The following is a 144179-nucleotide window of genomic DNA, read 5'->3' as shown; positions in this document are numbered from 1 at the left end:
TTGGCAGGATAGCAACTAATCAGAAAGTAGAAATGCATAAATGCCGTTAAAATGAGAAACCACTTAAGGTAGCCCATCGAGAGCTGTTAACAAAGAGTGATGATTGGAAAATATGAAAAGGAAAATTGAAGAATGAACAAAAGGAGAGTTCCTGACAATGAAATCTTTTCAGTCTCTAGCGAGTCAATGGAAAAATCCATCAATTAGTTCTTGTTAAACTACACTATTCAGAATATTAGCCAAGCCTTGTATTTCTACTTCTCAAGTTTTCACTCAAAAAATATGTGTGCTACCCCCAACAGCAGAGTTCCTTAGGTTTTGGCTTATTTTCTTTATAAACTTCTCCTTCCACAAAAGTCAATGATAACCAGGAAGAACTATTAATAGTAAACATGACAGGTAGCCAAAGTGGAACTGAGAAGTATTCAATACTAACACCCAGTACCAGTAGATGTATTAATCCACTTAACTTTCTGGAAAAGGAACCTGCTCCTGCTGCTGCTAAGTCGCATCAGTCGTGTCCGACTCTGTGCGACCCCATAGACGGCAGCCCACCAGACTTCCCCGTCCCTGGGATTCTCCAGGCAAGAACACTGGAGTGGGTTGCCATTTCCTTCTCCAGGAAAAGGATCCTAATGGCTAACAAATGATTAGTAAGTCATTCCTAAGATAGCACTGAAGTTATCATTTCTATAGCATAAAGATTCGTATCTATAGTTGTCTCAGTTCTCTAGAATAAATGTTAGTTCAAATTTTCATAATTATAAAGGAAATCTGATCTCCAATTCAGATAACAGGAACTCATTTCTTTACAAATGAAGTGACATTTCCTGCACGATTAAAAAAGTTCATCATGTGTTTGAGTTAATCAAAGTAAATCAGCTGTTCCATATTAATATCATCAGATACCAGCCTGCTGCTGCTGCTAAGTCACTTCAGTCGTGTCCGAATCTGTGCGACCCCATAGACGGCAGCCCACCAGACTTCCCCGTCCCTGGGATTCTCCAGGCAAGAACACTGGAGTGGGTTGCCATTTCCTTCTCCAATTCGTGAAAGTGAAAAGTGAAATTGAAGTCGCTCAGTAGGGTCCGACTCTTTGCGACCCCATGGACTGCAGCCTACCAGGTTCCTCTGTCCATGAGATTTTCCAGGCAAGAATACTGGAGTGGGGGGCCATTGCCTTCTCCGAGATACCAGACTATTTCAGCACAAATAATATATCAGGTTAAAATTTAATATTAATGTTACTAAATATGAATGACTTGATACCCAAATAGTTTTGAATGTTCTGTGATGACAGCAGTCTCTGTCACAGATTTCATAAGTTTTATTAAGCAACACTTCAGAAAATGGGCAAATGTTTCCTTACCCCTGTGAAAACTATGTGTGGATGGTACACAGGACAGATGTCTCCAGTGAGTGCTATTTTTCATTCGAATTTATTCTCCCTTTTGCAGGCCAAACTAGTAGTCCAGATATTTTCCACGAGTATTTGCAAAGTCTCTGGCCAGTTTGGCAGTTCTATCAATTAGACCATCTATGGGAGATCTCCATGAGCAGCTGCATATCCAACGCAGTTCAGGTGTCACATTTACACATTTCATCTGAATAACCAGATACTTTCATTGTATCTGGTAACCAGATACTAATGTAATCTAAGCAACTAGAAGAGAAAATGAGGCCAGAATAACCTTTCCACACTTTCTTCTATCTTTCTTGTGAACTGCCCTCAATTTTCCCACCCCAAACAATTATTATGTATAAATGTCATCAACTTTTTAAATGGATCATTCACTACATTTAAACCACTCTCTGGCTCATGTAAATCATACCAAGTTTTTCTCTTCATTATTGCTGTTCACAGCAAACTTAGGGTCCCCTTTCTTTTGCTAATCTCAAGGTGAATTTTGCTGCTCGCAGATGTGGTACTGAACTTCATTCCTACTTTATCTGCCTTACTTATTGAAAGTGGAGGAAGCACACACACACACACACATAGACACACACCGCAGTTTCTTAGACACAGAGACTCCTAGCTATTTGTTTCTCTGATTGTCCTGTGGATGAAAAAAGACAAGAAATTCAGAAGGGACATGCTAGGTTTTTGGACCCTAATCTGCTTCTGCTCAGAGAACAAAAGGCTTACATTTCTGGAACTAGCCTTTACCCCTACTCCTTTCGATACACAAGATGTCAGAGTAACCTCGTCAAGCTTCTGTGTCTGTCCACCAAGATGCCCTGGGAAGAGACTCTATTTGTACATGGAAAGAGGATAAGAGGCCAGAAGAAAAACAAGTCTCATCTCACTGTGGAGTCAGAGTGCATACTGTAGGAGCATAATATAAGATTTGCTTCTCTGGAAGGTGTATTAGGATGCATTTATCCACGAGAATGAATGAAACTGATTATCAGGGGTTTAAATAAATGGGAAATTATTTTATTAGATAATAAATTTGAAGTAAATGACTGGTAGCATGGATTCAGTGGCTCAGCGATGTGACGACTGTTGTCTGATTCATTCTCTTTCCATCATAGTCCACAAGATAACTGCCACAGCCCCAGGAAACAGGTCCTCATTGAATCAGAAAGAACGAGGGGACAAGGAGAGACCCCACTAGATGTCTCTTTCAGTTCACTTCAGTTCAGGTGCTCAGTCATGTCTGACTCTTTGCGGCCTCATGAATTACAGCACGCCAGGCCTCCCTGTCTATCACCAATTCCCAGAGTTCACTCAGACTCACGTCCATTGAGTCAGTGATGCCATCCAGCCATCTCATCCTCTGTTGTCCCCTTCTCCTCCTGTCCCCAATCCCTCCCAGCATCAGAGTCTTTTCCAATGAGTCAACTCTTCACATGAGGTGGTCAAAGTACTGGAGTTTCAGCTTTAGCGTCATTCCTTCCAAAGAAATCCCAGGGTTGATCTCCCTCAGAATGGACTGGTTGGATCTCCCTGCAGTCCAAGGGACTCTCAAGAGTCTTCTCCAACACCACAGTTCAAAAGCATCAATTCTTCAGTGCTCAGCCTTCTTCACAGTCCAACTCTCACATCCATACATGACCACTGGAAAAACCATAGCCTTGCTTAGATGAACCTTTGTTGACAAAGTAATGTCTCTGCTTTTGAATATGCTGTCTAAGTTGGTCATAGCTTTCCTTCCAAGGAGTATGCGTCTTTTAATTTCATAGCTGCAGTCACCATGTCTCTTTAGTTCTTATTAATCACAAGGCCACCCTAAGTACTAAGGTAGCTGGGAAAGCAAGTATTTTACTTTCCAGTTTCTATAATTGGAGCTGAAAAGGGAGAAAAAGTTAAGATTAAGTGCTGGGCAAGCCAATCAACAATATCTGCCGCAGAAGGGATTCCAGGTTCAACCATACACATTTATTTGGAAATAACCAGGATGCCTGTTACCCTTCTTGATGCTGAGTAACACTCAACACCCAATAATATTGTCCACTTATACATGGGACTTCTTCCTTGCTTCATAGAATTTGAGCACATATACGTTGCAGGTCTGTAGTTTTATCTTTAGATATTCTTGCCACTCAGATTGGTATGATCCAGCCATTACAGAGGTTATGTATTCTATATTCATGTTATATATTCTATATGCATGTATGTGGGCTAAGTCGCTTCAGTCATGTCCGACTTTGTGACCCCATTAACTGCAGCCTGCCAGTATCCTCTGTCCATGGGATTTCCCAGGGAAGAATTCTGTAGTGGGTTGCCTTGCCCTCCTCTAGGGGATCTTCCCAACCCAGGGATTAAATTTGCATCTCTTAAATCTCCTGCATTGGCAGGTGAGTTCTTTACCACTATGCCACCTGGGAAGCCATATATACTCTATACTCAGATTCAAATGCTAAATTTCAGGAAACTGAATTTAAAAAAAAACCAAACAGCTCCTTCTTAAATCATTGTGTTCATTCTTTCATTATGTTTTGTTCAATATATTCAATATGATGATCCTAATCACTTCCCAAGCTCAATTTTTTTTTCCTTTTGCTATTTCACATGGTGCCTGCAAGCCTGAAGATCTAGCTAAAAATTTTATTTGCCCTTAGTTTTTCCGCTTGTCTCAATTCTTCCTCTAATTCCGGCTCTATCCACCCAGTCTTTGATTTTTCTCACAGAACCCTTTGCTTCTCTAGTTATTTATCTCTGCCATAGAGAAAGGGCTTCCTCCCTTGGATGATGTGAAATCTTTCTCGAGACCACACAATGTGCCTTTTTGTGTGATGATGGTGGACAGATGTGGTTTTTCCAATGAGTTCTATTTTGCTTACTTATTTACGTATTCTTCAGACTTCAGTCTGCAGTCTGGAACAAAATAAATAAGGACATTCATTTCTCCTAATTTATATTGAGGTGGATTTTCATTAATTTGAAATGATTTGTTAATTACAAAAAGATCTTAAATCCCTTTACTAAAAAAATCATAGAATATACTAGGCAGAGTTTAAAAGTACATTTTTCTTTAAAAAAATAAGTGGTTTTTTTTTTTTTTAAAGCAAGGCTGCAGTACAATTTAACAAAAGACTATTTTGCACAGGACAGTTTTCATAATATTTATGGAAATCAGCCTGAGTAGATGTTCCATAACCCATGCATCAAAAACTTTCCAAATATATTTCTCCTCTTTGAAGCAGCTATTTTATGTTAATAGGGAAATATCTGATCCAGAAGAAAGTTTAGTATTACCTTGCATTAACTCTTACTTTATAGATGAAAATATCGAAGCCACAGAAGCTGAACAACCACCCAATGATGTATGGTTTGTGAATGGCAAAGCCAGGATTGTAAACCATGTTCTTGATCCCCAATTCTGAACTCTTTCACAATCACCTGCATCTCAAGAGTTCACTCCTATGATAAGCAACTACAGCTATCATCCCTAGGTCTGGTAGATCATGTGGTGAAAGGCCCAAATAGCATAAATGGCTGCATGGCAGAGCTGTATCAGGAACTAAGTAGTAGATGACGGACAAGGAATGAAAAGAAGGTATAGAGCTAAAACCAGGAATGTGGACTTGCTAAACTTGAATGATGGGACACAGGCACCATACTTTCCATATTCACTGAGCCAGATTGAATGTAGCAGGAAAAAAGGCTACAGATCCAAAAGAATGATGGAAAGGATCACTCCCAAAGACAAATCTCCCTTGGAATCAGGAAATTAGACAAGCATTGCCTGGGAGAAGTTAGTTGGAGTTAGTACATCATTTCACTCATTATTCAGTTTAAAACATGTTAATCAATTGACTTTCAGGTTATTTTAACAGTGTGGTGAAGTGAAGCAGGATAAAGGAAAACATTGCCTTGCAGCCACTGTAGCTGGAAAACATTTTCAGAGGACTTGTACCAGCAGCATAACTAGTGGGTCTTTTAAAAGTATGCTTACTCAAAGAAAATCCTTTTTTGACTTAGTCAGGTCCTTTAGTTCAGTTCAGTTTGGTTCAGTCACTCAGTCATGTCCAACTCTTTTTGACCCCATGGATTGCAGCAGGCCAGGCCTCCCTGTCCATCACCAACTCCCAGAGTTTACCTAAATTCATGTTCATTGAGTCGGTGATGCCATCCAATTATCTCATCCTCTGTCGTCCCCTTCTCCTCCTGCCTTCAATCTTTCCCAGCATCAGGGTCTTTTCCAATGAGTCAGTTCTTCACATCAGGTGGCCAAAGTATTGGAGTTTCAGCTTCAACATCAGTCCTTCCAATGAACACTCAGGACTGATCTCTGTTAGGGTGGACTGGTTGGATTTCCTTGCAGTCCAAGGGACTCTCAAAAGTCTTCTCCAATACCACAGTTCAAAAGCATCAATTCTTCGAGGCTCAGCTTTCTTTATAGTCCAACTCTCACATCCATACATGACTACTGGAAAAACCATAGCTTTGACTAGATGAACCTTTGTTGGCAAAGTAATGTCTCTGCTTTTTAATATGCTGTCTAGGTTGGTCATAACTTTCCTTCCAAGGAGTAAGCGTCTTTTAATTTCATGGCTGCAGTCACCATCTGCAGTGATTTTGGAGCCCCCCAAAATAAATTCTGCCACTGTTTCCACTGTTTCCCCATCTATTTGCAATGAAGTGTTGGTTCAAATGCCATGATCTTTGTTTTCTGAATATTGAGTTTTAAGTCAACTTTTTCACTCTCCTCTTTGTTTCTCAAATCTTATTCATTTGTTCACTCAGTTATCATATTTAGGAACCACCTACTAGATGCCAAATAACTTAGTCATTGTCAATATTTACAAAGAAGTGGCTTTTGTTTCATGTGATGGAGGCTTGGAAAACATAAAGTCCTTCTTTTAAAATGTTTGAGCTTCCCGGGTGTTTGAGTTCAGACAGTAAAGAATCCGCCTGCAATGCAGGAAAAACCTGGGTTTGATTCCTGTCTTGGAAGGATCCCCTGAAGGAAGACATGGCAACCCACTCCAATATTCTTGCCTGGAGAATCCCCAAGGACAGAGGAGCCTGGCAGACTACAGTCCATGGGGTCGCAAAGAGTCAGACATGACTGAGTGACTAAGCACAAAGTGTTTGTAAGTATTCATTTTGCCAATTTGAAATATGTTTTTGTGTTTGTATTCAGAGCAAACAATTCCAATATCTCATACTATAAAAGCTATTTATCTTATCTTATTGAATGTTAAACCAGCAACAAAACACTCCTAGAAGAATTGACTATGAAAGAATAGGGTGCATTCAGGGTATACTAGTTCAGAAGGTATGTACTTACTTGAACCATGCATCATGTTGTATATAACCTATTCCCAAATAAGTAAGCACGTAAATAAATTACAGGATTATAATGATAGTATTAACTAAAAAAAAAAAATTTTTAATGTCAGAGCAATTTCCTCACCATGTTGGATAAAGTTATTTTATGTACATTAAATATGTGGAAAGGACTTGGTTTTCTCCTCCATCTCTCCAACCCCAATTCCACACTGGTCTTCAGTAAACTAGATTAAAGAGGAAGAGACTTTGTTAGAATAATACAAATATAAAACACATGAGCCAAATTAACTATGTGTCTCCATGTGTAATAATCATTCTCTAAGAGCACCAGCACCTGAATTACTCCACTCTCTTCTCCTTCTTTAGGGTCTTGGCTCTATTTTGGAGAATCATATTCTGCAGATCCTGTATATCCTACAAAGGACCTGAGGACCACATGATCTTCAGAGTGACACATGGACAAGAAACAGATCTTTCTCTTGTAAATATTACTGCCTTGTAGCATATCTTGGAACTGTTATTTTATTTTGCTAAGAAGTTTATATTTCATCCTACCAAGTGATGGGGAGTTGTATTAGAGAAGAAAACCAGTCTTAATATACAGTTACATGTATAATTAGCTCATATACAAACTACCTGAACAATCAAAAGCATTCAGAACATATTTTGGTTATTGTTTTATCTTCCAGTGTGCTTTTAGCAAAAATTGTTAATATGCCTTAAGTCACTTGCCATGGAAGGCAGGAGGAAAGTACACAGGCCCCAATGGATTCTATTGCCCAACCCATTCCCCACTATCTCCCCAAACCACTTCTACAGCCTAAGACAAAAGAAAGCTTGCCTAAATCATCATTCACAGGAATTTGGGCAGAAGGCCACTAAAAAGACCATCATCCTAGGAAGTGAAATATTCATTAAAAACAACAAAACTTCCTCCAAATCAGATGCTGCTAACAAGCCCATAGAAAAGATATCAACAAAGAAAAAATATCCAAAAGATAACATATTTCACCCCGTGCCTGGCACACTAGATGTACTCATGCAAAGGAATATTTCTTGTGTTTAAACCTGAACTATTCACATTTTACTATGAGATAGGCAGATAAGAAAAGTATTATCATCAGAGAACAACCACTATTGCCAAAATAGTTCTCCAAAGAGGGATGAATTCAAAGAGGTCTTGTAAAATGTTCCAGAACAAAATCTCATACTAAAATTCATTAAATCACTTTTAACAATTTAAATATGAAAAGAGGAGAAGGAAGAATTGAAAAATCTAACAATATCCTATTATTTGGAAAGATTAAAATAACCATCAAAACATATTTCACTTCTCATTAGAAAGATGTTAAACATTTCCTATATTTGTTCATTATCCCATTTGCAAGGAAGTTAGTCATCTTTTGACATATTTGCCAGATTAGTCTAATCAATGATTATTAACATATGTTTTAATATTCAAAACCTAAGAACTGATGCTTTGCCAAAGAAATCAGGGTGTAGGCAAAAGAAATGCAAGGAATCCGGCCTCACCTTTTAAAGTTTTCACTAGAAATCACTTCATGAGGAAAACACTTGCTAACACAAAGTTTATTTTAAGAGTGTGTGGGTAGTAAATAGAGCAATGGAAGGTAGTTGAGCTCAAGACATGGAAACAACATAAATGCAAAAGGAGTGAGTGAGTGGGTGTGGAACCAAAGAACAGACAAGATTAACCAACTTCTGAATCCTCTTCTTTTTCTACTCACCACATCTATTTCTTAAAATACAACTTTCCACCTGCCTGCCTTTCCTCCTTCCCACAAAAGAAAAAAGTTCCCTTCAGTTTTAAGTAATTGCTTAGTGGCACAGATAACAGTGTTCCCAATGTCTTTTTCTGAGATTGCTTATTTATTTGCACTGATGTTAGCTAGTCTCTTTTGGGGCTACCCAAGCAGCGCCATAGTAAAAACTCTGCCTGCCAATGCAGGAGATGTAAGAGATACGGGTTTGATCCTTGGGTCAGGAAGATCCCCTGGAGTAGGAAATGGCAAACCACTCTAGTATTTTTGCCTGGAAAATGCCATAGACAGAGGAGCCTCGTGGGCTACAGTCCATAGCGTCACAGAGTTGGATCAACTGAGTAACTGCATACAAGCACAAGCATGCTATCATTTCACTTGGGTATACCTAGGAACAGAAAGACTGGATCACATGGTAAGTTTGTTTAACTGTTTAAAAAACTGCCAATTAGTTTTCCAAAGTGGTTGTATCATTGTATATTTCCATCAATAGCATATGAGAGTTGAATAGAAGAATGACCTTGTTTTTCTAAAATTATAACCATCAAGATCCAGTGGATCTAAATTCTAGAAAATATATTGAAACACAGAGATATCTTTCTTTTTCTTGGTGCTGAATTCTACTAAAACTTAAATACCTATGGAACTTAAACTTGTATTCCATTTCAGACTTACCATCAGAGCTCCATATTCAAATATATAATTTACAACCCATCCAGTCACCCATGCTAAAAATATCACAGTGTTCTTGAGACATATTCTGCCTTGAACCCCACATATAAATGTCAAGTTCTGTTGTTTTAACACCTTAAAAATATCACAGATCTATCCCATTTCTCCAGCCCTAGTTTAGTATCCCATTGTCCCTCGTGAGAGCCTTTTAAATGGTTTCCCTAGCTCCAGAATTGTGCTTAAAAATCATCCTCTACACATAAATCTGGGGATATTTTAAAATAAAAATATGATCATGTTAGTCCATCTGACTCACAAGATATGGGTAAAGCTACCTTTCCACATATGGCCCTCCATCTTTCCAGTTTATCATTCATCACTTCCTGCCTTCCCTTACTCCTTAGAAGTGCTTGTAAATCCTTCACATGCCATGCTTTCTCACATCTATGCACAAATACACACAGTCTTCTGTCTCTAGAATGGCCTCCTGCCTACTGTTCACCTAACTAACTCACCTCTGTTGTATCTATCAGGAGGTCTTCCTCAAGCTCTCAAGTCAAGTGAAGTTTTCCTACTTGGTAGTCCCATATTTCCAAGAGCGTACTTCTATGACAAACTACCATTGGATTGTTTCTAATTATATGTTCTGATTCCCTCCTTTCCCCCTAGAATATGAGCTTTTTGGTACAGAGGTATTTCTAACTCATTGTTGCATCCATTGTGCATAGAGCTGTGCTTGGCATATAGCACACCCTCAATAAATCTAGATTAATGAATAGAAATGTCAAGGTCTGAGAGATCTGGAAAAAGAGTATCTGTCAAAAAGTTTTGGTATACATATATATATATATGATCATAATTGTAATACCAGTAAAATAGGGACCAGCAAATCTACTATGAAGTGCATTTTGACATAGTATATGAGTGTTTAAATTTAAACTCTGCCTAGATTGCAGCTCCATGGACTGTAGCCTGCCAGGCTCCTCTGTCCACGGGATTTCCCAGGCAAGAATACTGGAGCAGGTTGCTGTCCCCTTCTGCAGGTGATCTTCCCAATCCTGGGACTGAACGTAGGTCTCCTGTACTGCAGGCAGATTCTTTACTAACTGAGCAATGAAAGCCCCACTAAGCATAAATTTAAAGTCTGTCTAGATTTCAGAGATTACCTGCCTCTACTGGATAGGTATGGTTTTTAGTCATTACCCCTTTGTGTATATGATAGAATTTCACTGAATAGATTTGGCTTTCAAGAAAAGTCAGCACATTGTCACAATAAAGTCATCACATAGCCAGCTTCTGTAGGATTTCCCCCACAATCATGTTGGTAATATTTGGCCACCCAGGGAATGGAAAGTTGAGGCCTGGATAAAAGTTTCTTAAGGACTTTTGAACTGTATTTTTTTTTTAATGTGATAAATATATCAAGGGCTCTAAAATGAATCTCTAACACAATACTGAGACCAAAAAAAAAAAACCCTTTTGAATAAATTAAATAATTGCTGTTGTTTAGTTGCTAAGTTGTTTCTGACTCTTTGTGACCATGTGACTGTGCCATGCCAGGCTCCCCTGTCCTTTACTATTTCCTGGAGTTTGCCCAAACTCATATTCACTGAGTCAGTGATGGAATCTAAACATCCCATCCACTATCACACCATTCTCCTCCTGCCCTCAATCTTTCCCAGCATCAGGGTCTCTTCCAATGAATCAGCTCTTCCCATCTGGTGGCCAAAGTACTGGAGCCACAGTTAGTTAATTGTTTTGTATACTCTTGACAAAAACAGGGAAATGCCTCTTCGCAATGGCTCTCATCTTCTGAGGATGCATCTGCATATGAAGTAGGGCAAGGATGTGTGACTCAGAAATTCCATTCACTCAAAGGCATAATTTTTTTTTTTTTTAATTCTGGGCTTAAAGCCAATGATACCATAGCTTTAATGGATCCAGTGTAGCTGTGACTCTTGTGACCTCAGGAGTATAATCACAAAGATAAATTTAAAATGACATTCCAGGAGATAGCTGATACTCCATTAAAAAGTGAATAAATATGGATAGGGCATAGAACTGAAAAAAATCATTGCTATATACATGAAATTGCTACAAAAGAGTCTGAAATTTTCACTAACATTCATCTCACTATTGCACACAAACACACACAAAGCTGAGGTTATACGTCCCCCTCCTCAGTCTAGCTCACTAAAAAGAGAGATCTTATGATTCAGGCTAAATTCAATTCAATGAAAGAAATAGTCACTAATTAAGTATAAGGCTATTCTCTAAGATATAGTAGTGAACCATGTACCATGGTGTACAACAGTGTGTGGAGAATTAATTTAGAACAGGATAAAATGGAAAGCAATGTTAAATAAATGTGTTCCTTACATTACATTTTACTTACATTAACACTGCTATATTTTATTTAAATAGCCATTGTTTTTGTTTAGTCACTGTCGTATCTGACTCTTTGCAACCCCATGGACTGCAGCACACCAGGTTCCTCTGTCCTCCACTGTCTCCCAGTTTGTTAAATCCCTGTCCATTGAGTCGATGAATCTATCTAACCAGTGCATCCTCTGCTGCTCCCTTTGTCTTCAATCTCTCCCAGCATCAGGGTCTTTTCCAGTGAGTCAGCTCTTCACATCAGGTGGCCAAAGTATTGGAGCTTGGCTTCAGCATCAGTCCTTCCAATGAATATTCAGGGTTGATATCCTTTAGGATTGAATGGTTTGATCTCGCTGTCCAAGGGACTCTCAAGAGTCTTCTTCAGCAGCACAATTCAAAAGCATCAATTTTTTGGCATTCAGCCTTCTTTACGGTACAACTCTCATATCCATACATGACTACTAGAGAAATGATAGCTTTGATTATATGGACCTTTGTTGGCAAAGTGATGTCTCTGGTTTTTTTTTTTTTTAATTGAAAGATAATGGCTTTGCAGAATTTTGTTTTCTGCCAAACCTCAATATGAATCAGCCATAGGCATCTGTCTGATTTTTAATACACTGTCTAGGTTTGTCATAGCTTTCCTTCCAAGGAGTAAGTGTCTTTTAATTTCATGGTGGCAGTCATGGTCCACAGTGATTCTAGAGCCCAAGAAAATAAAATCTGTCACTGCTTCTACTTTCCCCACTTCTGTTTGCCATGAAGTGATGGGAATGGATGCCATGATCTTAGTTTTTTGAATGTTGAGTTTTAAGACAGCTTTTTCAGTCTCCTCTTTGACCCTCATCAAGCAGCTCTTTAGTCTTCTTCACTTTCTGCCATTAGAGTGGTATCATCTGCATATCTGAGGTTGTTGATATTTCTCCCAGCAGTCTTGATTCTAGCTTGTGATTCATCTAGCCCAGCATTTCGCATGATGTAGTCTGCATATAAGTTAAATAAGCAGAGTTACAATATTCAACCTTGCCATACTCCTTTACCAATTTTGAACCAGTCCATTGTTCCATGTCCAGTTCTAATCATTGCTTCTTGATCACATTTAGGTTTCTCAGGAAACAGGTAAAGTGATCTGGTACTCCCATTTCTTTAAGAATTTTCCACAGTTTGTTGTGATCCACATAGTCAAAAGCTTTAGTGTACTCAACAAAGCGGAAGTAGATGTTTTGTTGGAATTCCCTTGCTTTCTCTATGATACAAGAAATGTTGGCAATTACATCTCTGGTTCATCTGCCTTTTCTAAATCCAGCTTGTATATATGGAGGCTTTCAGTTCACATACTACTAAAGCATAGCTTGAAGGATTTGGAGCATTACCTTGCAAGCATGTAAAAGGACCACAGTTGTATGGTAATTTAAACATTCTTTGGCATTGCCCTTCTTTAGGACTGGAATGAAAATTGACCTTTTCCAGCCCTGAGGCCATTGCTGAGCTTTCCAAATTGCTGACATACTGAGTGCTGCACTTTAACAGCATCATCTTTTAGGATTTTTAATAGCTCAGCTGGAATTCGGTCACCTCCACTGGCTTTATTTGTAGTAATACTTCCGAAGGCCCACTTGACTTAACAGTCCAAGATGTCTGGCTCTAGATGAGGGACCACACCATAGTGGGTATCTGAGTCATTAAGACCTCTCTGTATAGTTCTTCTGTATATCCTCGCTGCCTCTTAATCTCTTTTGCTTCTTTCAGGTCCTTCCCATTTCCATCCTTTATCATGCCTGTCCTTGCATGAAATGTTACCTTGATATCTCCAATTTTCTTGAAGAGATTGCTAGTATTTCCCATTCTATTGTTTTCCTCTATTTCTTTGCTTTGTTCATTGAAAAACCGTCTTGTCTCTCCTTGCTGCTCCTGCTGCTGCTAAGTTGCTTCAGTAGTGTCCGACTCTGTGCGACCCCATGGACTGCAGCCTACCAGGCTCCTCTGTCCGTGGGATTTGCCAGGCAAGAGTACTGGAGTGGGTTGCCATTGCCTTCTCCGTCGCTCCTTGCTATTCTCTGGAATTCTGCATTCTGTTAGGTATGATTCTTTCTCCCTTGCCTTTCATTTCTCCTCTTTCCTCAGCTATTTGTAAGGCCTCCTTAGACAACCACTTTGCCTTCTTGCATTTCTTTTTCTTTGGGATGGTTTTGGTCATTGCCTCCCAAACAGCATTACAAACCTCTGTCCATAGTTCTTTAGGCACTCTGTCTACCAGATCTAATCCCTAAAAGCTATTCATCACCTCCACTGTATGATCATAATGCACTTGATTTAGGTCTTACCTAAACGGTCTAATGGTTTTCCCTACTTTCTTCAATTTAAGCCTAAATTTTGCAATTAGGAGCTGATGATCTGAGTTACAGTCAGCTCCAGTTCTTATTTTTGCTGACTGTATAGAGCTTCTCCATCTTTGGCTCCAAAAAATATAACCAATCTGATTTTGGTATTGACCATTTGGGGATGTCCATGTGTAGAGTCATCTCTTGTTATGTTGGAAAAAAGTGTTATGACCAATGTGTTGCCCTGCTTCATTTTGTACTTCAAGCCCAAACTTGCCTGTTATTCCAGGTACCTCTTGACTTCCTAATTTTGCATTCCAATCCCCTACATGAAAAGGACATTTTTGTGTGTGTGTGTGTTAGTTCTAGAAGGTCTTGAACATCATAGAACTGTTCAACTTCAGCATTAGTAGTTGGGGCATAGACTTAGATTACGGTGAAGTTGAACAGTTTGGCATGGAAATCAACCAAGATCATTCTGTCACTTTTGAGATTGCACCCAAGTTTCAGACTCTATTGACTATGAGGGCTACTCCATTTCTTCTAACGGTTTCTTGCCCACAGTAGTAGATAAAATGGCCATCTGAATTAAATTTGCCCATTCCTGTTCATTTTAGTTCACTAATTCCTAAGGTATCAGTGTTCACTCTTGCCATCTCCTGCTTGGCCACGTCCAATTTACCTTGATCCATGGACCTAAAATTCCACGTTCCTATGCACTATTATTCTTTACAGCATTGGACTTTACTTTCACCACCAGACACACCCACACCTGAGTGCTGTTTCTGCTTTGGCCCAGCCACTTCATTTTTTCTGGATCTATTTGTAATTGCCCTCCACTCTTCCCCAGTAAAATACTGGACACCTTCCAGCCTGGAGGGCTTATCTTCTGGTGTCATATCTTTTTGTCTTTTCATACTGTTTATGGGGTTCTTGTGGCCAAAATACTGGGGTGGTTTGCCATTTCCTTCTTCAGTGGACCACGTTTTGTCTGAACTCTTTACTATGACCTGTCCGTCCAGGGTGGCCTTGCGCAGCATGGGCTCCTTCGCCATGTGTTAAGCAAGCCCCTTCACCATGACAAGGCTATGATCCACGAAAGGATACATATTTTGATCCTCAATTTTTTTTATTTTTTTAAATGTTGTGTTTATTTATTAGAACCTCTTGTTCTTATTTTATTATCACTTGCATATCTCTTAAGGGTATTAATATTTTTTAAGTTTTCTTTTTTTCCCATCAGTTCTATTTCCTCAATTTGATTTTTCTCAGTTTTTTGGTTGTTCCTGATGTGTTTAAGAATTCCTTTTGCCCCTCTGTGATTACAGGCAGTTATTATAGGCTTCTGCAATTAGTTATCACAGAGGAAGGATAGTCTGTGCTGCCAAGCTGAGGACAGAGCTGGCACTGTGCATATCTTTTGAGTTTGGAGGCTTCCTGCTGTTCCCAGGACCTCTCTGTCTCCCTCTGTCTCTGTCTCTCTCTGTCTTCTACACTCATGCATGCTTATTTTCCTTTGTTGGGGGGAAAACATGGCTTAAAAAAAAAAAGCCCTCATATTTCAGCAGAAACACTGGAGAAGGAAAATAGTTAACTGGTTCAGCTGTGCCAAAAAACGGTTTTATAAATATGCACTTTAAAAATGCCAGGGTTTAATCTGATTCTGACAGCATTCCTGACATGAATTTCACAAGACCCTTGCTTTCCAGAGTTGATTATTCTCTACACACACACATAATCTGCCATCTTACTCTGCTGATTATCATTCAATTTGTGAGTGCATTTTTCAGACACAAAGGTCCACAAAACCCTCAGTGTTGTAAAAATAACTTTATTTCCACTAACAACTTTATTATCTACCATGAGCTCCCATATCTATGTGACATTAAAAAAAAAATCTCAATTTAGTAAACTTCTATTTTTCTCAATCCAATCCAAGGATTCCTTTTAACCAATTTCAAATTTTAATTCATTCACATTTAAGGTATATGTGCTCCTGTTTAATCCCTAATCAATACTCTTTGGTCAAGAGGGGAAGTGGTCATTAGAGAATGGCTACTCTGTCATGGTCCGGAAACAGGGTGTCTTTCTCTCAGTCTACCTTTTTCCCCATCCTATGTTGAGAACTTTTCTAGTGATATAAATTGACTCAAAGGAAACTGGACGGCATGTGTGAAGCATATGTTATACTCAGAGGGCAAATGCGGTGGGTGGATCACCTGTCACTTTAGCACTGCCAATCCTTCTTATCCATTGCTGGGATGGTCCACTCACATCTCTACTTATTGATTTCCCAGTCCAGAGACCTCTTGGCCAACTTGTCCCTTCTTTCCAATGTGGATACATCATTTCATTGTCCCTACTAGAGTAGGTAGAATGTACCACATCTATAAGGCTGCTGCCTTCAGAGATGTTATGAGTAGTGGGCATGAGACCATTTATCCTCATATTCCTACTTAAAAGTTAGGTATATTATTTCCTGCCCACATCACACCTTCCCCTCTCCTCCCCACCCCCCATACACACACTACACTCCTATGCAGGGAAGTGGCAGAACTCATGGCCCCTACAATACATGTAACTAATTGATTTCCTAAACTCTCCACTTCCTGTGAAGTTTCTTTATCTGGTATAAAGGGCAGAAAGAAAGACACACCTGTTCTCTCTGCTAGTGCAAGTACATCAAATCTTCTTGGTCTTCAACTGAGATAGCTTTTGACTATAGAAGTTTAAGATGTAGTTTAGAATATAGGATGTAGAAGCTCTTTGCTCTCATGCATGGGCTCTTCTCTGAGTTGCAGGTGCATCCCTCCCTCACTGCCCAGTAGGAAGAAGGTGGCAGTTCAACAGGGAAAACACAAAAGTTGATATTAGTTAGTATTTGAACTGTTATCCTACCACAAATTAATACTTTCTATGCCATCTTGCATACATTTCCTGTCTCTGCAATGAGACTAAGTAGGATTGCCCAGTGGGCTTTTAGTCTGAATCAGACTGGAATCATAAACTTCAACCTGCATGGTATGCTGTAAGGAAGCCAAGTGTGGCCAGCTCAGGAAAGTCTGAGATGTTTTGTGATGAAACTCACTGATATAAGGTTACATTTTTCTCTCTCTCTCTCTCTTTTTTTTTTTTCTGGAAGGATCTTTCCTTTGTCTCAATATCTTTTCTTTTTCAAATTTTATTTCTTTGCATTTTTTGAGATTTATTAAGGACTAATTGACAAACATAGCTTCATATATTTAAAGTGTACAATGTGAGATTTGATACATGTAAACTGTGAAATGATTATCAAGATAATTAGCACATCCATCACTTTACATAGTTAATTCTTTTTTGTATGTGATGAGATTCTTAGTCCAATTTTTAGAAACACAGGTGCAGATTAATGCCTGTTAGTGAAAATTGGCAGTGACAAATTAAAATAATCATGCCTTTAACACTCTGATTTTCATTGCCTGATGTTTCACTTTGTACAGCAAGACTACATTCCTCAGGACTTGGCAGAGAGAGACAGAGACCCAAAAGGTCACATCCTAGTTCTCTAATATTCAGTACTAACAAATACAAAACTCAAGAGGCACTGTATTTCAAATTTGTTTACAGAGGGATAGGAACATTGGCTTCCCTGATAGCTCAGATGTTAAGAATCTGCCTTTGATGCAGGAGACCCAGGTTGGATACCTGGGTAAGGAAGATGCCCTGGAGAAGGGAGTGGCAACCCACTCCAGTATTCTTGCCTGGAGAACTCCATGGACAGAGGAGCCTGGTGGGCTACAGTCCATGGGTTTGCAAAGAATTGGACATGACTAAGTGATGCAACAACAGGAAGATTAAATTCTCTCTATTTAACATCAAAATTCAGACTGCCTTACTTAGACTTCCTGCTGATGATTGGAGAAATATTATATTCTTTGGGAAATGATCACTCAGCATTAACCTAGCTTTGGATTATATTAAAATATCAATTTCTCCAAAAGCATGGCATGTGTTGTCTTAATTTTTACTTAATACAAAAATTACCTGGTAAGGATACCATTTTTACTTTATGTTTCAATGGGATATCAATATATTCATCTTCTAGGCAAAGAACCAGTAATTGTGAAGAGTTTTCTTACCCCTTTGTAAGAAAACAATAAAGTACTGCCAGAAAATCTAACAAAGGGAGTCCAATTCCACTCCTAAAATTATTAATTAATACAAAGAAGATTAATATACTTCATAATAACTTTAAAATGACTGAGCTAATTCTGAAATATCATTGAATAACTTTTCAGTATGATGCTCAAAATTAATTATTTTTGATAGAGAAATGGTGTAATCGTTTCATACTTCATACATGTTAAAAGTAAGAATATTTATAAGAAAAGGAGCATGACTTGATGGATTCAGAATCAGGAGTTATGATCTCAAAGTTTGTTCTTTAGTGGAATTTTTAAAAAAAACACTTTAGTGTACCACAATTTTTCTTTCATGAAATACATTTTTCATATTAATAGGTTAGAAAACTTTGAAACAATTTTTAAAAGCTTCTAATAAAATTTTATAATCTGGAGGCCAAGTTAAAGACTTAATTCCAAACAAATACGCTCTCAGTTTTTTAACCTGAAGTTTTCCAGTCAATAGTACGCAGATAGGAGTGTGAAAACTTAAAAGTTTGTTATATTCTACTATATGAGATAATTTCCCTGGTGGCTCAGATGGTAAAGAATCTGCCTGCAATGTAGGAGACCCAAGTGTGATCCCTAGGTTGGGAAGATCTCCTCGAAAGAAAATGGCAACCCACTCCAGTATTCTTGCCAGGAGAATTCCATGGAGAGAAGAACCTGGCAGCTACAGTCCATGGCATTACAAACAGTCTGACAAGATGGAGGGACTAACACTTTCACTATATGAGAGGCATAAAAATTATCTGGGAGGAAAAGAGAGAAATGCTAACTACTGTAGCATTGAATTGCCATCATCATAAGTAGCATGTTGGAATGATAGCAAATCACTCTTGCCCTGTTAGTACCTTTCTATATACAGGGGACGTACAAGACCTTCTTGAACTAACACCCAAAAAAGATGTTGCTTTCATTATAGGGGACTGGAATGCAAAAATAGGAAGTCAAGAGATACCTGGAGTAACAGGCAAATTTGGCCTTAGAGTACAAAACAAAGCAGGTCAAAAGCTAACAGAGTTTTGCCAAGAGAATGCACTGGTCATAGCAAACACCCTCTTACAATAACACAAGAGATGACTCTACACATGGACATCATCAGATGGTCAATACCAAAATCAGATTGATTATATTCTTTGCAGCCAAAGATGGAGAAGCTCTATACAGTCAGCAAAAACAAGACCGGGAGCTGACTGTGGCTCAGATCATGAGCTCCTTATTAAAAATTCAGACTTAAATTGAAGAAAGTAGGGAAAACCACTAGACTATTCAGGTATGATCTAAATCAAATACCTTATAATTATACAGTGGAAGTGAGAAATAGATTCAAGGGATTAGATCAGATGGAGTGCCTGAAGAGCTATGGAGAGAGGTTCATGACATTGTACAGGAAGCAGCAATCAAGACCATCCCCAAGGAAAAAAAATGCAAAAAGGCAAAATGGTGAGGCCTTACAAAGAGCTGAGAAAAGAAGAGAAGTGAAAGGCAAAGAAGAAAAGGAAAGATATACCCATTGAATGCAGAGTTCCAAAGAATTACAAGGAGAGATGAGAAAGCCTTCCTCAATGATCAATGCAAAGAAATAGAATGGGAAAGACTAGAGATCTCTTCAAGAAAATTAGAGATACCAAGGGAACATTTCATGCAAAGACGGGCTCGATAAAAGACGGAAATGGTATGGACCTAGCAGAAGCAGAAGATATGAAGAAGAGGTGGCAAGAATACACAGAAAAACTGTACAAAAAAGATCTTCATGACCCAGATAATCATAATGGTGTGATCACTCACCTAGAGCCAGACATCCTGGAATGTGAAGTCAAGTGGGTCTTAGGAAGCATCACAGTGAACAAAGCTAGTGGAGATGATGGAATTCCAGTTGAGTTATTTAAAATCTTATAAGATGATGCTGTGAAAGTTCTGCACTCAATATGCCAGCAAATTTGGAAAACTCAGCAGTGGCCACAGGACTGGAAAAGGTCAGTTTTCATTCCAATCCCAAAGAAAGGCAATGCCAAAGAATGCTCATACTACCACACAATTGTACTCATTTCACACACTAACCAAGTAATGCTTAAAATTCTCCAAGCCAGGCTTCAACAGCACATAAACTGTGAACTTCCAGATGTTCAAGCTGGATTTAGAAAAGGCAGAGGAACCAGACATCAAATTTTCAACATCCATTGGATCATCAAAAATGCAGGAGAGTTCCAGAAAAATGTCTACTTCTGCTTCTTTGACTATACCAAAGCCTTTGACTGTGTAGATCACAAGAAACTCCAGAAAATTCTTAAAGAGATGGGAATACCAGACCACCTTACCTGCCTCTTGAGAAATCTGTATGCAGGTCAAGAAGCAACAGTTAGAACTGGATGTGGAACCACAGACTGGTTCCAAATCAGGAAAGTAGTACATCAAGGCTGTATATTGCCACTCTGTTTATTTAACTTATATGCAGAGAACATCACAAGAAATGCCAGGCTGGATGAAGCACAAGCTGGAATCAAAATTGTCCAGAGAAATACCAACAGCCTCAGAGATGCAGATTATACCACACTTATGGCAGAAAGCAAAGAAGTAAAGAGCCTGTTGATGAAAGTGAGAGAGGAGAGTGAAAAAAGCTGGCTTAAAACTCAACATTCAGAAAACTAAGATCATGGAATCTGGTCCCATCACTTCATGGCAAATAGATGGGGAAACAGTGGAAACAGTGGCTGACTTTATTTGGGAGGGGGGGCTCCAAAATTACTGCAGATTGTGACCGTAGCCATGAAACTAAAAGACACTTGCTCCTTGAAAGAAAAGCTGTGACCAACCTAGACAGCACTTTAAAAAGCATAGACATTACTTTGTCAGCAAACGTGTCCATCTAGTCAAGGCTATGGTTTTTCCAGTGGTCATGTGTGGACGTGAGAGTTGGACTATAAAGAAAGTTGAGTGCCGAAGAATTGATGCTTTTGAACTGTGGTGTTGGAGAAGACTCTTGAGAGTCCCTTGGAATGCAAGATCCAACCAGTCCATTCTAAGGGAAATCAGTACTGAATATTCATGGGAAAGACTGATGCTGAAGCTAAAACTCCAACACTTTGGCCACCTGATGCGAAGAACTGACTCACTGGAAAAGACCCTGATGCTGAGAAAGAGTGAAGGCGGGAGGGGAAGGGGACAACAGAGGATGAGATGGTTGGATGGCATCACCAACTGAATGGACATGAGTTTGAGTAAGCTCCACGAGTTGGTGAAGGACAAGGAAGCCTGGCATGCTGCAGTCTATGGGGTCACAAAGAGTCAGACACAACTGAGTGACTGAACTGAACTGATATATAGGGGGAGACCTAGTACATAATCAACTTCTGGCAATGGTAATTTTCATTTTGATACATGTTGGAAGATCACCAAGCCCAAAATAAACCTCAAACTGTCAAAAAAGTACATAGATTATTAAAAATAAGGTCCCTATGCCATATTTTGGAGCTAAATACCAATTCAGTATGTGTCCCAGAAAAAATTCTGAAATATTCAAAGTACTCAGTACATATTTTAAAAACAATGAAAGAAAATGCTCATTGGTTAATGTATTGATCAGACTGGTACATTGGGAAATGATAACTCTGGGTTCAAAGATCAATACTTTCTCATTTCAAATGAAAAATATGCAACATATTAGTTGGAACAATAGAATCACATCAACATTCATGGAAATATAATAAAGGATAAGTAACTCTGCCTACAGAGTTTACAGAAATAGTCATAGAACAAGTAACTGAGCTAGGTTTTGAAGCAAGAACAGAATGTTGGTAGATGAAGATGAGCAAGAAAGGATCTCCCAAAAAGAAGGGTCAGCATGTGCAAAGCCTTAGCATTGAAAATATTTCTACTCAAAGCACAGTAGGGCAGGTTTAGAAGTGTGTGTTAGAATAGTGATCTCCAACCTTTTTGGCACTAGGGACCAGTTTTGTGGAAAACAAGCTTTCCACGGACCACGGGTGGGGAATGGTTTCAGAATGATTCAAGCACACTACATTTATTGTGTACTTCATTTCTATATTATTACATTGTGACAGATAATGAAATAATTACACAACTCACCATAAATGCAGAATCAGTGCAAGCCCTAAGTTGTTTTCCTACAGCTAGATAGTCCCAATCCTGGGGTGATGTCAGGCTGTGACAGCTGAAGTATCACCTCTTGTTGTGCAGTAGAATTCCTAATAGGCCATGGACCAGTACTGTGGGTGACCCTTGTGTTAGAAAGTGGCACAGATGTGGCTTGGAAGTCAGGTCCAGGCTGTCTTGTGAAAAAACTTTTAAGGCATTCTAAAGATTTTGAGCATTTTCCTATAGTTCTCAGGAAGCAATTGAAGTTACATAAGCAGAAATGAAGTATTACCGAATTTGAGTTTTATAACATTTAATCTGCTGGTGGAATATAAGAAATCTCAGTTATGGACAGAGGAGCACATTAGGAGAAAACCTCTCAGGAAAGAAAGCCTGAGAATCCACAAAAATTCAAATACAACTAACAGGTATCCAGTGGTCTTTTCCCAAGTGCTTCAACTTCAATGAATATAGAATTCACTAAGTGAAGGAACAGATGAATTCAGGTATATTGTAATTAACTTTGAGATCAGTTTTAAAAATGGTCAATACAATTTTAGTGAAACAGAGAACTGAGATTGCAATGGGTTGATTAACAGACATTAATCTGTTAATATTAATATCGGATTAACAGATATTAATCTGAACTGTGGTGTTAGAGAAGACTCTTGAGAGTCCCTTGGACTGCAAGATCAAACCAGTCAATCCAAAAGTAAATCAATTCTGAATATTCATTACAAGATTATGCTAAAGATGAAGCTCCAATACTTTGGCTACCTGATGCGAAGAGTTGACTCGTTACAAAAGACCGTGCTGTTGGGAAAGATTGAAGGCTGAAGGGGAAGGGATAAGATGAGATGATTGGATGGCATCATCGACTTAATGGACATGAGTTTGAGCAAGCTCTGGGAGTTGGTGATGGACAGGGAAGCCTGGCGTGCTGCAGTACATGGGGTCGCAAAGAACTAAACAGATACTGAGACATATCTTAACTGCTTACTTTCCAGAGCTTTTTATTTTCATCATTTTTAGTTGTATATAGCCTCACAAAAAAATTAAAATTAAAGTAATAACCTATGTTGTTGATTGTACTACATAGTAGTATATTGTCTTTATCATTAAAAAGTAATATATAGTATACAACATATTATATATATAATATATATAATCTCTAAATATACAATTATAATTAGATAATTATCAGTTTAATTTCAGACTTTCTTTTTTATAAATAAAGATGCTAATCTTGATTATCTCATATTTTGTAAAAATTATCTAGAGATAAATGCTATTTTACCAGAAGAGTTCCAGTAAGAAGTGATTTTAAAGATTCATTAAAGAGGTTATTAAAATTTAGAAGTTTATATCCCAAAGATATATAAATCTCTAAGCAATTTTGTGATAACTCACCATATCTCTAAGGGCTGATACACTCAAAATGAGGGATGTAGTGAGCACAGGGGCTCCCTATCTACTATCCACTCCTCCATCTGTTGGTAACAACCATCCTCAGTTTGCTTGTTCACATATGCCATGAGGAACTTGTGTGCTTCAGAGAAAGCTGAATTCTGTAAATAAAAGAACAATCTGTAAATAAATGCAGGTTTGTGTAATCATAAATAGTGTGACAATACTCTATTGAAATATAGTTGATTTACTATATTATATTAGTTACAGGTATAAGCATAGTGATATAATATTTTTAAAATAAAATGAGATAAGTAAATGCTTCATTTTCTTGTTCTTCTTACCACATAAGTAACAAATATTACTGACTAAGGTAAAATACAAAGAAGTAAAAAGAAAAAGAAGAAATTCACAAATCACTCTAAATTGGGTGATGCTACTTTGATATAGAAATTCATTTCTAAATAGAGTAATGATTGATTCTTCTAGTTTTCTGTTTAAGGTACTTTTTCCTTTGACTTTTTCAATAAGTAATAAATTGATTTACAGTCAGCTTCACAAAAATCTACTACAATGTTACAGATTAATATGCTCATTCATTAAGTAATCATTTAAAAATTCCTTTGAATTAAAAAAAAAATAAGTTAGCAGAAGCACAGGTGCTCCATCCAGGGAGGAAAATATAACACTTTAATAAGGAGTAACCAATTTTAACTTTTAGGAAACCCAGGGAATCCCATCTTTTAACAAAAATATGTTCACATTCCCTTTGAAGAGCGGAGTGGAAAAATGCTAAGGAAATTAGGCCTTCCTGTTTCTGCCACATGTGTATAATTATCGAGCTGCATCTCCAAAATAAGTATGGCTGGGAAGTTCTCTCAAAGAGCTCCTTGCAGCTGAATATCAAAGGAAATTTGCATGTTTCTTTAACTATTGTTCTTGTGGCTCATGATGGAATTATGAGGGTTCTCCAGATTTCATCTCTAAATAAAAATAAGTAGAATTAAATGATTTGAACTTACAGGATCTCCCTGCAGACTTTTATATGATGGCCATGGAATAAACAAAGAACATTTTGATGATAGGGACAAGTTCACTTCATTTACTTTAAACCAAAGGCCAGGCCACTATAAAAACTTTTTAAACTTGTATTTCTAACTATAATCAGATTTTTTAGTATTTTATAAAATTTTATTAAATACTCTTTATTAATATCTTTCTGAATCTTTTAGAGCTTTTTTTCCTACTCATATCTAAGAAAAAGTATGTCATAATACTTATGTCAAGCTTTCTTTTCTGGGCCAAATATATTTTACATATATTATTCTTTTATTACAAATATTGATCTAAAAGAGCTTTAAGTGCTCAGTCCAGTCCATTCTGTTTACAAAGAAGGCTGATGAAATCTGAGTTGGTGATACCACCAAGACACATGTAATGGTAGCAAGAGGGGCATAGTATTTGGGAGCTAGAAAACAGCAAGAAAGTGGTTCTGTGCTCCAGCTTCCTCACTGTGATCACCATGCTTCCTCTCTTGCACAGGTCATTTCCGTAAAAACAAAACTTTTACCCTAACATTAAATTTAAGAGTTCAAAACCAGTAGGACATTTTTCATATAATGTTAGTGAGTACAAGAAAGGTTAATGATTGGAGGAGCAATCAATTACAAAAAAATAGAATCAATACATGCTAATAAAATGATGAAACCTCCTAAATGAAAATAAATTAACTTAGCTAAAAAATTCTTTTATGTAGAAGAAGTTTAAAATGTAGAAATGTGTATTTGATATGAGATAGCAAAATGTTAATCATCTTTAAATGGTAAATAAGAGCAAACAAAAGATTAAACTCTTAAAAAGAATTTTTAAAGGGCCTGAAGAGTAATATGGGTCAGAATTAAAAAGACACTCTGTGATCTAGAAGCTGGTAATTTGAAAAGAAATTTGGCATCTGGGAGAGCTGAAAAAGTGAAGGGAGTATAAATATTTTCCACAAACACTCCTAGATCAGGAATTTATGTGACTAAGGAGTGACACATAACTGAATTTTTTTTTATATGAGTCTGAAAAGATATGACTAATTTCTGTGTAATCCTTTTGTGCTTTATTTCTATTCATGAAAGTAAAACAATGTCGTCTCCAAATTTTAATATTCAGAAAGTTTCTCACAGGGAATATAAAATATATATATTCTTCCACTTCCTTTATTCTTCCACAATTAAATCCTGGTTTCATTTGCCACCTATTATGAGACTGTGAGCAAGTTACTTAGTCTCCCTGTCTTGACTTCCTCACCAGTAAAAAGGAGAGACTTAGAGCACCTCTAACATGAAGTTGTTATAATGATTCAATGAGATAATACAGATACAGTGCTGAGCACAGGGCCTAGAATATAGTTAAGCCATGCAAGCTATCACTGGCTTTAAGTCTACATAGACATTTTACAGGAACAAGCAGTGATCTACACAGTCTGTCAACCAATGAAGGGAAAGAACAGCCAATGTGACATAAGAGGGTAAACTCTGTGTCCATCAAGATATGACTCCAATTAGTAATGGATTCTACAACCGTGGATTTCAGATGACCAACTGAACAAATATAATTCTGAGTAAATATACTTGTCTGTTCATAGAGCAGCACTTTGTTGAACAGTGTTAAGTAACAGAGCCTTTTCAAATGATGAAAATGTTTTGTTTTTCTGTGTCTAATACAGTAGCCTCTAGCCACATGTGCTTACTGAGTATTTGGAATGTGGGTAGTAGAAGTGAGGAACTGGACTCTCACTTTACTTTTTAAAAGTTTAAGTAGTCACATGTGCTATGGCTACTGTTTTAGACAAAACAGCAATCTGTAGCAAACCTACAGAATGATATAAACAAACAGCATGTGTGTGTGTGTGTGTGTGTGTGTGTGTGTGTGTTAGTTACTCAGTCGTGTCTGACTCTTTGTGACCCAATGGACTATAGTACGCCAGCTTCCTCTGTCCATGAAATTCTCCAGGCAAGAATACTGGGGTGGGTTGCCATTCCTTTCTCCAGGGGATCTTCCCAACCCAGGAACTGAACCCGTATCTCCTGCATTGCAGACAAATTCTTTACCATCTGAACCACCACAGAAGCACCTGATAAACAGCACACTGAAGTCAAACATCTTTCATCACTCTACATTACTCCAAAAAAAGTAAATTTTTTAAAGTCGAGTTTAAGTACTTTGCATCACTCTTAAATTACAGCATACTACAACACCCAGCACGCTGCTGCTGCTAAGTCGCTTCAGTCGTGTCCAACTCTGTTTTACCCCATAGACGGCAGCCCAGCATAGATATAGGTAAATATTTAAATTAACTAAACCTAATTATTGGTATGCTTCTAGATCTATAGCAGCAGACCATTTGTAAAGGATTTACTCAGTACTTATAAAATAGATAAATTGAACACAAAGAATTTGCTGCTTACTCATTGAGTACAATGTTAATTATAAAAGTAAATTAGTTACTCTAGCTCTATGTATGAAAATACAAATCAAAGATTCCATTTCTGGTAATGGCTAGGGAGCAATACTTCTGAGGCAACAACTATACACTCTGGAAAAACACACACACACAGAAAATAACTGCTTGAAAATACTGGAGAACAAGCAAAGGCAGAGGATCTATAAAAAGAAGATGTCAGTACTGGTTGGATTTTCCATTTTTTATAGCCTTTTATCCAAGAGGAGGACCCAGTGTGGCTCAATGTTGGATGCCTAGAACCCTCATAGATTTCAATGGTCTTTTTGGTGTAAAGATGAGGGAATAGAGTACAGGCAACCACAGAAGCTGAAAAGTGAGTGGTAAGTTCTGAAAAGGAAAGAGCAAGAGGGTGAGAGCTCCAAATCCTGTTCATAAACTCTACCCAGTGAATGTTGGCAATTTGGTCTCTGGTTCCTCTGCCTTTTCTAAGGATCCATTCGCTGGATCATAGAAAAAGCAAGAGAGTTCCAGAAAAACATCCATTTATGCTTTATTGACTATTCCAAAGCCTTGACTGTGTGGATCACAAGAAACTTTGGAAAATTCTGAAAGAGATGGGACTACCAGACCACCTGACCTGCCTCTTAAGAAACCTGTATGCAGGTCAAGAAGCAACAGTTAGAACTGGACATGGAACAACAAACTGGTTCAAAACAGGGAAAGGCATATGTCAAGGCTGTATATTGTTACCCTGCTTATTTAACTTATATGCAGAGTACATCATGAGAAGTCCTGGGCTGGATGAACCGCAAGCTGGAATCAAGATTGCCGGGAGAAATATCTATCACCTCAGATATGCAGATGACACCACCCTTATGGCAGAAAGTGAAGAAGAACTAAAGAGCTTCTTGATGAAAGCGAAAGAGGAGAGTGAAAAATATCAATAACCTCAGTTGGCTTAAAGCTCAACATTCAGAAAACAAAGATCATGGCCTCTGGTCCCATCACTTCATGGGAAATAGATGGGGAAACAGTGGAAACAGTATCAGACTTTATTTTGGGGGGCTCCAAAATCACTGCAGATGGTGATTGCAGCCATGAAATTAAAAGACACTTACTCCTTGGAAGAAAAGTTATGACCAACCTAGATAGCATATTGAAAAGCAGAGGTATTACTTTGCCAACAAAGGTCCGTCTAGTCAAGGCTATGGTTTTTCCAGTGGTCATGTATGGATGTGAGAGTTGGACTATAAAGAAAGCTGAGCACCGAAGAATTGATGCTTTTGAACTGTGGTATTGGAAAAGACTCTGGAGAGTCCCTTGGACTGCAAGGAGATCCAACCAGTCATCCTAAAGGAGATCAGCCTTGGGTGTTCATTGGAAGGACTGATGTTGAAGCTGAAAGTCTAATATTTTGGCCACCTGATGCGAAGAACTGACTCATTGGAAAAGACCCTGATGCTGGGAAAGATTGAAGGCGGGAGGAGAAGGGGACGACAGAGGATGAGATGGTTGGATGGCATCACTGACTTAATGGACATGGGTTTAGGTGGACTCTGGGAGTTGGTGATAGACAGGAAGGCCTGGCGTGCTGCGGTTCATGGGGTCACAAGAGTCAGACACGACTGAGTGACTGAACTGAACTGAACTGAAACTCTACCCAAATGTCTGGCTGAACGGTGTACTATACAAACATAGTACAGACTGCAAGCAGCTCGATTAGGGCTAAATAAGGAAAGATTGAAGGCTGGAGGAGAAGTGGATGACAGAGGATGAGACGGTTGGATGGCATCACTAATTCAATGGACATGAATTTGAGCAAACTCCAGGAGACAGTGAAGGACAGGGAAACCTGCTGTGCTGCAGTCCATGGGGTTGCAAAGAATTAAGAAAGAACTAAATAGATACTTTAACTGTTATCCATAACAGGAGAGACAGGGTTAGAAGTTTGAATCTAGCCAAGTTTATTGCCTGCTAAAACCAAAAATTGAACATCTTCTGAAAAAATATAAGAGAATCTCAGAGTCTCTAGAACATAGCTTCTGTAAAGTCCAGAATGCGATCCAAAACTCCTAGGTTTATAAAGAAACAGAAAAACCGTGACCCAGGCTCAAGAAAAATATCAGTCAATGGGAATAGACCTTAAGATGACCCAGATATTGGAATCAGCAGACAAGTATTTTAAAGTAAGTATTTTAACTATGCTCAATTAAAAAATATGTGCTTATGATGAATGAAGAAACATAACAAATTTTATCTGAGAAATAAACTATAAAAATGTAACAAATGAAAATTCTAGAAGTGAAAACTACATATCTAAAATAAAACTTCAAGCAGATTAGAAATGACACATCAACTTTAACGTTTATTTAATACTTCTAAATTACAGAGGTCAGTGAACTTTAATATAAAATAATAGAAATTCTCTAATCTGAAGAAAAGGGAAAATATCTTAACAGAGCCCTAAGGATCTGTGGGAGAATAGCAAAGATTTCCTTTGTGTGTGTGTGTGTGTGTGTGTGTGTGTGTGTGTGTGTGTGTGTGTGTATTTGTAATCCTAGAAGGAAAGGGAGAAAGATAATTGGGCAGAAAAAGTATTTCAAGAAACAATGATGAGGGATGGTATGGGGAGGGAGGTGGGAGGAGGGTTCAGGATTGGGAACACGTGTACACCTGTGGCGGATTCATGTTGATGTATGACAAAACCAATACAATATTGTAAAGTAATTAGCCTCCAATTAAAATAAATAAATTTTTTAAAAAGAAAAGAAAACCTGAAAAAAAAGAAACAATGATGAAATTTTCCAAATTTTGTCAAATGTATAAATTTAAAGATTTCAGAAACTCAGCAAATAGCAAGTGAGATATATACACAAAAAGCTAAAAAATGAAAAAAGATTAATAAAATATAACAAAACATATTTCATTTTATACATATTATACCACATACATTGGTACACATCACATATGCATATGTATAATTTGGTAATATATATATTGTCATTGTGTACGTAACCAGCACATGTGTTGTATTGTGCCAGCTCTGCCTTCCAAACCAAGCTATGTGTTTCCTTAAGGTGAGGGATTTTATTTGTGTCTCTACCCGGTACATTGCATAGAATAAATATGCATGAAGTGATGAATAAAGTGTCTTGACTTAAGTTACAAAGCAATTTAATGGCAGAGCCAAAATTTAATTGAGTGTTTAGTATTTTCCTGCCTCTGCTTCATCTCTTCTTTACCTGGTTAGGGACAAAGAATCTTGCCTCTTAGAAAGGTAGAGATTTGTTTGCTATGTCAAGTGAAGATTAAACAGACTTTAAGAAACTAATATACATGTTAAATCAATGAAGTCAACTTAATAAAAACAGGATTTAGATATAAATAAGCTATATACAAACCTGACCTCCTAAAAGGGGGAAAAGTTAAAATTGGATTTAATATTTCTAGCTAGTGCAAATAGTTCCCAAAATACAAATCATGTCCATTAAGTGAAACAGGAAAAGTTCCTAACATTGAAAGGCTACCCTTATAACGTATTTTGGGTCCTCAAAAACTTAAGGGGTATTTCTGTGTGCTCAGACAGAATTAATACTTTCGAGTAATTATCATTACTAAGAATAAAAATAACTAACAATGTGTATTTAATAAGTGTGGGCATTTTGCTATGTTTTTTATGTATTGTTTTATTTTAGCCTCTTGGCAGTTCTCTAAGGTAAATTCTGTTATTATTCCTATTTCACAAGCTTCAAGAGAGTAAGTCAAGTGCCTGAGTCACCTAGTCTGTAAGAGGATGAGCCAGGACTGGTACCAACTGTCTGCTTTCCAAGCCAGGACCCTTCACCACTAAGCTGCACTGCCTCTCTGTTTTTGAAGTTGGCTTTTCAAAAGATCACCTTCAGTCCAGGATAAAGCTGGCACATCAAGACATGCCCTGAACTTCACAAAACTGTAATGAAAATAACCAAGAAGACTACTATTAGAAATAGTAAGAAAACAGGGAGATATACGTTTGACATACTTAAAAAATGAATCATGCAGATATTGCCTTATTGTAGGCTACATGTTTCAGACTAGATGAATTTTGTGAAAAAAAATTCTTGGGACTTTAAATTGTGTTTAGATTGTAGTTATGTTGATCTCTTGCTTTTAATTTATGAGTATATTTTATTTGGAATCACAATTGTTTTCATAATACAGCAATAACAAAACTGTCACTCTGAATAAACAGGAATATATGTTTATGTTGTACAGTTACTTGTTCCAAGGAGTTATGGAAACTCTAAACCAGGATTTACAAAAGACACAGACAAGAGGAAAGCACTTCAGTATCTCATCCTGCAGTGCAGATGAAGATATCTAAATAGGCAGTTGCCTGCCAGGTGTATTATAAATTGTAGTTAGAGAAGAATAAATAAAGACTCAAAATATCATGCCAATACTTTACAAGGATCTTTGTTTTCAATATATTTTTTAAATGGCAAAGTAAATAGACAATTAAAATTGATGGTCAGTTTTTATAGGCTTCTTTCAATTTTCCTAAGTGTGGATTTGCTTTTCCAGTTTGCTTTCTCAGAGTGTTTTGGATTAGAACGTTATTCTTCCAGATTTAAAGCAATAATGAAATGTTAAACTGCAGAAGTCAAAAGACAATATGGGTAAAATGTTTTATCCAATAGTACATTACTGAAAATATGAACATTTAGCTAGATTATAGTTGGTGCAACATTTTCTATGGTTGAATATGTATCAGGAAAAATTTCAATTAAAAATGTAGCTTCTTGTACAAGATGGTAGATTAAGCACATTTGCTTATCCTCTTTCCTTCTTAGATCTTATTAAAAGAAAGGAAATAAAGAAGGCATTAAACCAAAGGAACACAAAAACAAAGACAACAAAAGATGAACCATCAGCAAATAAGACTTTTCAATGAATTTTCAGCAGACAACACGCAAAATGAAATGAGATAAATAGTAGAGTTGGCCAGAAAAAAAAGTCACAGCCCAGAATATGTTGATTCTCAAATCAGCCTGAATGTACATCAGAAAGGTGATAATTATGGGCCCAGAACAGAATGCAAATGGTTTTAAACCTGATATGTATAAATTAACAGTATAAATAACATAATTTGGGAAGCAGAAATAAGGAGGAGAGTTTAAATCAAGGGTAGGGGCACTAATGTTCTTTTATTTAGTGAAGAGTCTAGAGAGACAGTCTAAAATTGGTAGAAAACACAGATAACTAACAAATGTCATAGATAGTGCTATAATAAAAAAAAAAAAAACTGGAAGGTGGTAGTGGTAGCAAGGGTATAGACTGATCTTCATCTATCAGAAATCCTGTAATGTCTGTGTGGAAAATCAAGAGATAGTTACATAGTATATAGATATATGAAGTTAACTAGAAAGAAAGTTTAAGATGAGAACACAAGAGAGAAGAAAAAGCTTGCCTCTGGGAAACAGGATAACTGTAGGAAAAGATGGGCAAAGGACTGCTGGTTTTAACACTAAATTCTTCTATATGTTATTTTTAAATATGGGAATGTATTATGTTTATAAGATTTTTTAATGTATATAAGCAAATATACTGTTCATGGGGTTCTCAAGGCAAGAATACTGAAGTGGTTTGCCATTCCCTTCTCCAGTGGACCACATTCTGTCAGAAAGTGAAGAGGAACCAAAAAGCCTCTTGATGAAAGTGAAAGAGGAGAGTGAAACAGTTGGCTTAAAGCTCAACATTTAGAAAATGAAGATCATGGCATCTGGTCCCATTGCTTCATGAGAAATAAATGGGTAAACAGTGGAAACAGTGTCAGACTTTATTTTGGGGGGCTCCAATATCACTGCAGATGGTGATTGCAGCCATGAAATTAAATGATGCTTAGTCCTTGGAAGGAAAGTTATGACCAACCTAGATAGCATATTGAAAAGCAGAGATATTACTTTGCCAACAAAGGTCTGTCTAGTCAAGGCTATGGTTTTTCCAGTGGTCATGTATGAATGTGAGAGTTGGACTGTGAAGAAAGCTGAGCGCTGAAGAATTGATGCTTTTGAACTGTGGTGTTGGAGAAGACTCTTGAGAGTCCCTTGGACTGCAAGGAGATCCAACCAGTCGATTTTGAAGGAGATCAGCCCTGGGATTTCTTTGGAAGGAATGTTGCTAAAGCTGAAACTCCAGTACTTTGGCCACCTCATGCGAAGAGGTGACTCATTGGGAAAGACTCTGATGTTAGGAGGGATTGGGGGCAGGAGGAAAAAGGGATGACAGAGGATGAGGTTACTGGATGGCTTCACTGACTCGATGGACGTGAGTCTGAGTGAACTCTGGGAGTTGGTGATGGACAGGGAAGCCTGGTATGCTGCGTTTCATGGGGTCACAAAGAGTTGGACATGACTGAGCGACTAAACTGAACTGAACTGAGCTAAAGAAAATATAAGATGTTGTGAATATCTCTATGTTCAACATAACAGTTTAAGCCTGATGTACAAGATGGGAAAGTTAGGTAAATGCATTAAAAATTCAGAATCTTCAATTAAGAGAATGTAGACTACAAGCTCTTGTTGGGGTGGGATTTGTTGGGGTTTTTTTTTCTTCTTTTGTTTTGTTTTTTGACCTTTTATTTTGAATTAAAGACGTCTGTAACTCTGAGATTGAAAGACAAATTTGTGGCTTTTAATGTTTTTCCTCAGAATGTGATTGTTGAAGAAAATGTACCAAAAGTTGCTTTCAAAAGTACAATGCTTTGTTGAATCTTAATAAATGGCAATTCTTTTTTTCTTGGCTGTTTGAAAAAAAATAATAAGTGTTATGACCTAGTGATGTTTGTTTCTGTTCTGGCCAATAACGCTTGGCAGCTTGCAAACTATTGCCCTGTTAAAATGTCTGAAGTGGAAGAATTAATTATTTGTGTTTTTCGTAGACTTGCCAACAAGACCAGAGAGGGATTCTACTGGCAATTCCATTTCACAGTCTTTACCTTTGTTAGGCAATATAGATGTTGGCAGTGGGCTACTATATGGCCTCTAAAGTCTTTTCTTCACTCCTCTGGGTGGCAGAAAGTGAAGAAGAACTAAAAAGCCTCTTGATGAAAGTGAAAGAGGAGAGTGAAAAAGTTGGCTTAAAGCTCAACATTCAGAAAATGAAGATCATGGTATCTGGTCCCATCACTTCATGGGAAATAGATAGGGAAACAGTGGAAGCAGTGGCTGACTTTATCTTTCTGGGCTCCAAAAGCACTGCAGATGGTGATTGCAGCCATGAAGTTAAAAGACACTTACTCCTTGGAAGGAAATTTATGACCAACCTAGACACCATATTAAAAAGCAGAGACATTACTTTGTCAACAAAGGTCCATCTAGTCAAGGCTATGGTTTTTCCAGTGGTCATGTATGGATATGAGATTTGGACAATAAAGAAAGCTGAATGCCAAAGAATTGATGCTTTTGAACTATGGAGTTGGAGAAGACTCTTGAGAGTCCCTTGGACTGCAAGGAAATCCAACCTGTCCATCCTAAAGGAGCTCAGTCCTGAGTGTTCATTGGACGGACTGATGTTGAAGCTGAAAATCCAATACTTTGGGCCCCTTCTAGGAGGAGCTGACTCATTGGAAAAGACCCTGATGCTGGGAAAGATTGAGGGCAGGAAGAGAAGTGGATGACAGAGGATGAGATGGTTGGATGGCATCACCGACTCAATGGACATGGGTTTGGGTGGACTCCAGGAGTTTGTGATGGACAGGGAGGCCTGGCATGCTGTGGTTCATGAGGCCGCAAAGAGCTGGACACGACTGAGCGACTGAACTGAACTGAACTGGGTACAAATTGCTACACTATGGAACACTCTGGATAATTCTGTGCTTCAAGGATTAGTACTATTTTTGGACATGTTGAGAACTGTAACAGCAAAAATAGCTTGATTTTTCAGAACACAGCAATTCTACCATACAGCATCTAATAATTTAAGAGAAATGGTTTTTATAGGTCCAAAAAGTTAGAAAAGTTCCAATAATGTGTGGAGTTAATCGGTCAATTATTGCCAACTTGAATTAATGAATAAAATACACACACACACACACACACACACACACACCCCACCACCATCACTATCACAATCACCAAAACAAATCCTGTGCCATTCAATTTTGTTCCCAAGGAGAAATGATAATTCCTAAGGCAACAAAATTGCAACAGATTGTCAGGATCCTAGGTAGCATTCTGGGCCTGACAGATTGTATCACTGGGTTCATTTATTAAGACACAACATATGACTCTCTAGTTCTAGTTCTCTCTAGTTTCATGACCCTGGAAACCATTTGTCTCCAATACGGTTACAATATAGCAGCAATTCCATCAGCTTTAAGTCCCTGAGTGTATGTCTGAAGCAGAGCCCTCACTACCTATATTTCATGTGTGCCATGACTGAGAAGTAAACCCTCTGATGTGTTAAGCCATTGACATTTTGAGACTTAGCATAATTTAGATTATTCTAAGGTAGATGCTAAATAAACATCTCAATCTTAATGTAATCAAACTGAATTTTTTGATGTTCCTCCTTAAAACTTACTCTATCTGCAAATTCCCTATGTGAGCTCATGTCAGCTCTATTATTCCTGTTGTTGAGGTCAAATTATTTGAACCACTCTGACATCTTCACTTCCTCTCACATCCTATATTCAGTCTATGAGGAGACCCTGTCGGCTGCAGATTGAAAACATATCTACAATTTGAACACTTCACTCCCCTTCCTGTTCTAGCATCTTAGGTGTTTTTAATTTGGGGGGAGGGGAAAATTTTACCAAAGGTTAATACTTGATTCTTCAAAACAGCCACAGGCTTTTCAGCTCTGGACACTCAGCTTACACAACAACTTTGTGGGAGTGATTGAACCAGAAACTTCACTAGCACCTTAGGTTGACAGTGTGGCCTATTGGCCAATATTACCTCTCTCAGATTACCTCAATAGCCTCCTAATATTATCCTTTCTTCTACTCTTGCCCTATAATATACTCTCAAGACAGTAGTCCAAACAGTCCTTTTAGAATCCAATTCTAATCACATTACTTCTCATCAAACCCTTCCAAGTCTTCTCAGCTCTCCCTAAAATTAAAGCAGTCTTTACAATGGCCTACGAGATGTTGTATAATCAACCTGTACCCCAGTCCTCCCTATATCTCTTATTTCTATTACTCTTCCCCTTACTCCATTTTAGTCTCACAGGTCTTATTTTGCCTGGAATGTTCAGCCTGGAATGTTCCCTGATAGTGGTTGCCTCCCTTATATCTTTTGAGTCTTTTCTCAGATGCTTTCTCCATTAAGCCTACTGTGACAATTCTATTTTAAGCGTCAATGAACCCACCCCTCTCACTAGGAAATTTCTCTGCCTATAACCATCTCTATTTTTTCTACTGATTTTCATCTTCCAATCTGCTCTATGATTTATCTATTGTGTTTACTCTGTGTCTCCTAACTCATTTGTTTCTCTTTTGTTATGTAATATAAATGCCTCGGACAGTGTATGTCCCGTGTGTGTATTTTCAGTCGGTCACATCCGACTCTCTGTGACCCCATGGACTACAGCCTGCCAGGCTCCTCTGTCCATGAAATTTTTCAGGCAAGAATACTAGAATGGGCTGCCATATCCTACTCCAGGGGATCTCCCCAACCCAGGGATCAAACCCGTGTCTTTTGCTGCTTCGGCACTGGCAGACAGATTCTTTACCACTGCACCATCTGGAAAGCCCATATATCCCATCAGTTCAGTTCAGTTCAGTTCAGTTCAGTCACTTAGTCGTGTCTGACTCTTTGCGACCCCATGAATCGCAGCATGCCAGGCCTCCCTGTCCATCACCAACTCCCGGAGTTCACTCAGACTCACATCATCGAGTCCGTGATGCCATCCAGCCATCTCATCCTCTGTCGTCCCCTTTTCCTCCTGCCCCCAATCCCTCCCAGCATCAAAGTCTTTTCCAATGACTCCACTCTTCGCGTGAGGTGACCAAAGTACTGGAGTTTCAGCTTTAGCATCATTCCTTCCAAAGAAATCCCAGGGTTGACCTCCTTCCGAATGGACTGGTTGGATCTCCTTGCAGTCCAAGGGACTCTCAAGTCTTCTCCAACACCACAGTTCAAAAGCATCGATTCTTCAGCGCTCAGCCTTCTTCACAGTCCAACTCTCACATGCATACATGACCACAGGAAAAACCATAGCCTTGACTAGACGGACCTAAGTCAGCAAAGTAATGTCTCTGCTTTCGAATATGCTATCTAGGTTGATCATAGCTTTCCTTCCAAGGAGTAAGCATCTTTTAATTTCATGGCTGCAGTCACCATCTGCAGTGATTCTGGAGCCCCCAAAATAAAGTCTGACACTGTTTCCACTGTTTCCCCATCTATTTCCCATGAAGTGATGGGACCAGATGCCATGATCTTCGTTTTCTAAATGTTGAGCTTTAAGCCAACTGTTTCACTCTCCTCTTTCACTTTCATCAAGAGTCTTTTTAGTTCCTCTTCACTTTCTGCCCAAGGGTGGTGTCATCTGCATATCTGAGGTGATTGATATTTCTCCCAGCAATCTTGATTCCAGTTTGTGTTTCTTCCAGTCCAGCATTTCGATGACAATATACAGCCTTGACGTACTCCTTTTCCTATTTGGAACCAGTCTGTTGTTCCATGTCCAGTTCTAACTGTTGCTTCCTGACCTGCATACAGATTTCTCAAGAGGCAGGTCAGGTGGTCTGGTATTCCCATCTCTCTCAGAATTTTCCACAGTTTATTGTGATCCACACAGTCAAAGGCTTTGGCATAGTCCCATAGTAAAAGCTAAATAAATATTTACCAGATTAACTAGTGTGGGTGAGGCAAACATATTTTTACATCTCATAAGTAAAAATACAGAGGAAATGTAGGAACTTGCCTGAAATCATTCCAGTTAATAAGCATATCTCCTCAATATATATATATATATAACACAATTTCCCAAACCATGAAGTCAGCATCTACATTCTCTTAATTTACTGGAGAGTTTAAATCTTGTAGTTTCATCCCAATACTGAGTAAGAACTTATCTAATTTGCTTGTTTAATACTCTAAACTAATATACCAGAATGATATTTGCTTATACAATTAAATTTATCAAAGAGGATTCTGATGTAGATAGAAAACAGTTTCAAGACAAATTTAGCAGAGTAGATGCATTAAATAAATTTATGTATTTATTTCTTGTATCAAATACAAATTTCTCATTTTGGATAAAGCTACAATTGGCTCATGATCTAACTTTCTACTCATCAAAGTTTTCACAAGGAATGGAAATGATTTCATATTGGTCATTAGTGATCTGTGCTTAATAAACCACATGTGAAGATCATACATCTGTTAAGGCTTGGGTTTTATGATGCCTTTCTTATACCCAAGATTAAAGTAAAAAGCAAAAGAAGATTTTAAATATGTCAGCCATATGCAAAATGTTTTTCAAACTTCTCAGTAAACTATTTCTTCACTCATATGAAAAAAACTTGATTTAATTAATTCCATACAGTTTTTGTTAGACAAAATTTAAAATAAGGAAAAAACATTTTCTCTAACAAAAGTTAAACCAACAATAGCAAACAATAAAAATAAAAACATAAATAAATAAAACCAAGTATCTGAAGTGTAAGAAAAGAGAAAAAAATAAAAGTTGTATTGGCTTTTTGGGGAAGACATAAGCATTATTCCTTAACAGTTCAGTAAAAATTACATAAATACACACAAGAACCAAAGCATAATTAATACACATCTAAGAAACAGGTTTTTATTCCTTTGTATTTGCATTTCTAATAATGACATATATTGGATTCATGAGATTCTGGATTTGGAGGGAAAGGAGGCACAGAATAACCTTATAGAAGTTCCCAAGTTGTCTTCCTGTAATGTTTTTGTTCTATAATAGCTGTGTCTATACTCATACTCTTAGTCTTTGCATAAACTTGACTCACATTTCGGAGAAAGCAATGGCACCCCACTCCAGTACTCTTGCCTGGAAAATCCCATGGATGGAGGAGCCTGGAAGGCTGTAGTCCATGGGGGCGCAGAGGGTCAGACATGACTGAGAGACTTCACTTTTACTTTTCACTTTCATGCATTGGAGAAAGAAATGGCAACCCACTCCAGTGTTATTGCCTGGAGAATCCCAAGGACAGGGGAGCCTGGTGGGCTGCCGTCCTTGGGGTCACACAGAGTTGGACAAGACTGAAGTGACTTAGCAGACTCATATTTATTAAGTTACATCTTTGAACTAGATTCTGCATGAGACATTATTAAGCCTTGCCTCAAAAACTTCAACCTTTTGTACATGTATATGTATATATGTATATATACATATATATGTATTTGTATTATACATAATATATATATAATGTGTATATATGTATATATATTATGTATGATATGTATATTATATATTATGTATATTATTATATATTATGTATATGTTATATTTTTTAATTTCTATTTTTACTTTATTTTGCTTTACAATACTGTATTGGTTTTGCCATACATTGACATGAATCAGCCACGGGTGTACATGAGTTTCCAATCCTGAACCCCCCTCCCACCTCCCACCCTATATCATCTCTCTGGATCATCCCCGTGCACCAGCCCCAAGCATCCTGTATCCTGTATCGAACATAGACGTGATTCGTTTCTTACCTGATAGTATACATATTTCAATACCATTCTCCCAAATCATCCCACCCTCAGTACATCAAGGCTGTATATTGTCACCCTGCTTATTTAACTTATATGCAGAGAACATCATGAGAAACGCTGGGCTGGAAGAAGCACAAGCTGGAATCAAGATTGCCGGGAGAAATATCAGTAACCTTAGATATGCAGATGACACTACCCTTATGGCAGAAAGTGAAGAGGAACTAAAAAACCTCTTGATGAAAGTGAAAGAGGAGAGTGAAAACGTTGGCTTAAAACTCAACATTCAGAAAACGAAGACCATGGCATCTGGTCCCATCACTTCATGGGAAATAGATGGGGAAACAGTGGAAACAGTGTCAGACTTTATTTTGGGGGGCTCCAAAATCACTGCAGATGGTGACTGCAGCCATGAAATTAAAAGACGCTTACTCCTTGGAAGGAAAGTTATGACCAACCTAGATAGCATATTGAAAAGCAGAGACATTACATTGCCTACAAAGGTTCGTCTAGTCAGGGCTATGGTTTTTCCAGTAGTCATGTATGGATGCAAGAGTTGGACTGTGAAGAAAGCTGAGCACCGAAGAATTGATGCTTTTGAACTGTGGTGTTGGAGAAGACTCTTGAGAGTCCCTTGGACTGCAAGGAGATCCAACCAGTCCATTCTAGAGGAGATCAGCCCTGGATGTTCTTTGGAAAGAATGATGCTAAAGCTGAAGCTCCAGTACTTTGGCCACGTCATGCGAAGAGTTGACTTGTTGGAAAAGACTCTGATGCTGGGAGGGATTGGGGGCAGGCGGAGAAGGGGACGACAGAGGATGAGGTGGCTGGATGGCATCACCAACTTGATGGACATGAGTTTGAGTGAACTCCAGGAGTTGGTGATGGACAGGGAGGCCTGGAGTGCTGCAATTCATGGAGTCACAAAGAGTCGGACACGACTGAGCGACCTAACTGAACTGAACTGATATATATATATATATATACACACACACACACACACACATACAAACATACTGATTAACTGCAAAGAAAGTCAGTGTGATCTTAAAGGGGTTTTCAGAGCACAAAAGAAGAATGGATCATTTCTGACTTCAGGAGAATCTGTTAATGAATTAGGAGTGAAAAGATATTTGAGCTAAAGCAATTGTTTAATTTCAAACATTAGCATGTCATCAAACAAAGCCTGATTTTTAGGTTAATATAATTAAGATGAGTTTTCCTTTAGTGTCATGGAACTTTTCCATCAAACAAGCGAAACAGATTTAGAGCCAAATAAATGTGAATATCTTGACAAGTTGTTTTTTGAGTACATAATTACTGGCCCATACAATATTGGAAATAAAATGGAAACTACCATCTTAGCTATGTTAAACTAGGTGTGAAATTCTCAGTTATGCTACAGTTGGGAAAATGTTGATTAGGGTAATTGCATAGAAGTTATTATAGTTTTTCACTTTGCTAAATTATATGGAGTTCATTTTCAGTTCATGCCCATTTTGGACATTTTTTAACAAGGAACCAATCTTGAAGAATTAGGAAATTGTACATGTTTTATTCTAAAGGGAAAAAAAGAGGACATTAAAGAATTTTAAACAGAAAAGTAAATTTGCTTTTCAAGATCAAACGAGTGGCAGTGTGAAGAAAAGGCAATGGCAAAGGAAGTCAATTAGAGGTTGGTTTCAGAAATCCAGGAGAGAAATGGTAAGCATCTGGAGGCAATGACAAAGAGGATGAGAAGAGGAAGTAGATTTCAGGGATTATTAAGATACAGGATTGTCAACATTTGGCTATGAATTTGAAATAGAGACTAAGAGAGGAGAATCATGTTTTTTTGGATTGGGGTAATAAAATGTATGGAGCTGCCAATAACAGAAAAAACTGAGGAGATGATAGGATCTGTGGAAGGGAAGGGCAACACTTAAGTTAAGTATTAAAACTTGAGTAATAATCCATTTGAAAATAGCTTATATCAGATACGAAGGTCATTACATATAACACAACTAAAGGAATCCTAGATCAAGAGCAAAGGGAACAGGGTAAGATATGGAAAGTGAAAGCTTAGCTTTTAAGGTAAACTTTGAGCAAGTACATTGAAAGAGACTGTGAATTTTCTGCAACAGGCAGTAAGGAAAGATAAAATCAATAAGGAAACAACATCCAAACATGAAACACTTGGGGTGTAAGGCACAGGAAACATAAAATCCACGGAAGCTATTAAATTGTAACAGAAAAGGAAGGAATCAGGGACAGACCAGCAATTGTATCTGGGCAAAACCTGCCAATGCAGGAGACGCGAGAGACTTGGGTTCTATCACTGGATTGGGAAGATCCCCTGGATAAGGAAATTGCAACCCACTCCAGCATTCTGGCCTGGAAAATCCCATGGACAGAGGAGCCTGATATGTAGAGGAGCTACATCCATAAGATCGCCAAGAGTTGGACACGACAGCACAGCAAAATAAGATAGAAGATGTCACAATAAGCAAACTGTTTCGAGAGAAACAAAAATTTTCAACAAATATGCAACCAGATGTAGCAAAATAAAGACATACATTAAGACCAAGTAGTTTTGTCTGGAAATACAAAATTGACTCAAAATTCAAAGATCAATTAAGTCACCACACTAACAGAAAAAATAAAAATATTATATGATTATTTCAATAGATAAAGAAAAAGAATGTGACAAAAATTAAATACCATTCACAATTTAAAATTCTCAGAAAACTATGAAAAAAGAACAAAGCTGAACAAACCAAACAAAAAGAACAAAAAATGTACATAACCTCATCTCAAGACTTAAAGCTACATTACTTGAGACAGTGAAGTGTGAGGATACAGTGTAGAGCAATGGAACAGAATAGTGCCCAGAGACAGACCACACATAGATGAGGAATTATTTTTAATAAATTCATCAAGATAATTCAATGGGAAAGGAAATTCTTTTCAACAAACAAATGTTGCTAAAACAATTGCATTTGGGCAAGGAAAAATATGAACCTCAGTGCTTATTTCACACCGCAAACAACAATGAACTTAAAGTGGATCATAGACTTAAACATAAAAGCTAAAGTTTAAAACTTCTAGGAAAAAAATATATGAGAATATATTCAGAATATATTTGGAATAAACAAAGATTTCTTAGGAAGGATACAAAAGACGTGAACCATAAAATTTGACAAATTGGATAAAACTTAAAATTTCTGTTCTCTGACAGCTATTAAGCAAAAGCTTTCTTCAAGCCGTAGACTAGAAGAAAATAGTCACAATACACGTATGACAAGGGATTTGTACCAAGATTTTATTTTAAAACTTTAAAATTTTAATAATTAGAAGACAAAACAAGTTCTGAACAGACTTTTTACCAAAATATTTTATGAACTTTAAATAAGGACATTAAAAATGTTCAAAATAACAAGTTATTAGGAAAATACAAATTGAAACCACAATGAGATACCACTACTCACTTACTAGAATGCCCAAAATTTGAGACATGATACCAAGTGATGGAGTATGTGGAGCAACTGCAACTTTCGTGCATCATTTTTAGAACTGATAAATGGTACAAATAAACAGTTTGGCATTTTCATACAAAACTAAACATCCATTTTCCACTTCTGCAATTCCTTTCTATGTATTTATATTAGAAAAATGAAAACATATGTCTCATAAAAGGATTTGTACGTGAGAGCTGATAGAAATTTTATGCATAACAATCAAATACTGAAAATAACCCAAATTTCCATCAATAAGTGATTGGATAATTGTGGTATATTTATATTCACACAATGGTATACTTCTGAGGTATGATACAGTTTACAGGAATACCTCTGTAAGTTCATCCTTATTTATTAAACATCATTCTCACTAGAGCGGGCACAATAAAATATGCTGTTTTTCAAATGATATAAAAGAAATTTCCATTTTGAGTGATTACAAATTGTTTAACACTTTCCTTATTTACTTAAATTTGACCCTAAAGTTTTACTCCAAAATGATAATCTTTCTAAATACTTTGCTAAACAATAAATCAAGGTATATATGACCACAGCCTCACATTGCTATGGATATTTTAAATATTTTAAATAGCTCTTGTTTTTCATTATACTCAGAAACACTGCGGAGATTTCCAGATTTATGCTTTTTTTTTTAACTCATGTACGTAGGTTTTCCTCATGTTTTCTACTTAGCAAAACTATGTGTTCAAACATTTTAGAAGCAATGTATATTTTAGTGAATATTTCCAAATCAGAGAGAGTCACAATAAGTCTCTCAAGTTATTACTTCTTGCATGTGTCTCTTCCCATGCTTTCTGCTGTCAGCAGCTAGTACTTCTCTCAACCTCAACTCTCTCCATTCATTTCTCCCACCAGCCATTCCATCTTCATCTGGTCTTGTTTTCTTTGATAATTTTTGCTCTCCGCCTCCCTCACCCAGAATCATTTTACTCCTATTCACTCTCAATCTTGAACTTGAATATTTCACCCTCTACCTGAAAGTGAAAGGCACTCAGTTGTGTCGGACTCTGTGACCCATGGACTATATATAGCCTGTTAGGCTCCTCTGTCCATGGAATGCTCTAGGTCAGAATACTGGAGTGGATAGCTGTTCCTTGCTCCAGGGGATCTTCCCAACATAGGGATCAAACCCAGGTCTCCCGCATTGCAGGCAGATTCTTTACCATCTGAGCCACTAGGGAAGCCCAAGAATACTGGAGTGGGTGGCCGATCCCTTCTCCAGCAGATCTCTCCAACCCAGGAATCAAACCAGGGTCTCCTGCACTGAAGGGAGATTCTTCACCACCTGAGCTACCAGGGAAGCACCTCCACTTAATACTGCACATTAGCTGGATTTTTCACTGACCCCCTACCTCTGGATTTGGAATTTTTTCATACTTACAAAAAAAAAACACAAAAAAAAATATTGTTGTTGCATAGAATTATCATTTCCTTCCTTCCTCCCTTCTATAAGTAATTTAAAAGAAATAAAATAAGTGATATGTGCCTTCACAGGAGATGAGACATGCCTATATAAGTCTAAAGAATTCTAAAACTGTTTGTTTACAAATGACTAATGAAGAAAAATATACTAATTAGGCCCTTGTTTCCCTCGTACTATGAAAAATAAGAACTTGCTATTTATGACCTCATGTTTTACTGGAGAATTTTATTTAAGTATTGATTGAGATTGAGTTTTTAAAAGGCAAACCAATAGTACAATTCAAACATAGCTATTCAATTTAGGACATTTTTCTTACAATTGTAGAGCAATACCTATAATCAGGCTTCATAGACCTCAGGTCAAATCAATAAATAATTCTAGTATACAATGCCCATAGACACCAAATAATAAATTTTCTAAAAGCATTATTTTAGATATGCTTGTAATGGGGCTTCCCTGGTAGCTCAGAGGTTAAAGCGTCTGCCTGCAATGCGGGAGACCTGGGTTCGATCCCTGGGTTGAGAAGATTCCCCTGGAGAAGGAAATGGCAACCCACTCCAGTATTCTTGCCTGGAGAATCCCATGGACGGAGGAGCCTGGTGGGCTACAGTCCACGGGGTTGCAAAGAGTCGGACACGACTGAGTGACTTCACTTTCACTTTCAATGATGGAATTGTCTATTAAAAAAAAAGAAAGCTAACAAAACATAATAAACTGCAAAGCAGACACTAAGAATAGAAGAAATTCGCTAACTATAGGTTAGAAATATTTTCCTAGAGTAGATGGAGTCTAAGAAGGTATTTAAGGGTAACTATATTAGTCTGGTAGGACTCCCACCACAAAATAATACAGACTAGGTGGCTTAAAAAGAAATTTACTTTTTTAGAGGCTGAAAGTGGAAGATCAAGGTCCTGGAAGGGTTGGTTTTTCTGAAGATTCTCTCCTTAGCTTGTAGATAGCTACCTTCTTATCATGCCTTCACAGGACATTTTCTCCATGTATGTACACTGCTGGTGTGTCTTCTTATGAGAACACTAGTCCTATTGGATTAGGGCTTCACTCCTAATACTTCATTTAACTTTAACCATTTTGTTCAAGGTCCTGTCTCCAAATACAATCACGTTGAAGGTTAGGTGATACTCATTTTGGAGAAATAAAGTTCAGTTCACAACACAAATGACTGGCATAAAAACTGAGGTTAAAACAATAGAGCTGAATGTATTAAGTATATTAATGTATTTGTCTTAAAAAAAAAGACACACTGTGGTTCTCTAACATCATGGCCACTTTTATTCATCATCTGTATTTATTGAGAATCAAAAGAGCATTCCAGATGAGGGAGTAATGTCAGCAAAGGCACAGAGATAGGAACAGGAAAAACAAGAACAGAAAGGCAAGAAGTTCCATCTAGGGAGATACAAGAGCAAAATGGACAGGGATAGAGTAACAAGAAGCAGGGAGAAAGGACTATACTGTAAAATTTGATATCAATTAAAAACAGCAATTTCAGCTTAAAAATCAAGGCTTTGGCCTCTCGCTAGTTTTATGATTTGGGACAGTAATTTCATCTGCCTTGGCTTCAGATATTGGGAAAAGTAATTTCTAGGTGTTTACTGTTCTAAGATTTCATTACATAATTATTCCACTATGTCTATCCTTATGTTCACATATATTTTACTGTTTTAAAACACGTTGCAATAGACACTTAAGCTGGAACAGGCTACAAAATGTGGGACCTGTTTCTAAAACGAGAATGATAGTGACAGATTGATTCAAGGGTGCTTTCACCTCCAACCATAAACAAGTGCTAAAAAGATATAGAAGATCAAGGATACAGTTTAGTGAATGGACGTAATTTCTTCCTTGCTATAGTTACATGTGTTTGTAACCTTTTTTTTTTTTTTTTTTGCAGTAAATAAGCTTAAAACAGGCTTAGCCAAGTCTACCACAGGACAATTCAAAATGGTTCCACTCTTCAGCCAAATAGAACTAAATTCCTTTCTGTTCTATTGATGACACATTTTTAATCAACTTCACTGAGTACAATTTACATACATAAAATATATCTATTTTATGTATATATTTCAACTAGTTTTTTAAAAATATTTCTTTATTTTTGGCTCTGTTGTGTCTTAGTTGAGGCCCACATGCTCCAGAGTGTGTGGGCTCACTAGTCCTGCAGCATGTGGGATCTTAGTTCCCCGACCAAGGATTGAACCCACATCCCCTGCATTGGAAAGGCAAATTCTAAACCACTGGACTACCAGGGAAGTCCCTCAATCAATTTTAACAAATGTGTACAGTACACAACCACTGCACTCAAAATATAGTTTATATCCATCATCTCTGAGAGCTCCTGCGGAACTTCGCAGTCAATGAATCCCGCACTCCCACACCTTATCTCCAAGGCTGATCCATTGATGTTTATTCTGTCACTCTAAATTTGTTGCTGTTGTTCAGTCACTCAGTTGTGTCCAACTCTTTGCAACCCCATGGACTGCAGCACACCAGGCATCTCGGTCCTTCACCATCTCCCAGAGCTTGCTTAAACTCATGTCCATTGAGTCAGTGAGGCCGTCCAACCATCTCATCTTCTGTCATCTCTTTCTCCTCCTGCCTTCAGCCTTTCCAGGCTTCATGGCCTTTTCTAAAGAGTCAGGTCTTCTCATCAGGTGGCCAAAGTACTGAAGCTTCAGCTTCAGCATCAGTCCTTCCAATGACTGATTCAGGACTGATTTCCTTTAGGATTGACTGGTTGGATCTCCTTGCAGTCCAAGGGACTCAAGAGTCTTCTCCAACACCACAGTTCAAAAGCATCAATTCTTTGCTACTCAGCTTTGTTTATGGTCCGACTCTCACATCCATACATGACTACTGGAAAAACCATAGCTTTAACTAGATGGACCTTTGTCGTCAAAGTAATGTCTCTGCTTTTTAATATGCTGCCTAGGTTTGTCATAGCCTTTCTTCCAAGGAGCAAATGTCGTTTAATTTCACTGCTGCAGTCTTCATCTGCAGCGATTTTGGAACCCAAGAAAATAAAGTCTGTCACTGTTTCCATTGTTTCCCCATCTATTTGCCATGAAGTGATAAATCATTGTTGTCTTTTTTTTCTATAGCTTCATATAAATGGACTCATGTGCTACTGTGTACTCTGGAATCTGCTTACTTTTACTCAGTGGACTATTTTTGAGATTCATCTCTGTTGTTGCATGCACCATTACTCTGTTACCTTTTACTGATGAATAAAATGCTATGTTATAATATACCATTATTTGTTTATCCATCACTTTTGGATGGACATCTGGATTATTTTCATTTTCTGGCCAATACAAATAAAGTTGCTATGAACATTCATGGGCAAGTCAATGTGAATTTCATTTCTCTTGGTTAAAACTCTAGGAGTGGGATTTATAAAGTGTACACTGTACACTTAACTTTATAAGAAATCATCAAACTATTTTCCAATGTGACTGTTTATTTTATTTTTGTTCTATTTATAGAACAGATATTTTGTATCTATTTTATTCTATTTATAGACTGTTACTGATTTAAGTCATTAACTTTGTTTAATTTATATTGCCCAAATCATTCTATGATAATTCCAATGGTTCTACATCTGGACCACCACTTAGTATGGGCAGTTTTTGTAAATGCAGACAATCTAGCATGTGTGTAGTAGCATTTCACAATGGCTTTAATTTACAGTTCTCTAGTGACTAATGATTTTGAGCATATGTTCATGTATTTCTTGGTCATTTGCATGTCTTCTTTTGCTTCTCTCTCTTCTATTTTATTCTATTGTTATTATACATTTTACTTCTATGTAAAATGATTTCAAATCCTAAAAGATGATGCTGTTAAAGTGCTGCAGTCAATATGCCAGCAAATTTGGAAAACTCAGCAGTGGCCACAGGACTAGAAAAGGTGTTTTCATTCCAGTCCCAAAATTCCAAAGAAAGGCAATCAAAAGAATGTTCAAACTACCACACAACTGCACCCTCACATGTTAGCAAAATAATGTTCAAAATTTTCCAAGCAAGGCTTCAACAGTATGTGAATTGATAACTTCCAGATGTTCAAGCTGGATTTAGAAAAGGCAGAGGAACCAGACATCAAATTGCCAACATCCATTGGATCATAGAAAAAGCAAGAGAATTCAGAAAAACATCTGCTTCTGCTTCATTAACTACACTAAAGCCTTTGACTGTGTGGATCACAGCAAACTGGAAAATTCTTCAAAAGATGAGAATACCACACCATCTCTTACCTGCCTCCTGAGAAATCTGTATGCAGGTCAAGAAGCAACAGTTAGAACAGGACATGGAACCACGGACTGGTTAAAATTGGGAAAGGAATACATTAAGGCTGTATATTCTCACCCTGTTTATTTAACTTATATGCAGACTACATCATGTGAAATGCCAGGCTGGATGAATCACAAGCTGGAATTAAGATTGTCCAGAGAAATATCAACGACCTCAGAGATGCAGATGACATCACCCTTATGGCAGAAAGCAAAGAAGAACTAAAGAGCCTGTTGATGAAAGTGAAAGATGAGAGTGAAAAAGCTGGCTTAAAACTCAACAGTCAAAAAACAAAGATCATGGCATCCAGTCCCATCACTTCATGGCAAATAGATGGGGAAGCAATGTAAACAGTGACAGACTTCATTTTCTTGGGCTCCAAAATCACTGCAGATGGTGACTCCAGCCATGAAATTAAAAGACGTTTGCTCCTGGGAAGAAAAGCTATGACAAACCCGGAGAGCATATTAAAAAGCAGAGACATTACTTTGCCAACAAAGGTCCGTATGGTCAAAGCTATGGTTTTTCCAGCAGTCATGTACTGTGAGAGTTGGATCATAAAGAAAGCTTGCTGCTGCAAAGTTGCTTCAGTCGTGTCCGACTCTGTGCCACCCCATAGATGGCAGCCCACCAGGCTCCCCCGTCCCTGGGATTCTCGAGGCAAGAACACTGGAGTGGGTTGCCATTTCCTTCTCCAATGCATGAAAGTGAAAAGTGAAAGTGAAGTTGCTCAGTCGTGTCTGACCCTCAGCGACCCCATGGACTGCAGCCTTCCAAGCTCCTCCATCCATGGGATTTTCCAGGCAAGAGTAGCGCCAAAGAATTGATACTTTTGAACTGTGATGTTGGAGAAGAATCTTGAGAGTCCCTTGGACTGCAAGGAGATCAAACCAGTCAATCCTAAAGGAAATCAGTCCTGAATCAGTCATTGGAAAGACTGATGCTGAAGCTGAAACTCCAATTTTGGAGTTTGGCCACCTGATGCAAAGAACTGACTCGTTGGAAAAGACACTGATGCTGGGAAATATTGAAGGCAGGAGGAGAAGGAGACGACAGAGGATGAGATGATTGGTTGGCATCACCAATTCAATGGACATGAGTTTGAGCAAACTCCAGGAGTTGGTGATGGACAGGGAAGCCTGGTGTGCTGCAGTCCATGGGATCTCAAAGGGTCGGACATGACTGAGCAACTGAACTGAACTGAACTTCTAAGTATGCTGTACACTCCAAAATACATTGTATTATTTTTACTTTAATCAATTTAAAATGTTTAAAAGACAAAAAAAATTAAGGGGAAACATCTTCATATAAGTATATATTTAGCGTTATCAGTGTTCTCCATTCCACATTTTCATTGGCATCATTTCTTCTTCACACTACAAATTTCCTCTAACTTTTCTTGTGGTTCAGTTCTGCTGAAAACATTTTTTTGTTTGTTTTTGTTTTCAGAAAAATATCCTTATTTACCTTTATTTGTAGAGTAGTGTCACTGTTTACAGACTTTTAGATTGAAGGCTTTTTTTTTCTTTTAGCACTTTAAAAATATCATTCCACTGTCCTCTAGCTTACATAATTACAAATGAGAAATCTACTGTAACTTCTATGTTTAATTCTCTTATAATGTCTTTTTTTCTCTAGTTGATTTTAAAATATTCTTTTTCAAGGATTTCCATAAATTGGATTATGGTGTGCCTTGATGTATCCATGTAGCATGTGTGCATTCATCCTGTTTTGGGTTCATTGTGCTTTTAGAACCAGTCAGTGGATTTATAATATTCATCAAATTTGAAGTCATCATTTATTTTCATATTGTATTTTTTTATTCCTATAAATTCCATTTACCTCTTTTTTAATAGTTTACATTTCTCTCCTTTCTATGACTATGTTTTTTAACATCTTTGATAATTCTAATAATATTTCATTGCATGCATTTTCAATTGATTAATTTGTTTCCAGGCTAAAGGTCCCCTTTTCCTTCTTGGCTTGTTTATTAATTTCTTCTTGGGTGCTGGATATTGTGAATGCTATGTTGTTAAGTATTCAGATTGCTTTCTTCCTGTACACAGTTAAATAACTTGCAGATCAGTTCCGTTATCTCTGAGGTCTATACATTTATACATTTATTTTATACGTTTTGCTAGGGTGAGTCTACAATAGCATCAATTCCAATATTGGTTCAGTTTTACTTCTAAGGCCAGACTCCTGGGGTCTCCATCAAATTTCCCAGATGATCACTGAGAACTCTCCATTCTTGATGGCCAGAGCTCAGATGTCTTCCTGCCTTTCATGAGCTCTGAATGTGTCTACTTACAGACCAATAGTAATTATTTCTCTGTCTTCCTGGAGCTTTATTCTTTATGTGGGTAGCCTAGTACTCAGTTAAGACTAGAGGTGAGCCCATATAAATTTACAGAGTTTTTGTCTTATAAAGTGCCCACTTTCCAAACTCTGCCTTGTAACTTCCAGCTTCCTCTGCCTCCCCAGGGTCTGAGCTCCATCTTCTCAAGTCAGCAAGGCTTCCAGGATCTGCTTGAGTCTCCATCCTTGTGTTCCTCCCCTTGGTTTTGACTCCAGGCAGAGAATCAAGACTATATGGTTCACAATTGCTTTCTTTCTTAAAAGGATCACAATTCTATAGTGCTTATTCTCCAAACACTAGAAACAGTTGCTTCATTAATTTGTTCAGTTTCTGAATTGTTAGAGCTGGTCTTTGACACTTTGTTTTTAACATAGCCCTGGTACAGGATTTATTCCTGGGTGGGACTCAATAGGTATAGACTCAGACTAGGTGGAGTTTCTACGGAAACTTCTTTTAGAAATTGCTACCTGAAGCAAAGTGCTGTAATTATCATTTGAATGTTTCAAGAAAAACATTTACTGTCATGTTATAACTGGTTGTGGACAGTCACCTCTGACCAAAACATTAAGCCTGAAAAGCCCATTCATCCTAGACAAAAATATAACCATTTGAAATTAATTGATTTGAAAGTCATTGTATAATAAATGTATTATTCCAAAGAAATTCATAATTTAAGGTTCTATACACACCTATATGGGCTTCCCTTGTGGCTCAGCTGGTAAAGAATCTGCCTGCAATGTGGGAGACCTAGGTTCAATCCCTGAATTGGGAAGATCCCCTGGAGAAGGAAAAGGCTACAACACCAGTATTCTGGCCTGGAGAATTCTATGGACTGTACAGTCCATGGGGTCGCAAAGAGTCGGACACGACTGAGCGAATTTCACTTCATACACCCATATAAACTTACTGTTGTACAAACAAATCACCACTTTATTTCACCAGGGTTTATTTATACATTTATACATCCTGAAATTGTGATAGCTCCATTAAGAATGCTAACCTATTGAAAGTGTTCTCTGATTATTTCTACCACTCCCCAATGGGTCCCACCAATACTTCCACCTAACCATAGATGTTCACTAAGCTCTAGTCACCTAGTGACACCCAGCATCCTCTCTTCCACCATTTCATTGAGCCGCACCGAATGCTCCCACGAATAACACCCAGCAATCCAAAATCTGCAACACATGCTGAATCCTGAAGCTTTCAAAGCCATTAAACATTGGGATGTCAGAGCAGGACTAGAATCCACAAAGATCCTGAGAGCATGGGTCCCAAAGTAACTCTATATACCCAGAATTTTACATCTTTTAAGAAAACACTTCTTCCAACTTCAAGCTCTTCCCTTCTAATTCCAAGATCTCAATTCTAGTCCAAAGAGCCAGGCTGGGAACATATGCCATGTCATCCTTTCCATCTTCCTGCTCATCCCATTTCCTATGACTCCCTCAACAAACTCAGAGTTTAGGGAAAAACAAAAGTCTCCATGCATGCCAACAGATCACAGACACACTGGGGTATGTGTGTGTGTGTGTGTGTGCGTGCGTGCATGTGTATGTTGACTGAGGGCAAGAGAGGGGTTATGGATGTTTTATATTTCATAAACACCTGCATCCCAATCAAGACAATGAAAACCCTTTTATAGGGTACTACATACTCATCAAAATTTCAGAGGCCGTCAAAATGATGCTTATATATTTTATATTTCATAATACAATTTTTCTTTTAAATACCTTTAACATCGTAAGAGTCTTACCAATTTAAGATCCTTAGAATAAGCAAGGTATTCATATGGTATTATACAAATGACTATAATGGGTTACATAATGCACAAGTTAAAATATTTTTTAAATATAGAAAATATGTAACAGAAAATAACTTCTGGTGAACCACATAATAAATTCTGATTGTGTGTTTGTTGCTTAGTCATGTCCAACTCTTTGCAACCCCACGGACTGTAGCCCACCAGGCCCCTCTGTTCATGGGATTCTTCAGGCAAGAACACTGGAGTGGGTTGCCATTTCCTTCTCCAAAAGGAACTATAGAAAGAGAGAAAGTGAAGTCACTCAGTCGTGTCTGACTCTTTGTGAACCCATGGACTGTAGCTTACCAGGCTCCTTGATGCCAGTAATCAAAGCAGATAAATACCACAATTTACCATGCTATGTAAAATATGAAGAAGACTAACATCACATAACAAAAAAATTTACACTGTTTACAGAAAATTTACAACTCATAAAATCTTTTAAAGAAAACTTCCCATTTCCCTATTAATGTTAGCCACAATTTGAAAAATGATAACTCCCAAAGCAAGAGAGTTCCAAAAAAACATCTACTTCTGCTTTATTGACTACGCCAAAGCCTTTGTAAGGATCAAAACAAACTGTGGAAAATTCTTAAAGAGATGGGGATACCAGACCACCTTACCTGCCCCCTGAGAAATCTGTATGCAGGTCAAGAAGCAACAGTTAGAATTGGACATGGAATACCAGACTGGATCCAAATCAGGAAAGAAATATGTCAAAGCTGCATATTGTAACCCTGTTTATTTAACTTATATGCAGACTACATCATGCGAAATGCCAGGCTGGATGAAGCACAAGCTGGAATCAAGATTGCTGGGAGAAATATCAATAACCTCAGATACACAGAGGACATGACCCTTATGGCAGAAAGTGAAGAAGAACTAGAGCCTGTTGAAGAAAATGAAAGAGGAGAGTGAAAAAGCTGGCTTAAAACTCAACATTCAAAAAACAAAGATCATGGCATCTGGTCCTATCACTTCATGGCAAATAGATGGGGAAACAATGGAAACAGTGACAGTTATTTTCTTGGGCTCCAAAATCACTGCAGATGGTGACTGCAGCCATGAAATTAAAAGACACTTGCTCCTTGAAAGAAAAGCTATGACAAACCTAGACAGCATATTAAAAAGCAGAGACATTACTTTACCAACAAAGGTCCACCTAGTCAGAGGTGTGGTTTTTCCAGTAGTCATGTATGGATCTGAGAGTTGGACTATAAAGAAAGCTGAGTACCAAGGAATTGATGCTTTTGAACTGTGTTGGAGAAGACTCTTGAGAGTCCCTTGGACTGCAAGGAGATCCAACCAGTCCATCCTAAAGGAAATCAGTCCTGAATGTTCATTGGAAGGACTGATGCTGAAGCTGAAACTCCAATACTTTGGCCACCTGATGGGAAAAACTGACTTATTGGAAAAGACAATGATGCTGGGAAAGATTGAAGGCAGGAGGAAAAGGGGACGACAGAGGATGAGATGGTTGGATGGCATCACTGACACAATGGACCTGAGTTTGAGTAGACTCCAGAAGTTGGTGATGGACAGGGAAGCCTGGCATGCTGCAGTCCATGGGGTCACAAAGAGTCTGGCATGACTGAGTGACTGAACTGAACCGAACTCCCAAAAAAATACAGTCATTCATTCACCTACAGAGTTAAGTAAGTCAAGAAAATGGAAATTTATAACATATTTTCTCCTAAACATAAGTTCAGTATATTGACACTTGAAAATGAAATAATTTAATTGATAAATCAGGTTATGACAAGAAAGATCATCACACAATTACTCTAAGTACTTGGAGGAGAAGAGTACCACCAGAGGATACCCTGGTCTGGGTATGATTAGATAATTTGCCTTATAAAATCATTTATCACAACCTGGAGTACGTAAATGTCACAATCAAAGGGATGTGACCAAACTTGCATCTTCAAATAGTTTGAAAGTAGGAAATGATGAGCATCTATGTCAACAAAATATAAAAGATATATATGAATTTTCTATGAGAAGTAACTAAGTATAAGTGACTGCTATCAGGAACTTATAATAGAAACAATAATAATAATAACTTATAATAATAATATTAATAATACAATAATAATAATATAATATTAATACTATAAGTTCCTGTTGGTAGGAACTTAGAAACAATAATAATAATAATAATAACATAATAATAGAAACAATAAAACACGTTTCTTAACTTTTTAAGACTTTTTTCCACCAAACTTCCACTTAATTCTCTTCTCATACTATTGGGATAGATTTGTGATCTTTCCACTTTTTAATCTCTCTGATGCCCTTTTTCCAGATTCTAATATAGCACATTCCAATAACCATTTTTTTAAATGCACAGTCATTTTGACACATTGAAATAATATGAAGATTCAAATTTTTTATCATGAAGTATATTCTGCATCTCATTGTTCAATTAGCTTCGCTCAGAAGGAAACATATGTAAGTCTCTTCTAGTCACTCCATACTTCACTTATGTCAGCCCCCCAAAGACTGGTTCTTCCTTAGCCCGTGCTTCCAGATTACCAGTCTTTCTTACTGATTCACTATCTCTCTGCCCACTTCTCAGGGTCAGCTGGCTAGACTAAAATGGGTTTGCCTCAGCCCACTGTCAATGTAATTTGGAATACTGCTTCTAATCCCAACCACACCAAAAGCCTGCTGCGGCCCTGAAAAATGCACCACTCAGATCTCTTGCTAAGGCAAGCGTAATTGACAGATGCCCCTAAGTGATGCTTTCTGAATCTACCACCCAGCTCCTGCTGAGACTCCAGTTCCCACTGGTTGCCCCAAGCAATGACTGAGCATGGGGATACTGAGGCCAACCCAAGCTTTCTTATAACTGCTGCAGTCTGAGACTCTTCCTAAGTAACTCTTCTTCCTTTCCTCTTTTTTCACATTGCACTGGGATCTGACAATCCTCTCCACCACCTCTAGGCTTCCTTTCCTTTTTCTTTTACAAGTGTTCCCCCCAATAAATCTCTTGAACATTTAATATATAATGCCATTTTGACACCCATTTCTAGAGGACTCATTCTAGTGCACCTCCAGCTTCACAGCCAGCCCATCTCTCTCAGCCACACTCAGTCCAGTGGGTCTAACATTAACCTAGTATGAACTCTCAGAGTTTCTTATTGCCAAGTCGTTATGACACTAGGAATTTGCTCACATGAGGTACCTTCACTAAAATAAGTGTCTAGCTGGTGGCTCAGATGGTAAAGCGTCTGCCTACAATGTGGGAGACCTGGGGTTGATCCCTGGGTCAGGAAGATCCTCTGGAAAAGGAAATGGCAACTCACTCCAGTACTCTTGCCTGGAAACTCCCATGGACGGAGGAGCATGGTACGCTACAGTTCATGGGGTCACAAAGAGTTGGACACGACTGAACGACTTCACTCTCATTCTCAATCTCAGTAGATACTCAGTGAACATCAGTACTATTTGGTTGCCCCCAAACCTGCATGGATTAATGAGGTTCTCAGAAAAAGAACTGAAATTTACTCAAGGAACATAAATTGACAAGGAACGTAATTGAACACAAATTGACCACACATTTTATATCTAACACTGTGCTAAATGTGAAAAATTTGAAATTCAGTAAGGTATGGTTGCTGTCTTCAAGGAACCCCTGGCCTACTTGTAATAAAACTTAGCCTTTAGTACCATAGAGTTTGAAAAGCAATTTAAGATATTTTTCCTCACTTATGCCTCACAAATCCCTTTATGTATGGATATAGGAGATTGGAGATTAATAAATTTTATTTTTATCTTGCAGTTGAGAAATTGAGCACTTACCACGTGTTGGATTCTATCATAGGTACTGGGATAGGACAAAAGAGATAATAATTCTTGCCCTCATGGATCTTGAATTCTGTGTGGTGCTCACATAATCAGATTACTTGAGCTGGGCCTCAAACACAACTCTCCTTATAACAACAAGGGTAACTCTCCAAATATTACTTTAAGCAAAAGAAACATTACAAAGGAGTACATGCTAATAGGATTCCATTTATATAAGTTTTAGGAGTTGGCCAACTAATCTATGGTGATAGAAATCAGAACTGTCATTTCCTCAGCAGGAGAGAGTGGCTAGAGATTGACTGGAAAAGGGCACATGGGAACATTCTGGAATAACAGCAATATTCTTAATTTTGATTGGGGTGATGTTTACCTAGGTGTACACATTTATCAGAATTCATCAAACCCCACACTTGAGATCTGTGCATTTTACCACTTGACATTATCATCAATCAAAAAAGAATAATTTCATAAATCCCTGCCTTTACCACCACAGTTTCTCTTTCTATACTGAGACTTCAACAGCTTCTCATCTATTTTTTTTTCCCTGACAGATAAGACAGAAGTAGAAGTTGTTCAGCCTTCTTTCTAGCATTTATTAGCTTGCCTATATTCCCACAGTCTAAAAGGCAGATGATTTTACTTTTGTTGATCATCTTGTACAGAATTCAGCTTTAAACCACCCTTACTCTTTCCTACATTTTAATTTTGTCCCTACTCATTTTCTCAAGTTTCATTTGTTGTAGTCTCTAGCCTTTCTAACCTTTGTTTCATTTTTCTTTAATTCTGTCCTTTTCATTCCATTTAATGCAGACATGCTTGCTTAGTATCGTAATTCAATGTGCAATTAACATTGATTTATTTAGGTTTCTACTCTTTCTACTCCAATGGTGATATTTCGTTATGTCTAGCTGTTTCTAGTCAATTGATCATACTCAGATTCTCCTTCTTGCAATCTACATTTCAAGTAAACAATTTCTTTGCTTTTATGATTCCAAGATATACAGTTAAGGTTCCCACTACTTCTAGGTTATAAGTCTGTTATTTTCATTAGTTTGAAATAAGATCAGAATGGTATTTCACTCAATATGCACAATTTATTTTCATAAACAAAATTTGTAACAGATACTCCACTTTTAACAGAATAACTCTTCCACCAACTGTCCTAACAGTTGATGCTCCTGCTTCTCAACCATATCCTGCCTCAATGGCACTATTATTCACATCTGCCAACTGCACAAGAGTGCTGGAATATACATCCTCATACAAATACAACTTTTGTTTCTCTTTCCTTCTATGGGGAGAGAATATGCCAATGTTCATGGGAGGAGAGTCTTCTTAATACTCCATTTCTTTAGTTTCTCTTAAAGAATCTTTTGTAAAGAAAAAGTTAGAAAGGAACAAATATTTACTCAAGAACAAATAAATTCATCATATTATCATTCACCCTTCTTCAATGATATGTCAAAATCATATTTCCTTAATTATTTTAAAATTTATCTATTTGTAAATATATATATGATAGAACAAATAGTGTTAAAAGTTTAAATGAATTACACAAGTTCTAAACCAAACAAGTTAAGTATAATTTTGAACTGCATAGCTTTGACCCTATGGCCTAAAAATTCGACGTACAATAGATATAGAAAATATTTCTAAACATTTTGAAATAAAATCTCCTTTTAAGTTAAATTCAGTAAGATTAATTAATAATCAACATCTAGAAACACACATATATATATACCCACATGCACACATGTATATACATATATTCTTAGCTCTCCTTCCACCATTTGGAAAGATGGAGGGGAAGAAACCATTACAAAAAAAGAAAATATTATTAATACTATTGAGTGATAAAGTAGAGTCCCCACAGAATGCAACAAAACAGTTCATTTCCTTTTCTTTCAGTCCCCTTATTAGTTCATGCCATGTCTACCTTAAGTTTTTGTTGTCCCTGTACTTCCTCGAGGTCCTGGCTTTCAGACAAGAAATGTATATATGCTATGTAGGGACACTAGCTTTAAAACCTCTAGACCCCTTGTTTTCTAGGCTATCATAGACTGGGTGACTTAAACAACAAATATTTATTTTCTCATAACTCTGGAAGCTGAGAAGTCAAAGAATAAGATTCTAGTATTGTCAGGCTTTTGGTGAGGGCCCTCTTCCTGGCTTGCAGATGGCTGCCTTCTCACTGTACCCTCACAGAAATGATAGAGTAAACTCTGGTGTCTGTTCCTCTTCTTCAAAGATCACTAATCCCATCATGCGGGCTTCCACCCTCATGACCTCATCTAAACTCAATTACCTCCCAAAGGCCTTATCTCTTAATATCATCACACTGGAGGTCAGTGCTTCAACATATGAATTTTGGGGAGAAAATAAACATTAATTTCATAATACCCCTCAGTACCTCTAGAAATCTAGCAACAGTTTAGCTATGAAACACAGGTTTCTCTTACACTAACAACCTCTTACAGCTCTACTTATTGTTCTTCTCACCCCATTGGATATTCAATAAATGCTCTTCAAATACACTCTCCGTCCTTCCGCAACCTGCTCTGTGCCCCGGAGATCAGCTTTCTGGACTGCACCTAGTGTGTCCCACCTTCTGCCTGCTAGCTGGGTTTAGCCAGTTGGTGGCACCTACAGTAGATCCAAAGATGGGAGAATTAACCTGGCTTTTATTCACTCAAAATGCACCAAAAACTGTATTTATCTTCCAAAGGTCATACTGTCAGGTGTCTTCTGGATTCTGGCCATCGGTCCTTCTCCCTGCCCTTCAGGCCTGTGTTTGGCAATGGTCTGCACTGTTGCTGGCAGATCTTTACTCATCTTGTACCCTTGGAAGTAATCTGTCATGCTCTCCTTAATAACCCTACCCATTTCCTTCCAGAATTCTAACTACACACAGATTCCCTGTCTCCCTTCTCCATCTCAACAAAGATCCCCTCCTATTAGCTTAATTTTTCATGAGCCTGGACCCCAGAGGGAGTAAGGTAAGTGCCAAATCACAAAAAGGGTCAAAGGTAGGAAAACTCCATTTTGCCACATGAAGGACTGAATTGTATGAGTGACAAATCCAAGTCAAACTACTAACAGAGACCTATATATGGATGGACGTTGTCAGGAGTTTAAAACTGACCATATTTGGTTTGAAAAGATGAAAATTCTACCCTCAGTTAAAGCTTTGCTCCTCAGCTGCCAAATCAAACATTGCAATATACTCACCAGCCTGCAACAATTTTACATTTAAATGTAACCACTTTTCTGAAATTTTGCCCGCTATAATTTAGACATAAGGAGAGTTTCCTTTTAACTTGATAATATTTTAAAATTTTTCCAGTATTTTGACAAAAAGACCCTAAGAAATTATGAAAATCATTTTGAGAGGAAAAGATCGAGGGCCTTCTCAGAAGGTCTTAAAAGCAGGCTTGGTTCACATCACACTGGTATCATTGAGGAACATCTTCTGGGATGACTTCCAGAAGCAGAATGTGCTCAGACTGGACAGTTGCCACTCTGTTTATTCCCTCCCCCTCCCCCACCTCCAGATTTTTCAGATAAAATCAAGGCCAAAATTAATATAATGGGGAAAGTAAGTTATGAAAACAAAGTCTGCGCAGTAGGAAATCACCCTACCTTGGACCATAGCAATATTCTTCACTTTATTATTTTTTTTCTCAATACCCCATGAAAAATTTTGGAAAAATATATACATCCCTTTGGTTTTCCCAGGTGGCTCAGTGGGTAAAGACCCTTTCTGCAATGCAGGAGACACAGGAGTTATGGGTTCAGTTCCTGGGTTGTGAAGATCCCCTGCAGGAGGACACAGAAACCCACTCCAGTATGCTCGCATGGAGAATCCCATGGACAGAGGAGCTTGGCAGACTACAGTCCATGGGGTCACAAAGAGTCGGACACGACTGAAGCGACTGAAGATGCACACATGCATCCCTTTCTAAGTTTCTCAGATGACACATAAAAAATTTTTTTACCATCATCTATTTTATTAATAATGGAGCAAATACATGACAAGCTTTTCTTTAATTATAAAAAATTTGTCTTGGTCCTTTTCCCTCTCAAAATGATTATTTCATGAGGCTTCCCTTTCAGCATCTACAGAATATGATTTTAAAGTAATATTTTATCTGCTCAAAAATACTTTTGACCACTTTAGCATACTTCTTTATTATATAAACATATCTATAAATTCAACTGATTTTTATTGCCTGTAATTATAAACATCTAAGAATTATAAATTTCCTTCTGGTGGGAGGTATTGTTATAACCATCAGTAGTATAAAATAATAATAATTACTATTAAAAATATTAGTAGTAAATAACTGAACAAGACAATATAAATATGTCACACATTTTGGTGAGGAGTTACTAAACACAAAAAGAAAAATGTATTGGAAATGTTTATCTTTATAAGATGAATTAGGGGTAGTGCTTATGGCTCCTTGATTGAAGAAGACTTTGTTAAAACCAATACTTTGAATTTGTCCCTTCCCCACTCTCTACCCCAGAGGCTTTTACAGCACTGAGCAGAGCAGTATGGTAAGTTCAAGGTGGATGAGCCATCTGCATTTCTTCGATACAAAATGGAAAAGGAGCAACTTTGAAAAGGGAAGAGGGAAAGGAAAATAACAGATGAGTTATCAAGCAAATTGATTTTTTTTAGAGTGCATATGGAAGTCAAAACAAATGGAAAACTGATTCCCTTAAAACCACTTTTGCTCACATACCCCTCATTAAGCCTCCAAATGCCCCGCAGTAGAATCTATGGATATGGTTCTATCTGTACAACTGAGAGGGGTGAGAAAACTTCCCACAGAACTCTATGAAACAGCAGCATAGGGCTCCTGTGCAACACCCTCACCTCCATAGGGTATCAGCCTAATCCTTTCATCTTAGGGAGGCTACTGTACTTAATCAACAAGCTCTTAAGCTATGAATTTAAAAATTAATTTGGCAAAGTCCTAATTACCCAATACTTGATGAAATGTATATTTTGTGGACATTGGTTCATTTATATTCTTTTAGCTTTAAGACTTCATTTAAATTAGCCTAGGAAAAATGAGCAATCAATGAACAAATACTTAGTGGGTGTAAACCACACGTTCAACTTTGTATTAAGTCATGAAAAGGTTTCAAACAAAAAGTATAGATATTATCCTGAGAGTAGGAGTCTTCCTGGAGAAAATAACCAGAAAAGATATGATTAAAAAGACAATATACTATAACAACACAGTACATAAATATAATTTAATGCAGCAACAATAAATACACTATAACTTAATTGCCACATGAGAAGTTCAGGGAAAGACATAATTATGGAAAGAGAATTACATGAAATGAACAAAGAACTCTCACAGTGGAGAGACTATATCAGTTCAGTTCAGTTCAGTCGCTCAATCGTGTCTGACTCTTTGCGACCCCATGAATCGCAGCACACCAGGCCTCCCTGTCCATCACCAACTCCCGGAGTTCACTCAGACTCACGTCCATTGAGTCAGTGATGCCATCCAGCCATTTCATCCTCTGTCGTCCCCTTCTCCTCCTGCCCCCAATCCCTCCCAGCATCAGAGTCTTTTCCAATGAGTCAACTCTTCACATGAAGTGGCCAAAGTACTGGAGTTTCATCTTCAGCATCATTCCTTCCAAAGAAATCCCAGGGCTGATCTCCTTCAGAATGGACTGGTTGGATCTCCTTGCAGTCCAAGGGACTCTCAAGAGTTTTCTCCAACACCGCAGTTCAAAAGCATCAATTCTTCAGCGCTCAGCTTTCTTCACAGTCCAACTCTCACATCCATACATGACCACAGGAAAAACCATAGCCTTGACTAGACGAACCTTAGTCGGCCAAGTAATGTCTCTGCTTTTGAATATACTATCTAGGTTGGTCATAACTTTTCTTCCAAGGAGTAAGCGTCTTTTAATTTCATGGCTACAGTCACCATCTGCAGTGATTTTGGAGCCCCCCAAAATAAAGTCTGACACTGTTTCCACTGTTTCCCCATCTATTTCCCATGAAGTGATGGGACCGGATGCCATGATCTTCGTTTTCTGAATGTTGAGCTATAAGCCAACTTTTTTACTCTCCTCTTTCACTTTCATCAAGAGGCATTTGAGTTCCTCTTCACTTTCTGCCATAAGGGTGGTGTCATCTGCATATCTGAGGTTATTGAGATTTCTCCTGGCAATCTTGATTCCAGCTTGTGTTTCTTCCAGCCCAGCATTTCTCATGATGTATTCTGCATATAAGTTAAATAAGCAGGGTGACAATATACAGCCTTGACATACTCCTTTTCCTTTTTGGAACCTGTCTGTTGTTCCATGTCCAGTTCTAACTGTTGCTTCCTGACCTGCATACAAATTTCTCAAGAGGCAGGTCAGGTGGTCTGGTATTCCCATCTCTTTCAGAATTTTCCACAGTTTATTGTGATCCACACAGTCAAAGGCTTTGGCATAGTCAATAAAGCAGAAATAGATGTTTTTCTGGAACTCTCTTGCTTTTTCCATGATCCAGCAGATGTTGGAGAGATTATATAGGGATAAAATTATTCAAATTTGAATTTCAGAAGTCCATTACTGACTGCCCCTGAAGGGCATATATACTGACTAGCCTTCTGGACAAAAATGAAATCTACCGTTAGCTATCAGAAAAATGAAAATCAATGAGTGCTATGGTCTAGATGTTTATGTCCCCTGAAAATTCATATATTGAAATCCTAGTGTTCAATGTGATGGTATCAAGTGAGGCTTAAGACTTCCCTGGTGGCTCAGATGGTAAAGCGTCTGTCTACAATGCGGGAGACCCAGGTTCGATCCCTGGGTCGGGAAGATCCACTGGAGAAGGAAATGGCAATCCACTCCAGTATTATTGCCTGGAAAATCCCATGGACAGAGGAGCCTGGTAAGCTACAGTCCATGGTGTCACAAAGAGTCGGACATGACTGAACGACTTCACTTCACTTACATAGGTCATAAGGGTGAAGTGGTCATGAACAGGAGTGCTTGTATGAAAGACCCCAGAGAGCTCCTTAGCCCCTTCCACCATGGGAAAGCAAAGCAAAAGACAGCTGTCTATGAACCAGAAAAACCTCAATTAACACCATCTGCCAGCACCACGATCCTGAACTTCTCAGGCTCCAGAAACATGAGAAATAAATGCTTGTTGTTTATAAGTCATTCAGTCTATAGGTATTTTGTTATGGCAGCCCCAAAAGACTAAAAAGTAGTGAGATACTTCCTGCCATCCACTAGGCTGACTATACTCAGAAAGGGTAAACATACAACAAATGTTGATAAGAATGTAGAGAAACTGGAACACTCACACACTGCTGGCAAAAATGTAAAATGGTGCAGCCACTCTGAAAAAGTTTGGCAGTTCCTCAAAAGAACAAACATAGAGTTACAATGCTGCTGCTGCTGCTGCTAAGTTGCTTCAGTTGTGTCCAACTCTGTGCGACCCCAGAGACAGCAGCCCACCAGGCTCCCCCATCCCTAGGATTCTCTAGGCAAGAACACTGGAGTGGGTTGCCATTTCCTTCTCCAATAAGACCCAGCAATTCCACCCCTATGTATAGATGCAAGAAAAATGAAAATATGTTTCTATAAAATCTTGTACTCAAATATTCATAGTAGCATTATTCATTATAACCAAAAAGTGAAAAACAACCCAGATATCCATCAACTGATGAATAAATAATATTGCTACAAAGGAATATTATTCAGCAATAAAAAGGAGTGAAGTACTGATGTATGATGTGACATGGATAACCTTGGAAACATGATAAATTAAACAAGCCAGTGACAGAAGACCACATTATATAAATTATTTTATATGAAATGCCTAGAATAGGCAAATATGCAGAGACAGACAATAGACCATACTTGCATAGAGCTGGGAAGATGGAGGAATTGGGGATAAGAGCTAAAGTGTAAACAGTATCTTTTGGGGTTATGAAAATGTTCTAAAATTGATTGTGGTGATAGTTGTACGATGCTGTGTATATACCAAAAACCATTGAATTATACACTTTAAATTTGTAAATTGTATGGTATGTGAATTATAGCTCAATAAAGCTGTTATGTAAAAAAGGAAACCTAAAAACACGTCTAAATTTTTTCCAGTGGCTTCTATCTTCTATTTGGACCATTCTCCCAAGTCATACAAAGTACATGTACTTCTTTCTACTATTTTAGTGTGGTGTTTTCTGATTCATTTTAGAAATATTTGGGTTGAACCTGCAGCCATGTGGGTGGCCTCTTCCCTCCCTGTGCTCAGGGTCAACCCACCCCACTTGGAGAAGCATGAGCCACTCCCATTGAGCTGAAACATTGTCCACCTGTTTCACCTTCTTTCCTTTGTTGTTAAATAACTAGCAATGCCTTGACTATTAAGCTGTAAATGTTTCAGTATTAACTCCAGCTTTCTCATACTATTAGTTGAAGTAGGAGGTGGAGAATAATCCTAAACAATAGTTGGGCCATGATTTATTTTTCATTTACCTTTGAAATAATTTATGTGCTTTATATCACAGATTGAAATTATTAATTATATTTTGGATTCAATATTAGCATTCCATGAGCATATACTCTCACTGAAGAGAAGGTTGATGGAAAACTATCTGAGGTATTTCTAGTTTTCAGAGAAAAGCAACTGCAGAACTGATCATTCATTTTAGAATAACTATAAAATATGTAATACATATGCAAATAATAAAAACAGTAATTTTCATCCTTTCAGTTCAGTTCAGTTCAGTCGCTCAATCGTGTCTGACTCTTTGCAACCCCATGAATCGCAGCACACCAGGCCTCCCTGTCCATCACCATCTCCCGGAGTTCACTCAGACTCACGTCCATTGAGTCAGTGATGCCATACAGCCATCTTATCCTATGTCATCCCCTTCTCCTCCTGCCCCCAATCCCTCCCAGCATCAGACTCTTTTCCAATGAGTCAACTCTTCGCATGAGGTGGCCAAAGTACTGGAGTTTCAGCTTTAGCATCATTCCTTCCAAAGAAATCCCAGGGCTGATCTCCTTCAGAATGGACTGGTTGGATCTCCTTGCAGTCCAAGGGACTCTCAAGAGTCTTCTCCAATACCGCAGTTCAAAAGCATCAATTCTTTGGCTCTCAGCCTTCTTCACAGTCCAACTCTCACATCCATACATGACCACTGGAAAAACCATAGCCTTGACTAGACGGACCTTTGTTGGCAAAGTAATGTCTCTGCTTTTGAATAAGCTATCTAGGTTGGTCATAACTTTCCTTCCAAGGAGTAAGCGTCTTTTAATTTCATGGCTACAGTCACCATCTGCAGTGATTTTGGAGCCCCCCAAAATAAAGTCTGACACTGTTTCCACTGGTTCCCCATTTATTTCCCATGAAGTGATGGGACCAGATGCCATGATCTTCATTTTCTGAATGTTGAGCTTTAAGCCAACTTTTTCACTCTCCTCTTTTACTTTCATCAACAGGCTTTTTAGTTCTTCTTCACTTTCTGCCATAAGGGTGGTGTCATCTGCATATCTGAAGTTATTGAGATTTCTCCTGGCAATCTTGATTCCAGCTTGTGTTTTTTCCAGTCCAGCGTTTCTCATGATGTACTCTGCATATAAGTTAAATAAGCAGGGGGACAATATACAGCCTTGACGTATTCCTTTTCCTATTTGGAACCAGTCTGTTGTTCCATGTCCAGTCCTAACTGTTGCTTCCTGGCCTACAGACAGATTTCTCAAGAGGCAGGTCAGGTGGTCTGGTATTCCCATCTCTTTCAGAATTTTCCACAGTTTATTGTGATCCACACAGTCAAAGGCTCTGGCATAGTCAAGAAAGCAGAAATAGATGTTTTTCTGGAACTCTCTTGCTTTTTCCATGATCCAGCGGATGTTGGCAGTTTGATCTGTGGTTCCTCGGCCTTTTCTAAAACCAGCTTGAACATCAGGGAGTTCACGGTTCACATATTGTTGAAGCCTGGCTTGGAGAATTTTGAGCATTACTTTACTAGCATGTGAGATGAGTCCAATTGTGCGGTAGTTTGAGCATTCTTTTGCATTGCCTTTCTTGGGGATTGGAATGAAAACTGACCCTTTCCCGTCCTGTGGCCACTGCTGAGTTTTCCACATTTGCTGGCACATTGAGTGTAGTACTTTCACAGCATCATCTTGCAGGATTTGAAATAGCTCTACTGGAATTCCATCACCTCCACTAGCTTTGTTCGTAGTGATGCTTCCTAAGGCCACTTGACTTCACATTCCAGGATGTCTGGCTCTAGATGAGTGATCACACCATTGTGATTATCCGGGTCGTGAAGATCTGTTTTGTACAGTTCTTCTGTGTATTCTTGCCATCTCTTCTTAATATCTTCTGCTTCTGTTAGGTCCATACCATTTCTGTCCTTTATTGAGCCCATCTTTGCATGAAATGTTCCCTTGGTATCTCTAATTTTCTTGAAGACATCTCTAGTCTTTCCCATTCTGTTCTTTTCCTCTCTTTCTTTGCATTGATCACTGAAGAAGGCTTTCTCATCTCTTCTTGCTATTCTTTGGAACTCTGCATTCAGATGCTTATATCTTTCCTTTTCTTCTTGGCTTTTCGCTTCTCTTCTTTTCACAGCTATTTGTAAGGCTTCCCCTGAACTATAATCAACATCTCACTTATGTCTAAAATAAAGCAAAGCATATCATACTAGCAAACACATCTTAAATATTTTACTAAAAGTTTCCTTTCAAATCAGTGTCTTATCTCAAGTCCGGGAGATTAACAAGTAATTAACAGAGCTAATTAATTACCCATCCATGAACCTAAAAAGGACAGGAAGAGCCAGACACATTAAAAAAAAATCCTAGACCAAAATGCAAGAGACTTGAGTTTACATCCTGAACCTAACATTTAATAACCATGGCAACTTTGTCATAACTATGAACTTCTCTGAGCCTCTGTTTTTTGTCTCTAATATGGTATAATAAAAATTGCCATGCCTTTTTCACAGGACAGTTCTTAGAAGCAAATATAAAAGTGTTTGGAGAAAATATAAAAGATACATACAATATTAAGAATTATAAGCTTGGTGAGAAAATTGGACCTTATTCACTATGAAGTCACCTCTTCTCCATTTGATTACTTCCTTATTTGCAAGCATTGATCCTCTTAGGTGAGTAATGTGTATTGAGTATCTTTTCTGGTAATAGTAAAGTTAAACAATTTCTCTAGTATTTTGTTTCATTCTTATATCATCTGTTTTCAATAAAGAATCCAAGGATAAAGAGATCGAATAACAAAGTTACACAGATGGTGATTTCAGAAACAGGAATTAAAACTCTAAACTCATATTTTCTCTATTATATAATACTTTGGTGGGGGGAGGGTGTAGACTCTCCTTTCCTTGAACTCCTGAACAACTCTCATCCCTTTAAAGCAACCAAAGTACAGTGTCCACTGTCTATAGTCCAGGAACTTCGAAGGTAAGATGATCTGAAGACTGTTATCAAGTTTGGATCATAATAGGTCACAATTTTCCTATGACAATCTCTGTCTGTGTTGGTTGTCTTTATATAATTATCAACAGTGCCCTCCTTGTACTCTTGAAAACATTTTGGTTTGGACCTGACATACTGCTGCTGCTGCTGCTGCTGCTAAGTTGCTTTAGTCGTGTCCAACTCTGTGCGACCCCATAGATGGCAGCCCACCAGGCTCCTCTCTCCTTGGGATTCTCCAGGCAAGAATACTGGAGTGGGTTGCCATTTCCTTCTCCAATGAATGCATGCAGGCTAAGTTGCTTCAGTCGTGTCTGACTCTGTGCGACACTATGAACAGCAGCTCACCAGGCTCCTCTGTCCACAGGATTCTCTAGGCAAGAACACTGGAGTGGGTTGCCATTTCCTTCTCCCCTGACATACTAACACTGTCTTTACACCATGAATGTTAGTCAGAATCATCAATTAGAATTAGATCAGTATTTCTCAATTGTCATCATTAGACATCAGAATTGTAGCTTTGTAATGCGCTACAGGTTTACATATTTTTTCAAGTTGTATGAAGTTAAGCTAAAAGGGAATATATATGTCTGAGGAAGATAAAAACCAGGTGAGCAACTAGACTGAAGAGAAAACAGAGACGAGAAATAGAGAAGTCATTAACATGTAATGAAGAAATGTGATACTGAATGTGTCAACAAATTCAAAGAGAAATAACTCGGTCACTCATAATAAGATATTTTAAAAGACAGTTTGGTAAAAGCAATATATCTCCCCTAACACTTGATATTATCCCTTCACAGAAAGCAAGGACAGTGAATAAGAATGCATCCCCTAAAGGGATTAGGTTAATTATTTTCATCCTTGTGTGTTCCTATGAGTATATGGTTTCCAGCTATTCATCCCTTGGAAAGAACATCAGTGTCAAACCAGTACTTGGCTTGTTTTTCATCTACGTCCTGATTTTAAAATAATCACAAAGATCTGTCACCTTTTACTCTTGATGTTGCAACCTTAATATTTTCTTCTACTTTTGTTGAATTATCTAATTCTTATATTGTTTTTGCTATTTAAATTCAAAGTTGTAGAAGCACATGGTAAGCATGTGGAGCAATTAGAGCTCTCATTTACTGCTGGTGGGAGTATTTGTCATTGTTCAGTCACTCAGTCATGTCCAGCTCTTTGCAACCCTGTGGACTGCAGCATGCCAGGCTTCCCTGTCCTTCACCATCTCCCAGAGCTTGCTCAAACTCAAGTCCATTGAGTTGATGATGCCATCCAACCATCTTATCCTGTTGTCCCCTTCTCTTTCTGCCTTCAATCCTTCCCAGCATCAGGGGCTTTTCTAATGAGTTCGCATTTTTGCATAAGGTGGCCAAAGTATTGGAGCTTCAGCTTCAGCATCAGTTCTTGTAATGAATATTCAGGACTGATTTCCTTTGGGATTAATTGGTTTGATCTCTTTGCAGTCCAAGGGACTCTCAAGAGTCTTCTCCAACACCACAGTTCAAAAGCATCAGTTCTTCAGCACTCAGCCTTCTTAGTACAATCACTCTATAAAATTGACTGCAGTTGCCATACTGTACATCTCCAGCACTTATTTATTGCTGCATGTTTGTAGCTTTTAACTCCATTTATTCATTTCATCCACTCCCCATCTTCTTCCACAACCATCAATATGTTCTCTGTATCTATGAGTTCTCTTTATTTTTCTTAGCTTTCACATTTAAGTGAGATCATACAGTATTTGTGTGATTTATTTCACTTAACGTTATATCCTCAAACTTCACCCATGTTTTGCCAATGGCAGGATTTTTTTTTTCTTTTATGGGTGAGTAATATTCCACTGTATATATGTGCAACAATTTTTCAATCCGTTCATCTGTTGATGGGTTATTAGGTTGTTTTCCATGTCATGGCTGTGGTAAATAATGCTGCAGTGAACACGGCGGTGCTGATATCTTTTCAAGTTAGTGTTTTTGTTTCCTTCAGATGAATAATCTGAATTCAGTTGCTGGATCGGTGGTTCCACATTAAAAGATCCTTTGTGTGTGGTAAAAGCAATTTCTGGGAGAAGAATGGATTCAAAATTAAACATGGAACCTATTGAGATGGTTCAGGTAAGACATAAACTTAGATCAGGGAAGGGAAGTGAAAATGGAAGAAGATGAAAGCATTGGTTTTGAAGATAGAACTAATAGACTTAATGGGGAAGGAAGCAATGAAAGAAATGGAGAAAATAAAGCTGATTTGTAATTTGGGGTACTGACCAATTGTGTAATGAGAATGTCTAGAGGGTTGGCAGTAGACATCAAGGGCTAATTTTTTTAATATATAAGGTGTGAAATGTCAAAGTTGTCAAAAGGATATATGAATTTTAAGCTTGGAAGCAGGCACAGCTAGAGCTAAAAATTTGGAAATTGTCTCTGTTTATAGCCATTAAATTGGAATGCCTCATAACTTGGTTTTAAACCCTGCTTTACTCAATATTTTATCAGTGACTCTGGACAAAGGTATAAGCAAAATTGCAGAGTAACAAAAGGAAGAAAACAACTCAAAGCATGACACAATTTAATAGGAATAATGTACTTATCCTCTTAAATTCAGACCACTGATTACTTCATACTAGCAGTGTGACCTAACCAAAATACAAATGAACACAAAAGACTTAGAGATTTTAATATCTAATAGGATTAATCTGAATCAGCACTAGGATAGTCAAAAAATCAAACAGTCTAGAGATCACTATGACAAAGGTATAATAATAATATAATTAGTATTCTTGATTTATTCTGTACTTTTCAGACTCGAGACCAAGTGTTATACTTTAAGTGTGGTTTTTGAAATACGGAACAGGTTCAGAGAATAAGAAAATTACAAGAAGCATTTGAAAACAGTAACACATGAAGAATAACTGAAGGAAATAGAAATCTGTTCAACTAGAAAAGAGATTCAGTGGAGACAGGGGTTTTTGTTTAGAAACTATTTTCAAATATTCATAGGGAAGATATTTCACTCTTTGTTTTAGCTATAGAGGACAGAAGATGATATAGAGACAGAGAAAGAAAAAGGAGGGGAGGGAAGAAGAATTTTAGGTAGATAGATGACCCCAGCATGTATAATGAAGAATTTTCTAACAACCAAATTTAGGTTGCTTTATAAAGTAATTCACCATTGCTAGATATTCCAGCAGAGCCTGCATGACATGTATGAAGATTTGTTTATGAATGATCATTAGTCTAGAACCTCTAAAGTACCTCTCAACCCTGAGACATTGTTAATGAGTAAGACTGTGACTGGGGAAAATAATATTTTGGAAGGGAAGAAAGCAAGAAAGAGAGAAGAAAGAAAAGGGAAAGGGAGAGAAAAGGGAAAATAGTTGTCATAGCGGCACTACCTATGGCAGGAAAAAAAAACAAAAACAAGAAAACATTAAAGGAATTTTAGAGAAAATAAGATACATTGCAGGAGTGTGGACTCTAAAGTAGTTTTTAATATCCCCAAACATTTCGTTACACTTAAAAAAAATTTAACTGAATTTTAATCTTTTTTCTAAAGGACAGTCTAACGCTAAGATTATCAGCATCCTAAAAATTGAACTGCATTTTAATCTTTTTTTCTAAAGGACAGTCTAGCACTGATAGACTATCAGCATCCTAACTTAAGCCTAACAATTGTTTGTTACCTCTTGCTTATTCTATTATGCTACCTTTTTAATGAAAAAGACTTGCAATACATACATGGTAAAATTGGATAAGCTTTTCCAAGATGTTAAAATAATAACTCTAGTTTTTGGCTCAAACATTTAGTTATTTGTGCTCTACTCCTTCAGAAAATACTTTGCTTTCATAGTAAGAGTCTTTAGAACCAAGTAATTTGAGTAGCATGCCCTTTACAGCAACATTCTGCAAATTCTACTATTTCCAAATAAAGTACTGTGCACTTTTTCAGCACCACAGTGTTTTACTATATAAGTTTATTTTCAGTGACTTGTTTATCTAAGAGCTTCCATAGACCATAATATATTTTAAAAGGAAAAAAGCATACTTATTAGGAAAGTGTGTGATTATATGAATATATATAAACTGATAATAAATGACAAGCAGGATTTGATATTCATTTACTATTTTTAAAGGGAAAATAGCCACTCTACCTATCTGGTAAATAATTGTTATCATATCCCAAAGTGAGATGGTGACATAAACACAGATGTTATAGGAAACTGTGCAGATTTCAATGAAGTTTGTTTCTTCTTTTGAGGTTAGCATGATAAGAAAGTTCAGATGTTTCAAAGGGTTGCTATCTTTTTTTAAAGAAAATGCAAGCATTTACTAAAGTTGCTTTTGAAATAATACATTTAATAATTACTTAACGAGACAAAAAATACCTTATTCAGACACACAAGAATGTCAATAGTCCTATTGGTAATGTATTTAATAAAGTAACTTAAATATCTACTTTTGGATTCAATCCTCTATTCAATCCACTATTGTAAATAAGGAACTTACAAGTTAATAAGCAGTTGGCAGGCAATGAGGGCCTAACTGACCTTCAGCCTTCAGTGGCCCAAAAAGAATGGATACAGACACCTAAATTGACTTATTTTATGTCCTTATGTAGTACAGAAATCTGCCCTACAGTTTCATGTAACCAAAGAACAAAAATAGATATACTTTTAGTAAACCTTCTGGAAACAAAATTCTTCCCAGATATTTATTGATAGGAAAATATAATCTAAAAATTCTTCTGCCCAGCCCCCTTGGCAACCTCCCAGTCTTCCATCTGCTCCATGCAGTTAGATTCCCTTTACTCTTGAGTCCCAGATGACTCTCTCAAGCATTAAAGGTCACCTAACAGACATCAAAACAGTAATTTACAAGAACCAGGTGGAAGGAATTCTGTATTTTCGTCTTTATTTTTCTAATGGAAATATACAATAAGATTAAAATTTATTAAAAACAAAAACTAACAAAAGTCAAGCAAACAAAAAACTTCGCATACTTTTTTCTCTTGACCATTGTAAATTAACTGTGCTATTTTTAAAAATTGGCATTTATTCTAAAAGAAAGTAGAATAACATTCGCCAAAAAAAGATTTACTAAAGAAACCAAAGGCTTCAAATTGAGCTATAATATTTTTTGTCCAAAATGAAACCCTAAATTAAGAAAACAACCTCTACGTCTTTTGTAGCTAGTAATTTTAACGTGCACATTTCAGTTGGTATTTGAAAAACATTTAACTCTGCAGCTTTGCAGAAATATGTTCCATTTGAATGTAGGGGAAATTGTACTTAATAAGAGTTTAATTTGAAAGTTAGTGTTCACCAACACTTAGTGCCTATTTCATGTTCTGGAAAGATAAAATATCAAAGTCCTGGGGAAATGTCATATTTATACAATACGGTATTTCAGAAATCAATGGGATACTCAAAAGTTTAAACAGGAACATCCTTTACTTATGGAAAACAGGATAAAATAAATCTAAAATTAATTGTCTTGCATTGTTTTTAATGAGAATGGAATGACCTATCCTATCAGCTCTAATCATGAATACAGACTTTTCAAGGGTATACCTTCTTCTTCATTTATTTCTAATAACTAAGTATTCCCAAACAAAAGTTAATTCTGGAAATTCTTGTGTATGAAAAGAGGTTCTGGGCCAGAGGAGGTACTATTTGAAACAGCCAGAAGATTAAGCTGGTATCAATTACAAACAAGATACTGTGTCTTAATATTAAACTAAAAATTTCCATGTTAACTGGTACAAGACTAATTTTACCCAAAATGTGAACAAAGGAACAAGTGATAGGTAAGAAAAAAAATGAACAAGCTTTCATTAAATGCTATACAACTCTCTGGCTTCAGTCCACAAAAGTTGATTACTGAATAATTTTAATAACAGACATTTTTAAAATCTATTTCTTTAAACTTTTTTGTCGGGAGGCTGTCCTATGTATTGGGGAGGGGATGATTGGAGGGTAAGGATGGAGAGGGGAAAAGATGAAAAGATACATGAATAAAGATGGAGTAGGGGCAGGAAGTTATGTAAGGAAGTTTGTGCAAATCCCACTATGCACAAAGAGAATGGCTAGTGAAAAATATTGCAGGTCTTTCCAAATTTCTCAAACTTTGCCTTGCTGCCAGCAAGCAAATCTGGGAAGGGATGCTTAAAGAACTTGGTAAACAACCACCTAGCTCTTTCACCAACAAATCCATGGACTTTTAGTTAAGGTCACCTAAAACTTGCAAAAGTTATTCACTTGCTGAAGAATGTAAAAAATTACTAAATTTTAGTCTTAAGATGGAATCAAGAAGTCTCCAATTCTCATTTTTCCAGCTATAATCATTCAAACAGTCCTGGCTTTTGTAAGGAAAGTGTAGGAGGCTGGGTATATAGGGCCTAGCAGTTGCTTCTTTTTGTTCTTTTAATGAGATATATGTACATCCTTCAAATAATACCAACACTATACTGAAAATTTGTAATTTAATTATTGATAATGAGTTCTGAAAATTGTACAGGGCAAACCAATGTCCTCAAGCTTAATTTTTAAAATCCCTGGAGTTTCTGAAAAATTGGTATTACAATTCTGAGATTTAAGCATGGGTTTGTAAATGAACAGCTGGAGCTTAATTTTTCCCATTCACATGAAGAACTGTTTCAGCAATATCTTATACAATGGTTCTCAGCCCAGTAAAGGAGGAGGAAAAGTGATTTTGTCCCCAGAGGACATTTGGCATGACTGGGAAGTACCATTGGCATGGTACTGGGTAGAGGTCAAGGACGCTGATAAATAATCTGCAGTGCACAGGACAGCCCTTCACAACAAAGAATAATCTAGTCCAAAATATAAATAGTGTCAAGATTGAGAAACCTTGCCTAATCCAAATGCTTTAAATATTATTAAGTGATAATACTGAAATCAAGAAGTCATTATTTTCATTAAATACCAATTTGCACAAAGGTCGTTTGAACAAACCCTGTCTATAGCCGCATGTAAGCTATACAGAGGGGGGAAAAAAGACACATAAAGTGATCTGGAAACAATGAAAAAACTAAAGAGAAAAATATATGTTTTTATTTATAAAAGTATTCACATACAATTTTCAAGGAACTACAAAAATAACCTTCTTTTTTAGACACTATTCTGAGGAAGGTGAAAAACAAAATGATTATAAACTATGCTACCCATAAATACTAATCTGTTATCAAGTTGTTACTCTTCAAATGTATCCACAACCATTGGAAAATCAGCCCTCTTGTCATGTCACCTTTGATAACAGAAAATAAATGTACTGATATGGAATTCGTTATAAAAATTTTTAGTTCCTTGGGTTACAGGGCAATTTTAAAAAATTAAAGAGAATTTATTGGAAAGTAACTGTGTGGCTTGGGAGATCCAAGAGTGTGCTCAGCCATTTAGCCCCTACCCACCTCCTCTCTTTCTGGGTAGAAGTCCCAGTTAGAGGAAACAGGATACTATTTGCTGTGGTATCTCTTTCCTGGTAGATCTCTCAGTTAGAGGAAAACAGGATACTATTTGCTGTGGTAATCACTCTGGTTTAAACTTCTTGAGAACACCAGTAGCTAACATGTAAGCATTTACTAAAAGGATAAACAAAATCATTTTTATAGCTCCTCTCAAAAAAATGTTATGTATTAAAATGGTGAAATGGACAAGAATTTCATTAAAATAAAAACCTTCATTGCAGAACTATTTACAATAGCCAAGACATGGAAGGAACCTAAATGTCCACTGACAGACATATGGATTAAAAAGATGTGAGATATATATATAATATTTATATTATATTTATTTAATATATAATATATATTAAAAAGATGTGACATGTGAGATATATATATATATATATAATGGAGTATTAGCCTTAAAAAAGAATGAAATAATGTCATTTGCAGCAACATGGATGGGCCTAACAATTATTATACTATGTCAGATAAAGACAAATATATGATATCACTTACATGTAGAATCTGAAATAAAAAGAGAAATGAACTGAAATAAATACAAAACAGAAACAGATCTTCCATAGAAAACAAGTGTTTGGTTACCAAAGAGGAAGGGGTGAGGGAAGGATAAATTAGAAGAATGGGCTTAACATATACACACTGCTATACATGAAACAGATAACCCAAAGGGATCCACTGCATAGCACAGGGAGCTATACTCAATATTCTGCAATAACCTATAAGGGGAAAAAAATCTGAAAAAGTATTTGAGTCACTGTGCTGTACACCTAAAACCAACACAAAACTGTAAATCAAATATATTTCAATTAAAAAAATAACAACTTTGAACAGATCCAAATCATGGGGGAGGTGCTCAGCAAATATTTGTAAACAGACAAATGAATTGCTCTCTTTTAAATTCCACATTCAATACAACATATCTAGATGAATCTAGATGGGTTTTCATTTAGCTTAAATTTTAGAGACAGTTCTTCATAGATACCTTTCATTTTACAAGTGAATCTATAACCTAAGCTATTCCAGTAAAACCACGTTTTCACCTTCCTTTTGGCCTCCTATCCCTGCCACCTGAAAAAAAAATGAATTGATTGTGATAATTATTGCAAAATGTCTTATTAATCCCACTGGACATGAAATGTGACCAGAGGACAAGGAAGGATAAGGAAAGAAGTCTTAACGCAAGATGTCCAGCCACTGCCTAAGCCCACTCTAGCATGATGGGAATGACTTTTTTCTTTGGATGAAACATCTTGAAATCTGGAATTTTAAGTTTGGGGGAAATAAATTTGTACAAAACGTTATTGATTCACTTCAGCAACAATTCGAGAAAAATCCCAAGTCTCAGAGTCAAGTCTGCTTTGGTGAATGGAGGAGATCGAGAAATATGGAAAACCCAATAAGTAGAATGTCTAAGCTATCATTCTGGAATTAATTGAACATCAATAAAATTGGGAAAGAAAGGAAAAAATAAGGGAATGGGTGAGCAGAACTACCTCTGGGAGAGAAGGGGCACAGACTGCAGGAGATTCAACCATTTAACACTCTATGTGTTCATCGCTCAGTCCAGTCTGACATTTTGCAACCCCATGGACTATAACCCACCAGGCTCCTTTTTCCGTGGGATTTTCCAGGCAAGAATCCTACAGTGGGTAGCCATTCCCTTCACAAGGAGATCTTCCTGACCAGGGATTGAACCTGGGTCTCCTGCATCACGGGCAGATTCTTTACTGTCAGAGCCACCAGGGAAGCCCTCTATGTAAATTTTTTATTTAACTATTAGGCTATTGAGTTTTGCCTCCAGAGTATTTTTCCAATGCAGATCGATCCTACAGTTTTTTTGTAAATTTTGTTTAAAAAAATAGTCTTTTTCTTTCAGAAGTAATTCTTCAAATTCACTTCACACAAGGGTATTTGACATATGCTGAGAGTTCCAAATGCACTGTATTCAGCAATACCTATCAGATGCCTACTGAGTCTTACGCCCTGAGCAAGCTGTAGGCACCCCCTCAGGTCTGGGACCCATTATTTTGGTTTTGGCAAATTTTCATTAAGTACTTTTCCTCGTCTCATATCTTAAATCCTTTATGAACATGCAAGCGCCTCCCTTCCAAAAGCATTTGTGTGAGTAGTTCACAGGCTGGCTCATCTACTGCAATGTGGCTTTATGATAGTGGTTTGTTGACAAGGTTCCTACAAGGTAGTGAAGATGTGAGTACATCTTAGAGAAATCTGAAATCTTTCAACAGGATCTGATCCAAAGGAAAAGTAAGTTATAATTGGGGGAGAGAGAGAGAGAGAGAGAAATCAGATCTCCCATCATGGTCTGAAGGTATTCACCTGTAGGGGCAGGAGGCTTAGGTACCCAATTCCATGTTCAGAAGTGGCCTCCGGCAGACTCACCTACTCTATGGGCCTGGGATAACTGAATAGCTGAAGCACTTGCAAGGTCCCCTGGCACTTACTTGCAGGGGCGCCTGGCAATCAGGTGTGTTATGGCTTCTTATCTCATGGTGCAGCAGTAACACTGTTGAATGAAAGTGGACTCTGTGTAGGGACTCCGTAAGAGTTTTACTTGGGTTGCCTCTTTTCATTCTCACGCAACAACGCTGTGAAGCAGGCAGCCTTGACCCCGCTCCCATTTTACAAGGAGGCAGCTGAGGTTCCGAGAAGCTTGGTACCTTGCTCCAGAGCACACAGGTAAACGGCAGAGTGCAAGTTAAGAAAGACCTTCCTACTCGATACCCCTACGCTCTTAACCACCAAGCTGCCTCCCTCCAGTGTGTCTATTTTCTTGTCAACATGCTGGCTCTTAGGCACCCAGTTCTGAGTGTCGTGCAACGTGACCCCAAAATCCTTCCAGCCCCTCTGTGGGGGGAATTCGGATCCTCATCCCCGAGAGACGCTTCGCCCACCTGAGCAGGCCGGGATCTGCCTGATTGGGACATACCCCTAATACCTCTTCCTGGCCTGCGGCCGGACTGGGACCCAGCCAAGAAGAGGCGGCGGGGTGTGCGGGACCGGAGCCACCTAGCCGGCTGCGTTCGGCCCCCGCCCCTTCGCCCGGCCGCGGGGCGGGGACTAGGGTCGCGCGGGCCGGGTAACAGGATTCAGCAGCGGGAAGCAGCCGCCGCCCGGGCCGCGCGGGGCAAGGCGAGGCGGGGCGGGGCCGGGCACGACGGGAAGGGGAAGCCGCGCGGGCCAGGAGCCGCGGCGCACCAGCCCGGCTGCATCCACCGCTCACCAAGCGCCGCGATGGGGTTGGAGACCGAGAAGGCGGATGTCCAGCTCTTCATGGACGACGACTCCTACAGCCGCCACAGCAGCGTCGATTACGCAGACCCCGACAAGTTCGTGGACCCAGGCAGCGACCGAGATCCTCACAGGCTCAACTCGCATCTCAAGGTGAAGCCCAGGGCGGGCCCTCCCCTGGGTTTGAGGGCGTCCCAGGACCCTCGCCAAGGCCTGGGATGCGGGTGCCTCCTCTACCCTGCTCCGACCCCAACTCCCACACTTGCTACTGGGTCAGCCCCGCAGGGTCTGGGGCCCAGATTCTCGCCGCGAGGCCGCCTGCGTAGCCAGGAATTTTTAACCAAATTCCTGTGCTCGCACCGTGAGCCTAAGAGAAGGTGGGGCATCCCAGTCAATTCTGTCTTTCTTGAGTACTCCTGGTTCCTGGTGAAGCAGGTTGGATGACAGTTCAGGATCCCTGAGTCTTGTCTCCGCAGGTGGGATTCGAGGATGTGATTGCAGAGCCGGTGTCTACGCACTCCTTTGACAAAGTGTGGATCTGCAGCCATGCTCTCTTTGAAATGAGCAAATACGTGATCTACAAGTTCCTGACGGTGTTCCTGGCTATTCCCTTGGCTTTCGCTGCGGGAATTCTCTTTGCCACCCTCAGCTGTCTGCATATCTGGTGAGAAGGGGCACACTGGGATGGGCCAGCTTTCTGAGAGGTCGGAATGTTCTTTGCCAACTGCCCGCTGCCCCCTGCCCTCCCCTTCTTCCAGCTGGGCAGAAGAATGTGCATCATTTCCCAACTTAGTAGCAGGAACTGGGAGACCTTGAAAGACAGTGTGCTTCGATAGACATGTAGGTAGGGTTAGGACCTAAAAACAGAAGAAGGTATGTCCCTCTGTCCTCGGGTGTGATTTTCCCTGCAGTGCTAAGGCCCAGCTGATTGTGGAGGTGGAGATCTGGAGGCCATGCTTCCTGCCACAGGCTGCACTCTCCTAGGGCCCTGTTTTGACTTGTGCCTCTGGTTCTGGGCAAGGCTCTTACTTCTTTCATCACCATTCATTCAGTCACCACCCGTGTTTGGGGTAAAACAAAAGTGATCCCTGATCAGAATGCTAACGACAATATCATTTCAGAGGGATGTCAGACCTGGTTAAGCAGTGCTATGGAGGGGTTGCTCCAAGCCTGCCACTGGCAAATGGCAAGGATAAGACCAGAGAAGATGCAAAGTGTGTGCAATTAAGGTGTACAGGCTCCCAGCACAAATGAATGAAAATTCAAACTACAGATAATGACAATGAGAAGGCTTCCAAGTTACTTCTTCGCCTCTGAAGCCCCAATAGGAGTGGCATCTAGGACATTAAAGGGAAAATAAATATAGAAACCTATTGGACATTTTAGGATGTTTTGAGTAACTTTCTTCACACAAAAAATGCAGCATAAAGCTTCAGAGAACATTTTTAAGCATTAAAAATTTTTAAAGGAAATGTCATATTTGACCTATAAATTGTGTTATTGCTGTTTTAAAAGATGTCCACTTTATTCTGAGAGGAAGAGCATTCAGATTATCCCTGGTATGGCAACAGTTGTGAATCTTGTCTTTTAGGGCAGTCCTGGAGAAATACATAACCCTTGATGCTGCCATATCTTTTTCTTAATCATTTTATATGGTAATACCACACCCTAATACATGTTGTGTTCATTGTTAGAAGTTTTGAAATTGTTCTCCATTTGCCTTTACCATCTGAATTAATTTCTTTAGTCAGTTAGCTAGCTGGTTAGTTCAACTAAGAAAATTTATTGAGTACTGAGTTTGCGCTGGTACTGGGCCCAGGATGAATACGATGCAAGATCTGCCTTCAGCTTACTCACAGCACATCAGGGCAACTGGCTAGGTACAGAGGTGGCTGCTGAGGGAAACAGCTAAATCTGTGGAGGAGGGAAACACAGGGAAAGCTTTGTAGAAAGAAAAGAGTTTAAAAGAATTTTTAAGGATAAATTGAAGTTCACTCAATTTATGAGATTAAATTTAAAGAGAGTAAAAATTATAAGATTAAAATTAACAATTTATGAGATTAAAAATAACAAACATCAATGTAATTTGATTACTAAAAGCTGTAAACAAACTATATGGAAAGTGTCAAAAAACTGCTAAGAGGAATGAAAATCTTTGCCTTTTTTACATGAACAGATCCTCAAAGGCCAGATTTACAATCAGGTCATATTTAGATATTAGCACAAATCAGCACATCTTTTTAATAAAACCAGTCATGTAACCTCTATGTCCATTTTCTCACTTTCCAAAATGTGAAAAACGGAGTGACCACATCGTATATTATGAAATGCTGGCTATGGAACTATTTGGAAATACAGACTGCCAGTCAAAAAAGCTAGACTTTCCTAAAGCACTTGTGGAATAACTGATAACAAAAGGGTTTTTATTTACCAAATGTTACAGAGATCTAAGTAAAACTACAATTAACCAAATGATGCTTCTCTCCACCTGGCTCTCCTGAGAATGGGAGATATTTTTGGTGTAGTGCTTCCAGCAGGGAATCATCAAACCACTTTTTTTCCAACCACAGAAATTGTATTATTTAACTTCAACTTATTTTTCAAATTATTTTCATGTTGGCACATTAATATTTAACTGTCATACGTCTGTCATCAGGCAGCTGTGATTGCAAGTAGAGGAGTGACTTCAAACAAAAATGTTTAGAAGTTAGTTTATACCTTGATAAAATAGGTTTATTATTAATGGATTACATTCCCATGACACGATAAGACCAGATCAAGGAAAGTTCTCATAGAAGAACAAACTTATTTTAAAACCTTATTTTCTGGTGGTCAAGGCTATGAAAATATGCAGTTATAAGCTCTTTGAACCACACTCCATGGTCATAATGGATCTGACTTTAGATTATTTAAACAAACAACAACAAAGCACTCACAACTCAGTCTGATGATGTTGGATCCTAGGCCAGAAGGATAGGACATTAGGAACAGGTGAATTGGTTTGAGTTCATATCAGAGACTGGTTTGAATCTGTATGCCATTTGACAACCACAGGTCATAAGTGGATCATATCAAAGAAATGTAACTTGAACCCCTCTGCCTTTTATTTTTGCTTGAATGTAATTCAAATATATAATCTAACTGATAGAAATGCAGTAGTAACAGTCTCATTTCCCAGAAGGTTTTAATACAGCTAACTGCTGTGACAAGGCCATCTGTGACACTATAAATACAAAGCTAAACAAAAGTCCCAGTTCTCATGGATTTATCGTCCAATGGATGAATATATAATTTTGCTAATTATAAAATGTGTTTAAGAAACGACTGAGCCTGACACTGAGGCTGACAGTGTTCAGGCCGACACTGAGCCTGAACAAAGTTGTGGGTCACTTCAGATCGCCTGGAGTTTCAGATCGGAAACCAGCTGGGATGTTAGAACACAGTTTAAGTTTGTTGTCAAAGAATCACTGGATTCTTGATCCAAAGTGAGAGAACAACTTGAAGAAGATGAAGTTAAAATCCCACGAACTGAGTCCTCAAATGTGGGCAACGACACTTTTGTCCTGTGCTTAATTCCGTCTTAGGACATGGAGATCTAAGGCACTAGAGGTTAGAAAATTTTCTCAGCCTAAGAAAGAATGGAAAATGCATTATATTCTGAGGGAAGTGAATTTCGTTAGGAAGCTTTCCAATCTAAACAAGTCAATTTGAGATTAGTTTGTCATAATTGTTTTTATTATATATTCTGACTTCAAAATAGTTCTATTTATTGTTCATCATAATGGCAGCATCATATGGACATATCAGAGATGCATAGTAAGTGGTAAGCCTGATAGCTGGTCTCTAAGATTTCCTGTTCTTACATTAATTTGGAGGGAATTGCCCAAAGCCACACATCAAGTGAGAAACATAATGGGATAAGAAGTCAAAAGTTATCATCATTCAGGTTTCTACTCAACCATTTAGCCCTAAAACACCTAGTAATTAATTTTCTTTTTTAAAAAAAATTGCTTCAAATCTTTAGCACTTGGGAAAAAACACAAGATAAATATAATTTTTGTAGAAAGTCCATATGAGTAATTCAGTTAAAAAAATCTCAAAATCAGACAAATGCCTGATCTCCTCTTCATTTTCGGCTAAATACAACAGACCTTTATTTAAGTCACTGTTAAATAGGAAACCAAGAAAATCAACCTTACTTCTTTGTGCCCACCCAAGAAATAATAAAAATTCTATTGAAGCCCTCCAGTAATGCCTGAGAGTTCACATACTTTTGTGCCCAAAAAGCACTACTGTGACAAAGAACATTATGCAGAGGATTACTGAAAAACTTAACCAACCTGAGGAATATGAAAATATGTAGTTACTTTAAGAAAAGGCATACAGAAAAAATAAATTCAGGATATTCGAGTTCTTGTTTAAGAGTTCTGACATAATTGCAGGGCTCTTTTAGCTACACTACACAACCCTTTTCAGTGTGTGTAATTACTATGAAAAATTAATAATATAAAGCATAAGAGAATGTTAAATTCACTTCAGTTAAAATGTTTACCAAGGGTAAAGATGTCCTCGCTTAAAAGCTTACATTCTAATACGAAAGAGAGATATAATCATCTATTTATGATATCTTTTGATAAATTTGAGATTTAAGAAATTTTTTTCAGTACTTAGAAACACAGAAAAGGAGTATCCAACCTAGCGTGGTCCAATGGGGAGGGAAGACAACAGGAAAAGCTACCAGGAAGTGAAACTTCAGAGAAATATGAAGATTTAGGCAGGTTAATATGTAGGGCCAGAGATCAAGTAAATAAATTTCATGTTTTGTTTAATTTTGCTTTACTATCTTAAATTGCCTGCTACCAATAGAAATAATATTGGTGTTGATCACGTACATGCCTGTTTATTTTCTTAAACATATTTTCTGTGTATCTTATCACGATGTAGGTCACTGTTATTTGTTTCAAATGCTCAACCTGGCTTAGGTGAATTGGGCCACTGTTATATCTTTATGCTCTTGCATGTGCAAGAGTCAGTGGCCTTATTTGGTAACACCAGTAATCCTTACATATCTCTCTTCCTCCATTCCAGGATTATAATGCCTTTTGTAAAGACCTGCCTAATGGTCCTGCCTTCAGTGCAGACAATATGGAAGAGTGTGACAGATGTTGTCATTGCCCCATTGTGTACGAGTGTAGGACGCAGCTTCTCTTCTGTCAGCCTGCAACTGAGCCACGATTGAATACTTGGGCCCCAGGTCCAGAGATCTGGATATTCTAATACTTGTTTTTATAACATAAAAGCACTACTGTTCTGTTAATTCCCCAACTGTTCAAATTAAGAAAGCTATTAAAATGGGCAACCACATGTAGAATGTTTATTGGCAGATCTTTTCAAATAATGCTTTTCTAATAAAAAGCCAAGGATTTCAAATCTAACTTTATAACCAGAATTATTCAGTAGACAACAATTAATTTCAAAGGCAGGCAGTTTTTACTTTAGTACAAAGGTATGCATTTCATAATGATGAATCTGTAATGATCAAGGGACATTTCTGTCAAACACTGCAATAGTGTTGTGTACAACTGCTTATAAAAATATGGAATTTCCTATTTTTCTTACTCTGGAAATAATACTTTTTAAAACCTTTGCAGATAAAGTCATGGGGATACTTAGAGATAAGATAATACAAAGATCCTAGAAATTACAGTAACAAAAGTAATGATAGGGGCTCTCAAATAAATGTGAAAATAGATTCATGAAAACATGTTCCTTTAAATAGGGTATTGTTAACTTACAGGTATATTTAACAAGATGTTTCAATTTACTGTATATTTTGTAGTTATTGTAAATGTTTCCCTAATCAGATTGCTTTAAAGCACTCTTTATATTTGTTATCTTGTTGTATTAATATATAGAAGGAGTAAATGTATCTTCCATAAGGAACTTCATTGGTGAGATCGCACTGTCTAGATTACATAAGCATATGCATCTTCTTTGGTAATTGAATGTAAAAGAGAGATATACAAGGCTTTTCTTACTTACTTTTCCAAGCGAAATCCTGAAATGTTTCATGGCTAATGTTTATCTGGCTGTGATCTTAATACAAACCTAATTGATATTTCATCTAAGAGATTATTTCTGTATTGTAGTTAAAAATTAATCCTGTATTCTGCATTCTTATTAATGCTTCCCTTTACCTTCAAGTAACATTGGTGCTATTAAATAACATTTTACAATAATGGCTATTTCTGATACTTAAGTACAATTTCAGCTACAGTAATTTATGTATTAACTTCAGCAAAGTTGTTAACTTATTGGGTGCATGCTACTGAACTATGTATATATAAATTAAAAAGTAATAGCTACAAATTTTCAAGATATTATCTAATATAAGTCTTACTGCACAGTATAAAATTATTATTATTATTTTTACACTATAGAGTCCTATTTCAGTGTTATGAGTCACTGTTGTTTTAAAAATCTCTATTCTAAAATAATAGGCCTATACAAAAGATGTCTATAATGTGAGTGGTTAACTATAATTTACACATCCTAAAAGTGTATCAGTGCTCAAATTTCAGAATTACTATTAGAACTCGGATTAACATTCCTTTGAATAGTTTCATAGATGACAACTCCTCATTCAGTGAAAATTAATTTTATTTTCCCAAGTTTCTAAGACTGGTGAATATAAAGGATGATTGAACTGGAATTCTACTGGGGAACCAAGCAAATGAATGATTAAATTATGAAGCTTATATCCTTTTGAAGGTAGTTACAAAAGAGATTTTTTCAAAACTATCTTAGGTCATTGTAGCATCATTAGAAAACACTCTCATGATCATTAAAGCATTACTACTCATTTGACAACATGGATGTTACTATGTTAGTCAAAAAGGTCAATCAGTCTCATGACTTTATAGTTATACCTTATATTTAAGATGTTTTAAAAAAAATTTGTATATGTCATTTGAGCAAAAGTATTTGATTAATAAAATACCGATTTAAATAAATCATGGCTTCTATCTTTTCAAATAGCAAGTTTTTTCAAATTGGCAAGTTTTAAAGCCAAAATATACATACATAGTCATAAAAAAAAAACCTATTAACTTGTAACAAGTAGACTATGTGATTTCCTTATTTCTGAATAGCATTGATCATTTTCAAAATAACTTTTTATTGAGATTTGTCATTAACTATTTTATCTCAGAGACTGAAATTTTGTACCAAGTAGATCTAGGTTTCATGTACAAATATGTTGGTTCTTTTATTTGTGAGTGGGGAAGAGGTGGGTGATGGTGGGACTTTCCCAGTATCTATAATAAACTTTTTAAAACTTATAAAATGTGTTTATTGCTTTTATTACATATCAAGTTCATCAATAAAGAACTTTTTCAAACTAATTTTTCCTTATTAAAAACTTATAATAGGTAAGCATACATGAGTTATTGCTTATTCAGGAATATATTTGTAAAAAATTACATGATTGGTAATTTAAATTTTATCCCTATAAGTTTTTCTATCACTTGATGAATATGATAGAATAGCGTGTTCTTAAACCAACTATACTTCATATTCTTCATGAAATAGTCTCTTGCTAATCCTAAATAAACTCATATTTCTGTTTTCAATTTTTTAAATAAGAAAGTAAAACAATATAAATCACATGTATTTGGATACTAGTACCAGACCAGAGTCCAAAATTATTTTTGGAAAGTTAGTATGTGAAGAGTAGCTGCTGATATTGGCATAGATTTTCTTGTTGTGAGTTAATCTGGAAAAGTGACCTACCTCCAATAATAAAGTATGTGTTTGGCTTTGTGAAATGCTCTTTAAAGATGTGGAGAACTTACAAGTCCCTCTTTTCAGTAGTTGTCTACATCCCATGAATTTACTTAAATAATTTTCTTGGGAAATTGTTGGACTTATGTGAAAAGAGCCCTGCCCTCCAGGTCAGGCATCTGGATGCCTATCTCAGCACTGCCATTACTAAGGTATGTCAGCTCCCTCAAATGGTTTGATCTCAAGGTCTCAGTTTCCTACTTTTAATGAGAGGATTGGACTCAAGGATCTCTTAGGAACTTCCCATCTTCTTGTTTTCTGTGACTTCCATAGAATGAAGTTTGGCTATGTATATGCAATCTTGCTGTTCAGTCCAGGAATTTTTTAAAATTGATTTTTAAAATCATGAATTTTCTAACAGGACTGGCATGCTATAAATATAGGAATTAATGCACAGTTAAGTTGACTGAGGGCTTCGCTGGTGACTCAGAGGTTAAAGCGTCTGCCTCCAATGCAGGAGACCTGGGTTCGATTCCTGGGTCGGGAAGATCCCCTGGAGACGGAAATGGCAACCCACTCCAGTATTCTTGCCTGGAGAATCCCATGGACAGAAAAGCCTGGTGGGCTACAGTCCACGGGGTCACAAAGAGTCGGACACGACTGAGTGACTTCACTTTCACTTTCTTAAGTTGACTGAGACTTTGATTTTCATAACAGGGATTCCTAGATTTATAACAGTTCTGTCTCCATCACTGTGAAGTTTCCCGCCAAATAAAATGTTACCCTATGTTTTAAATTAACTACAATTTATTTTATTTGTAGATTTTTTTTTTCCTAAAATTACTGCTACACCACCATGATCAATGCTATCTTCTTTGGCCTGTCTAGTTGCTATAGCCTCCTAACTGCTCTCACTCCCAGTTTCAATATGATCTTTTCCAATCCATGTTCCCCTTCAAAAAAGAAGTGATCTCATCAAGACTTGATGCTTCTCCCCTGTGTAAATGACCAATTACATGTCATTGCCCTTATAATAAAATCCAAACTCTTCAGCAATGTTCACAAGGCCTTCACTAACCACACATGGTCTTCAGCAACTCTCTTCTGAAGCATTCACTGAAGTGCCCGGCCCTCTCCTGTCTCCATGACAGCCTCACTCTTCCCCTTGGCCTGTGCTAACCCCTCCTGTTTCAAAACTCCACATTAATGCCTCTTCTATGTTTTCATACAAAATCTTGTAAGAACCCCTATTATCACTTGCCACATGGTAAAACTATGACTGCTAACTAACCCCATTAGACTGCTGGTTAGGTCTTTGAGAACCAAAATGTGACTTCATTATTGTTTTCCGGGATTCTAAAATGGTGCCAAGCACTTAACAAGCTCAATCAATATTTTCTGAATGAATGGCTACATGAAAATATAATTGAAGAAAATTTGGGATGACTGCTGAGCTGGTAGTAAAAATCATATTTTGACATTATAATTTTCTTCATTTGAGTGAGGAGTTTGAAAAGTAGTGATCCTAATAAGATGTTCCTTCTCACCATTTTTCCCACTTATTAGTTATTAAGTTAGAAAAATTAAAATATATGTAAAGTGCATCAAGTATATTTCATCCTTCAGGGTAATGCCTTTCTACTCTCAATTCTGTTTTCTGAAATTTATTTTCACATCTTCCGGGGTAGGAAATGCTAGTATTAATACATAGAAACTGGTTAGAAACCATTCTCTCTGGCATTTTAGAAAGTTGCTAATTCTTTTACTACCCTATTTCCCATTTTGAAATCTATAATACTAAAATATTATTTTTATAGAATTTTACATTTTAGAAAACACAGTCTCATACACTGTCTCATTTGAATCCAGGACAAATTAAATAGCATAGTGGAGAAATCACATAAGTAATAGCTTGGTTTCTGTAGCTTGCAATCTTATCATTTTTGAATGTTTACTTAAGATAACAAGAGTTTAAAGAATTTTTACATGGTTACATATTACTTTAAGATAAAAAATTGGTAGTACTGTGATGAAAAATTTAGACTACTGCAACTTATCATAGATCAGAATTTGGTATATTTCCTTCATTCAAGGTATATATGTATACAGAGAGGACAAGAGAAGGATTTGAAGCAGGATGGAGCAAAGGATAAGGATATACTAAATATTCAGGTTATACTTCTTAGGAATAAAAATAGTTTGGGCTTCCATATCTAATCTTCCCAATTTCTCCTCCCTGTTAACCCCCAAATAGCCAGATGAGCAAAAGAATGCACCCTGTTTTATTTTTAAATCATTTTTGTACCCACTCTTCAGCTTCTTTCTTCAAACTATATCTGAACTGCCACCTCTGAAACTTTACACTGTGATGCTTGTTTAAATGAAAGGTAGCTGTGGGTGAGGTAACATTTCAGTCTATTAGTAGACATCCATTACTTCAATGTGAATGGATGATCTGAAAAGAAGAACGCTGAAAGCTATGTAAGGGACCTGAGCAGGAGGGCCTTGAGTGGGGTGACACTTGAGAGCATCCAACACTGATTAAAAGACACGCCACCAAAGAGAAAATCAAGACAGAGAAGGGAAAACAGGAGGTTCCAATGACACAATCTTCACCCTTCACAGATTTGTTTCTGGAAACCTCTGTTCAAAGCCCTAGTCAATGGAATTGGGTCAAAGGAAACTGAACTGAGTGGAAGGAGCTAAAGTCAGCTAAGACCATAAAGGAAAGTTACTTATGTCATCTTAAATGAAAAGGGCCCTGTAGGGGGCATGAGGGCTCTCCTAGAACCCTGTGCCCTAAAGACAGTGGCAAAAGTTAAAACGAAAACTGTACTACAACTTGCGACCATCTGTCTTGCTTCCACCTCACCTCTCTGTGCTTTTGACTGTTGCCGTGTATCTGTGGCAAAGACCAGGCAGCAGTCAGAGAAATCAGAGGACACCACTTCAACATTTATCCAAAAATAGGACAGACACCTATCTGCCTGCACTTGGACGTGTTTGTCATTTGGCTTGGCTGCACAGCTGGAGAAGTCGTTTTGCCATTATAGGAAAAGGTAGGGGTGGAGAATGAAGAAAGGAAGAGACATGACTCATAGTGGGAAAGAGCATGTAACCAAGGGCAAATATTTCTCCCAGACATAAATGGACCAGGAAGAGATAGGAGCCACAGGTCATCTTTGGAGCATTCTTTTCTCTCCCTGCCTCTGAGTAACTTGTCATCAAGCACCTGCCAGTAACAAAAGGGGAGAAAAGGGCAGGAGGCAGGACCTGTGTCTAACTGAATCGCATATAAGTTCCAGCCAAAGGCTGGCTCAGCTAACTGGGACAGTGAAACAAGGAGACATTTGGAAAGCTGCAGGGATAAACACCATTTCCCAGGGAGGCAGGTGGCAAGGATAACATGTTTCTTTTACGGAGAAGGAAACTGGATGGAATCCTTCATACATTACAACAATGGGAGAAGTCTGATTTCTGGTACAAATAATAGTTCCATTTGTTGAGCATTTATTACCTGCTGGAAGTTATTTGGGGCTTCCCAGTGGCTTGCAGACTACAGTCCATGGGATCACAGAGTTGGACACAACTGAGCGACTTACACTTTCTCAGATGGCTCAATGGTAATGAATCCCCCTGCCAATGCAGGAGATGGAAGAGATGTGGGTTCAATCCCTGGGTCAGGAAGATCCCCTGGGAGAGAGCATGGCAACCTCCTCCAGTATTCTTGCTTGGAGAATTTCATGGAAGTGACTGAGTATTCATTCATGGGCATTTATTTAATTTGCACAATAACTCTATAATATGAGTCTATTATCATTTTTCAGATGAGAAAACTGACGCACTTAAGTTGAACAATTTTCCCTAGATCACACGGAAGTCAAAATTTAAACCAAGAGAATCTGACAATGGAGTTCAGTCACTTAATCACTGATTAAGATTACACACATATTTCCTCACAAAGTCAATATCAAAATAGGCAGCAATATGGAAAATGGAACATCATGGAATACATAAAAGTCACTGGAATATATAAGAAAAAGAAGCATAAGATACAAGCAAGCCTTCCTCTCCAGTTTAGATATGACCTTGTTGAGGCAGTCACAGGAATAGCACACATTATTTAGGGGTTTGTAATATAAACTAAATTAAAATCATCTCAGAGCATCTAGCATAGTCAATCAATTTCATGGGATCCTCTGCATGAAGGGGCCATGAAGAGGGCAGAAGGGGTGAGGGAGAGCCATGATCAAAACATTGGAAACAAAACACCAAAAAACTTTTTCATCATGTAGAAAAAACAAGTGAGCAATTAACTGAATTATTTATATATACTTTATTTAGACAAGAGGAAGATCCTATGATGATCATAAATTTGAAAACAGACCCCTGAAAAAGAGACAGTTGTTGGCATTATTAAGTCTAAAGGTGATTAAAGAGCCACCTAAAAGATGAGAAATATTGTACAAAAATTCCTTTATTAAACTATCTTTTTTCTGAGAGAAAGTCTAAGTGAAGTCATCCTAAGTGATAATTTCACTGGAGTAGACACACACAAAAAGAATTGTGATCCTAACTATATTCAACAAGGGGAAATGGCAAAAAGATCTTAAAATATTTTTCCTAAAAGAACTTCGGGAATGATGAGACAGATCAGATGCAGGCAGTCTCTATCATGCATGATGAACTAGGGATTCACATAAAGATTTCCATAATTTCATGATTCTTAGAGTTGAAGAAATATTCAGAATTGGAAAGGGAAAGTCCTCCCAGTCTTAAAATCTTCTATGAAGTTGGCCCATACACTTCTAGTGCAGGATGAGTTTGGGCTACCTTGAAGCCTTCCCTAAGAAACTGCTCTGCCTTCTTGTAAAGTTAAAGATTGGTTTGCTTCACCTCTTGTCACAGTCAATACCTCTTGGGTCAGGCTAATGGGAGAACTTTGGCTTCCCAGGTGGTGCTAGCAGTAAAGAACCCATCTGCCAATGCAAGATTTGATAAGAGACACAGGTTTGATCCCTGGATTGGGAAGACCCCCAGGAGGAGCGCATGGCAACCCACTCCAATATTCTGCCTGGAGAATCCCATGGACAGGGGAGCCTGGTGAGCTACAGTCCATAGGGTCACAAAGAGTCAGACACGACTAAGCAACTTAGCACAAAATGGGAGAACTTAAAACAGTTCAACTATTTTTGTAGCAAAAACCATAAACAAACAAGCAGAAAAATAAAATAAAATCAACCAACAGCAACAAAAAACCTCATCTTGGCTGTTTATAATTCTTGATTTCACATTCCAAGAAGACTTCAGTTTATAGAAATGGAAAGAACTGCCAGTTCCCTGCAAGCAACTTGGCAAATGTAGCCTGTTGGGCTCCCCCTTAAATGATGTTTCCTTCAATTTGCTTACAAATATTTCTCTAACAGTATGTCACTTCCTTTTCGGAGCTGGGATTCCCTGTTAAGTCATCCAGGATGCCTTTCTATTGCTCTTTCCATTATGATGTACAGGCTCTTCTATGTACATATTTTTGAAGGTTTTTCTTCATTCATGGTTCTTATTCAGGAGAGGACTTTTTTTTTCTTTTGGCTTTTTAGTTTATTTGCTGACATAATGTCTGCCATTTTTATTCATTTTCTCAAGATTGACTGATTATTAAAAAAATATGCCTCGCTTTATAGAAATCAACATTCTCTCCCATATTTCTGTGCATCTGGGACTATAGAAACGTCGCTGTCCTTGCCCCACATCTTCAAATTACCATTCTTGGATCACAACAATAAGTCTTCCCAAAGGGGAACTTCTGGAAAAGACACGTTATTTCTTGGCTAATATATCCCCTTTTTTGTAGCATGCACCAGCCATATAAATAAGAAGTATATATTAGGGGGTAAGGAGGGCATCCATGAGCAAGTCCACAGTTGTTGACAGTCATAAGACTAGAGACAAGCATAAAGGAATATGTAAATATACTGGCAACAAATCATGTGAAAACTAGGAACCAACTCTTCATTTCATTCATGGTGGAAACTCCACTGTCCAACGCATGGACACTGGTGAGGAGACCAGTGAGTACAGAGCCACAAAGAGATGATGCCACCTAGGAGGTGAGGAACAAGATCTGCAAAAACCCTAGGATGCCCTCTTCCTGGTAGACAATGACTAGGAGTCACAAAATCCATAATACCTGGATTCTCTCCCAATGAATTGTACCATCGATCTCAGAGTGATCATGTGAAAGGGATGTGCGATGAGAGCAAAGAGCACAACGCACTCTCTCAAGTTGTCTCCTTGATAACTCTGTCAAAGGAAGATGAAACTTCTTTCTCTATGCTTCCAGATCCTGACTCCTCAACCTTGTTACACTTCTGGTAATTCTGTAAAACTTTATCATGGACCACAGTTCCAAGGATTTCTGAACAGTCTTGGAGTTAAGCCTGTGAACAACCTATACTTCCCATAGATGTTCACAATGTGCTGAGCATAACAAAACAGACCAGGAAGCTGACACACTTGCTGCCCCCAAATATTTGTCCTATTGCTGGAGTTAGAGGCTCCTATCCCACCTCGTTGAGCAGCTTCATATACATAAGCAGCTGGAACAGAAAGGTGAAATCGGAACCGATTAGCATGTGACTGGCTAAGTCCAACAATATGGCACCCACTGACAGAGAGACAGAGCCGCCGAGCAACAGAGCCCGCTTGATATCACGTGCCAAGGCCACCAGCTTCACTGGCCCAATCTCATACACACCCACATACTCACCAACGTGCATCTCGCTGCCCAAATTCTGCCTTTTAAAACACGTTGAGAAAATCAGCATTTTCAAGTTTCCCCTAGATCACTGCTTTTCAAAGTTTAATGTGCACATGAATAGCCTGGATATCTTGTTAAAAAGCAGATTCTGTCTCAGTAAATCTGGAAATTGGACCTGAGATTCAGATTTGTACCTGGATGCTGCAGGTCCTTTTGAGTAGCAAGATCCTAGTCACTAACTTGAGTAAGACATGGAGGAGAGGTGAAAATAAAGTAGCTTTCAGTCAGAGGAAAGAATCATTGAAAGAGACATAACTTGGCCCTCTGAGAAGATTCTACAGTCTGTCCCATACCTATAACCCCCCATACTATTGCAGGGAGGAAGCCAATTCTGACTCCATGTTGGAAAATGTTTGATTTGTTTTTCATTGCTTTTGTTATTATGAAAGTCACTCAGTCATGTCCAACTCTTTGTGACCCCTTTGGAATTCTCCAGGCCAGAATACTGGAGTGGGTAGCCTTTCCCTTCTCCAGAGGATCTTCCCAACCCAGGGACTGAACCCAGGTCTCCCGCATTGCAGGCGGATTCTTTAACAGCTGAGCCATAAGGAAAGCCCAAGAATACTGGAGTGGGTAACTTATCCCTTCAGTGGATCTTCCCGACCCAGGAATCAAACTGGGGTCTCCTGCATTGCAGGGGGATTCTTTACCAACTGAGCTATCAGGGAAGCCCTGGAAAAAATATTCTTCAGGCCAGAATACTGGAATGGGTAGCCTTTCCCTTCTCCAGGGGATCTTCCCAATCCAGGGATCAAACCCAGTTCTCCCATGTTGCAGGGGATTCTTTACCTGCTGAGTCACAAGGGATTTGATTATAATCATACTTAATAGCTTGCCTCAGAGGACCCTGCCCCTCTGCTTGACTGTAAGTGAAAGTGCCTTTGTTCAGCTCAGATAAATAATTTGTCCCTGCTGCTGTTAAGTCACATCAGTCGTGTCCGACTCTGTGAGACCCCATAGACGGCAGCCCACCAGGCTCCCCCATCCCTAGGATTCACCAGGCAAGAACACTGGAGTGGGTTGCCATTTCCTTCTCCAATTCATAAAAGTGGAAAGTGAAAGTGAAGTTGCTCAGTCATGTCCAACTCTTAGCGACCCCCTGGACTGCAGCCTACCAGGCTCCTCTGTCCATGGGATTTTCCAGGCAAGAGTACTGGAGTGGGTCGCCAGTGCCTTCTGGCACTTATAATTTGTCCCTACCCACCTGCAAATAGAAGAGGTTAACACACCCTTTCCAAAGGCTGACCGTTGCTTTGAAGATGTTTTGCAAGACTGAAGACCTTTGCACTTTACTTCCCCACTGCTCTCCCCCTCTATTGTACCTTTTGACTTTAGTTCCTCATTGATTTTCCTCTAACTCTACAAAAGAAGCTGGCATCCAGACTCCTACAAGATGGTATTTTGAGGCGCTAGCCTGCCATCTTCAAGTCTCTTCCTTGCCTCAACACCTCATCTCTCGGATTCATTGGCCTGTCCTGTGGCAAGCAGAGCAAGCTCACACTCGGTAACAATACCAGCTTTAAAACACATTCACATTCCCTCTGAAGTAAGGTAAATTAATCGACAGAAAAGTCAGCAGTGCAGAATTAAACCTATCCTCCAGTATATACAAAAGCTGATGTTACAGTCCCAAATTTTCTCTGGAATTGGTTTAAAAAAAAAGAAAAAGAAAAAAACCTCAATATGTAAGTAAAAGGAAGTTCTCTGTGAAGACCAGACCACTTAATAAATGGTCGATATGAACTGATATGCACTTTTTAAGAGTGAAATATTTTATGATTAAGCATCATTGCCTCACAGGGAGTGGCTGTAGACATAAATTCCCCCCAGGTAAAAGCAACTCCTGGTAAATAGTTTATTTACTAGGGAAAGGGCCAAAAGGAAAGAGAGTTTCCTTTGTTAAATAATGGAGCTCTGACTAAGCCAGATGGATTGGTTACAAAACAAAGGGCTTTTGTAAAGGACTCCTCCCAAATATTTACATTAACTTAAGAAAAAAACAGAAGATCTACTGTGTATATCTCCTTATAAATTAATGGTAATATTTAGGCACTACTATCATTTTATTCTTTATCATTTCATTATAACCTAAATAAAAAATTAAATTATTTGTTAAAATAAAATATTCTCATATGCTGTTTAAGTATACCATATATAGTATAAGTATACTAGTATACTATGAAATGCCAAATATCTCAGGTATATATGACATTATATTAAATCATACTATACTACATTTTGTTGTCTTATTAGGTTTTCTGAGAGTTGGTCACACACTGAATAAGATTTATGGAGTTTCCATCTTCCTAAAGGGTGATCAGAATTTTGTTTCACTTGAATAGGAGGAAATGTAGTCATTGTCCACATGTCTAAATATTCTACTTCTCTCAACTAGATATAATATAGTAATCTGGCTCACACCTTGACCGAAATTTTTCTGAAAAATTGCTATGCTTAAGCCTGCTATTAAACAATCCCAATCTTGGATTAGCTAGGATTGCTATTATCATTAATTTTATATTGATATAAATCTACCTAGATGAAAAAAAATGAGCCAAGTATTTTTTACATTTCTTCTCACACTTTCTAAGAGTATTACTCCTTAATTATGTCAGTGTTTGCACTAAGATTTTCCTCTCTTTAATGAAAGCTAGAAGGATGATTTTAGTAGGGCTATTATAATCCAATTATTAAACAGTCAAGGTAGGCAGATCCCTCAATTTCATAGCAGTTAGTTTGATTCCTTATATGGCATCATGATGAAATGATGAGCTGAACCGGCATTTTAAATGGATTTTAAGCATTAAAAAAAAAAGAAAACTCAATGTGATTTGTGTTTGCTTACATTTAGTACTGTCAGGTAGTTAGAATAGGGAAAAGGAGTCCAAAATGGTGGTGGCTAAAAGACAAAGAAAGGTAAAAGCCTGGGAAAATGGAACAAAAGAAAATCTGAGGACTAGAGTGAGAACCTTAGGTGAAACAAACACACCACTTCTGGCTAGCCCAGTTTGCATAGGGCAGGCTCAGCAGGGAGGAAACAAAACGTATAAAAAGAGGAAGCCAAGACAGATTGAGGCCTCTCCTTTGGGGTCAGCCAGCCCTCACGCCTCACGGTTGTACTATCCAAGGCTATGGTTTTCCCAGTAGTCATGTATGGATGTGAGAGTTGAACTATAAAGAAAGCTGAGTGCTGAAGAATTGATGCTTAACTGTGGTGTTAGAGAAGACTCTTGAGAGTCCCTTGGACTGCAAGGAGATCAACCAGTCCATCCTAAAGGAAATCAGTCCTGAATATTCATTGGAAGGACTGATGCTGAAGTTGAAACTCCAATAGTTTGGCCACCTGATGGGAAGAACTAACTGACTCATTTGAAAAGACCCTGATGCTGGGAAAGATTGAAGGCAGGAGGAGAAGGGGATGACAGAGGATGAGATAGTTGGATGGCATCACCGACTCAATGGACATGAGTTTGAGTAAACTCCGAGAGTTGGTGATGGATAGGGAGGCCTGGCATGCTGCAGTCCATGGGGTCGCAAAGAGTGGGACACGATTGAGCGACTGAACTGAACTGAACTTGTTTGCTGAATAAAAGTCTGAGCTGTAACTGAGCTGTAACACTGGTCCACTGTTTCAAATCTTTGTTGCAGCAAGATAGAACCAAGGAAATTACACATTCTCCTGACAGTATTTTCTCAATATTTAAATTTACCTATATGCTGACAAATCAGATTGTAATATGATTTTGCTTTTAATGTAATTTATGGGGAAAAATTTCAAGGAAAAATTGACTGATAAAAGAAAAAACAAACCTTTAAATTTTGAATACCTACTCTTAGAGACAAAATTTTGCTGCTTTTTCAAAGAAAAATCATGTTTCATCATATTGAGTTCTAAGGCCAGAGGAAAAATAATGACGATGACAATAAGATGGTCTAATTTTTTGAAGGTAAGGTAGACTCTTAGCTGCCTTGAAAATCATATTCTGCTTTAAGGCAAGAGAATGTGCCTTGTGACCTGCTGGGCCCCTCGATCTGAGGCCCTCTGTCAAGCATCATATTGTGAAATGAAAATATCTCTGGCCATATTAATAAATAAGAAATGTCACAGCCATCAGTAATTTCTGGCTTCCAAATGTAAGTGATGGTTCCCAAAACTTCGATCCATGGATACTGTAACCCCCCATGCTGACTGCTGAGTTGCTGAGGGAATGCAAGAAGCAAGGTGAACAAGGATTGGCCCCAGATAGCTGAGGTGTATATGAAAGGAATGAATTCAGTGAGCCCAGAGCCTTTCATCTACCCATATACATAAGCTAAGTTCCTTAACTTGATACCTGATCTCTTTGATGTTCAGACTGCCTGCTCCCTCTGCTGCAAACTTGTATATAACCTGACTTCCCCTCCTGCGTCCTTGGAGCAGTTTTCTCAGAGCTACTGAAATGCCGTCTCCTGGGCTTGGAGTCCTAAACATTCCCACCAAATAATATAACTCTACTTCCAGGTTGTGACTATATTTTTCAGTCAACAATATTTAAGAATCTTCGCATAAAAAATCTTCATTTAAGATGAAGAGATTTTGTTATTGTTGTTACAAATGGTGTAATAGATTTTTAAAATAATACATAAAGCTTTCTGAGAATGAAATAAAAGAAGCAAAGGTATATAGAATTGATGCTTTTGAACTGAGGTGTTAGAAAAGACTCTTGAGAGTCCCTTGGACTGCAAGGAGATTCAACCAGTCCATCCTAAAGGAGATCAGTCCTGGGTGTTCATTGGAAGGACTGATGTTGAAGCTGAAACTCCAATACTTTGGGCCCCTTCTGTGAAGAGCTGACTCATTGGAAAAGACCCTGATGCTGGGAAAGATTGAAGGCAGGAGAAGAAGGGGACAACAGAGGATGAGATGGTTGGATGGCACGGACTCGATGGACATGAGTTTGAGCAAGCTCCAGGAGTTGGTGATGGACAGGGAAGCCTGGCATGCTGCCGTCCATGGGGTCGCAAAGAGTCAAACATGACTGAGTGACTGAACTGAACTGAACTGAGAAGGTATATCTCAGAAATTCGATTAAGACTTGAAAAACTGAAAGCCAAAATCCAGTCTCTAACACACAGTTGATGTAGATTTGGGCTCCTCACAACTTGCTGCATTCACATCCTTGCCTTGGCCTCATCTTGGGATTTATTTGCCAGTCCCTTGACTTTGGGTGACTTGCCATGGCCAACAGAACAGGATAGAAGCGTCAGCATGTCATCTCCAAGTTTAGACGTCTCGAAGTCTTGCATATTTTATCTGACTCTTGTGCCTCTGTTACTTCTTGAGCCAGAGAAGAAGCTGCCCTGACTAACTTGCTGGTCCAAGGAGGCTGAGAGGCATACAGAGCAGAGCCAGCACAGACCTGCAGTGGGAAGCAGAGGTGCCCCAGCCACCCGAACCTAGACCAGCTGGGACCCAGCCAAACCAACCCATAAATCTGTGAAAATAAATGGGTTTTCTTCCACCAAGCTTTTATATAAATTATATATTTGGAATTTAAGGATTTTGTATAATTCAAAAAGACCAGATAGATTCTCAGTTCAGTTCAGTGGCTCAGTTGTGTTTGACTCCTTGTGACCCCATGGACTGCAGCATGCCAGGCTTCCCTGTTCATCACCAACTCTCGGAGCTTGCTCAATCTCATGTCTATTGAGTTGGTGATATCATCCAACTATCTCATCCTCTGTCATCCCCTTCTACATTCACTCTTTCCCAGCATCAGGGTCTTTTCAAATGAGTCAGTTAGTTCTTCCCATCAGGTGGCCAAACTATTGGAGTTTCAACTTCAGCATCCGTCCTTCCAATGAATATTCAGGACTGATTTCCTTTAGGATGGTCTGGTTGGATCTCCTTGCAGTCCAAGGGACTCTCAAGAGTCTTCTCTAACACCACAATTCAAAAGCATCAATTCTTCAGTGCTCAGCTTTCTTTATAGTCCAACTCTTACATCCATACATGACTACTGGAAAACCATAGCTTTGACTAGACAGATCTAAATAAATCTTAGATGTTACTAACAATATCTCTCCAGGATTATTTTTTCTTCCAGTTTTATTAAGATATAGTTGATATACAGCACTATATAAATTTAAGGTATATAGCATAATGATTTGACTTATATAGATCGTGAAATGATTATCCCAAAGTTTGAAAGTAAAAGTCACTCAGTTGGGCTGGACTCTTTGCAACCCCATGGACTATACAGTCTATGGAATTCTCTACCTTTCCCTTCTCCAGAGGATCTTCCAAATCCAGGGAATGTACCCAGGTCTCCTGAATTTTAGGTATAGTCTTTACCAGCTGAGCTACAAGGGAAGCCCATCCCAAAGTTTAGTAAACATTGATCATTTAATATAGATACAAAATTAAAGAAATGGGGGGGTGAAAAATTTTTCTTTCTGATGAGAGCCCTTAGGATTTACTCTTTCAACAATTTTCATATATAACATATAGCAATATAAATTATATTTATCACATTGTACATCAGATCTCTATTACTCTCATCTTGTAACTAGGGATTTATACCTCCTGACTACTCATATCTAAATCCCAAGGGAAGGAGGAAAGCTAGTGAATGACGACACTCTTGATACATTTGTTCTTTTCTGGATGCCCACGGAGCCTTCCCCTCCTCCACTACCCACCAAACCTAGGGAAAGATTATTACAACAGAAAAGCGGAGATGAAGAGAGAAGGTTTCTCTTGATTCCAAAAGCCTTGGTCTTGGGGGAATTTAGGGCACGAGAAAGAACTGTTGAATGATATATGAGCAAGACTTCCTGGTCAAGGGAGAATAAGTTAGGAAAATAAGCAAAGTAATTTTTGACACACGTGCATCTCTAGCATTGACCCAGATGAGGGAGGGTCTAAAAGCAGAGGTACGTGTGCCACCTGCTTGAGTAGGGCCCTCTGAGTACTTCCTTCCCAGTAGTTCCCCTGCACAGTGGCAGGGCATTTATTCCGTTCTCCACATTCACCATATGAGGCTCCATGATGCTGTATCAGGCCTGCCCACTCAGATTTATCAGACTTGCACAGAGCCCCAAGAAAAGGAAAGAAATATCAAAAAGTGTCTTTAGCCCTAACAGTCATATTGAATGAGCATGAAGGACATTATAGCAGCATCCCCAACATACCAGTTACTGAGGACTGACAAGATGATGTACCATCAGCAGATCCAAGATGTAAAACTAAGGAAGAGACTCTCCTCCACAGACCCACCCTGACAGTCCTTGGCAATAAGCCCCTGGAATTTATATGCAATATAATCTTAACAAAATGGAAGAAACTAGGAACTGATTGAGATGAAGTTTCTGCCACCTGAAGGAATGGGGGTTTGTAAAAGAAATTAAGTTCAGTTATTTAAAAAAGAAAAAGTTTTATCTCACAAAGGACTTCAATAATCTATGTTTTCTACTTTTAAAAATCTGAATCAAACCAGACAAAACAAAATTATTTCATCAAGCTGATGGTAGGTATTCATTATACTATTTGGTAGATCTTAGATGGTTGAACTATTTTACAAAAGAAATATTGCAAAAGAAAATATATTTATTCCAATCCTGAATCTGTGGGCTGAAATTTGCCTCCTGAACCCTAGCATCTGTTATGATTTAGGCAATATCCTCAGTGCTTTTAAGTGCATCACCTTATTGAATGTTCATGGCACCCCTCTTGGGTAGATGCCAATTATATTTTTCATTTTACAAATAAAGAAAGGAAAGCTAATTTAAAGAAACAGTATAAAAAGAATATTTTCTTAGCCATCTTGATCAGATTTTTAAGATGTAGAAATAGTTGTCTTTTTTTTTTTTAAAGAAAATAAATAGAAAAAAATCATTTAAAAGAGTCAAAATGAAAAGACTCAAACAGGAAGATTCCAGGGAGGCCTTCAAACCAGCACAGGAACAGGAAGGGACTGGGTAATGAAGCAAAAACTTCTCTAGAAAGCGATTTTTTTCCATGTATAAAATGAAAGGTGTAGAAGAAGTTACAGCAGGTAAGGAGAGAAGGCCTCAATGGGCTCTGGCGTATGAGGGTGAACAGGGAACGGTATGAGAGGTAGTGGTGGTGAAAACAGGGTAAATACTCAACGGAAATACAGGCTGTAAAAATACTGGCATTCATGTACTTGTGTATAAATAGTCACTGCTCTAAAATGTACTCCCTCCCCTCTTGTCCTTCTCCCAAGGGCCCCAACTCCTAGTGAGCCAGCAGCTAGCCAGCAGGACACTAATGCACAGCTCCAGAGCTGGGACCAGGCCTGGAATGACTCCTTGGTGGCTCTGCATACTGGTTATTAAATTGTTTTTATATCACACCTAGTGATAATCCTTATTATAATCCAAGCTATATTATTTTTGAATTCATCAACAAAGGCACATTCGGGCAGTCTCAACTTTCTGTGTGTTAAGAAACCTTAGAAAGATGACTGCATTTTCAAACCTTCTTATCACTATAAGTGGTCAAACTTTAGACTCCTAATCCTGGAGTAGGAATCAGATGAAGCCAGCTGAGAATATGAAGAGGACCCAGGCAGGTAAGGATGGGAAGAGGAAGCTGAGCTAAGGGGTTTAGGAGGCCAAGAGAAGGAGGTGAGAGAACATAAAAAGCAATGAACTTCACAGTCTTGCCATGAGCAGGCCCTCACTGCACTACTTAAGAATCCCATACCCCATATGCTGTTAACAGGTACCATAGTTATTTACCAACTTTAAAATGTTTCATTGCCCCACAAAACTCCTTAAGATAATTTTCTTGCCTTTAAACTTCAGTTTTTCCATTTCAAAGATGGCTGGTTTGATGATCTATCCTTTAGCTCTCGATACAGTAACACTGAATGCATGAGCTGACCTTTAAGACAGCTTCTTATTTAAAAAAAAGGTGGGGGGGCGGCAAATGAGTCTCCATTTACCCTTTTTTTTTTTCCTAGTCAATGATTTAGAGAAGTTATTAACCTGCCTCTAAGCCTAAAATTATCTGTGTGGGTATCAAAGAAAAAATATTTTTTTTAAACGTGATTATTCATTTCAATCTTGTACTCTGCTAACAATGTCATACTTCATCTTTTCTTTATATCTCATAAAGTTGGATGCAGCCTAGTATCTAAGTCAGCTATTATAACCAGAATATGATCTGTTTCTCTGTGGTGCCAGCTTCTTGTTGGGGCAGGTTATTGAAGAATTTGTGGTTTTTCCTCTCATTAGGAATTCATTTTGGCCTTGACAACATTTCACTGATCATTATGATTCTATGTGCTATGCTGACTTTGGGGTGGAATCTCCAGGAAGGCTGCTTTCCCTTCTTTAAGTTCTAGTTAAGCATTCACTCAGGCCTCCCCACAAAGTCCATTCCTTGCTGGAATGCAGGACATGCTGTCTCCCTGTTCCTGTTGACTTTTTTTCACAGTCAAGATTACTCATCGCAGCTGAAGACTGGGTAACAATAGCTGGGAAACAGCTTCCACATTTTTCCATAGAACAAAACTCAACTGCTTTGCAGCCAACATTTACGAAGGAGTGTTTTAGAGAAGAAGCCAGTTCTGACCCTGCTGCAAAGAAGAAGCCAATTCTGACTCCATTTTGGAAACTGTTTGACTTGCTTTTCATTGCTTTTGTTATTATAATCATACATGAGGGCTTGCTTCAAAGGACGCTGCCCCTCTGCCTGAAACTAAAGTGCCTTTGTTAAATTCATAGATAATCTGACCCTGCCCACCTGTGAATAGAAGAGATTAACACACCTCTTCCAAAGGCTGGCCATTCCCTGGAGTTGTTTTGCAAGACTGAAGACCCGTGAACTGTACTTCCCCACTGCCTCTCTCTCTTTTCTGCCTTTTGATTTTAGTTCCTCTTTACTTCTTTCTCTCTGACTCTGTAAAAGAACCTGGCATCCAGACCCCGGCAAGATGGTTATTTTGAGGCACTAGCCTGCTATCTTCTCTGTTAGTTGGCTCCCTGAATAAAGTCCCTTCCTTGTCTTAACCCCTAGTTTCTCAAATTTATTGGCCTACCGTGTAGGGAGCAGAATGAACTTAGACTTGGTAACAGGAAGAGTTAGAGGAACGGTAATCTTTCAGCAATTATTAGAGGTAGACTAGGCACTACACAGGGTTTCCGGGTAGCTCAGCTGGTAAAGAATCCGCCTGCGATGCAGGTGACCTCTGTTCAATTCCTGGGTCAGGAAGTTCCCCTGGAGAAGGGATAGGCCACCTACTCCAGTATTCTTGTGCTTCCCTGGTGGCTCAGATGGATGTGAGAGACCTAGGTTCCATCCCTGGGTTGGGAAGATCCCCTGGAGGAGGGCATGGCAAACCACTCCAATATTCTTGCCTGAAGAATCCCATGGACAGAGGAGCCTGGTGGGCTATAGCCTATGGGGTTGCAAAGAGTTGGACACGACTGAGTGGCTAAACACACACACACAGGCACTACTGATCCTGACACACACACACACCCTCCCCTTTGTTAGAATATCTTGTTTGTTAACATGTTCTTGCCTGGAGAATCCCAGGGACAGGGGAGCCTGGCGGGCTGCCATCTATGGGGTCACACAGGGTCGGACACAACTGAAGTGACTTAGCAGCAGCAGCAGTAGCAATCTGTTTAAAGCATTTAGAACCAAAATTAAAAACCCAACTTTGGGAAGATCTTTAGTATTCTAATAATGACTAGTCAGCATAGTTAGCCATGCCAACATCTGTGACACTTCTCCTCCCTGATAGTTGAAATTTATCTTTTCTTAAAAAATTATATTGCCTCTCTGCCATCAACAATAACAAAAGCCTGTGCTTTGTCATTCCCTTTATGTGTCTATGATTTCTCTCCACCTCCATAATCAGCTCTAGGAGTTCCATCCTCTATTTCTCCTTCTCCTCCTTTTGTACTCATATTCCCTTTTCTAGACTGCCATGTATCCTGTGCCATTTCTGGTATAGTCCTAACTTTTCACGTCATAATTTGACTTTTGATAGCATGTGGAACATAATGTAAAATGGCCTTTCCATTTTTGGAGAGTGAATTTCCTAACAATAATAAGTGAACTTGTCCTAAAGTAAAATGACTGATTATTGCTCAATTCATCTTGTGCTGATTTATAATAAGGTAAAGAGAGAAGCTCCCGATTTAGGAAGTTTCTTAGATATTTTAACTCCTAAAAACTTTTTAAAATTTTTAATCAATTACTAAAAAAAAAAAAAAAAAAGCCTCCTTTAACTCACAGTCAAGTACTTTAAAAAATGTCTGGAAAACTTGAAACTCCAATTAAATATTTGTACAACTGTAAATATTTTATGTATTTTGTAAACATGGCATAACCTGTTGGCACAGATTTCCTTTGTTCCAGAAAATAAAATTATAGAAAAGTTAAACATTTTTATTTCTTATTTCAAAGCATTTGGGAGACGTTTCAGAAGTAGTTGCTGCTGCTGCTGCTGCTGCTGCTGCTAAGTCGCTTCAGTCGTGTCCGACTCTGTGCGACCCCATGGACTGCAGCCCACCAGGCTTCCCCGTCCCTGGGATTCTCCAGGCAAGAACACAGTGGCGGTTGGTAAACGTTAAATTCTGCAGGCCTGTTTTTCCAAGTTTCCATTCACACAGACTAGATGTAAACCAGTGTCACCAAAAGCACACCACACACGCACCCTCACAGATTCCTTCCTTGTGTTTAGGTATGAAATACACCTAAAGATTCTGGGTCACTTTTCATCCCTTCCTGATAGTTGTATCTTAGGCAGCGATGGAACTTGGGCGACGGGAAGAAACGGCTTAAAACAAGGCAGAATTCTTTCTGAAGCTCGGTTGCCCATACTGGGCATCTCCGTACACGGTCTTCGTCTCCCTCCTGCCGTCCCCACCCCTGCTGGGATGATGCACTGCGAAAACATTAGCTCTCCCCAGTACGCCTCTCAGTGGCTTATAGCTGAGAAAATGTTGCCCCAGGTTTAAAATATCTGCCCAAGGAGCCCAGCGCGAGTGAAACGCTTTCTCGTTGCTCTTGACTCCCTGCGGGCTCTCCCCGCCCTCTGCTGCCATAACCTTGGGGATGTGCCTAGACCCGGCTCAGCGCACATCCCGGCCAACCGCGAGCAGAACAAACCCTTGGCGGAGAGCCAGGAGGCTCCCTCCCAGCCCCCGCCCCCCCCCCCCCCCCCCCCCCCCCCCCCACCCCCCGCCCCCTTTTTTTTTTTTTTTCCTCCCATACAATACAAGATCTTCCTTCCTCAGTTCCCTTAAATCACAGCCCAGGGAAATCTACCCAGAGCCTTCAACCAGCCACGAGCCAGAATGTCGGGGGGCAAATACGTAGACTCAGAGGTACGCCTGGGTGGGTGCGCTCCGGAACGCGGCGCGCAAGGAGAGCTGCTTCTGCTATCTCCCACTCTAAATATTCTGACTGCTTTGCTTGCCCCAGCCCTCTCTCGACGTTGGAGCACTCCTGGACTCTGGCATTGCTGAGGAATGGGCTTGGGCGGGAGGTGAAGAGGAGGCAGGAATGTTTCATGTTTTCCTATTAGGAAGGGGACCAAGGGAGCCTAGGGGCCTAGGTCGCGGAAAGAGGGTGTCGTCGGGGTCCTGAAATTGGGTTGGTCGGACTGAGGGCGCGTTTCTGAATGGCTTAGGGGTACTGCCTTATTGAGAGACCCCCATGGTCCGGCCCCTGTCTGCTGGAAAGTGGAGAGCTAGAGTGCAGGGTGGGAACTCATTCACTTGCAGTCTTGGGGACAGTCCCCACGACTCCCCACCAGGAGCCTCAACCAACTGGCCGGGGAGGCGGCGCGCGTCATGTTTGCACTTTCCAAAGCTCTTGGGCCGCCTCTAAAACTCTTCCTGCATCTCGGCGCCTGGCAGGGGTGCTTGGATAAAGCACCCTCCTCCTAACTACCATCCCCCCACCCCCCACCTTCCTACCACCTCCCGGCGCTCAGGCTCTGCCTGGGTGTGGAAACCTAGTTTTCCCAAACGCAGCCGCCGCCGTTCAGCAACCGGCCAGGGGTCTGGGAGTGACCTAAGGGTGGGTCTGAGGAGTTGTGCAGGTGGAACATCTTTCTAGACAGTATAGGGGGTCTGACACTTGGCTCGATCCAAAGATAGGGGATGCTGGCTTGTGTGCATCGGGGGGTGGGGGGTGTACGGGGAACTGTTCAGGGACAGAAACGGCAGAGGGAGGGTGGAGGACGCGGGCAGGTGCAAAGGATACTTGGCCAGAAAGGAACGAAAATGGGAACACTGCGTGGGTCCGGGGTGGGTGTTCATCGTGGATCTTAAGGATGAAGTTAGAAGGAATTGTGGAGAGAAGGGAAATAGGGACCAGGGACTGGAGCAGGTGAAGAACTGGGGAGAGGGTGGCCTGGAGGATAGAGGGGATGGATAAAAGTCGGAAGTCGGATCCCCTCCCCTGTGGGGGTCTCCGCGGGATTCAGCCTGTTGGGAGTGAGTTGGGCTGGGGCCGGGCGGACCGCGCTGCGGGGTTTGCCCTGACCCCTGGCGGTGGCGGGCGAGGGAGGCAGGAGCTCCCAGCCTGGTACCGAGGGGTGTGGTGTCCTCTCCCCGATCCTCTTAAAAAGCTTGCGGCGCCAAGGAGTTTACTGTGCGCGGAGCCACCGCTTCGAAATCGGTTAGTTCGATTTTGAGCCTCGAGGTTTGCCTCGCTGCCAAGGCTAACTTTTCTGACTGCGGATTTTTCTTTTTGAAATCTCCTTCCCACCGCCGGTGCCACCCTCTCCCTCCGGGCCGTCCGCCCTCTGCAGGGACATCTCTACACTGTTCCCATCCGGGAACAGGGCAACATCTACAAGCCCAACAACAAGGCCATGGCAGAGGAGATGAACGAGAAGCAAGTGTACGACGCGCACACCAAGGAGATAGACCTGGTCAACCGCGACCCCAAGCATCTCAACGACGACGTGGTCAAGGTAAGTTGAGGTGGCCAGCAAGGAAGGGATGTGCCCCGAGGAGACGCTAACAGGGCCGGGACAGCTCTGTCTGGCTAGTAGCCTGTGTTTCTTTCCCTGTCTTTGCCACACACTCACCATTTTCTGGGGCTTGATGTGCGGAACCGCGGTCGTCAGAAATGTCACATCTCCCCTACCTGCTCCTGCCAGTTAGTTCAGCTGGAATTTAGCTAACTTGAGTTTTGTAGGAGTTCATATAACTGCACCCTTCTCCTGGCATATGAACCTCCAGATCTCAGTAACAGACAGCCCCGCACCCCTTGAGAGCGGGAGGTATTTGCTCTGCAGGTCATCCTCTCTCCAACTTCAGGTTGAAAGTCTAAGTGAAGCGTGGTGCTCCACTGCATATAGAATTAATAAGCAGTGAGATGGTTTTGTAAGGTATTATGCCAAAGGTAGCAACCAGAGTACTAATGGGGCAGGTTCCCCTAGTTAAAATTAAGATAACCTGAAATAATTTTCTTAAAAATATGGATGGAAATGCTCCTACTAAAGATGGAATATGTGTGTGTGCATATATATGCAGAATAGAATCGAATATTTAATATTTATAAGAAGGGTATTGGAAAAAACATGGTGTTTGTTGTACACAGCTAAGCATATTTACACAACCGGAAATAATATGTGCCTATAGATTTCTCCTATAGACCTCTAGTTAGTTGTGGAGTGTTGCTTCTTGAGCTTATGGGACATTCAGGTTGGAGTTCCTTTTTATATTTCCAGGATGTGCTTGGTGAGATTAAAAACAGATTAATTGAATGGGTATTGGCTAAATTTAGATCTGACTGGGTGATCAGTTTTTAATTATCATTGTGTTATTCAACTTTGACCCTTTTAGTAAATTTTATCAGAGGAATTTGTTGCTTGAGCCCATCTTGATTGGGAAATCATAGTCCTGAGCCATCCTTGGCAGAGTGTTTTCTTTTAGGAAAAGGGAAGGTCAAGGGAATTCCTAGCCCTTGACCAGATTAAAGTGTGAAGACCCCTAAGGCAGCCAATGGGGTGGATGAGCAGTTTCCACCTACCCAGCATCCTATCCAGGATGGGAGGAGCCAGAGTTCAGAGACTGTTCACATTTATGAATAATATATTTCAAAAAGGGGAACAATTTAATCTGTAACTGGAAGGAAAATGGAACAGTCAGAATTGAGTCTCTTGGCTTGCTGGTGGAGGAAAAAGGAAAATTGGAGCTTTAGCAGACTTTTCTACTAGCCAGATTATGGAATACTTAAAAGCAGCAGCAACAACAAAAGTAGCTTATAAACTGGAAATTAGAATTGCTAAAAACTATTTATTAAAAACATTACCTTAAAGGAGCAAAGGGCATTTTTGCTTGTTTCCCTTCTCACGTAGCTTTGAACAAGAAGGAAAAGTGTCAGGAAAAGAGGCAGATTTCAGAAAGGCCTAGCTTCATCTCAGCCTCCCTATTGTTCCTCTGCAGTGGAGAGGGATTCCTGGAGCAAGAGAACCTCCCAGGATGAGTCAGAGAGGCCAGTAGTGTGGATGTGGGTCTCTACACATAGCATGACTAAGTTGAGAAAGAAAGGCCCCACTGGGAAAAGAGACTGCAACACAGATGGAAAAAAGGCATAACAGGCTTAGTGGAAATAGCAGTTTACAAAATAGCATTTCAAAGAGCAAGTGTGGGGATCTTCATATTAAAGAAATTAAAAGGAGGAGATAGAGCAAGCTTCTAATGGCTTAGAGAAAGCAAATCCCACCCACTTGCTCATAGAACTATGAGCAAAACAAGACAATAAGACAGAAAAATCAACCTTGAGAAGAATTTCGAAGGCCCACTTACTTAGAGGTCTTGCTTAAAGAGGCCTTTCGAGAATGTCTTGCAAAGAAAGACCTAAAGAGTACCATCTGCCAGTAGGGCTGGGAAAGGAAGCCTATGCCCAGTGGAGACACCTATCTTATATTTTTTTCCGAGTCCAGTCATAAATGTAAGGATAGAAACAGTGACCATCCTCTCTGTGTTACCATGACAGTAAATAATAAATCTCTGCAAATTTTACTTTTGACAATATATATTTCTTAATAAAGGCACTTAAAGCTTCACTCTTAATGCCTGGTAACTTAAAATTTCATAAAGAAATGGTGGTCAAATGAATGTACTATTAGAGCTACCCAGTCAGGTAAGAAAAAGTGTATTCCAAAAGCAAGCAGCTCTGTAAAAGCGGCCAGTTCTGTCCAATACTATAATCACTAGCCTGTGGCTATTTCAATTTAAATTACAAATAATTGACATTAAATACAATTTAAAATACAGTTCTTCAGTCACACCAGCTACATCTTGGGTTCTCAACACTTAAGGTTAGTAGCTACCATATTGGCTAGCACAGATATAGAATATCTTCACCTTCATGGAAATTACTATTGGACAGCACCACACTTTTCTTCTCTTTATATTAAAAATGTCCCCATACCAAAGTTAGAAATTTATAGATGGAGAAGAAATGAAACATAGATATAAGTGTAAGGAGCAGCCCAGTGTGTCTCCACAGTATCTTTTAGTCTCATAAAACAGCTATTTAGGTGGAGAAAAAAACTCAAAAGCTAGAGGTGCCATGAATTTATATTCATGAAGGTGGAGTATTATTACCTATTCCACTGGTGATAATGACATAAGTTAGACTACAATTTAGTTCCAATAAAACTGGTTTCTTCTTTCACTAAAGGTTTGTTGTAAGATGTCTGTATAGGTATTTATCCCAAAAAAGTTAGTGATGGATTATTTTAAAAATTTCCTCTAATTAACATGGTCATACCTCCAGACCCTCCATTCTCCATCTGAGATTTCTGTCTTCTTCATTCATGTGTTTACTGTGTACTAATAAAGAAAATGGCTTCAGATTTATTACTCTGGTATCACAATAGCCACTGATCAACTTATTAAATTCCTAACATTTGTTAGAATAGACACTGTGCTACATTCTACAAGGGTAATTCCTAAAATAAGCCCTAGCAATCACAAAGATTAGAGTTAATGAAGATGAGATGCATATAGATTAAACACACACACACACACACACATATACACTATCACAACAGTAAGTCACTGCCAGATGTTAACTAATTGGTCCTTTTTTTTTTTTTTACTTTGACTGCTAGGAAACATATAACTAGATTTTAAGTTTCATTAATCTATGTTGCTTATTCTCTCACATATGGTTTTGAATTTTCACTTTTTCAACTGGCATGTTGTTTTATGTGCCCTCTATTGTAATGCTTCTCATCATTTTGGAAAGAGACCAAATATATACTATAATAAGAGCTTCCCAGGTGGTTCAGTGGTAAAGGACCTGCCTGTCAGTGCAGGAGACAGAGAGATTTGGGTTCAATTCCTGGGTCGGGAAGATCCCCTGGAGGAGGGTGTGGCAACCCACTCCAATCTGCTTGCTTGGAGAATCCCCTGGACAAAGGAGCCTGGCAGGCTATAGTCCACGGGGTCGCAAAGAGTAAGACACAACTGAAGCAACTTAGCATGCACTCAGATACTATAATAAATTAAAAGAAAATAGTATCGAGCATACATAATAAAAAGTTTATTTAAAAGTGAATCATATCAATTATCTTGATCTTAGTAATAATTCTGCAATATGGATGTATATCAAGTCATCATGTTGTACACTTTAAATATTATATTTGTCCATTATTCCTCAGTAAAGTTTTTTTTTAAGTTTTTTAAAAAGTGAATGAAACTTATATTGTTAGGGAGACCCTACTTGGATAGGGCAATAAGGTGAGAGAAGAAGGATATATTACAGAAAGTTTAATGGAGAAGGGCATGAAGGAGATACAATCTGAGTTGGGTAATGATGGACAGATGGAGTTCAAATAGGTGAGAAAATTACAGGAGAACATTCTTAATGAAAAAGCATGGAGATAGGAATGGCCCACACAGGACATAAGGTTTAGTAGCTAAACTAGAAGGTATAATAGCCCATTTTTGACTGACATTAGAGTTCATGTGGCATAGTCACAGATCATAAAGATGAAAATGCTGAGTGTGGCCAGATGATAGAGCCCTAAGTCTAGTATTCCTGATAAGTTTGAACTGTATTATGTCAGCAGTGGGGAGCCAAGAAAACTTCAAGCTTGGGATGACATGATGAAGGTGGGGCTTTTTGGAAGATGACTGGTGGAGGTACAAGATGTAATAAAAAGGTAGCCAGTCTAGATGAGGAGCAGTTATGATGTAACTCATCAGGGTCCAGGCATGAAATGAGAACAGGATGTGGTGACATTGGAATAAAACCACATAAGCACAAAAGGACAGAATTTTAGAAATAGAAGAGAATGTAATGGTTATCAAATTAACCTCCCATTCCTTTTTTTTTAACATTAAGAGAAATTTAAGGGTTAAGAAAAGTTAAATTTGTATACACATGTTCACATGGTTACTGTACAAAAACAGATATTTTCAAATATCATAAGGGATGAATAGATAAGATGTGATTATTGTCATTAAAGGAGAATTCTGAGCCTAGCTCTGAGAAAAATCAAGACATCTTAGAGGAGATATTTTTGAAAATAAAAATAATGCATTTATAACTTTCTTTTCTAAAAATTTAATGTAATATTATTAAATATACACAGATACAAAGTTTTCTTTAGCAATCAAGGAAAAAACATACAAATGGTAGTCAGACCAGTTTTGGTTTCAAAATCACAGCCTAAAGCCACCATGATCCCTTTCAACTATAAAGCATTCTAGAGCCATTAGTGATTAATATCAACATAACCGATTTTAAATTTCATGTTTGCTTACTATACTTATAATCAGAGCACAAGATTTAAAAGATCAGATTGACCCAAAGCACTCAGCCCCATGTTAATAATAGTCTCTTCTGTTGGAACTGGTATTGGTTTTGTTTATTTGTTTGTTTAGGAGATAGGCGCACAAGATGGTTATTAATACTCTGCCACATGTAAGATTACGCATGGCATTCAGAATCCCCAGTTTGTAAAAGAGCACTGCGGTCGTCTTTGGTGGGAAATTATTCTCACATCACTGAGCAAATAACAATATTAAAATGGGAGACATTATTCATTCTTAACCATCTGAAATATTTTCAAGATTAGTCAACAATGATATACACTTTAAATGCTTATTAAAAGAAAGTGTTTTTTTTTTCTTTCTCTACCTCATAATTTTAGTCAAAAATTATTGAAGCGTTAGCTCAACTTTGGTTCAAACTGAATAAACTTTCATATCATTTATTAAAATTTAGGACAAAATACACCAAATATTCTTGAATTATTAAAAAGTTCATGATGTGGGGTTTTCTTCCAATTAATGGTAGTGTTGGCTACATTTTAAAGTGGCTTGAAGTAAGAACAGCTGCAAGAGTAAGCAGCATCTGGAAAGTTCAGTAATTTGTAAAACCACCTGCTTATGTATCCTGCCCACTCAGGTTCATAAAATAGCACTTTCATATTCCACATAAAACTGCTTTTTAGTTTGCCCTACTTTTAAGCATAAGTTACCATTCTCTATGATGAAATGTTCAGAGTGAGCTGGTCCCATGCTGAAGAGGTCTTTGTGCCCTGAACTATGGGGTCCTGGGCTCTTTCGTGATTCTCCTGGCCAAATTTGCAGTGGGAAAAGAGTAGGGTTGCTCTTTTCATACGAAGATTTAAACCAAGAAATACACTCTCTTCTTCCACTTTTTGGACCCTATATACATGAATTAATTTAAATTACTATACTAAGGTCCTAGAGAAAAACATTTGCATACTATACTTCTGTTAAAAGAAGTTTTTATTTTTTTTAAAAAAAGCCTTCATCAAAAGCTTAACCATCAACCTCTAGAAATATGCTTAACCATAGGTGCTCAGAGGCACCTTGACAGTAGAAAGAGTATTGTGTCAGGAAAATACATTTTTGAGACTTTGATAACTTTATTTTTTGAAACTTTAAAGTAATGATTCTTAAATATATTAGACACAAAATTCTGTTTCTTTAAAAATCAAGAAAAGACATGCACACAATAATCAGGTCAGTTTTGGTTTTAACCTAAGGACCAAATGCTTTTGTGGTCTCTATCAACTGGAAAGTGGCTTATCCCGTTAGTGTAGGACTGAACACCAAGGAAGAGGGAAAGTTATGTCAGGACAACAGGTTTCTCAGCCTCAGCAGTACCCAAGAGTGGAACTCAGAAACAAAGAGCAAACTTGTTTGACTAATGAAAGCTAGTTAACCCTAGCCCTAAAAATACTTCAGCAAAGCTATTTTATGTATCTGTGCTTCAGTTTCTCTAACTATAAAGAAAAGAATGAGAGTCATTCTCATATAACAGCATTCCTCCTTCAAACCCATTTATCTTTCAATAAATGACTATTATATACCTACTATTATGAGCTGCACATTATGGTTGGAGCAAAAGCAGACAGGAGCACAGCCCACAGAGTTTTTGACTATCTCCTTTGCCTCTCTTCACACAGTTTCCTTTGAAAACTTTTGCTGAAATTCCTTTACCAAATTCTACTGTCTGTTAGATATGCAGATGACACCACCCTTATGGCAGAAAGTGATGAGGAACTAAAAAGCCTCTTGATGAAAGTGAAAGAGGAGAGTGAAAAAGTTGGCTTAAAGCTCAACATTCAGAAAACTAAGATCATGGCATCTGGTCCCATCACTTCATGGGAAATAGACGGGGAAACAGTGGAAACAGTGTCAGACTTTATTTTTCTGGGCTTCAAAATCACTGCAGATGGTGATTGCAGCCATGAAATTAAAAGATGCTTGTTCCTTGGAAGGAAAGTTATGACCAACCATTGAAAAGCAGAGACATTACTTTGCCAACAAAGGTCCATCTAGTCAAGGCTATGGTTTTTCCAGTGGTCGTGTATGGATGTAAGAGTTGGACTGTGAAGAAAGCTGAGCGCCAAAGAATTGATGCTTTTGAACTGTGGTGTTGGAGAAGACTCTTGAGAGTCCCTTGGACTGCAAGGAGATCCAACCAGTCCATTCTGAAGGAGATCAGTCCTGGGTGTTCATTGGAAGGACTGATGCTAAAGCTGAAATTCCAATACTTTGGCCACCTCATGTGAAGAGCTGACTGATTGGAAAAGACTGATGCTGGGAGGGATTGGTGGCAGGAGGAGAAGGGGACGACAGAGGATGAGATGGCTGGATGGCATCACCGACTCGATGGACATGAGTTTGAGTGAACTCCGGGAGTTGGTGATAGACAGGGAGGCCTGACATGCTGCGATTCAGGGGTTCGCAAAGAGTTGGACACAACCGAGCGACTGAACTGAACTGAACTATATGTTAAAATCTTAAAACCTTCAGGACTGTCTTTTTAAAATGCCTCATCAATAATGCTTCAAATTATTCCTGAGCCAGTAAATAAGACTAGCAGAAAATAAGGAGCATATATTTTTTAAAACAATTTGCCCTTGCTTTGGTCCTATAAAAATTGTAACTAACTTATTACAGAAAATATTTCAGTTCTCTAATATTGTCTCTTCCCATATTAGTGCTGAACCTTTAATCTTTCTATTGAAAATTTAAAATTTTCAACCTTTTAAAAACCTCATTGCCTCTTTGCAAACCCAAGAGGGCTTTCATATTCACCTGGGCATCAGAGTCATCACAGGAGTTTTTAAAAATACAGATACCTGGACCCACTACAGAGCTACTAAATTAAGAGTATATAGGAATGAGGCCTAAACTAGGGGCTCTTGCCTCCCCAGATTATGAAGTCAAGTTTAGAAATGATTGGATTCAAGGTCAGCTTAAAGATATACACCTGGATGTTACTATCCTAAGAGAACAGTCACACTGTTCTAGTGTGACTAGATGTGTGTAGTGTGTAGTCTAGATGTTCTCCCTGCCAGAATACTTGAAGGTTGCGTGCATGCATGCTAAGTAGCTCAGTTGTGTCTGACTCTGAGACCCCTGCTAGGCTCCTCTGTCCATTGGGTTCTCCAGGCAAGAATACTGGAGTAGGTTGCCATGCCCTCCTCCAGGGGATCTTTCCAACCCAGGGATTGATTCTCAGCCCCTGTGTCTCGTATGTCTCCTGCACTGGCAGGTGGGTTCTTTACCTCTAATGCCACCTGGAAGCCCCACTTGAAGGTTCAGTTCAGTTCAGTTCAGTCACTCAGTAGTGTCAGACTCTTTGCGACCCCATGAATCACAGCATGCCAGGCCTTCCCGTCCATCACCAATTCCCGGAGTTCACTCAGACTCATGTCCATTGAGTCAGTGATGCCATCCAGCCATCTCATCCTCTGTCGTCCCCTTTTCCTCCTGCCCCCAATCCCCCCTAGCATCAGAGTCTTTTCCAATGAGTCAACTCTTCGCATGAGGTGCCCAAAGTACTGGAGTTTCAGCTTTAGCATCATTCCTTCCAAAGAACACCCAGGGCTGATCTCCTTTAGAATGGACTGGTTGCAGTCCAGGGGACTCTCAGGAGTCTTCTCTAACACCACAGTTCAAAAGCATCCCAGGGAGTTTTGAAACCCCATAGACAGTTCCCAAATCAGCCTTGCTCAATGGTCCATCATCCCGTGAAGCCGCTTGGGCTTACAACCAGCTGCAAGCCTAGAGCCTCAGGATGACCTAGGGTTGGGGTCATATGTTCTAGGTTGTCCCACGCCCCTGAGTAACTATTAACAGTACCCTTTTCATGCTCAGAAGTGTCCCAGTTTGGAAGAAAAAGTATATGCTCATGAATGAATTGGCAATGACCTGTAACTGATTCTTATACCTGGAATTCACCAGAAGTCCCTGTTTACATTATTTTTTTTAGCACATGGGCAAAATTTCTGTGCTCTAGCAATGTCATGCTTTTCGTTCCTCTCCAGTCTCCAGTGTCGCCTTTCTCTTAGCCTTCACTGGGCCATAGAGCTGCACTCTGACTTGGAGGACATGCTCTTAAGTACCAATCTACTCTACCCTCAGACCTTACGTTTCTTTCCCTGCAACACAGGGTTAATGAAACCAACATCCTTCCATCACATATTTTGTCAGCTACTCAATCAAAGAGTAGAAGCAGCAGCAGCAGCAATCAAAGATTAAAATGTTTAAAATAGTTTTGATTTTTTTCATTCAGTCCAGGAAACATAAAATGGCGTGCTTTCATATGAGCCATTGTTTAGTGTGGGGGAAGTGCTTTTAATTTTGTCCTAAAGGAAATCTGCATGATCCATGTACTGTGCAACTACCAAGGGAATTTAATTGGTAGAACAGATTTACACCTGCACATAATACATATTTCCTGCGTCTCCTATGTTGATGTTTTAGATATAAAATACATTTTGTTTTCTTTATTGAGCCTTGAGAAGACGTCTCTTGTCAGTCATTATTTCATAGCAGGGAAAGTACATGTTCCTAAACAACCGAGCTTCCCCTTAGTCATTGTTAGCTATTTAGGTAATGAAGAGCAGGTCATATTTAATTTTTATGACTTAAGTGTTGATAGTGTATGTATGTGCTTAATATATTATAGCAGTTTAAAAGTGAAATTTTTAAAAGTGCATTCAGTACATAAGCCTTTCTTGAGCCCAGCAAGGGCATTATAATACAAATAGACATTGATATATTCTATGTAAAAAGATAAACTACATCCAGAGACTGCACTAGGTCATCTCACTGATGCAGGCATCAAACACAATTTCTCATTTATAGTGAAGAACTAAAAAAGATGCTGACTTCTGAACCCAATTAGTGAGAAACTAGGAAATTGGGAGGGAAATAAATAAAGATAAAGAAAGGACAACAAGGCCCCTTCTCCCTGCCCTGCCACTCACTCTCTGCTGGACTAGGTTTTACGTATGCCAACTCCAGGACCAGCCACATCCATTGCTTTGCATAGTGCTGGCATATCTAATGACATGATCAGGTCCAGGCACTGACTATTAATTCTCAGCCCTGCCCCCAAGGGGTTTAGAGGTTATCAGGAAAGTACACGTGCAAACAAATAGTGTGGTCACCGTAACTTGGGGATGGCCTATAGCTGAGCACAAAGCAGAGAGTTCGCAACAGTCTCTAAAGCTGAACACCAGGCACACGTGGCAGGAAGGATGCCACCAGAGGGAGCAGCAGGAACAAAGGTATGGAGGCCTGAGGGCACCTAGCATGTTTTGGGCACCAGTGGCAGGTCAGTGTAGCCAGAGCAAGGGATCCAAGCAGGAGCCAGATCAGCAAGGCCTTCTGTGCCCAGGCAGAGCATTTGTCTCTTTGCAGTCCACAGCAACCCACACAGGTGTTTTTAGGCCAGGAAGTGACCTGATGAGATAAGACCTCTGTTAATAGAAAGGGCTCTGTTAATAGAAAGGGAAAGGGGTGCCAGATGTACAGGTGGTAGTGAAATAGGCATGGAGCACTTTCTCCAGTACTTTCTATAAGCTAGCTTGTTGGCAAAGATTATTTTACTTACTCTTCCAATGGCCCTTTGAGGAGGTAGTATTATTTTCAGTTATATTCACCTGGTAGATAAGCAAATTCAGGTCTAACCATTTGCTCAGGATTTCATGTAGGAAATGGTACACTCAGAATTTGAACCCAGACCTCAGGACCAGGGTTCTTAATCACTGTGCTCCAGTGCCTCTCTGTAATAGATCACGATCTAAGCAGACAATGGTGTCTCCATAGCGAGGAAAGACATGACCGTGTTCTCATAGCAGCTGAGCAGCATTTGGCAGGGGGATTCCAGACATGGTCTATTTGTGAAGGGACAGGCCTACAGTTCTAAGGCCAAACTTTAGATCCTGGTAGGTGAGTTGGAGGAGGAGGAGAAAGGACCAACGTAAAGACCAAGATAAAACCTCACAAGAAAATATGCAAGGTGGGTGAGCAAGCTCCCAACAAGGCAGCAAAGGTCAAATCCCAAAGACAGATGTGGGGTACAAAATAGGGATGTGTCCCAGTGATTAGAAGTGGAATACATGTTTGGGATGAGACAAGCTGCAACGCTAGCTTGTGTTGAATTACCTGAACCTTTAAAGCACCCTGAGTGCCCAGGTTGGCCATAGCTCCTGGGCTGTAACTGATCCTGCTTGGATGTGCAGGGAGGGGTGGTATGAGTAAATGAAGCAGGTCCTGACATGCACTTTGCATTTAACAGCTTAATTTAAGGTTCTCAGTTTGTCTGCTCAGATATTCATGCTATTACAGAAATACATTGTAAAAATAGGAAACAGTTGAGAAAACCCCTAGTTTTATGCTGGTGGGAGAAATGCCTATTTAATCCTGAAAGAAGTTTCTCTGAGACTTCCTCCCTGTAATTACATAATTGTTCTCAAAAACAAATACCAGAAGTAAGGAACAGACTTAATAGTGCATTTTACAAGGCACCATTAATCTCTCAGAAAAACAATTAAAATGTTCTGTCAATCATAGCTCACTGTTTGCCTTTTCTATATTATTAGCAATAATATATAGCTGGAAATGGGCATACCAAGACATGTTCAGGAAATGGAACTGCATTCATTGGATTTCATTGCCAGTTATTTTGGAAGGTCAACAGATCCCTATCTCTCACTTGTTCTTAGTGTCAGGCTTATTACTCATATGTAGGGAGAAATTGTCTAAAACAGTTAACAACCACTGGTTCACCAAAATATTTTGGGTAAACCTTTCTCTTATTCTAGCTATAAAGGTAGGAATGAGAGTCATTCTCAGATAAAGTGCTCCCCAGAAAGCCCATTCAGCAAATATTTAGGAAGCACTTACTCTGCACCATGCATGGAGCCTGCCATGCATCCTACTCCACCAGAACCTGCCTGACAGAACCACAGCCACCTGCTAACCCTCACCTCAGATATCTGGGCCTCTGTCAGCCCTCCCTGATGGCCCTCATCAGAACTGATCATCTCTTCTCTTGGCTCCCACCAAGAGAACTGTACACTGTGGTTTTGTGTGTATTTTAGCATGTATCACTGCCCTCTAAGCATTCTGCTTCCCTGTCCTCATGGCTCTCTCTCCACTCCTCTTCCCACATCATGTGTGAGTCCTTCAGAACAGAATAGTGGCTCCCTGTGGTCTCAGGACTGTGGTCTCAGGGGCTTACCCAGGGCCCCCACTGAGTCTGCTATCAGAAAACAGATGCCAAACTGAATCTGCTGAAAAGAATCTGAAATTTCTTTTTTAACTGAATGTTTTAAGTGAGTGAAAAGACAGTAGGATTATGTCACTGTCTTCCTTTGTTCCTTTTCTCTGTAGTGGCCACATTTAAAGCCTTACAAGGAAAAACATTTCCAAATAATTAAGAAATAAGTCTAAAAACATTCACTCTATCTCAGGTAAAGAGAAAACTCATTCTAACATGTATATATATTTATTATTAAAAATTCTTTTTATTCCTGTTTGAAGAGGACACAAATATGCCTCTCCTGAGCCTTCCTATAAGCAGCTAAGACACCTGGACAATCTCCCAGGACCTGCAGGATAAGGCGAATCTCCTAAGTAGATGGCAAGCAGGGCAGGCAGATTCCCAGAATGCCAAGAGATACCACTGCTGCCGCTTGGCACTTGTCTCCTATGGCCAGAAGTATGAAGGCTGAGAGTTGGGTCTTAGGCTACGTGAGAACTCCCCTGCCAAGAGAGGGGTAGGAGGACTTCCTGTCAGGCTCTCCATATACCTTTGGACAATTGCAGGGGTCAACATCAGAAGAATGACTACGTCAGGAGAGACCCCTGAAGAAAAATCCAAAACCTGATGAAAAAAACAAAGCCTAAAGAAGACAACAGCTTTGAAAATTCCAAGCCTCGTCTTCCTGCTCTTTCATTTTATTACTTCTATATATTAATTATACAGAGATCTGAGATTTTACTAGCTGGGAGGTGGTGGCTGTTAATCTACCATTTCAACAGCATAGAAGTTTCTTTGTACCTCATAGGTGGTCTCTCAGAGATTTCAGATCTCTTCTCGGGAGCAAAACAGAACAAAACAAAACAAACAAAAATAAGCAAAACACTTCAATATTTCTAGGAGTCAGACATTATTTGTTTCATTATTGATATCTGGGCCAAGTGAATGTTAGCTCCTTTTCCAGACACACTTCTTTCTCTCATCTCTTGTGATACAAAGTGGATTTACTATAATAAGGATAAGAGTAAGACATGTCAGTGGTAGTCGCTCAGTTGTGTCCAACTCTTTGTGACCCCATAGATTGTAGCCCACCAGGCTCCTCAGTCCATGGAATTCTCCAGGCAAGAACACTGGAGTGGGTAGCCATTCCCTTCTCCAGGGGATCCTCCCAACCCAGGGAACAAACCTGTTTGCCCACATTGTAGGCAGATTCTTTGCCATCCAAGCCATCAGGGAAGCCCCAAGACATGTCAATTTGATTCCAAATAGTTTCCCTATCAAGAAAGTATAGGAAATCCAGATAATTCAATATAAATTAATAATAATTTAATATAAATTAAATAATATAAACCATTATTCAGTTAAGCATAGGTAGAACTAGAAAGCTGCCATTAAAAAAGGATGCTGATGTGTAATGTGGATTTTAGATGTGACTGGTATCTAATACACAACCAGGAACACATTTTTAGCACATTTACCATTTTATCAATGAGTGGCATGAGCAAGTTAAGAGGACTCTCAACTTACAAATGACACTAATTATAGCAACCTTAACGTCTATGATAAAAATAATATCAAAGTGATTTTTGGCAAGTTACAAATATTCTATACAAATAAGATTAAAAACCAATACAAAGTGAGATAATGTTAAAAGACTAGGAATACAACATATAGCTATTAACTGGGAAACAAATAGGCAAAAATATGAAGAATAAGAAAATACCAGGAAAGGGTTTCTCTTGGTATTTCTGTGGGAGCTTGTGATATGGAAAATCAAGATGCTTGGTGAACACAATGGATATGGAAACTCTTTGTAATAATTCCCTAGCCGCTAAGGGACCAAGATCTCCTGGGTAAAAATCACTATTGTAAATATACCCTTGAATGAATCCATCAAGTCCCATACCCCTCGGGCAATAGGGGACTCAAACTAAGCCTTATCAATTGTTCCTGAACGTTAAACATCTCAATAATTTAATGATATTTTAAAGGAAATATAATAAATAGACTCAAAAGGAGAATGCAATCCAAAAAAAAAAAAAAGTCATAGACAAGATTCTCTACTTTATTTGCTATGAATCAGACTTACCAAACATGGGTTCTGTTTTGAGCTTATGAGGGAGGTGGAGATGCTGGAAAGATCCTATAGAAGAGCAAAAGGAAAGAGACAGGGATGAAGAGAAACACCCAGGTAGGGCTGGGGAGGGACTGTCTTGTCTGGCAATTTGTTAGAAGAGTTGAAAGGGAACATAAAATGTCAGCTGCTTTTAGTTATTGCTAGGATCTTATGAGACTTACAAGGGAATTATTGCTCAGATGCAATCACCACTCAGGACAAGGAAAAAGGAGGAAAGAGTTAGTTTAAAAAAAAAAAAAAAAGTTAAATTACGTGGGAGAAGAAATTCCAAGTAATGAGTGGTTAATCCCAGGAATGTGTCACAAGAGGTCGTTTTGTAACAGTTGTGTGTTAAATTCCTAATTTGTCTATGTAGCTTCTCAAATCTTTCTATCTCTACAATTACAATTTGGTATGTAAGAATATTGACACAGAGTCTCATAACTAAGCATAGGCATATGTATGAACACTTTCCTCTATTCCTGCAGGATACCTGGTTTGTTTGGGGGCAAAGAGGAGTTGATGTGGCATTGTGTTAACAGTGGTTGAGAATGCAAGTGGTAAACATCTGAAAGTAGAACACTGAAAAATGCATGCATTGTATGTTCCAAAAGGTCAGTATGAAACATTATCTTTATGGCAAGCCTGCCCATCCACTCCCTCCTACACATTGCATATTCACACAATTTTGTAGCTTGTATAAACCCCTATTGTGATTTAAACTCATGAGACAATGTGGCTTCTGCAGAGGGTGGCTGTTTTGTGACTTTAGACCAGTGGTTCTTTATACTAGTTGCAAATCATCTAGGGAATATTTAAAAATACTGTTGTGCATGCCCCATCCCTAGAAATTCTGATTGAATTGGTCTAAGATGGGGCCTAGGCCTATGTATTATTAATTTTATTTTTTGGAAAGCTCCCCAGGTGATGCTAATGTACAGCTGGAATTGAGTCTGGTTTCAACTCAGAATTTCTATATAATAAAACCATGCATCATGACAAAACTGTAAGCACTACAGTGGGAAAATTATTACTTCTCTAGGTCTTCATCCAGCAGAGTCCTTAGACTTTTTATTGGAATATGATGTTTGTCACTCAAATTCCTATTAAAAAAATGCTTTCTGGAACTCTGCTCTAGCAGCTATATAAGATAGACTTTGTACGTAGGATAAATCTCATGTTACTTACGTAATTCAGTCCTGATGTTTTTCCCTTTCCTATGCTCATTCTTTCTATTCTTCCCAAGAGGAAGGTCAGCTGGTTAAGAGTATCAGAACATCATCCTTGTCATCCCCTTTTTAACTTGGGTTCATGGTTCAGGCATATACTAGGAATGGAGCTGACAACATGCACTGGTTTCTCTCCTAATGGTGTAGAGGCCACAGGAAGTTTCACTGGACCTAGGGATGGCAGTGTCCTACATTTCTCCAGACCTGGCACAGAGAAGAGACCCCAAGTCACTGAGAAGTACTTTACTGATGCCAATCATTCCTCAGAACAGATGGGGAAACTGAGTCTCAGAGGAAACCTGAATTGCAGCCCTCTCTTGGACACTAACCTCAAGTATTACCCTTGGGCCTTGGAAAAGTCACTTGGATCCTTTGGACAGCAGTTTCATCATCTATAGCAATCAAGAAGTTGAACTGGAAGATTGCTAAGTCACTTTTTATTTCTAAAATTCTGTGATTCCAGTTAACCAGTATTTATAAAAGTGTGGAACATTATAAAAGCACATAAAAGTCCGGAACACTATAAAAGCACATAAAAGTCCATGCAGAGAGAAGGGTGGAGGACCCCTCATCAATACTATTTTTATTACCTTCTTCCTAGATTTTACCAGTTGTCATTTTCACTTTTAATATTAAGGCTGTGGGACTTAATTAATCTTTTTTAAAATACTGAGCTATCAACAGATGGCATGCTGAATACAAATATACCACAAACAAACATTTGGTCCTGAAGAAGATCAAGAACTGGAGTTCATTTCCCCTTCTCATTTGGGTTCAATACTCTGTGGTCTTTCTTTTTATTGCCCATGCCTCCAAATTGGCTGTTTGTGTTCCAAGATAGATCAGTTCCAAAGTTGGTTACAAACTTTCCATACTTTTTATTTTTTTTAACCGGCCAGTTCCTCTTGGTTCACATAACAGAAAAGTGCATCATCACTTGCAACTTTAGTTAAAGCAATGGTGTTAATAAGGCCTAGCTAAATAGAAAATGCTCAGACTTTCTGAGTGCTGACAGTTGTCAAATTCACCTAGTTCATATGGCCACATTTCTGAAGTTCTTTTTAACAGCCCATCTGTGAGCAATAGGATCAGATGACTAAGAACTACAGGGCAGAAGCACTATGACTTTGAATCAGATTTTCCCATTACCCAGCTATAGAGTCTGTTTCTCTCTGACCCATATAAAGTTCAGCATTTAAGACCCTATGTGATTTTAATCCCATCACTTAGCGCCCTGGCTGTATGAATATGAAGGAAAACATGAATTTGTTTGAATTCCAGACGCCCTGAACATTCTCTGGGAACTCATCAGCCCCCTAAGCTAAAGCTATAGGTTTAAATCTAAATCTAACTCTGTAGGTTTCAACCTAAATTTCATGATAAACAAAAACTGAATAGATCTGTCTTCCCTGTCTTTGATCATTCTTTTTCCAAAATTACTATGACTGCATTAGAACAATAGAATGCAGTCAACACATGCAATCACTAGCCGCTGGCCAGATAACACATTCCAAACTTTATTTCCTAAAGGAGATTTTATCAAGTTTGTGCTCTTATAAATAGGAGAAAGAGAGAAATATAACTTGGCAAATGGAAGCATTCATTAATTTATCCATTTATTCAACAAACATTAATTTAGTATCTACTACATTCCAGGGAGCTTATAGCCTAGCAGCAGAAATAACCTCACACACACAATCAAACCACTAAATAAGTGGAGGGTATGTTGGATGAAAAAAATGGTCTGGTCTAAATTCAAGAGGTTAGTGATTTGGGGAGGGGCAAAAAAGTGATTCTTCTGTTACCTTAAAAGTAAGGAAGTGTACCACAGAAAGATATCACTCCTCCTTAATAATGATTGTTGAGCAAGCTTGAGCAGCCAGAAGCCATCCCTATTTCATTTGCACTGTCCCCTTTTCAAAAACACTCGGACCCAAATCATAGATCCTATCCTGGTTCTGTTTCTTCATTTCATTTATTCCATCCTTAAAAAGTAGGTACTTCATAACTACTGAATAAACTCACAAGGCCACAGTACTGTAAACCAAAAGTGCCTGAAATAAATATGCAAGCATTCTAGGCTATAAATGTTTCTGAAGTTTAGGTTACAGCCTCATCAAATTGTATTCTGATTTTTCTAGAGCAGCAGATTACAACCAGGGATAATTTTTCGCTCCCCTCACAGGGAACATTTGGCAATGTCTGGAGACATTTTTAGTTGTAACAGTTTAGGAGGTGCTACTGGCATCTGGTCGGAGAAGGCGATGGCACCCCACTCCAGTACTCTTGCCTGGAAAATCCCATGGACAGAGGACCCTGGAAGGCTGCAGTCCATGGGGTCGCTGAGGGTCGGACACGACTGGGCGACTTCACTTTCACTTTCACGCATTGGAGAAGGAAATGGCAACCCACTCCAGTGTTCTTGCCTGGAGAATCCCAGGGACGGGGGAGCCTAGTGGGGCTGCCGTCTCTGGGGTCGCACAGAGTCAGACACGACTGAAGCGCCTTAGCAGCAGCAACTGGCATCTGGTGGTTAAAAAACAGGAATGTTGAGAGTCACACTACAGTGCCCAGGACAACCCCCCAACCCTCACCCTAACAACAAAGAACTAGCTGACCCAAAATGCCAACAGTGCCCAGATGAAGAAATCCTATAAGAGAGATTGGAAGTTGTGTCTTGGGAGCCACATAAATGGGCTGTGATTATCCTTGCTTAGGCCCTACAAGGACCCTAGTGTAAATCATTTTCCTCACTAGCCATGCAATGTTCAAACCTGCAGAGATTTATTTCATTCATTTTCTATTTGTTTAATAAACAGACTGGAAGCACTGAAGGGAAAAATATTCCAGCAATGAAGTAAGATGAAAGCTATTAGTAACCCTAGTTTGACTTAAGTGAATAGTAGGAAACAACATCTGCCATCAGGAAGTGAGTTGTAGAAACTGAAAAAAAAAGTTAAGAGTGTTTAAAAAGCTCTGGTTCAAACAAATGTCTATGTGAACCAATGGGTAGCTTGAAAACAGTGAAGACATTTCCGTTTCTTATGTCTTTGATAGAATGGAAAGAGCTTTTATTTTCTTTAGCGTGGTAATCATTCATATTTATCCTATGACATGCCCTAAAAGCTTAAAGAATAACAAACTCCCAAGGGTAAACACAGAATTTTGTGAGCGAGTGAGACCTCTGAATGAATCCTTACCATTGTATGCTTGGATAAAACAAGATTTCCATGCATTGAACAGTACAAGTCTTTCTATTTGGGAAGTAAGCTTCCACCACTTTGAAGGGCTCTAGCTACTTCTCAAGGATAACAAACATAAACTCCCCCAAGGTATGACTCCTTCCCCATTCAAGTTCAGCGCTCTAGTCTCAGTGCTCCTATCACCAGCCCTTGCTTGGCTTATTTTTACACTGTTCGCTGTTCCATGTCATTTATTTGGTAATACTTGACATCAACAAGTGCCACCAAATACATCAATACCAGAAGCCTGAAAATTTAAAAAGAATCAAAACACATGCAGCCTGCTTTGTACCAAGCCATCTGAAGCTAGGTATTTTTTGTAATAATGAAAATGTGAGGTCATGTGGATGGGAGAGATGGTTCCAGATTCCTGAAAAAGGCTCATGGTCAACTGGTCTCAGGTGCACCAAATGTGGTTTTAGGTTCCTGCCTGTGATCCCAAGAAGAAAGAGTACTCAGCTTATTCAAGGAGGTATAAAAATGCCATGGAACCCCCAAATCATCTCATCATCGAGGACAGTTTTTAACAATTTCAGAAGGATGTATATTCATTTCAAAGGAATGCCTTAAAAAGCATCACAAACTAGGGGCTTAAAGCAATAGAAATTTACTGTCTCATGGTTCTAGAGCCTAGATGTTCAAAATCAACATGTCAGCAAGACCATGTGCCCTTTGAAACCTGCAGGGGAATCCATCCTTATCTCTTCCTAACTTCTCCTGGTTTTCTGGCCATCTTTGGCATTCCTTGGTGTGCAGCTGCATAACTTCAATCAATAACATGGCCTTCTTGTGTCTTTACATTACACCATCTGCTTAGAAGGATGCCTGCCATCTCAGATGGCAAGTCCACTCTACACCAGAGTGACCTCATCCTAATTACATCTACAAGATCCTGTCTCCAAATAAGGTCACTTTCCAAGGTACTGGGGATTCAGACTTCAATATATTTTTTGACAGGAAACACAATTCCAGGCACAACAGGATGTAAACTATGAATGTATATTTTTTTTAACCAAAACAGGGAAATTTAACTTTAATACAAACTCAAGGATCATTTGTACTCCCTCCTACAAAGAGCAAAAGATGGAGACACCTGGTGGCTCCCTTCATCCTAAAGGTGAAAAGAAAGGAAGAACAAGGCAAAAAGGAATTAATCTAAAGCAAAGAGTCGTGTCTACCTGGTGTTGCTGCCACTTTCAGACACATCCATGAACTCAGTCAGCTGGAGTATCTTCTCCCCCAGGGCAGGTATGCTTCAAGTTTATAATAAACTCCAGAAGGCTAATGCACACGCAAGAGATGAACTAATTCTTATTTGCTCAATGGCAGAATGCAGAATAAGCACCCACCTGCACAAAATGATTTCAGGAATGCCAAGAGGGTCTATCATTCCAAAAGAGCTCCTCCATCCTCCCAACACTGTTACTGAAATCCCTGACACTTCCCCACTTCTCCTGGTTTGGGTGCCTGGGCCAGAAGCTCCCAATGTAGTATTGACCACTGCCCTTCATACTGTTTCAACTATTTTGCCTAAGTTATTTAATACACAGAATAATCCTATGAAGTAGATACTATTATACCTACAATTTACAGGTAAGAAACTAACGCACAGGGAGATTTAATAATCTTAGCAAAGCTGAGATCCAAAGTGGCCCCCAAGCTATCAACCATGTTACCATATTGCCTTTCAACAGTTGGGAGAAACACAGTAACTAACTTACTATCATGCCCATTTAGATCAGAGTGTTAGGATATTTAATCCTCTCAGTAGAGAACTAAGACAGCAGTTTTTTTGTTTTTCAAACTGTCTTTCCTGTACCACTTGTATCAAAATGAGGGAAGAGGTACACACACCTGGACTCTACCCTCAGACACAACTGATTCAGAATCTCAGTGGCCAGAAATCTGCATTTTGACAGACAAATGAGTGGATTAATGTTTGAGAACCACTGGCCCTACAGGAACGGAATAGGGAAAAGTCCAATGTTAAGGTTAACTAGAAAAAGCCACAGAGAGGTGACAAGGCAATGGGGACCCCGTAATCAATGGTTGAATGACTCAGGGGGTCCTGAGCAGAGAAGAACTTGGTCGCTGGAGAGGTAATGCTGATCACGGAGGTTTGATAGCAGAAGTAGGCCAGCCACAGCCTCTGACTTGGATGCACATGCCCTGTCCTGTTAGAAATGGTTATTTGCTGAGTCAGGACAGCATTTTCTGTTCATTTGGATGAAAAGCATGGTTGCAGGCAAGGGAGAGCAACTAGAGCACATAGATTCAGAAATTCTTACTCTGACTCTATTTGAATGAGCAGGGTTTCATAAACAGAATAAGTACTGGTGTGAGATTAAAGCAAGTGATATGATGGAGGATCCAAGAGACTTAAGTCCTGTGTTTGGTTCAGTCACTGATTATAGCCTCCCTGAGGCTCAGGCTCTTGATCTGTAAAATGGGGGAAATAACACCTGCTTTGAAGGTCCTCACATACAGGACGTGAACTCATTGAGACATAGTACTCTATTATTGCTATTCCAAGGCCTCTAAAAATCTCTTGACTCAGAATATATATGCCACACTCATTCCCTAAGACCATTAATAACACAACAAAGGGCAACTGAAAATGATGCTCTGCCTTACTCTGTGCATCCCTCTATGCCTCTGCCAGGAAAGACAACATAGTCACCTAAATTCATTCTAAAGTACAAATTGCATTGTAGGCCTCCTGCACTGGAGAAACACAACACACACACACACGAGGATAAGTGGAAGCTAAAGACACCAAAAGACAAATTCACTCTTCTTACCCTATCTCATCCACACTGGTGTGCTCTACTAATTATCTGAAGAGCTGGGCTACTATTTCTGCTTCTACCTCTGCTTCCCCTCCTCAGCATACTCCAGTGCACACCCCTTGCTTTTGCGCCAGATCGGTACAATTATAGTTATTCAGATCATTGCAGCAAAACTCAACCAAGCAACAACATAATCAGTATTTTCTAAATCATTCTTCCTTAAATCTGAAAACTTCTGAGTCCACATTGCCTCCTCCTCTGTAGGAGGAGGCTTTCCTCTGTAGGCTTTCCGTGCCTTTCAAGTAACTTGCCCTCCACTTCATTTTGATCAAATCGTGGTATTACAGAGATATGGTAAAAAAGAATATAATTTTGAATAAAATAAGATACCAAAAAAAAATAATAATAAAATAAAATAAAATAAGATACCAAAAAAATCGATAAATAAAAATGTACTTGTGAAATCAGGATTAGAATTCATAGTAGATAATATGATGGTTAATGTATGCCTACATCCTTTCAATAGCTATTTATATCACCTTTAAAATATATATATTGATGCAATATCTGCTAATTAATTATGCATAATACTATTAGGAATTGTGGAGGATACCAAGATGGGTGCAGTGGACACCAACTTGCCCTAGATCCTGGTCTGCTCCATTCATTCTTTAGTTAAGTGATCTTTTCTTGTCAGGGAAATAAAAGACTATTTTCTATTCTTATTATGAATATAACTTAGAACTTTACAAGTTTGTGAAGAGAAGCAGATGAGTGAAATAAGACACTAAATGTGTATAATATCTATTCTGAGGTCTCTGTAATGTCTAAGAAGTAATCCAGAGGGAGAGACTCAAGGGTTCCAGCTAGAAGCCCACGTCAAGGACTACAGGTCCCCTTTGCACTCTTCCCTGTACACCCAGCCCTCTCCTGTCACTCACAGAAGTATGCAAATACCCACCTTTCTGTTCTCCAGTTTGAAACTCTGATTACTAATGCAGCCCTCTCCCTTTAGGTCCAAAGGCAACCCAGTGCTCTCCCACAGGGTGAAGTTGCCAGCACCTGTTACCCCAAGGCAATCCAAGAACACTTCAATGTTCCCACCCTTGGTTTAAATTCTTCCTAGTTCTCTGTGTAGATTCTCTGGAAGTCCAAACAATCACAAGCATTAAGGATACAATATAGGCCTCCTGTTTTCAGTCGAGGCTGCAAGAACACTGCAGCTTTCACTGCCGCTTTTTCCCCTCAATGATGCCAGTTCAGTTCAATAAACAAATGGATATTTGCCCTTGCCCCTGAGAAAACACATAGGCATTAGGGCAGAGTTCCTGTGTTCTGATAACATTTAATTGTGCTAGTTCTCAACCCTCTCTACACCCACACACTCATGGACCACATTTATTCCACTGACTTCAAAAGCCATTCAACATGTTGGAAATATGTGTGAGAACACTGAGGGGAGTTTGAAATTAGTTTCAACCCTCTTTCTGTATGTGTGGGCTTGGTTCATGTAGTAGATAGGATTTTAGAAGTACATATTTGATTTTTAAAACATTCATTTGTTTATACTGGGTTTAAAATCATCAAAAATAAATCAGGATTTCTATTGCCAGTCTTTGTGTTTTTCATAATAAATAACAGTCATTCATCCTTGTCCAATAAATATTTATAGGTTTAAATTAGGGAAAGCTTTTCAAGAGAATTTCCATTCATTCTTTATCCACCAACTTCCATATGGCAGCCAGCACAGGAGGAGTTTCAGGAAAGAAGCAGGAAGCAGACTAGGGCTTCCAGGCACAGAGGGAAGAGAGTACTGACAACAGAAAGAAGCTGTCATTAAATCCATACAGATGTTGTCATTCACTAGTTCACTTTTTTTGTATAAGATTCACCAGGCCCATCCCAGAGAGTGTGATCTAAGTCTGAAAGGAGCCTAAGAATATGCATTTTAACACGTCCCTTCCTCCTTCCCATTAACCTTTGCCACACTACCCCTATGCTGGTGCATTCAACACATATTTAAAAGTCCAGATTCAGTGGCATGTCTTCAAGGTGGAGCTGACTCTTAGTCTTTGGTGCATATCTGGGTAGAAATCCAGGCACATTAGCAATAGGAGCTGATAGCACTATCAACTGTGTACAATTTTTCTAATATTCAGTTTAATATGAATTGTTGAAAGTTTAAAATGCTCTATTTCCTTCTCATATATTTCTGGACTTTGCTCCAGGACCAAGCTGTAGGATATTTATATACACTCAGTTCTGAAAGAGATGGGAGTACCAGACCACCTGACCTGCCTCTTGAGAAATATGTATGCAGGTCAGGAAGCAACAGTTAGAACTGGACATGGAACAACAGACTGGTTCCAAATAGGAAAAGGAGTATGTCAAGGCTGTATATTGTTACCCTGCTTATTTAACTTATATGCAGAGTACATCATGAGAAATGCTGGGCTGGAAGAAGCATAAGCTGGAATCAAGATTGCTGGGAGAAATACCAATAACCTCAGATATGCAGATGACACCACCCTTATGGCAGAAAGTGAAGAGGAACTCAAAAGCCTCTTGTTGAAAGAGGAGAGTGAAAAAGTTGGCTTAAAGCTCAACATTCAGAAAACGAAGACCATGGCATCCGGTCCCATCACTTCATGGGAAATAGATGGGGAAACAGTGGAAACAGTGTCAGACTTTATTTTGGGGGGCACCAAAATCACTGCAGATGGTGATTGCAGCCATGAAATTAAAAGACACTTACTCCTTGGAAGGAAAGTTATGACCAACTTAGATAGTTTATTCAAAAGCAGAGACATTACTTTGCCAACAAAGGTCCGTCTGGTCAAGGCTATGGTTTTTCCAGTGGTCGTGTATGGATGTGAGAGTTGGACCATGAAGAAAGCTGAGCGCTGAAGAATTGATGCTTTTGAAGTGTGGTGTTGGAGAAGACTCTTGAGAGTCCCTTGGACTGCAAGGAGATCCCACCAGTCCATTCTAAAGGAGATCAGCCCTGGGTGTTCATTGGAAGGACTGATGTTGAAGCTGAAACTCCAATACTTTGGCCACCTCATGTGAAGAGCTGACTCATTGGAAAAGACCTTGATGCTGGGAGGGATTGGGGGCAGGAGGAGAAGGGGACGACAGAGGATGAGATGGCTGGATGGCATCACCGACTTGATGGACATGAGTTTGAGTGAACTCTGGGAGTTGGTGATGGACAGGGAGTCCTGGCGTGCTGCAATTCATGGGGTCGCAAAGAGTAGGACACGACTGAGTGACTGAACTGAACTGACTGACTGTATATTTTTCTATAAGCATGAAAATGGAATTATATAAGAAAAAAGAATAATATAATGAAAAATAAAACATGATCATCAAAATAAAGGTGGTTTGTTTTAGAATTATATTAGTCATCTATAGCTGCATAACCAACGGCCTCAAAATTCAGTGGCTTAGTATAGCAAATATTTAAATCATCTAACAGTGTATTTGAAATCCAAATGTGACTTAGCTGAATGGTTCTGTACAGGGCCTTTCACAGGCTTTAATCCACGTGGCAGGGCTGGAGTTTCTCTCAAAGCCCAAATGGGGAAAGACCCACTTCCAAGCTCACTCACATGGCCACTGGTAGGATTCAGTTCCTCCCAGGCTTCTGGTTTGAGGACTTAGTTCCTCAATGGCTATTGGCTAAAGTTCTGCCTCAGTCAACTTCCTCACACATCTCTCCAACTCGGCACCTTGCTTCCCACACAAGCAAACAAGAGAGCAAGAAAGGAAAGAAGATGATACCAAGGTCTTTTGTAACCTGATCATGGAAGTGACTACTCCATCATTTTTGCCACACTTTATTATTTAGAAGCAAATCAACAAATCCAGCCCACTCTAAAGTGGGGGGAATGTTACACAAAGGCATAAATACCAAGAAGTTGAGGAGGAGGAATCACTGGGAGCCATCTCAGATGTTGTCTATCACAGAACACATGAATTTGCTTTTTTTTATTGTCAGTTTATCATCCTACTTATGGTTTGCTAAAACTAAATGTAAATGTAAAACAAACTTTTCTGATACAGGTTAGGGAGTGTATTCTGGGGTAGAGTATAGTAGTACTGAAAAGATTCTGAAGTTACTAATTGAATTTAGGTTTCTAAATGAGGAGTTGTACACCTACAATGCTAACCAAAAGGAAAGAGTGTTAGTTACTATATCACTTCAGAATGCTTTCTGATATAGGTAACTGAAAATCTGAATAGCTGTGGCTTAAAAATAAAAGCATAAGGAGAAGTCTAGAGGCAGATAGCTGTTGAATTGTTTCAGTAGATTGGCAGCACAAAAGCAGCATCTTCTTCTATTCTTTTGGTCTTTTAATTATATATGTCAGCTCATGGTCAAAAGATGACTTCTCTACATTAAGGTGATACATCATTTTCTAAGTAGGAAGAAAAGGGTAAAGGGCCATACCAAATGCCTCTGTTTATTTTCATAAGACAGATAAAGCTTTCCGGAAGTCTAGCCCAGCAGACTTCCACTTAATCTCGTTGGCTAGAACAGGGTCACATGTCTACTCTAAACTGACCACTTGACAAGGAGACTAAGATTACCATGGCAAGTCTAAACCATCTATAACTTATCTCTAAGATAAAAGAATTATTTCCATGACCTGAACAAATGAAGGTTCACTGGCAGAAAAGTGGGACTGTGGGTGTCAGGCAGACAACACACATCCTCTATAAACATCTTGTTATTATTTACATGTTCCATATATCCAGTATAATCACAGTTTCATAATTTTATCACAATTTTCACAAAAATCTAAAATGATATTTTCTCATGGAAACAGAATAGACAAGCATCTTTGCTTATTAAATCCCAAATGTACTTAAAGTTTCCTTCTTGGAAATTCTTTATCCAGAAATAAAATGTCCAAATTTTGAGACAAAAAATATGAGCCCGTGTTTTTTAATCCTGTGTACATGGAAAACTCTTTTTTAATATTTCCATCACATACACTTAACAAAATGACTTACTGCACTAGCCAACAACTATTATTAAAACACAATGAGACAGATTGCTTTTCTTGACGTCTGCTGCTAGATTTTTGCTAACTTATGTTTCAAAAATTATAGCATCATAAGTCAATGTTGTACAAAAGTATTTAATGTCATTTATAAAAATCTAATAACATAAACTCTTGACTCCTTATAAAGCATCTATTAAGACATACAAATACTGAAGTTTATTTATGCCTTTGATTTTGAAGTCTGATTCTTGCCAGAAGGGCAACTTGTTCCATAGTTTACAGAACAGAAAATCAGCTCATGGAGGAGCAGCTCAACCTCATCTGAAGCATCCCCATTCTAAGAAACTAAATGGCACCTGCATGTCTTGGTTTTTGTGTTTGTCCAAAAGTAAACTTCTAATTCTTGCTCTGCTCCAAATTTATGTGAGCAAATACAGTTCTCTCTGAGTAACAGCTTCTCTGAGACTTCCTCTAGAGGGGTAAGAAGGTCATGTCCCTGAGGAATGGGACTCCAGAGTGACAGCTTTGATGAGGGATAAATCAAACCAATGATGCATATGAACAATGAGCACACTAGAGATAATCAGAAAAAGGCACCACTTTTCATTCAATGATGTTCAAATTCACATTCAAGCCTAGTTGCCTTTTTCATTGGCTATGGAATGTAGCATTCAGATGATGGAGGGTGTGTGATGATAGCAGACAGTATTGGAAAAGCCCAGGAAAGTTTCTAAGCCTGAATTCCAAGCCTGTGCCTGCCATTAAGTGGGAAAGTATTCTTGATCTGGTCATCTGACAGCTTTGTCCATCAATTTCTCTCTCTCAAATGGATCTCCTTGTCTTTAGGAATCCCTTCAGATTTAAGATTTATGAATTTGAATTTAAATTTAAAGATTTATGAATTTAAGAATCTATGAATCTGCTAACACAACTATGCTTGGATGGAATTGTGAACTACCTTTAAATGGAATGACTGATTACTAACAGAATTTTGTTGGGTTCAATCGATTATGAATGTTTCAAAATGTATAATGAGGATATTTTTCAAAATATTCCCTCTGATTTTCACCTATTCACGCTAAATAGGTATACAGAAATGTCTATATTCATGCTGAGAAAAGGACATTTCTCCTAACCTCACACAGTGCTATATTTCAAGTCTATGTCTTAGAAGACAGTGAGAGACTTACAGGAGACCTGGAGATAGGAATGGGGTAGGCAGAGAAGGGACATAAGGGGAAAGATGTACATTCACAGGGAAATAGTGTGGAGGGCAGGGGTGAACCTAGGCCTGGAAATCAGGAAATTAGAGTTCTAATTTCAGCTTTTCCATTGATTTACTTGGGACCTTAAGAAATCTGGTCCATTTAAATTGTGCCTCAGTTTCCTTATCTGCCAATTAGAGAGAGAGTTCTTGGCTAGGTGCCCAGGATTGTGAGAACATGATGTGCAGGGCCATGGAAATTCAGTCAGTACCAAAAAGGCAAAACATCCTAGTTACTAGATGTCCTAACTTAAAATAGAAACATTAACAAGAGTAATTTCTTTAATAATCAAAATGTGAATGTTCTAGGAAGCATATCATTCTGGGTGAAAATTAAGCAAACAGGTCTAATTAGAAGAGCTTATAGTCCCAGGGATACAAAAGCAAAAGGAAGTTAGACTTGAAGAAGGACAAGTTCCAGTTTTGCCCCTTATCATCCATGTGACCTTGGGTAATTTCTTAACCTCCAACAGTAGCCTCATTATGTAAAATGAGAATAATGGCACGTACCTCAGAGGTTGTGGTAAAGATGATTACAGATGGAAGTTAGTTCTTTTGAAGCGCTGATGAGGTTTGAATTTACATCCACCATGTACTTTGCAACTGATAGTTCCTCTTATTTCCATTGCCTATTTAAAAACGTAGTCACCCAGAACAAGTAATTTTTAATGATGTTTATTGAGTATTTACTATATTGCAATGCTCTATCCCCATGCCAAGCACTTTGCATAAATTTTTTCCTGTCCTCCTCACAAATGCCTATCAATATTACTATAACTGTTGCAGAAATGGAAGTAGAGAGAAACTAAAGATTATTTCTGGCTTCACTGTGTTTCTTTAACCTGCCTTTTCTCTTTTCAACTGCCTTTTCTCTCTTCAATTGACTTTACTTTTATTTTAAGCCACGTTACATTCTTAAGACTAAAGCAGCAACTAACTAAGGAATATATTTATATAACATGTTATTTTTGTCATGTTGCTTTCCACCCCTGGAGACTTGCTCTAAATTCACTTGGATATTTGAAGATAAATCACACTCACTGCAGTTTTGGAAAGCATGAAAAAAGTAGCCACTCAAATTTTCTAAGCAACTTAAAACTTAAGAATTTCCAAAATGTTCACTGAAAAAAGCATTTCTATTTATGTTTAGAAAAATTAAATTATCAGTAAGAAATCTTACATATATGGCACATGTTGATAGATCCTCACTAAGGACCAATTGTGTATAAATGTGTATGACCTCATCCTAACACTGTTCTCAGAGACTAGGCTGTGGGAATTCTTACAGTCACCAGAGGGTTAAACTCAATAATCTCTCTCTCTCTTTTTTTTTCTTTTGGTCAATGTGCCTTTTAATTATGAAATACTAATTGCCTTAGAGAAAATTTGAAAAATATTTTTTAAGCAATGTGGTATTAAAGAATCAATATCTTTCCAATCAGACTGGAAATTCAAATCTACCTCTTCTTTACCTGGACAATTTATTAAACTTCACATTTTTCTATTAAATGGCAATAATAAATTACAGAGTTGCTGTGAGTTAAATGAGAACAGCATTTGATCATGAGAGCCAGTCAACAAATGTTAGTAACTATCCATTCCTTTGGAAAAGAATCTGTAGGCAAACATGCTTAAATTCTGTTCTGTAAAGAGACAGGAATCCTTGGTTCCTGTAAAGTCCTTACCAGCCTCCTTTGGCAATAGACTATTTTCTATAAAAGTGATGGCCCTCTTCTATTAAGTGCCCCCTTCAGGGCATTCATGGACCACCGTTGCCCAACCTTTGATTCAGATTAAGAATACCTTGCTCTAGTGCATTGATTTTGACTTCACCAAATCCTCTTACAAAATAGGGTCATCTTTAAAAATAAAATTCTTTGGGGACCTTTCAAAGGAAAAGCACAGACCTTTATTTTTAACAGCTTTGGGAAAATCCAGTACCAGAGCAAAACCCTATAGTAAACAAGTATCTACACAGAAACTTCATTGAAAGATTGATCTGACTTGCCACACATTTAGAACAATCTTTTAAAACACACAAATGTTTACTTCTGAGTCTAGATCTAAACAGGGAAAGAAAACATTAGAACAGCAATAAATTTATTTAACTTCCTTTAGATAACTATGGACATAGCTTTTTTATGTATTACATATTCTTAGGACATTGGACAACAGATCAAGAAACAGAATGTTTTAGAAAATAAATATTAACTATTGGTAAGCATCATGTATTTTTTCCAAAAGAAGTTTATTGTGTTTAACCAAAAGTGGCTCCTTGGCACTGAGAGGCTCCATGGAGTCACATAAGTCCTCATTCTTTAATCCTGAGTTTGCCTGGATTGCTGCTGCTGCTGCTGCTAAGTCATGTCAGTAGTGTCCGACTCTGTGCAACCCCATAGATGGCAGCCCACCAGGCTTCCCCATTCCTGGGATTCTCCAGGCAAGAACACTAGAGTGGGTTGCCATTTCCTTCTCCAGTGCATGAAAGTGAAAAGTGAAAGTGAAGTCGCTCAGTCGTGTCCGACCCTCAGCGACCCCATGGACTGCAGCCTTCCAGGCTCCTCCGTCCATGGGATTTTCCAGGCAAGAGTACTGGAGTGGGGTCCCATTGGATTGCTGCTGGCAGTCATCAACGTGTTTATATTTCAAACCACATAAGTTTCCTTCATATAGCTGCCACCACTGTGCAGTTAAACTGGCTCTGTCCTATACTTCTGGTGGTAATTTTTTTACCCCATGCTTTAGTCTATATAATCCTTCCAGATGGATAAAAGCTCCTGAAAATTAATTCTGTGGGAAAGAATGCTGTTGGGAAAGGGGCCAGGCTTGCATCCTGTCCCCACCTCTGCTGTGTTTGACTTTAGCAAGCCACCATTATGTCTCTGAATCTATGTATCTTCTTTTGTAAAATGACAACCTACCTTCCCAGATTGGTTTGAAACCCTAAATCCCATGGAGACAATACATGTAGAAGCACTTAGTAACAGTTAACTGCTACATGACTACAAACTAATTTGATTATTTTCTAGTGGCTACCAAAAGGGACTAGTACAGGTGTTGCTTCTGCTGCTAAGTTGCTTAAGTGGTGTCTGACTCCTTGCAACCCTATGAACCATTGCCTGCCAGGCTCTTCTGTCTATGAGATTCTCCAGGCAAGAATATTGGAGTGGGTTGCCATGATTTCCTTCAGTGGATCTTCCTGACCCAGGGATTGAACCCACATCTCTTTATGTCTTCTACACTGGCAAACGGTTCTTTACCATTAGCACCACTTGGGAAGCCCCTAGAGAGAGCAGAGGTGACATTAACAGCAAGAAGAAAATTAGGAAGGCAGTTAAGAAAATGTTAAGAGAAAACTTAGTTTTTGAATTGAAGAAACAGTAAAGTTTTGAATAAAGACAAATTCAACCTGTACTGGGCCTCGCACATGGTCCTAGTGGTAAAGAATCTGCCTACCAATGCAGGAGATATAAGAGACACAGATTCGATCCCTGGGTCAGGAAGATGCCCTGGAAGAGGGCATGGCTTTAATCCTTAAAGCTCAAGATTAAGCAGCAATCCAGACAAGCTGCAATATTCTTGCCTGGAGAATCTCATGGACAGAAGAGCCTGGTGGGTTATGATCCATAGGGTTGCAAAGAGTCGGACTCAACTGAAGCAACTTGGCATGCATGCACAACTCTCTCTAGCAGGCAAACCTGAAGCTCAAAGTTCATCTTAGGCTTTTCTCTCTCCTTATCCTTGAAGTAACCAAGTCCTGGGGACTCTTCCTTTAACATCCCTGAAATTCATTCTTTTCTTTTCTTTTTTCATGGTCACTATTACTGTTTTGGCCCTGCCATCTCAAACTTGGGATACTGCAAGAATCTTTCTGCCTTGAGTCTCTTTTCCTTTTCCCCCACCCTAGACACTGCTATCAAATTCATGTTGGTAAATGACTGAACTGGATTGTGCCTGCATTCCTCTGCTCCAATATCTTCAACAGACACCGCCCCCCACCCCCCACCACCCCCATCACCACTGTATATAAAGTAAAACTGAGTCTGGCCTCAACCTGTCTTTTCAGCCATGGCCACACAGGTCTATCTGCCTGTGACACTCACTGCATCATCCTTCCTTGTCCTGGGGCCTTGATCACAGCGTTTTCCAAATCCCTTCTTCCTTCCTTTCCAAGTCATACCCCATTTTCCAATCCCTGCTCAAATCCCATCACACAATGAAGATTTCTTGAATCCTCAGAGCCCACAATGATCTAATTTCCTAAGGATATTCTACCAGCTGAGTGTTGGAGAGTTGATAATCAGTCATGAACTGCTTCCCAGGTGGGGCTAGTGGTAAAGACCCCACCACCAATGCAGAAGATGTAAATGTAGGTTCGATCCCTGGGTCAGGAAAATCCCCTGGAGGAGGTCATGGCAACCCACTCATTTTCTTGTCTGGAGAAACCCATGGACAGAGGAGCCTGGTGGGCTACAGCCCATAGGGTCGAAAGAGTCGGATACAACTGAAGTGATTTAGCACATATGAACTAACTACCTCTTAACATTGTTTGTGTAGTTGTCTTGGAATGCAGTTAACTTAGATCATGTTATTTACATTTTACTGAATGCCTAGTATACTTATCCATATTACTGGGCTTTACTTGAAGGCAAGAATTTTGTCATATACCTTTAGTTTTTTCTAGAGCAGCAGTTCTCAACGTTTCACATAGCAAAGAAACACCCAGAGAACATGTTAGAAATCCACCTTGACACTACCCCTAGAGGTTTGGGTGGAGCCCAAATCTGCATTTCCCACAAATTCCGAGTGAGGCTGATGCCACTGGGTGCCTTTAAGCATTTTACACAGAACCTGTACATAAAAGCTAATATATATTTCTGCATACTCAGAAATGGGTTTTTTCTTTTTTCTTCTATTTCAAGCTCATGTTCTGTCACTTCTTCTTTTCAGATTGATTTTGAAGATGTAATTGCAGAACCAGAAGGAACACACAGTTTCGACGGCATCTGGAAGGCCAGCTTCACCACCTTCACTGTGACAAAGTACTGGTTTTACCGTTTGCTGTCTGCCCTCTTTGGCATCCCAATGGCACTCATCTGGGGCATTTACTTCGCCATTCTCTCTTTTCTGCACATCTGGGCAGTTGTACCATGCATTAAGAGTTTCCTGATTGAGATTCAGTGCATCAGCCGTGTCTATTCCATCTACGTCCACACCTTCTGTGACCCGCTGTTTGAGGCTATTGGCAAAATATTCAGCAATATCCGCATCAACATGCACAAAGAAATATAAATGACGTTTCAAGGATAGAAGTATATATGATTCTTTTTCCCTTTTAATTTTCTCAGTGCCAATTTCAAGTTGCTAGTACAGCAACAACATATGAATGAATTTCCTGGTTCAGAACAAAGATATTACTCTCTCAGTCTTCATAACTATTATTTTTCTCCTCTGAGCTATTGGGTTGTCTGTGTTGGGGGTTGTCTGAACTTTTAAAACCCATTTAAAATATTTTTCTTTCATTTGGATCATTGTTCTATTGGCTGAGATATGAACCTATTGTTAAAAGATAACTTCAGAGAAATACTGAGGAGGAAAAAAAGAACTAACAACCTCAACTGCCTGTTCTAAAATGCCGATCATTTTATGGTAAGGGAAGTATTCAAGTATTCCAGGCTATTGTCACTGAGTGTACAGATATGTGGGCAGTTTTAAGCAAACTCTTCCCTCTGAAGGGTTTAGTGAATTGTTGCCATTCACTGTAATGATTCAATGGGATCTAGTGATCTTCATCAAGTTAGAAAACATAATCTGCACATGATCTGTTGCCTTACTTTCTTGAAATTTTAACCTGTGATAGATACTTCTATGCCTGGATATTTGTTACATACATAATGACACCTAAGTGCCTTCCTGTTCCCCAGGTTTTCCTTTTAAAATAGGGTCCACCTCATCAACTTTCATTAGGTCAGCAGCCTTCCTGAAGACCAAAATTAGAAAATTCCATTACCTAATTCTTCACACTTATTTCTGACTCCAAGATATGGGATCAGATGAAGTTCATGTCTGTACTTGATCACACAACATCTTTATCCATATTGAGTATGGTCCACATCAGCCCTATTAAATGAATTAAGGGGAATAAATGGGGCCAAGCCCTCTGGGCTGGCAGAAGTGGAAGCCAACTTTCCCTGCCTCTCACTAGCTGAATGAGGTCAGCATGTCTATTCAGCTTCGTTTATTTTCAAGAATAATCACGCTTTCCTGACTCCAAACTAATCCGTCACCGGGGTGGTTTAGTGGCTGAACATTGTGTTCCCTTTTCAGCTGATCAGTGGGCCTCTGGGGAAGGGCTCATAAAATGGAGGCCATTGTGTGAGACTGTCAGAGTTGTTGCAAATGTGACCCCTTCAAATTAAAGCACTTGCAACTGTCTGTTATGCTGTGACACATGGCCCCTCCCCCTGCCACGAGCTTTGGACTTAAGCCAAGCATCACTTTGCTCAGAGAGAAGATGGGGGAGGAGGCAGTAATAAAATATGGAGGTAATTTTGCTGGAATAAATTCAAATTCTTCTGAATTCAAACTGAGGAATTTTACCTGTAAACCTGAGTCATACAGAAAGCTGCCTGGTACATCCAAAAGCTTTTTATTCCTCCTGCTCATAGTAAGATTCTTCCCTGGGGGACTTTATTTTTAACCTTCAGTTATGCTTTTATTTCCATACACCTGTTGGAATTCTGCTTGGTTTCTTTTCTTGCCTCTTCCAGTTTTCCTGGCACTTTAATCGCCAACCTGTTACCTATTTAGGTTTTTTGCATTAAAACAGACACTGGCATGGACATAGTTTTACTTTTAAACTGTGTACATAACTGAAAATGTACTATACTGAATAATTTTTAAGTGCAAAGATTTTTTTATCTTTATATGAAGAAAATCACTTGGGAAATTGTTTTGTGATTCAATCTGTAAACTGTGTATCCCAAGACATGTCTGTTCTATATAGATGCTTAGTCCCTTGTGCAAATCAAGTGCTGGTCCAAAAGACTGCTGAAATTTTTATATGCTTACTGATATTTTACACTTTTTTTATCTTGCATGTCCTATAATAAGTCTACACAATAAAAATGTTTAACAATTAAATAGTCAGATTTATTATTTTTCCCCAAAACAAGCCTGCATGTGTTGATTTCTGTATTGTGGTGTGTGTGTGTGTAAAGTGCATGTATGTAGAGTCTGTACATATTTGTAGTATGTTTTGGGGGGTGGTGGTCTTCCACTTTTCAACTATTAAAAAGTCACTTAGTTGGGACCTTTCTTCTAAGGTCATCACCATTCATGAGTTACTTCAGATAAAAGTTATAATTAATAAATATTTGTTTAGCAGTTTAATCAATATTTTGTTACTTGTCACCTAATTTGAGCCACAAACAACTTTATGTGATTGGTAACTTTCTCCATTGGTATTTGACACATTCAGGGAGGCAGTTATGCTTTGATTCTTTGCCATTTCTTAACTGGAATTTTTTAAGATGTGCATTTCAGAAGTAATTTATTTTGGCCTTGGCTAAGTTTACATTAAGATATTCTGTATTATACAGGGTTCTCCAGAGAAGCCAATAGGATATATATATATATACACATACATATATATATATACACACACATACATATATATATATACACACATACATATATATATATGAAATATACCCATGTGAATATATAAGGAAAGTACAGAGAAAGAGAGGAGTAAGAAATTGGTCCACACCAAGTTAAGGAGGCTAAAAAGTCTCAAGGTCTGCAGGTGAGTCAACAGCTACAGGAAAACTGATGGGATAGTTCCAGTCCAAAAGCTGGCAGGTTGAAACCCATGAAAAGCCTATGTTTCAGTTTGAGTTCAACGGCAGGACAAATCCAGTGTTCCAGTTCGAAGGAAGTCAGGCAGGAGCAATTCTGTCCTACTCAGAAAAAGATTGGCTTTTTGGTTCTCTTTGGTCCTTCAACTGATTGGCTGAGGCCCACCCATGTTAGAGAGGGCAATCTGCTTTATTCAGTCTACCAATTTAAATGTTAATCCCATACAAGAATTATCCTCATGAAAACACCAAGAATAAAGTTTGACCAAATATCTGGACACTCCAGTCAATTTGACACATAAAATTAACCATTACAACTTGCAAATAAAATTTTGCAAAGGAATCTTCTAACTTCTTTGCCCTGAAACTCCTTTCATGTGGTTTACAGAGTCCCTCTTGCTTGGTTCTCAAGCATGCACTGAAGCTCATTATTTAGTAATGCAGCCTGGTATTTATGTTTATCCAGCAAATCCATTTCTAGTATGCAGTGTGAAGACCTGCTTTTGACCATTGCAAGATGTCATGTCTTGGCCAAAGTTATTCCACCAGTTCAAGCAAAATCAATGAAGTGACTTTAAAGAAAAGCTTTTGCACAACAAAGGAACCATCAACAAAATAAAAAGACAGCCAACTGAAGGGAAGAAAATATTTGTAAATGATATGACTGATAAGAAGTTAATATTCAAAATATACAACTCAACATCAAAAAATAACTCAATTGAAAAATACATAGAAGATTTGAATAAATATTTTTCTAAAGAGGAAATGCAGATGGCCAACAGACATATGAAGATGCTCGACATCACTAATAATTAGGGAAATGCAAATCAAAACCATAATTAGATATCACCTCCTAGCTGTCAGAATGGCTATTATCAAAATGTACACAAAT

General features: G+C 38.7%; 2 protein-coding genes and 1 pseudogene across 4 annotated transcripts; 2 read left to right on the top strand and 1 right to left on the bottom strand.

Annotated features, from left to right (window-relative positions):
• The first annotated feature begins 78926 nt into the window (after positions 1-78926).
• Positions 78927-86481, top strand: CAV2 (caveolin 2). Its single transcript, XM_040260891.1, has 3 exons — positions 78927-79289; positions 79613-79800; positions 84225-86481. The coding sequence occupies exons 1-3, from the start codon at positions 79140-79142 to the stop codon at positions 84373-84375; spliced, it is 489 nt and encodes a 162-aa protein (XP_040116825.1). The 5' UTR covers positions 78927-79139; the 3' UTR covers positions 84376-86481.
• Positions 86482-92670: 6189 nt separating this feature from the next.
• Positions 92671-93407, bottom strand: LOC120878212 (annotated as a pseudogene).
• Positions 93408-105794: 12387 nt separating this feature from the next.
• On the top strand, positions 105795-142571 carry CAV1 (caveolin 1). Of its 3 annotated transcripts, none has more exons than XM_040260888.1 (3): positions 105795-106086; positions 107520-107684; positions 140379-142571. In XM_040260888.1, the coding sequence occupies exons 1-3, from the start codon at positions 106057-106059 to the stop codon at positions 140718-140720; spliced, it is 537 nt and encodes a 178-aa protein (XP_040116822.1). In that variant the 5' UTR covers positions 105795-106056; the 3' UTR covers positions 140721-142571. The 3 variants fall into 3 exon arrangements, with proteins under 3 accessions (XP_040116822.1, XP_040116823.1, XP_040116824.1); XM_040260889.1 differs by lacking the exon at positions 105795-106086 and adding an exon at positions 106708-106859; XM_040260890.1 differs by lacking the exon at positions 105795-106086 and adding an exon at positions 107215-107386.
• Positions 142572-144179: the final 1608 nt, after the last annotated feature.

Source organism: Oryx dammah, unplaced genomic scaffold (assembly GCF_014754425.2).
Source record: "Oryx dammah isolate SB20612 unplaced genomic scaffold, SCBI_Odam_1.1 HiC_scaffold_18, whole genome shotgun sequence".
Lineage (NCBI taxonomy): Eukaryota > Metazoa > Chordata > Mammalia > Artiodactyla > Bovidae > Oryx > Oryx dammah.
Note: the sequence above shows the minus strand (reverse complement) of the source record. Positions and strands in the feature narration are given on the sequence as shown.

Bases quoted from the DNA above. Each gene is read 5' to 3' on its own strand.
- CAV2 (XM_040260891.1), top strand. From the start codon at position 79,140: ATGGGGTTGGAGACCGAGAAGGCGGATGTCCAGCTCTTCATGGACGAC. The intron at 79,290-79,612 runs GTGAAGCCCAGG...TTGTCTCCGCAG, and splicing joins GGCTCAACTCGCATCTCAAG to GTGGGATTCGAGGATGTGAT. The intron at 79,801-84,224 runs GTGAGAAGGGGC...CCTCCATTCCAG, and splicing joins CTCAGCTGTCTGCATATCTG to GATTATAATGCCTTTTGTAA.
- CAV1 (XM_040260888.1), top strand. From the start codon at position 106,057: ATGTCGGGGGGCAAATACGTAGACTCAGAG. The intron at 106,087-107,519 runs GTACGCCTGGGT...CGCCCTCTGCAG, and splicing joins GCAAATACGTAGACTCAGAG to GGACATCTCTACACTGTTCC. The intron at 107,685-140,378 runs GTAAGTTGAGGT...TCTTCTTTTCAG, and splicing joins TCAACGACGACGTGGTCAAG to ATTGATTTTGAAGATGTAAT.